The sequence below is a fragment of the Oryzias latipes genome, chromosome 11 (genome assembly GCF_002234675.1).
Source record: "Oryzias latipes chromosome 11, ASM223467v1".
In the NCBI taxonomy this organism is placed as follows: domain Eukaryota; kingdom Metazoa; phylum Chordata; class Actinopteri; order Beloniformes; family Adrianichthyidae; genus Oryzias; species Oryzias latipes.
This window is the reverse complement of record NC_019869.2, coordinates 22,367,269-22,506,295: the sequence shown is the minus strand read 5'-3', so window position 1 is coordinate 22,506,295 and position 139,027 is coordinate 22,367,269. Positions and strand designations below refer to the sequence as shown.

Here is a 139,027-nt window from a genome sequence, read left to right as displayed (position 1 = left end):
GAATTTAGTGGGTACTTACAAAGTACTTTTTTGTGTCTACTCAGTACTTACATGCTACTTACTGTGTATTTATGTGGTACTATTTGGTTCATACTCATGTGGTATATACTGGGTATTTATAATATACTGACTGGGCATTTACATGTTGTGCAAAGATGTCTTTTGTGGTACTTACCACATGTAAGAACAAGGTAAGTACAAATAAAGTACCTTGACCTTTAGGTCTGCACTCGTATGTTTCATGGTATTTACCATGAATTTACCACAGAAACTACCCCTTAAGTACAATGAAACTGAACTGTAAAAGAAAGTCAGCCCTATTTCCACTCAACTACTTGGTACTTTCAGTAGTAAATGCTGGGTAAGTTCACTTGAATATTACTTGGTACTTACCCTTAAGTACAATGAAACTGGACAGTAAAAGAAAGTCAGCTCTATTTCCACTCAGTGGTACTTTCAGTAGTAAATGCTGGGTTTGTTTTATGTATAGAATGGAATTTTTGGACTGATGTGTTACAAAATGTGAATGATTACATGTTTTTGACACATCAGACTTGAATAAATCATGATAATCTATCAATATTTTGATAAATCTAATTAAATCCAGTAAGACACGTGCGATTTGGCCCATTTTTCGGTGCGAAACGACACCCCTGTTTACTGAATGTTCAAACTTCATGTTGGGTTTGCTTCATTTTTTTCTGGATAAAATGTGGCTCCATTGCAAAGAATGACAGGTCTGGAGATCAAGCAGGATGGTGGGTTGTGTCACACCCAGACTTGTTTACTGCAGTTTTTTGCCTAACAGTGTTCTGAACTTTTTTTCTCATTTATGCTGCTGAAGTCAGCAGGGATCATAGCTGCTCAGCAGCTCGATGCACGGAACACTGAATTGGGTTTTCCCCCCGTGGACCTTTTTTGGAGCTATATTATCCATTTTCACCAGAAATCATTGAAGGTATAGGACAGCATGGTTGATTGTTGGTTGCTTTGTCGCCTCATAACTGGCCTCTCAGCAATGAGACAGAGCAGTATGGAATCATGTTTTTTTGTTTCCTATTAGTTTGCTGCATAGCTTGAAGTTATGATGTGAGGCAAAAGCACTGATAGATGTGTGTGTGAGTGTTGTTCTCTTGGTGTGTTTACATGTTAGGATTCTAGCTTGGGGTTTCACTAGTCATTTGTATGGGGAACGATCCTTCTTACAGCCTCAAAGCCGAGTTTTTCTATGTCATTTTGAAATGTTGGATGATGAAATTGGACTTTGGAAAGCTAGAATAATAATCTCCTAAAATAATTAAGTTTGTGCGGGGGCAGCATAAAGAAAACATAACTGTAATAGCATGAAACATTAAGGGAAAAATTAATGCTATGATATGAAAGCAGCTGATAACTATAGATTAGGTTAATAAGTCATTCCTTTATAAAAACTACAATTGAACGCTTTGTCATTTTTTTACAAAAATATTTTATTTTTACACATATTCCAAGTCACTGGGAATATGTTTAACTACCAGAAAAAAACATTTTTCCATCTCAGGCGTTAGTTTTCTTGCATTATTAATAATTATTTCATGTAGTTGCAGTCATTTTTGTATAGCGTTACAAACGCTACGGAAGCTCTCTACATTTGCACATTAATCAGATGTTTCTTCTAATAAAGTCATTATAAACAAGAGAAAAAGGCTGTTTTCATTTTCATTAAAAAAAATAGCTTAATTGAAAAATTGCAAGTAAAAACACGGACTATATCACAGTTCTTAATATTTTAGACAAAAGTCAACAAATGTTAAATTATTTCATTTTTTATTTTCAATAACAATATCTTTTTATTTTTAACACCGCTCTTTCTGTCACTTCATTAAAATGATAAAGAAAATGGTATTTGACATTTGATTTTCAAAAAGTTCTGTAGTAAATGTGTAGCAAAATTCAATAAGTGATTTCTCATTTTAAAATTAAAATGGATTTACAGAAATGCTTTTTCTTTTTCACAATGTAACTGCATCAATTGACTCAAAAATAAAATGAAAAATCAATCCATTTATTCAACTCATTCTGTGACATAATTAAAGCAATAAATGCAGAGAGGGGTTTGCATTTTCATTTTCCGCGAAAAAACTGTCGCATAATTCATTTCCAGACAGCATTTCTACGGGGGAGGCGGGGCGATGACGTCAGTGCTCACTCTTCTTCTTCTGGCACTACTGCGCGTATTTGGCGCTGGAAAAAGAGGGACAAAGCAAAAACAGAAGAGTGTGGACCAAGAGTTTGGGAAATTTAGTCAGAAGCTGGAAAGTTCAGCATGGAGAAATCTGTGCTCGAGCTGTTGAGGGAGGCTGGTTCATGTTCTACGTTGATTTATGTGTCCTTTGCGTGGTTTATTCATACTACTTCTCATTAAAAGAAACAAAGCCAATTTTTTTCCACTACTAAGATACTATGTTAGTATTTCTCTCATATTCACCAACGTTAAGAAGAAACATGTGTCATTGTATTCTCTGGATCTGTTAACGTTAAAGATGATGCCCCAGTGAGGTGTCGGGCTTAATAGCTGGATCTTTTGTTGCTCCGACCTTCGCCCAAATTAACCCACTAACTAAGCTTGATCCCTGAAAGATCTGAGTGACGCTTCCACAGCTGGAATCAGCGGCTTTTCTTCATGAAACCACAAAGCAGGCCGTCAGTTCTGGAAGCGTTTTCTTTTCATGACCCAGACTCTTTCTTATCTTCGTATTGAACCACTTTGGAGCTGATAGAGCTCAGGGATGATTTGGGATATTCCTGCCACATTCTCCCACATAGAGTTCATTGGGACCGGGCCTCTTTTCTTCGTCTCCCCAACTCATCTTCCTCCTGCTCGGCCCGCCTTAGCTGTAGCTCTCTCTTATCAAGCCAGGCAGACGCAGACAGTGACTTGAATTAGGCGCTAGTTGGAGGTGGCGGGTGGTGGGGGGAGTTGCTGCTTGGAGCTGATAACAATACAAAATGGATTTTCTCAAACAGAGAAAAACAGCTGTCTACATTTTTTGAATGCTTCACCTTTCCCCACTCCATTAATTGGCTCTTTGATCACAGGCGGAGGTGCACAGTGACTGATAAGGAGGAGGTTATTAGTAAAGTAGCCTGGAGGACCGTAAGGCGGCCGTCCGTGTAGAGCTGCTAGAGATGCGATAAAGGCGTGGTAATGCTGGCATGCGTGAGTGCCGGTGAGTGATAGGGCTGTGCCGTCTAGCCCCGGCGCTAACTCCTCGCTCACAGGCGGTTGGGGGACCAGTATCAGCCGGACAGAGTGGGATTTAGCCGCTAAAGCAGAATTCTGATTCAGCTTGAGGGGGGGTAAAAGCATGAGATTTGATTCTGTAAAAGCTCGCGCTTTTGAATGCTGGATTTCCCCCTCTCTCTGTGCCTTCTAGTGTAATCCTGCCTCTCTCACCCATTTGAACATAGTAAAAATGACATTTCTTTCTCCTTTTTTTCCTCAATGTGTGTTACATTTCAGGCCTAAGAGCTATCAAGAACTGATGGGCCAGTACTTTGATGCTAAAGCCATTAAATGTGAAAAAAATGGTGGTTTCATTTAACATGTTCTTGTAGCCTTTTTTTCACGATGAAGGACATATGTAAAGAAAATTGACCTTACAATTCCACCGTTAATGTGATGCTACTTCCAGGCTGGGTTCGGAAACATGCTCCACATTCAAAATTCTCACATTCACGCATCGCTACGCAAGTTTTTAAGTCAGTTTTCAGGCTTTACTACAAAACCACAAAGCCATTGCACACACAGTGGAAGTTAAACCAGGTTGAACTTTGACCGATCGGGGACTCTGATATGGTTGTGACATATGGGTAGCGTCCTTTTCAAAACAAGGAAGTGCCAACCGTTTGAAAAGTAATCATGAAGGAGAAATTAATAATTGCAGTTTGTGCCCACCTGGAATTATATGACACCAAGTCTTTCATGTAGCAACAGACCTGTGTGAACACCAGAAAAGCATGTTTAACCCTTGTGCTATCTTAGATGACCCCACCCTTACATTGACGTGTTCTCACTACCATGACAAAGCCGGATAAAGGTGGAAAGATTTCATGTAATCCATGGACACCAGTGAAGATCACAAATCATTGAAGAAAAAAGGTTCAGAGCACCGTCTAGTGGGGTCTAGATGACCCAACTCCCAATGTCAAAGTGCCTAGGATAGCACAAGGGTTACGGACGTCTGTTAGAGCATTCTTGAACACGCTGCACATGCCCAGGGTGTACGTAGCTTTAGGTGGGGTTGTGAGGGGCTGTAAGCTAGAGCATATAAACAGATGGATGATGGGAAGGGGAGGGACTTTTTTTTTTAATTGAAAAAACACTTGAGGTTTACAATATTTTGGCAGTTGGCAAGTGTTCAGATTACAATTAAACAGGCAAAGAAAAACATAAACAACATTAATAAAGTTACATAAAAGAATATACTATAATACAGTCAAACAAAATTAAAAAAAGATAAAAGTATAATAAAATAAAGGGGATACATGGGTATTACAATGATCATTAACAAAAAGTTTTACATTATACTTGATTTTACTATGTAGTTCTTAATAAAATTTACACAAATCTAGTTTGATTTGAAGGAATTGACATTTGTGTCTATAGAATTTACCCAAGATAATTATAACATTAAAAATGATGTCTGTGTTTTTGTTTTCTAAAATAAACCCCAAAATTTTGTCCTTAATAGAAAGGTCTGCTAAACATGGAAACTCGGGGGGGAAAACCAATAATGTATAGTGTCCCAAAAGGCATTAGAGTAAAAACCTTCAAAGAATAGATGCTGAGGTGTTTCAATATCCTCATTACAAAAAGAACAACAATTTTCAGGAATTCCAAACGGTTTTCTGAGCAATTCCTTGGAAGGGTAAATACCTGAAAAGGTTTTAAAGTGAATTTCCTTGGCTTTAGGAGGTGTGGTAAGCTTTAAATATTTAGTTCGCATTTGTATTTTTCTAAATAATTAAAATATTGGGTAATATAATATGAATTTGAAATATAGAAGAAAGGACGTTTGATTAAAATATTCTCCAATTTGATGGTTTGGGAGTTTGGCAGTTGATATATTGTGTCCATTAATCAGAAGCTTGGGGACAGAAGGACGTCTGTAAATGATATTATGAAACAGATCAGAAACTGAGTTTACAACATTTTTAGGGATGGCCTTAATAATTGTTTCAAAATCTTTTCTATTTGTGAGCCATATTTAGCTGTGAAATCATCAAAAGACATGAGGGTGGCATTGACATTGAATAGATGCATCGAGGACCATATTCCATTTTCAAACCATTTGGGAGCAAAGAGGGATTTGTTTCTAATAGTTATGTATTGGCAGTTCCATAGAGGAGTGTTATGTGGACTGTAATTATGTTTGTAAAGGAGTTTCTAACATAGAAGGACTTGCTGATGAAAAGATGAAAGCTGAATGGGAAGTTTCTTAATGTTGAAGGAAGGGGACAGACTTGCTCTATGACAACAGTCCTGCCCACATCTCAGAAGTAAAATATAATGAACTGTTGCCTTGCTCCAGAAACTATGACCTATAGAAAATTACCAAATTTTTGATGTGGGTTAAAGAAACGTCTTAAAAGACCAGTAGAAACGCTTTTAAAATAGATGAAATGATAATTGAAAATGGGACTTTAACTCTGGTGTATTTGCTACCATTTCTTGTTTATGAGTTCCCTCACATCCACAAATAAGAGATCATTCGTAGCACTGCACTGCAGAGGAGAGGGACCTTAAAAAATGTCCCATCTCATAATCTATTTCCCCCCCATCCCTTATATTACTTGCAGTCTTCCTCTCTCCCGCATCAAGGAATAGGACTGGAGGGCCCGAGTGGTGTTTTTGTGTGTTGTAAAGCACGGTAAGAAAAGAGAACTGTTGATATTAAATTACTGAACACAAGGTTATCTAGTTCCTGCACATGCTGCCTTGGGCCAAGGGTAATCTGCTAATGGTGTTCAGAATGAATGGCAATATGAAGAGGCTGGGCCAGCGTGTCAGGCCTCACCGAACAAAGTGGGGAGAAAATGGCAAAAAAAAGAAGAGATCTACTGACAGGAGAAGATTGGAGACCAGAAATTCTCCACTGATTGTTCAAGCAAGGCTGTCAGGAGGAAAGGCTAGGAGGTAGTACCTTCTTTTTTATCAGTGATGTTTATTTTATTTTTTGTCCAGGAGGTGACTGCATAATTCCGTCTAGAAAAGGACCTTTGGACAGACTTTTTTTTCTTTTCTGGCCTCTCAAACTTGGAGAGAAAACATTTGACAGCTCCCCACAATTCAGTCTTTCTTAAAACAATTAAGATCACTTCTGAAAAACCAAACTTGCTCTCACAACTAACACTAGGGAAATGCCATAAAACTGTTTCCTAAACAAAAGTCAAAATAAAACAATGGGGGAAACAAAGTCGTCATAGCTATCATAGTATTGTACTGATTTTCGTGATATTTAGGACATACAATGTTGGGAACTAGGTTTTTTAAGCCTTTTTAAACTCAATCGCTGTTATGTTAATTTTATGCCATTTTATTTCATGTAATTTCATGTGAATAATGTACTTTTTTTTTTTTTTTTTTTTATTTACGGCCTCTTGGTGGCTGGCCATGATCAGCATGGGACAGAGGATGAAAATGAGTTAAGGCTGTAATTCTGCGTATTTACAGTTTATTTACAGTGTTTCTCTATCAGAGTGGGACTTAGTTGTGTTTGTGGAGCTCTGTGTGTCTGTCTATCCCTGATTGTTTTCAGGTGTGGTGCTGAGAAGGTGTGGCTCCCATTGGATCCAAGCTGATGGAGGCAGCCTTTAAAAGCACTGTGTGGACCTCCAGCCTGCGAGAAGGATCTATGCTGCAGCTTGTCTCCACTGCAGCTGCAGATTGACAGGTAAGATTTCAGATTTCAGTTAGGTGGGGTTTTGTTTTTTGGCTTGGATCACCTTGAAGCGTTTTTGCTTCACCTTTTAGGTTATTATTGTTTGGTATTTGTAAATGTATTTTTGTTTGGAGCCAATCTTTTGGTGTGTGTGTGTGTGTGTGTGTGTGTGAGAGAGAGGGGGGGGGGGCATTACTTTATTGTTAGGCTCCTCTAGGTCGCCCTAGGCATAAAGAGGGGCAAAACATCTGATTATGATTTTAGCCTAAATTAAAAATGTTGTTTTGTTTTCTCTGACATAGTAATTGTGGAATAGCAGTAGTTCATTTGAAATTTGCCTCTGAGTTGTGGGTGGTAATGTTGGCATGAAGTAAGCCTACCCTCATTTCCCATCATCCCTTTGTTTATACGCTCTTGGAGTGGGACTTTAACTCACTACTTCCTCCACACTCTCCATTCGGCCACAAGTACCAAGCATTTTCCAGATCCTCTACCAAAATAGTGAGTATTGAGGTCACCAGCCCACTTACCAGTAAAGTGATTACAGTTAACCAAAACGGAGCTGTGAATTTCTACCAACTGTCCTATCTCTGAACGTGAACTTAATGGATTGATTTATCTCACTCAATGCAAGATGCACTCCACATTTCTGAGTATCACATAAAGTTTGCCAAGGGAAGATGTGAAAAGTCACTCTGAGATGTTACCATAACATTTGTTAAAAAAAAAAAAGACATAAGCAATTAGCTTTGAAAATCATGCTCAAGTAACAAATTAACACATTATTTCCCTTTTATACACAGAGGAAATTCACATTTTTCTTTATGAGCCATTGCTCTAAATGATCAATTTACCCAAAATTTTTGCAGTGTCAAATTATGGGATGTATATGAGATGAAAAAGTTGGTGTTGCAACTTCAGATCTGTTCGGCCTTTGATCCCCAGAGAAATCTTAGTACCAGCCAACATCAGAAAGCTACAGGATTTCTCTGATACTATGTTTTTCCCATTGACTTCATGAGCAATGGAGAACAGGTTATCAGTCGTTTGCATGCATCTGTGTGTTTGTTTGTCTCTGCTTACCCACCAAAGTGAGCCTCGGTGGGTCACTCCCCGTGCAGGCAGCCAGTGAAGAGGACGTGATTGATGGCTAAGGAAGGCTGAACGAGGAGTGAGGGCCAAACACGCAGCATACTGTGGCTTTACCACATGATGGATGGCACGCTGAGTTACAGTTCCCACACATGAAACTGTTTAGTGTCAGGTCTGAGTAAAAGCATTGCTGTAAGAAATCCATAAGCTAATTTGCATCCTGAGAACACTTTACCTCAACACTCAGTGTGACTGCAGTCCATCCGTCACTGTAAATCCCCTTGTTTTCCATTCCACACATCCACACCGACTTTGCCTACAGACACAGCATGAAGCCTCACATAAACCCTGCAACATATGGATAGCTAAGAATTCAGTCTAATCCTTGAGATCAATTTGATAGGTAATTAGTAACAAGTTTTTATCCTCGGCTTTGGGGTTCAAAAAATGTGAAATTGTGCTTGTTGTCGTAGTAACATTTTATGTAGGTCTGGACAACCAGGTGACGCACCCTGTAAGAAATGTATAGCTTATCCCCTGAAGATCCTTTTCATCACCTAGTCCCCCTTCCATCCCGCTATACCCACTCATCTGTCTCCCCCAACTCTTCTTACCGATCCCCCTCTGCTTCCCCGGCTTTTGCGCACCTGGATAGAGGCCTAGAAGAGAGACGAGGACACACAACCTCCATCTCTCAGAGAGGGCAAATGTGGTATGTAAGGGTGTGTCAGAGAGCAGTGTTTGAGGTTGCTAGAGGCTTTTAAAAAAAACACAGGGGAGTTTTGATTAAATTGAAATGACAGCCACTTAGTTAAATGCTGCAGATAAAGTTAAATGCAAAGTTATTTCTGATGTCAACTGACTTTCATGACATGATTTTTTTTTTTTTTTTGTAAATTATATGAGACAACATAAGACAGTGACACTTGAGGTCTGTACAACAGTGTTAGGGCCATAGTGGAGGGGGAAAATGAGTTAATAAACGAGAATAAAGTTGTAAAATTATAGGAGAAAAAATCACAATTTTGCAAGTAAAAAGCCATATTTTTTACAAAAATGAAGTTGCAAGCGTATACCACATCACATGTCGATAGAGATGTGATGTAGATTTACATTCATCACAGGAATCCATAATGCGAGCCAGTTTAGCTCGTGCTGGTTTGCGGCGCCTTCCGCCCATGAAACCAGGGTTCGTATCCAGGCTGCTCCCAGTTCCCTTCTCTGCTTCTGTGCCAGTCCCAAGCCCAGATGATTTGAGAGGGTTGCATCAGGAAGGGCATCCGGCCTAAAACACATTGCCAAGTTACCCATGCGACTCCTCCTCAAAAAAGCGGTTGTTTTGCTGTGGCGACCCCTGGGAAAAGTTGAAAGAGGAAGAAGACAGAAATCCATAATCCATTTGGTCATAATGCCATAATGCTGATGGCATAAACGGCATGCCTGCCAGAAATCCACTGGGTGGGTCAAGTTTCATGTGAATTCTTTTCAAGTCCTTATGCTTATAAAAAAAAAATATGTAAATTCACTAAAATACTTATTTCCTTATTTGTGAAACCAGTACTGCTTACAATGAACTCCACGCCTCTCATAATGAAACATTATCTTGGTTGTTTTTCCCTAAAAAGAAAAACAGCCTTTTGCCTGAAAAATCTAAAACTTTAATCTTGTACGTTTTTAATTTCTAACTTGGGAAATTATAACTTTATAATCATTAACTTAGCTATTTTTTTCATAATGTTACAAGTTTATTAAGTACTTTTATGACTTTATTCTCGAACATTTCTCCTTTTGTCTCCTGATTCTACATGTTCGTTCTCGTAATATGACAAATTTATTCTCATACTCTTCATTATTGTACATTTTTGACTTTTTTTTTATAATGTTACAACTTTAGTCTGGTAATATTACGAAATTTTCCTTATGACTATTATTGTCAATTTTTGACTTTTTTTCTTATAATGTAACAAGTGTAATCTGTAACTTTTTTTTTCTCATGTTACACATCTTTATTCTTGTTAAATTACGACTTTTTTCTGATAAGTTTACAACTTTATTCTCGTAAATCTATTATTATTCTTTTATTTATGGCGGCTCTAAATCTTTGTCGTAGGCCTGCAGGAATACTTAACTAATGGTATACTAAAGTGGCTGGATAGCTCAGCTGGTTAAGAGCCGAACTGGCATAGGGGAAATCAGGGTTTCCTTTCCAGGGTGTGCAATGAGCTTCATCCAGTGTGGATCCCTGGGAAAGACCATGTAGCCATAAGGGGGCCCAAGTCTGGTCCCCATCCCGGATCAAATCCAGGGTTGTGTCAGGAAGGGCATCTGGAGTAAAAATCTCTGCCAAACCACCTGTGGCGACACCTGAAGGTAATGTCGAATGGTTATCAACAACAAGTGAGGCAGTGTATTTCTTATATACTATTGATACATGGTAAAATGTTCCAATTCAGTCTGAAGAAGTAATCAGTACTTTCAACTACATGGTCTGTAGTATAGTTGCTACACTTATACTCAAGGATACAAGTGTACTACTTATCTTTGCGGAAGTTTTCCAAATTGTGAGTGTGTGCAGTTATCATTTCTGATACTTACTCACATTTGTGTCATGACGAATGCCATGTAATTATTTATGATTTACCTGCTAATATTAATCTCATATTTTACTGTTTTGGTAGAGGGTTTGAATTTTTTGCATTCTGTCAGAGTTCATTCGATGTCATTAAAACGTTTTGAAGTTAGACCAATAAAAGCATGAAAACGCCATTAAATAGAGGAATTTTAGACGCGGTTGTCTCTGTAGGAAATATGAAATAAATATATTCCACTGGTGTGCATTAATAAAATGCGAGAGAGTTTCAGCACATCAATTCAGTGTCTTAATTAAGAGCTATTTGTTTGTGAATAGCCGTTTGTGAAGCAAAGTGTTCCTTTTTAAATGTCACATTCCTGGGAGTTTTGCAATGCAGATTGGCTGAGATGTGTTGCTGAGACATACCAGGGATTTCCTTTTTCCCTCGTGGCACGCGCATTCGATTGGGTTTAGAGTGACGGGTAGATGGATAGATGGAGATTGTCTGGGGTTAGTTGTCAGGGGATCTGGTGAGGTTGCACTGTTATATCTGCGTGAAATGTCTGCTCAGAAATGGCAGCTCCCTCATGAATCTGAAGCCTGCAGCATACTAATAAACATAGAGCCCACAGGCGCAGACTTCAAATGAGGGACGTTACCGACCCCAGACCTCCAAAAACTACATAACTGTTTGATTAAAGATGGTTTAAGTGTCTGATGAAGCTGATATCCTTGGAATAAAGTTCTTAAGACCATGCTACTACGTACATTTTGCCCAAATTGAAAATTAGTCATGCGTGAATGTAAATAGGAAACCGTGAGAAAAGTTGTGGTCTTTACGTAAAATTTTCCCTGATGTGTCACAAAGGAACCCCGCAAGAATGCAAGAACACGTAAATCAACATAGAACGTGCGTGATTATTGCGCAGTGTATGGGCAATCTTTTAGTGATTCGTGCATCAATTACGTAATTTGAATATGACATGTGCACCGCATACGTGATATAAAAGTTATTTATCGGTTATGCATGCGTTGAAAGTCTGTTAGACACACATGGAACGGTCATGAAAAGCTACAAATTTGCATATGCATTGCTCGAAAATTACGCTCAATTGCGTCAGATTTATGTAATAATTACGAATAAACTACGTAAAATACATGGAAACTGCGTAATTCATAACTGACCAAAAATTTGGAACAGCTCAAAACTGAATTCACATTATGACCCGACGGCCGAAATGCATTTATCACAAAAGAGCAAAACATTTTACTTCACTGCTCTTCTCGGATATACGAAAGACTTGGTCTGTCCAGACACAAACAATTATTTGTTTCTTCTCCATGATCAATTTTTCTGCACTTCCATTGCAAGTGTCCCTGATTGGTCAAAGTTTGACCTGGTTTAGCTTTCAACTCATGCTCAATGGCTGCGCATTTTGTAGATGTAGCGTGAAAACATTTGTAAACTTTTGTAGCTACATACGAGCACGAGAGCTTTGAACGCAGAAGCCCAAAACATGAATTTACGTGAGTGGACATGGAGCTTTTTTTTTTTGGAGTGGTCGTAGAACGCACATTGCCGAACCGATGTGTGTGTGTGTGTGTGGCTTAACAAACAATCTTTTTTTTTTTTTTTCCTCTGCACTCTTCTTGCACAGCAGGGTAGACCAGTTAACCCTTGGCGCCTGAATTTATTTCCAACTCTGAACCAAACAAATCACTCATATTTTTGCTTTCAAGTAGTTTCAAGAAGTGGTAAAAATGAGGTCTCCTGCTTTTGGGTTCCACTTCATCTTCTTCATGAGGCTGGTGCTCCTTCATCCTGAGTGTTTTGGTAAGCTTGACGGAGAGCCTTTCTCATAACTGAAAGGGTCTGGTTTGATCCTTCTCGGCTCTGGCGTCCTGAATTCATCTTCTCTGGCTGCTCATCTTTCTCAGCTGTTCCTCTCCGTAACATCTTGAATTCATCATTCCATCTGTTGATATCTCTCGCGCCATAATTCTAATAAGTGACATCGCACATTTATCAATCCAGCATTCGCGAGTGCGGCGCGCTGGACTGGCTTTTCATCGCTTCAGTGTACAACAAATGTTTGACCAAGCTGTTCCCTGCTGTATTATTCAGCCTTCGTGTGTGAGCTGATATTACCAAGGATGTATGCCTGACATGATGCATTGGCTCTGTTTAATTATAGAGATGCTGAATAAATATTTACAGATGGCCGATTCGTCTTCTGCAGGCCGAGCCCACGAGTGTGATTTATGAACCATCAGTTACAGCAGAGGAAAAGGCTGTCAACGTGTCTGTATGGGAGGCTGGATTCCAGATTACTGCCCCGGTCTGATGCTATGTAGACAACGGACAAGTGGTCGAGGTTTTTGATCGCGCTTTTAGACTGTCGCTGCCTGAATGATACTAGTGCAAAATTGGAAGAGGCTTAGTGTGAAATTTGAAAGTGGTGCAAATTTTCAGAATTTCAGCGTTTTATTCAGATATATGAAAGACTTGGTGTCATATCATTCCAGCCGGCCACAAACCCCAATTATTATTTTCTCTTCCGTAACCAATTTCAAAATGGCTGGCACTTATGTGACTTAAAAGGGTCGCCATCGATATACCGCTACCAAAACTGAGTCCCTGAATGGTCAAAGTTGGACGTGGTTTGACTTTCAACACCTGTTCAGTAGATGGACATTTTAAACATAGAGCCCTAAAAGTGACTTAAAAACTTGCGTAGCAGCACGTGAGCATGAGAAGTTTTGAACGCAAAAGCCTAAATTGCGCAGATACGATTTTTTTGACATCGATCACTGGCCGCCTACTCACATTTGGAGGTCACGCAGTGGCTGTCCAGTGACAGACTCCAAGGTCCCCAAAATCATCTTATGATCAGCCGATTTCAGACTGTCAACGTCCAGCCACCCCCTTGCCCCCATGATGCCATCCCACTGCCACCATCCGATTGTTAAAAATTGTACGATAGTAGCATGGGCACTCTATGTGGGCTGTTGACATAGGCCGGGGCCCTGGCGATCACCAGGCATCAATATGGCGGTCCTGTCCACTGTGATGCTGCACAAAACTAATCATGGCATTGATGGTACCCAAACGACTCAGAGCTGCATATTGACAAATTCCAATGGAGTGAAGAACATGAAGAAGACAGAGAGCATTGTGCTTGCTGGACTCTAGCCTACACAAGTATTAACCAGCTATTAGCTTTAAAGTTTTGTTTTTGTTTTTTAACAATTAGTCTCTTTCCTTTAGAGAAGTGTAGCTTCCTGGTGCACAATATGCACCAGAAGTTTCCATTTGTACTTTGACTCAAAAGCCAAATTTCCAATGTTTTAGGCAGCAAAGCTGGAGACCAATAAACTGGAAAATTCACCCCAATTCAGTTGAACTTCACAGTCTATGAGTGACATTTATGTGAGCTCTGAGCTACAGAGACTTGTACATTGCTCATGTTTGAGTTCTGGTAGAGAAGAACAGTGAAAACTCATTAAGCATTTTACTTATAAACTCATTGGAGGCCTGATACACTTTCTGAACATTTCTGTTGTTTTTTTGTTTGTTTTTTTTGTCATCTTATGTGTGTGCTGGAGCACATCACTGCCAGCCTGTTGCTCCCTCCAAAACCCATCTGGTTTCTGGTCAGCTTTGCAAACTTCTGAAAGGCGCCTGGCCAGCAGCTTGCTCACCTGGCTGTGCTGGCCGCTGCCAGCCTGCACACCTGGCCTGGCCTGGCCTGGCCGGCACACAGGGAAAGGGGAACAGATTGCACAGTGCAGTGAGAAGTGGTCAGGCATCAAAATGAAAAAATTGTGTGTTTGTGGTCTCTTAAATTCCCCAAATTATTTAGATTCACTGGTAAGACTTTCTTGTACAAGCAATTGTTGGAAATGGTCGTTTTTTCCAGATAGTTGCGACCCATCCATTCAGCAGGAGACTGCACCTCCATCCTGCAGGTTGTCCTCTACCATCAAGAACACCTACCTGTCACTGCAAGGGGGGAGATGCCTTTGCACCTCCCCTTTGTTGTACGCACACAAACAAACACACATACACAGTCTGTGGACACAGAGGCGCAGAGCCCTGCAGAGAGTTTGTCACCTCGCGCGCTGACATCTGCGATCGCGAGGCATTGTGGGAGAGGGGGCCATCTGTTGCCAGCACGGCTGGATCAGAAGGGGGCAAGTGGGACCGAAGCACCCTGCTGCTCTTTTCTGTCCGTCTGAGGTGTTCAGTTCTCTTGGACTATTGTTGTTTTCTTGAATAAAAAAATAATCATAATTAAAAAAATAACAGAAATTGGATTTCAATTAAACTAAAATTCTTTGCAAGATTGTGAAAACTTTTAGGGAGACTTTTAGCCTGTGATTTAGATGTAGTGTAAAGCTTTCATGACAGTTTTTACAGGAACCAATTGATTGGTTTGTCACTCCGGTGAAAAGCGTGTTTTTGGTCTGGTTAAAACGTATATTAAAAAATGAGTACATCTTGATTATTATGAATCAAAAGCACAAAAAAGTGCCATTTGAAAAAGATCATATTTGTGACAGAAAATACGCTGGGCGGGTCTTGGGCTTTTCAACAGCTTTGGTGCGAAATATTGAAGCAGTGCAAATCACATGAATTTTGCTTAAGGCTTTTTTCGTCACAGCTCTATTCCGATATATGGAAGACTTTGTGTTATAGAAATCCATCTGGAAACAAACCATAATTATTCACTTCTCCTCCATGATCAATTTTCAAACAGTTGATACTATGATCCCATCCATGCGTCACTACCAAATCCAAGTTCCTGATTGGTCAAACTTCAACAGGTTTAACTTCCAACATCCGTTCAATTGCCATGCGTTTTGTATGTAGAGCCCGAAAACAGTCTTATATGTGGGTTGCTACACGTGAACGCGAGAATATTGACCACAAAAGCCTGAATTACGCAGGTTTACATAGACTTTTCATTGGAAGTGGCCACTTGGACGCTCATTTCCGAGGGCGGTGTGAGCGTAGCTTGAGAGACAAATTTGTAATGAACCCTTACCCCTCTGCAGAAACTAGGTCCTACAAAATTACCTTTTTTTTTAAAAAAAAAGCAATTCAAAGCCATGCTCACTACTTTTTTATTTATTTATTTATTTATTTTACGGAGAATATGATGTCAGCGATTTCATGAAGTTAAAATCGAATTGAAATGGGCATTTTGCAACAATCATTTATGAGTCCACTGTCTTCTTAAGATAAAAACATTGATGGTTTATTTAAAAAAAACTACAATTAAATACATTTTTTTGGTAGAAATTGTTCAGACACAATGCATTGTGGTCTATATTTGCCAACCTAGTGAGCATCGATGAGCACTGGTTTTTCGCAGAGACTTCTGGGAAATTTTTAGGGCACTGGATTTTATAATTGTAGATTCGGACAGCACTAGAAAATGGCGAACGCACTAAATGGTACACTATGTAGTGAGGAGTGAAGGAATTTGGACACAACCACTGGCCTCAGTTTGCTACGGAATCCAGCTGACTAAAACTTTATTTATTAACCATTTTTGTTGTTAACGTTTGAAGAAAATGAAATAAAGTTTTCCCTTTATTTTATAGTTGGATTTATACTCTACTGAGTAAAGATTTGTATAACTATGCTAACCCAGGTGTTCCTTTTGTCTCTGCAGCAAAAGAAATCATGTGAAAAAGTAAAATGTAGAAATTTGTTCTCCAGAACTTATTCAATATAAATATATAAATACATTTTACAATAGGATAACTAAAATGATAAAAATGTGAGTTGTGCAATGCTAGAAGTAAAAACGGGTAACATCAATTTTGATGCTGCAATAATCTCCACGGCTTCAGAAACGTGATATCACCAAGCAGACAGGACCGACCAAACAGAGACATTAACCCACATATTCCTGAAGGACATTTATGTGCGCGGGACATTAATTTGGTTGGCTGGGTTGTGGGTCTGCCCGTGCAGCCAGCCTGCAAACCACAGACAGATGCTCTGCAGCGCCACAGGCAATGTGTGTTCTAGAAAAACCCAGGCCAGATGCTGCTACCTGGTGTCCCACCCGCTTGCTTCTCGGCTACAGTGAGCATGCTCCAGTTGCCATCATCTGACCTCAAAACTGTTGTGCAGATTGTGTGCTGTCAGTCATCTGGATGGTGGAAAAACAGCTGGAATGGAACATGTTTTTGGATTATGACTTTAATTCATTACAAAAAGATTTCAAAAAACTGACATGTAAAAATGAGATGTTTTGATCATCAAACATGCATTTCTGAGGGTACGACTCTTTTAGCTTAGTTTTCTCTGCAGTTTTGTTCCCCAAACAAAGGAGTAGGCACTCTACCACAAACAAACACAAACCTCTCTCCCCATTACTAAACCCGGGGAAATCTTCCAAGACTTTCAAAGACATCCAAGATTAAAGATTTATTTGTTCTTTTGAAGTTGCAGCCGTGTTTTCTTTTTGACAAATTTCTGCAACAAATGGTAATGGTGTTTTTGCACAGCGGTTGATGATGACCCAAAACTGCCAGCGAGAGGAAGCCGGTCTGATGGCTGGGTTCCTCTCTTAGAACTCTCGTAATGAGGAATGGTTTGATAATGGCATCTCCTTTTGTAACCTCAAAAACAGTGACATTTTACTTGCTTGTACTGAGTCTGTTTTGTGTAATGATGTGAAGAAGAGAGGGGGGAAAAAAGAAAAAGCGTTCTTGCGGTTAGGTTGTACCTGTGGGTGGCTTTGTTTTGTGTTTTTTCATCATTTTATAGTCTGGTGCACTTCAAGTCAAGCTTATTCTTTCGTGTGTTATGATGAAGGAGGCTCTTTTGTTGCATTGATTTAGATGCAGATTACACAGGTATTGTGTTGTGAATCTGCTGCTAATCCAAGTGTCATTTCCCACTGATGTGCAAATGTTTTTTATTTTTATTTTTCCTCAACTCGAACTGCATTTATTAAAGTAAACCTCCAGTGTTTTTTATCTGATTGTTAGATTTCAGCTCTGATTCCAATAGTGATTCATTGTTTCGTCCTTCAGTATCTTTTGGATCCATCAGGAGGAACTCAGGCTGCAGAGCATCAGTGCCCCTCATCTGTTCCAAGGCCAGCAGAGACTCACACTGCCCCCTAGTGCCCGGCAACTTTTTCCAAGAGGATTGATTTTGCAGCTGGCGACCAGACGTTACTCTGGTTCTCTGCCAGTGGCTCGATACTGGGATCTGTCAGGGGCAGCGGCATAGATTCAACCGATTGGGCTGATCCACACTCTCGCTTACTACTCCCCCTGTCAGTTGGTTGTGTCTTCCTCACTTCAGTCTTGAAGCCCCTCATTGAAAAAAAAAACACTATTTTAAAAACACTATGTTAAAGATCATATTCTAAAGCAGGGCCGGGTAATTGCGTCAGCAATGCCCCCCATAAATGCCGTGACTGCCCCTCAAAATGTGATCGCCTGCAAAAATCCACATTCAGCCAAATAAATAATAAATGGCAAAAAAGAAAAAAGACAAAAACAACAAAAAGGGATAAAAAGAAAAGTTAGAATAGATGAATGGACTGACAAAGAAAAAAAATATTAAAAGCAGCCTCAACAAGGTACAAAGCAGTGTCCTGCCTGTCCCAAGCCCTGTAAATGCATTTATCTTTGTCAATAACAAAACTCAGTCAAGTTGGAAATATTTACATGATATTTTATGTTTTCTGCAGTATTTTTTTTCATATAACCCTTGTGCTATCTTAGATGACCCCACCCTTACATTGAGGTGTTCTCCCTACCATGACAAAGGTGGATAAAGGTGGAAAGATTTCATGTAATCCATGGACACCAGTGAAGATCACAAATCATTGAAGAAAAAAGGTTCAGAGCACTGTCTAGTGGGTCTAGATGACCCAACTCCCAATGTTAAAGTGCCTAGGATAGGACAAGGATAAATGTTGATGTTTGGAACCTTGAAGCCAGAGTCAGAAGCTCTGTGGACGGATATAAAAAACCAACAAGATTACAGTCAAAAGCATGAAAATGAGATGTAACCGCTTCAACCAAAGCTTGCAGTTTTCGTCCCTTCCAGCATCCAGATTCAACCCCAGACAACTCTGGGGGAATCCTGGATTAAATGCAGCTGAAAGTGCCAACATGAACACACCACAACACACAATCCAGGACTGCAAAAAGGGCTTTAACATAGGGAAAATGTAACAAGCTGAAGGTGCCTCTTTGTCAATATATCATCCTCAGTGAATTTTCCAACCTCCCTTTACCTGAAAACATGCCAAATGAGAATTTATGCCCCCACTACTTTATCATTCTTTACTTTTTTCCCCCCATGAGGTGATCACGGCATGGGAGACAGATATTTTCACCAAAGGCAATATCCCCTCACAGTAATTATATCAGAGGGAGAGAATGGCTCATTAACATACGTTAGGCATGTCAGGAATCTACAGACGCCGTTTGTGGATGCCCCCATGTCGTACCATCCGTATGGCGTCTCCTTTGAGGATGCAACTTCCTCATTTCCATACATGTCAATCACTTTTGTGTGGTTTTTAAAGAAAAAAAACTTTTTAAAGACTCTGAATGAGGCAATCATAACAAAAAAGTGCATCTGTGGGTGTATGGGGGGGGGGGGGTCGGGGATGTGTTTACTGAAATAGCATGATGAAAAAAATTAGATCAGAATGGATCTATGATGAAATACGTGTCTTTAGTTTTACTGCTATTGTGTTGGCAAAGGTTCATAAACCTTGACTCCAAAAAACGAATGGTCCAGTCCGTGAGGTGGTACAGTCCTGCTGCTGCAGCTAACCCGCCGCAGGATCCAGCATCTGCTGCAGGAAGAAAGAAACTCACCGACAGCCAAGAGAAGGACAGACATACTCGTGGGACACACAACTTTAAACAAAATCTGTGGGCCTGAACTACATTTTCTGAACTAATATTCAGTATTTCTATGTCTATAACAGTTATTTTTGTCTCAGTAGAAAAAATGTACTTTCATCTCAGAATTCAGAAATTCGAGTCAGAACAGCACATTCCACCGAGAAAGATGCGAAATATAAAAATCCGATATCTGACTCAAATTTTGAAATAATTTCTTTTCCGCAAAGAATTTTTACCTTAACTTAAAAAGTTTTGCTGAATCTCTTAGAGATTCTGACTCTAATTCCAAAACAATAGCGAAAAATTCAAAGACAGAGAACTGGTTTACTTTTTTTATTTTTATTTTTTTTAAAGAATCTTGTAGGTCATCAGTAATTTGTTTGGGTTAAGGAAAAGAATTCGGTAAACCTATGGTGCTAAATTTAAGCTATGTAAATTTATCATGTTTGACTAAAAAAACATAACTGGTAAGGCTAAAGTCCATCTCCAATCATCTTTTGATCTATTGTAAAAGTTTTCTCAGTGGTCTGTTAATTATGGTTCTGTCATTTTTAGCCAAAATCAAATCAGGAATTCTTTAGAAATTCACCTCTGACTTGTGGGAGGACTGTAGGTGTGGAAGTAAGCTTCTGCTTATTTCCCATGATTCCTTTGTTTACATCTCTCCCAATAGCTTACAGACCCTCACAACCTGACATTACCGGTGCAACAAAAATGACGAGCAATATTGGAGCTTTCCAGCCGTACAGTTTAGAGCCAAATGCCAGCTCAGACGAGGAAAACAAAGACGTATATGGACCTATTTGTCTACAAGTGGATGCATCAGAATGGGGGAGAGCAGGGAGTTTTTAGCTTAGTGATGGTAGCTTATACGAAACAAATGCAGGCATATTTTGTCTTCTCCTAAATCACAACGTTTTAAGTAATGAAAACTCAGAAATCCATTTTTAAAGTTATTTTCTTCTTTCTATTAGTCCTACATCATGAGAAAAATGTTACAAGAACATGCTAAAACACCATTTTCATTCAAGTAGGGCTTCAACAGCTTTTTTACTTCTTATCATCATCATCTCATCACTATATCACTGTAATTCCACTGCTAGTTCCAAAAGGTATAGCAGTGATGTAAGGCAGACAGTAACTTCGTAAGGTACGGGATGCTGTAACTTTTGAACAAGCGATAAATAATGTGCCACAGTTTGGAAGAGTTCAGTGCTGTTTAAAGCTCTATGGTTTGATGCATTTGACTGTGGGGTTTTTTTTAAGTGTAGGAAACCACTGACAGCATCACTTAACTAAGACAAGCTATAAAAACAAAACAAAAAAAAACATAAAAATTTGTGTCCAGAAAAACCTTATTGCTTGAATCAGATGCAGAGCTAGACCATATAGGGGGAGCAAGAGTGGGGACAGAAGATTTTGGAATGGGGGTGAATGAGAACAATTCAATTCAGTTTTATTTGTATCGCTCAATATTTACAATAATAATCATCTTGATGGGCTTCATACTGGCAATTGTTTAATAAACATGAATCAAAACGAACATAAAGTCATAAAATACAATAGCTAATGGCTAAACTAAACAGACTAAACTAAACTGGGCATCCCTGCCCTTAGACTCTCCTTCGCAGAACAGCAGAGTGGAAGGATGCCGGGATCCAAAATACAGTTTTACAACAGTTTGATTATTTTTTTTTAGCTGAGGTGCTATTTAAAAACCTTGTTTTTGTTGTTTTTCCAATGCTTAAAGAAGCTTGTATTGTTGATTTTTTTTATTTTAATATTTTTATCTTTGTCTGTCAGAAGTCAGAACTCTGTCTCCTCCTCTGGTCACCAGCAGGAGCAGTCTCCAAAGCATTGAAAGCACTTCATCTCCCAGCAACCCCAGCGTGCACTTCCTGGACGCCACACACCTGACTCTCATTCACTCAATCACTCACAGTCTACTTAAGCACTGCACTGAGCCTCGCTCAGTGCGAGCTATTGTTTGAGACATTCTGCCTTCTTTAATGAGTGTTAAATCCAGACCTGAGCTTTTGTCTCCTGACCCTGTTTCTGACTCTGTTTGCTGTCCACCTGCCCTGACTCTTGCTTGGACTCTGACCACCCTGTCTCTTCTCTGATGATCTTGTGCCTGTTAATGACTCCTACCTGCCAGACCCTGATTTCGCTTTATGGACTTTTAGCTGGGCTAATAAACCGCTGCATTTGGATTCAGACGTCTGCCTGTTCTTGCGACATTGTCAATATTGACACTAATATTTACTCATGTTGGGAGCAAATGCCCCCCCCCCCCCCCCCCCATAGCTCCAACTCTGGCTTGAACCCTTTTTGCATACTCCTGCCTCCATGGCAACCACTTTTAACATTAAAATATCAGAAATGCAGCAGAGAGAACGCTCATTTTTCTTTTTTTTCTGAAAAGTTTTAAATTTATACTGCAAAGTCTAAGTTTCAGTCAGACCTCTGTTTTATTTCAGCACTGAGGTGTGTTTCATGTTTTTTAGCAGAACAGATGAGTTTGGAGGAACTCAATCCACACTCATAAGTCTGAGGAAAACTCTTGGAGTGTTGAACTGTAACAGTACGATAAGGAAAAAACATTGGTTAAAAAAAAAACACAAACAGCCCTACTTAACCAGCCTCACCTTATGTTCTTGTGTCATTTTCTTTATGTTTTTGTTAAATGAGTGCAAATGAACAATGGCACCTTAGGATGGGATTTAAAAAGCTTTTTGTTGTTTTATAAAAGAAGTTTGAGTAGAAAAGAGGCAAAAAGAAAAAAAGCTTCACTCCACCAAATGTCATCAAAGTGACTGAAGACGTCCATTTCCATCACCATCCACTCCATCTCTCCCTCTCGTTCATTGTTGTTGCCTTTTCCCTTTAAGTGCACTTTCGCCCACACCACTTGGAAATTGATTGAAACAAAATGTCACAATTATGCCCTGTAGCTTGCCGCTTCAATTATTCATCAATTAGGGGGTAGGCTGCTTTTTTCTTTCCTCTGAGCTGATTTTTCATTCAGTTTGCTCGAGATGTATGGCTCCCCTGCTGTTAACCAGTCCAAAGTCATTAGTTTCTGGGTTTGCAATTAAACCTGATGCATTATTCATGAAGCTCCGACTCAGTAGACGCATGCCGCAGCAGTGGCTGCAGCAGCTACAGAGTCAGCCGGTAAGCTCTGGAGGCTCGGATGAGAAATTAATTTCAAGCAAGCAATGAAGTTCTCTCCATCCTTCCCTCTCTTCATCTATCTCTTGTCTAGAAGGTTGAAACAGATGCTGCTAGCTGCTGATGGAAATAGAGATGGGGCAACTGAGGAGACAAGATCTTCTGTCATTTACTCCGTCTGCACTAGAGGGGTTTCTCTGAGAGCCCCAACACTTGGTCTGCCTGATATCGTAAGGTTTTAGGGATTACCTGGAGTTTTAATGGGAAAAAAACATGCCATAATGTCCTTAAATAATACCTATTTAAAAATAAATTATCGTTTTTTTTCTTTAAAAAAAGGGCCCACTTTTCAAGTCTTTTACTGTCACGAATCCTAAAATAGGCCAAACATCCATGTTCCGATGCTGCCACCTACAGGCCACAGAGTGAAGTAACATGTGAAAAGTAAACCAAAGCTCAGAAACTGGAGCTTTGCTGCACAAATGTTTAATAACGTGTCCAACTTCAGTTCCAAAAATCTCCTGTTAACGTGAATGAATAATTACTGACTGTTGTTGAAGAAATGAATGACAACTAAATGAGTTATTTTATATATTTTGACTGATACAGCCAATTGGAAGTAAAGATAATTGGAATTACAAGAACGGAAAGCTCGTCAAATCTGCTGAGAAACAGATAAATCATAGGAAAATCAAACATTGTGATGGTTATAAAGATTCCAAACAGCAAAACTGTGTTATCAAATTGATGATCAGGCGTGAGGATAAATCAAAATAAGCCTTCAGAAATGACAAAAACACATTTACCTGCTAAATCAGACGGATTTGTCAGGTACAAATTAGTTCTCCTTTTATCTTAAAGCTTTTTTTTAACACAATTTTGTCTTTCTAAGTTTATACAAGTATTGTTATCGAAATGTTTGTCATTAGTGTTTGTGGTGTATCACTATTACAGTAAAAACGTGTGTTTTTTTGCAGATGACTCTCCGTTTTCCTTGCAGGTTTCAGTAGGCTGTTACTATTTTGTGTCATTTCAATTTAGTGGCCTCCATAACATAATACTGCCACCACCATGCTTTAATGAACTGGCGCCGACTGATCAGTGTCCATGAGGATTCAACCAATGTTAATATCTAAAGATATTCCGTTGTTCCGTTGTAAAAAGTCAAAAGATCCTTGTTTCAAGAAAGAAAAAAATATTTTTTGTCTTGCAGGAAAAAGAATATTATCAACACAGATTATAAGTAGCAAAATAATCTTATTCTTAATGACTGCAATTTTTTTCTTAAATTAAGAATTCTAGAAAAGACCATTTGTCTTACTCCACTGACTGATTTTTTTGCTTATGTAAAGAAATATGTTCAAATTTTTAATAATTTTTGGATTATTTTGGCTTACAAAATACTAGCTTGTGGACACAAAATTCTAACTTGTTTGCACAAAATTACAAATTGAGTGCATAATTTATGATTTTTTAATGTCCATGGCTCCATAAAATACTGTGTCTTGGGGATTGTTCATTATGTTTCTATTTAAATTGAAAAGAAAATGCATTTAATGAAGTCAAAATAAAAGCTGTGCTTTTGCCTTAACCTTTGTGTTGTATTAAACCACGCAGCAAGTTGAGACGAGGGGGACGACAAAAGATATTCTATTGAGATGCAAAGAAATGTCTTTGTGTTTTGTGCTTTAATTTTCATTTCCCTTTCAAGTTTGGCACTTCAGTCTTTTGAGCAACATTCCAGAAAAAACGGCAAAGTGGAAACAGAAGCAGAGTTGAATTTTTAAAACATTATTGCACACTTGTGCTAAATTAGCCTTATGATAAATTCTCAGAAAGAACCACAAAGATTTTGTTTTGAGTTTCATTCAAAAATTGAGCTTTAGTGAATTTAACTCTTGTGCTATCCTAGGCACTTTAACATTGGGAGTTGGGTCATCTAGATCCACTAGACAGTGCTCTGAACCTTTTTTCTTCAATGATTTGTGATCTTCACTGGTGTCCATGGATTACATGAAATCTTTCCACCTTTATCCACCTTTGTCATGGTAGGAAGAACACGTCAATGTAAAGGTGGGGTCTTTTAAGATAGCACAAGTGTTAAATCACTTCCTTTAAGTGTTTTTCCTTTTTTTTTTTCGTCCTTATAGGAGGTTTTGGTGACTTTCATTTTATGCTTAAAATTGTTGTAAATAAAACAAAAAATTAATTTTATCTCTTGTTAACAGTTGGAGAATCCATCAGTCTTCATCTTGCCATCACTCACACCTTTTTGTCACAATTACTGCAAGAAAGCATCACTGGATCACATCATGGAATTAATCAGGTCTGATTTTGTTTTTTTGTTTTTTTCATTTTGGGGTAATAATAAAAATAGTCTTGTATTATAGATGCATGAAAACCTTTATAAATGTAGATTTCAGAGGGGAGATGATAGTGATTATGCTAAAGTCGTGTCTTACAGTACCTGTCGCATCAGGTGGCCCTCCAGTCGTTCAGCAGCTAAAGTTTTTGAAGGACTCCAGATGGCACCGAACAGTTGGAAACTCCTTCAGGTCATTATTCCCCCCCCCCCCAAATCAGTTCAACCATTTGCAGGCAAAGCGTGAGGCAGCAAAGCAACCCATTTAATCACAAATCTGTGTGATGAGTAAAACAGTTCAAGGACTGTCGTGGCAATTTTCCAACAAACAGTCAAGCTGAGAGGGAAATATACAGAAACGGCTTCAACTGTTGTTAAAGGAGGAGCTCGGCGGGGAGGGTTGATGGAGTTGCTGCTCAGTGGAGGATGGCCAGGGTTGTTGTTCTGGAAGCAAACCTGCTACCTCTGGTTTTAAAATATGCTATGAAAAAACAGAAGAAAAAAACAAGCTTTCTGAGCTTTTATTCAAATTCATGGCGCTTTCTTTAAGTCACACAGGCCATGTAGAGACACACTCCAATGAAAACGGTGCTTTTTTTTTTTACAGGTTCCTGTAGCATTTTTCTGATGACGGAGGTCGGAGGACACGTTTAAAGAAAATTGAAGTTAAGACTGAATTTATCTTTTCAGATTGTGATGAATCAGGTAAAGATGTCATTTGAAAAATATATTTTTAACAATCTTATTATCCTAAGTACTGTGTCACTTTCAAATTAAATTGGGTTTTGTGGGATTTAGAAAATAAAAGAAACAATTTATAAGGAAAATGTTTTAAGCTCCTAATTAATTTGAAATTGACTAAAGATGAAACAATAATAGACAGTTCCACACTCCCAACATTGTGGGAACAGTTTGGAGCGGCCTCTTCCTCTTCCAACATTACTGCACCAGTGCACAAAGCAAGGTTCATAAAGAAATGGCTGACAGAGTCTGGTGTGGATGAACTTGACAGGCCTGCACAGAGTCCTGACCTGAACTCAATAGAACACCTTTGGGGTAAATTAGAGCAGAGATCGAGTCAGGCCTTCTCCACCAACATCAGTGTGTGGCCACACCAATGCACTTTTGGAAGAATGGTCCAAAATTCCTATAAACACACTCATCAACCTTGTGGACAGCCGTCCCAGAAGCGTTGAAGCTGAAATAGCTGCAAAAGGTGGACCGACATCATATTGAACTCAATGGGATGACACTCCAGTTCTTATGTAGGTCAAGGCAGGTGAGTCAATAATTTTGGTATTATATTGCATACATATATATATAGAGTGATACAGAAATATGTATCTATATATACTGTATAGATAAATGAGAGAGAGAAACAGGACAGACAGAGTTCTGCGTTCTATAAAAGCTCAATTTTGAAATAGGCACATGGACTTTGACCAAGAAATAAAACTATTTAAAAGATTAACTCAAACAAGTGTTTTTGGATCCATTTAATGTGTTTTAACAGCAAACCACTGACAAATTCCCAACTTTTTGTGGAGCTTGGAAAATACAGGGGCCTCGTTTTCTTTTATCTTAAATTTGTTCTTAAAGCAGCAACCGACATTTCTCAGGTCTTTATTGTGACTTTGTGAGCTCTATTGACACCTTAAAAGGTGGCGTTTACACCCCATAATAGGATTTAGCCTATAAAAGAGCTGCGACCCACTCTACTAGTTAGAGGGGCCGTGAGTTTGAGACCTGGAAGAACCACATTATGTTTGTGCAGAACACTAGCCTCCATGCTGTTACTGCCAAAATAATTTCCTTCTGCCTAATATTTAACATCAAAATCCTGCTGTGTTTATTAATCTTCCCAGAAAAGGAGCTCCATGTTTTCAAGATCCTCATCAGTCCTTTGAGCTGTGACACAGAAAACCTCCGCTGGCTCTCAGCTCTCCTCTGCATTGGCCGGATTCTTCAGAGGCTCCACGCTGTTGTAATGCTCTCCCAGGCCGTAGGCATGATGCATGTACCTGCAAACAATCAGGAAGACACGTGATTTCAATTAAGGTTTATAGGCATTTTGATAGGTTTGTGTGATGGATGTGAGATTATTATAAAGCAGATCGGCTTACACTAAAGTGATGGGTTCGGCGTCGTATTCCTCCCCGATTTTTAGAGTGGGGGAGTCGGCCTGAATCACTTCGATGGGCAAGCGGAGAACGTGGGTCAAAGCCCGGAGCTTCAAAGAAAAAAAAACAAAAGATCAGATGAGTGAAAAGGGCAGTTAAACGTCGACACCTCCAGATAAGGAGCACCATCACCTCCAGCTGCCCTCCCCAAGCTGCTGTGTGCTCCACCTCACTGCAGTACTTCTCAAATTCATCTGGAGGGACAGAAACAGTTCAGATCTGCATACTTACAGCGGGATGACAGGTTTACTTTGTTCTGTGAAGCACAGCAGACGGCGACTTGCCTGTCGTGATCGTGTCCCCGGTGGTGGGGTTGCTGAGGAAGGGCAGGAAGTTCTCCGGATTGTTCCTCATGTGCTCAGCAGTGCGGGACCTCAGCTCTTTAAAAGTAACGTTCAACCCTGGCTAGGAAAGACCCAAAAAATCAAAATGATCCCTTTGCTGACAAACGGGGCGTTTCCGATAAAAGCATCACGCCGACGGAAAACATGCACCTTGGACCTCTGCGTCAGCTGATCCTCCACAGCGCGGTACATGCAGTGGCCGTCGGAGGAAATCTCCTTGATTTGAAGGGTTTTCTCAGCCAGTTTCTGAGCCAGCTTCACGCCCTCCTGGTGCCTCACACCCTGGAGATTCTGCACTTCGGCCTCTGCGATCCTGCTATCCCTCTCCTTCTCCTGAGCTGCTTTCTTGTCCTGGAGGGTGTTTCAATAAAGTCGATCCATTCAAATGACAAGAAACAGACATATAGATCAGTCAGATGGCTTTCTCAAACTTGGAGAATTCAAAAAATATCTAAAAAGGGCTGCAAACAGGGACAATTTACCCCCATTATTCATATGCGGTAACAATCCTATACAAACTTCAGGTCATCACTCACCCTTCTTTTCTGTGCTTTTGTAACTCGAGGCTGTTTGACCTCCTCTTGTTCTCCAGCTTCTACTTTTAAAGTCTCCACCCCATTTGCAGCCTCCTCCACCTTCAAGATCAAGGAAGAGCAGCAGCGGTCATGAAGCTGAAGGCTGCCGCCGTACAGTTTATGAACCAAAAGCCAAAATTATGACATGTTCAATAAATGCAAAGCATTTTCTCTGCTTCAAAGGAGGAAAAAAAAATCCCATGACAAAATCTTTACCTTTATAAAAAGGAAAAACATACAAAAAAAAGATCAAACTATACACTTAATTAGCAAAAATACAGTTTAAAAAAAAAAGCATAAAAATGTGTTCAAATGTACCAAATTAAAGTAAACCAGCTCCTACATCTTTGTCCGGTGCAGATTTAAGTTGCTGGAGTTCATCCTCGTGTCTCTGACTCAGGTCCGCCTCCAGCTTTGCGATGTCTTCTGTCAGCTGTTTCCGTCTTTTCTTGTCGTTTTTGGGGACGGCATTTTTCATACTTTGGATCTTTGCTAAAGAAAAATAAAAACAAAATGAATAGATGAATAAAATCAAGCAGAGAAGAAGACAGGTTAAGAACATAACACAAATAGCAGATCACAGCTCTCAGGCAGTTAGAAATAGAGGCTCAAGAGGATTGTTTTGTTTAGAACTATGACTTCTGTTGGCTGCCAAACAGAATTGTTTTGGGACCGAATCATGATAGGTGCATTAAGAGCTCACAAAGTGCATCAAATTTCATAATAAAAGTCTGTTGTCTATTCTATCTGCCTTTACTTTGCCAAGCTCTGAGAAAGTTCCTCATTCATGGTTAGTTTATTTTATTAGTTGCTTTGCACCTTCAGATCAAAGTGAGCTACATGGAGTTTTATACCAACCACTATTTGACTATTAAAGGGCAAAGTCAGCAGCATCTTTATTTGGTTATTTTTAAACTTTGAATCCGTCTGAGTATGCATTTTCGTACTGAATCGAGTGTGTGGGTGTTGAATCGATTTTACTAACGATTGTCTCTGCTCTGAGTTCCAACAGCACCAGAAGCTCCTACCAGAAAAATAAACTCTTTTTGATCTGATCGTTTGTTTTTCTTTTTTAACTTGATATTTTGTATTTCGCATTTCATTCTCACCTTTTTATGAAATGTGTTTGAAAATTTTCATGACTTAAATACTTCTTAACTTTTTTGTCTTTGATCTCAAATGTGTGACAAGATAATTTAAAAATAAATAGGAGTATTTATAAATAAATTAATTCTCCTAATGTGTTTAGTCCATTATTGTGATGTCAACCTGAACCACTGTGACTTTACAATCAGATTATATGAATTTCATAAGGTTAAAACAATTTTATTCTGTATTTAGAACTGTGTTGTATTCTTATATTGTATTTTTATAAATGATGATTTTTCTTATTGTTATACTCTGCAAATGTTCAATAAAAATAATCAGATTATTTGAATTTTTGACTATTTTTTTAATACTTAATAGTAAAATCATTGAAATGTTAAATAAAAAAATAGAATAGGAGCCCTTTCTAACTTTCTGTGATGGAGTAAAGTATACAAAATATCTGCACGTGCTGCTATACAGGAAAATACGCTTAAATCACAATAAACCTGAACTTGAGAGGAGAAGTGAAGCTAAAGCTTTGCAAACACGTGAAAGCAGGTCATGTCAGCTACCCTGCAGGTCCTTCTTCTCCTTCCGGTGCTGCTTGATCAGGAGCTCCTCTGGCGTCTCCACCTCCGCCATCGTTCGCTGCTGGTTTTTCCTGATCCTCGAGTCTCTTTATCCTACAGGAATCCACCTGGAGATACTCCTGCACCCCGGCACATTACTGTACCAACAGCGTAAACATTAAGTAGTAAAAAAAAAAAGAAAGTTGACTGTCGATGAAAGCAATCGTAAAAGCCCTCCGGAAGCTACATTCGAGCAAATGCTGCAGATTCTTATTCGTTTGAGCTTAAAGGCGGGACGTGGAGCTACAGTGACACCTGCTGGCGCAGTCGTGGTAGGACAACCTTTCCCCCTTCAACACAAATAAAAAACATAAAAGTAGGACTATTTGGGGCTCCCAGTGCTATTTCTTTACTTTTATCGTATTCATAAAAAGTTTCACATTTAACTGTTAAATTGTTCACAAGAAAGAAAATAACAAAGAACAAAACAAAAGATCCAATAAGTATTGTCTGACTGCAGCATTGAATATTAAAACTGTTAGATTGCACAGTCAACTTGTTCCTACCACATTCTTCTTCATTAATGCTCATGTTTAAAATCCTTTAATCAGAAAGCCTGGATGCAAGAAAGGCTTTTAGAAATGCATGGAAATGTTCATTTGCATCTCCAGTAGGTCTGAAAACCCTTTTAGTTAAAAAAACCTGGAAGTTATAAGGCCAAATAAAAATTAAAACTATTAATTTGTTTGCTATAGGAAATTATTTTTGTCTTTTTACTGAAATTTTGTCTTTTTACTGCAATTTAATATTTCGTTGGGAAATATTTTACTTTTTAGCGCATCCCTTGGCTTTTTCCTGCATCCAGACATAATTAAGAAAAAAATATGGAAAAAAAATAAAAAAATATTGAACAATTCTAGATCTCATGGGAATAAAGACTTCGAATAAATTGCCTTTACACTATTATTATTATGCGTTTTAATAACTTAAAATTATTGTTTATTTTCATCAGTATTTCATTGCTGTAATAGTAGTAGTAGTAGTAGTAGTAGTAGTAGTAGTAGTAGTAGTAGTAGTAGTCTTCTTTCTCTTTCGGCTTTTCCCATCAGGGGTCGCCACAGCGAATCATCCTTTTCCACCTCACTCTATCATGAACATCTTCTATCCTAACATTAGCCAACTTCATGTCCTCTGTTAAGACATCCATATATCTCCTCTTTGGCCGTCCTCTTGCCCTCCGGCCAGGTAGCTCCATCTCCAACATCCTTCTACCAATGTATCCACTATCCCTCCTCTGAACATGTCCAAACCATCTCAGTCTGGCTTCTCTGACTTTGTCGCTAACACAGGCAACATGAGCCGTCCCTCTGATGTACTCGTTCCTTATCCTGTCTAACCTGGTCACTCCTAAGGAGAACCTCAGCATCTTCATCTCTGCTACCTCCATCTCAGCCTCTTGTCTCTGTCTCACTGCTACCGTCTCTAACCCATAGAGCAGAGCTGGTCTCACCACTGTCTTGTACACCTTTCCTTTGAGTCTTGCTGGCACTCTTCTGTCACACAACACTCCTGACACTTTCCTCCACCCGCTCCAACCTGCCTGCACTCGCCTCTTCACCTCTTTTCCACAATCCCCATCACACTGAACTGTTGACCCCAAGTACTTAAACTCCTGCACCTTCTTCACCTCAGCCCCCTGTAACCTAACGCTTCTACCTTGATCCCTCTCGTTCAGACACATGTATTCTGTCTTACTACGACTGACCTTCATGCCTCTTCTTTCCAGAGCAAACCTCCACCTCTCCACCTCCAAACCTCCAGTAGTAGTAGTAGTAGTAGTAGTAGTAAAAACAGTCTTTACACTGGCTGACATACATTAACACCAATAATAATATTAATAATAATAATAGAAGTTCAGGTCTGGCCGTAGTTATTTTGAATGTTATGTGCGAATAGGCACTTCCTCATGATAATGCAGTTGATTTTTCTAAGGCTAATGTTTTCAGCACAGAAAAAGAAGCTAATAAATGGATGATGTGTAACCAAAATGCACATTATTGCATTGCTCCCACATTTGTAAGACCGTCTAATTTTGCATTTTGTTGTTGGCCGCACGTTTTTATATTTAACATTAAGTCCCATTAACTGCCACGCTCCTAGTTGTGTGAAAAGTGTCTTCCACATTTGATCCATCCCGTGAAAGTGCGGTGAGCTGCATAGAAAGCTCAGCTCAGGAACTTTTCCTCTAGTCTAGGTCCGAAAATTAAGTGCGAATAGACACTTGCTTTTGATAAATGTAAATTTTCCACTTTTCAAAATACACCATTAAAAAGGTTATAAGGCCGAATCCGAATTCTCCCCCTACCCTTACGGCTTCCCCCAATCCATCAATTGCATGGGCATAGATGGGTTGGGCTGTCCGCAATAATTGCTTTAGGGCTAACCCTCGCCGCGGAGGGATGCCGAGCCCACCGCGGTGAGGGTGTTCCGCGTCGTGTTGTGTGCAGCGGAGGAGAAGCGCGTTTCCGAATTTATTTTTCACGTTTGCATAAAATGACATTTGTGAATCGGAGCGTCACGTGTGCATTTGTAAAACAGGTTGTGTGCATTTCTGATTATTGAGACTGAAATAACTCCATACGTTTCTTCTCGTGGGTGGCAGATGCACAGAAGTTTACATTTAAATGTAGGTAAGGAGTTTTTTGTTTTAGCATGACCTTTTAAAAGCTGTAAAGCCAATGTTATGTCGTTCCGAGCGCTGGCAGCTCCGCGCTTATGGCAGGCCATTTTAACATCAAAAGGCTAGCTGACCGGCGACTATTGATGACGTATTCGAGTGGGAGTCGCGTCCGAATAACACAATTTTTCTACAATTCTCTGTTTGAAAGGGCTAAATGTATGGCTACATGGAAGAATTCGGATTCGGCCTAGGTATAGCATTTGAATAATAAAGTTGCATCTTTCCATCATCACATTGCGTTCGTGGTTAATTCGTCTTCTGAGTTCTCCGGTAATCACCATGGAAACGCCGCTGGGCCGACGTGATGTCTGACGTGGCACGGAGGCCGGAAGAGCTTGTTAGTGTTTTGGTTCTAAGAGGAAGTTGCGAGAATAAAGAAAGGAGGAGACGTGACGCGATTCTTTAAATTGTTTTTGTTGCCCCCCCCCCTCCCAACCAACTTACCGTTCTGGTGCCTGACGGTCGGCGTGTGAAAAAAACTTCAGCGGTGCCAATAAAAGTTCCGTGCGTCGTCTGGCTCTCAGGTAGCGCGCCGTTGTTTGGACGGCTAACGTTTCTTCATCTGTTTGGGACTCCTTAGCCAGCGCTGACGCTAGCTAGTTCTGGCTAATGATGCTATGTTTGACGCCTGCGGGAACACAGCTGAAACACTCCCGTTGAGTACAGCTTTCAAATTTAGTTGATTAGGGGAATGATGAGAATAATATAAACCAACGGGGTTAGTAGCAAGTACGGCTAATCGTTTTAAGCTGCTAGCTAAATGGGTGGGTGGGTGAGTTGCTAGCTGTGCTAAGCTAACCTAGGTAAATTAAGCAACTCCTCTACATCTTAAAACTGTTGTCAGTAAACATTTAGATAAGATAATTGGAAGTATGCATTGTTTGGATGTTGTTCTTGAAGTTGTGTGCTCTTTAAAAGTGGTCAAATAATAGATTTTGATCTTGAAAACATATGTGGTTAGTGGTACATCAAGCTACATTACACAAGAATTTAAGTTAAAATGCGTCCAAGCTAGCTGCAAGCATTTACAGTATGTTTATAGTTGACAGATGACGTCTAAACCCAAATTTAGCGCACTGTATGCATGGCGTGTTTGTTGACACTAATCCTCAAATGTGGGTAAACGGAGAATATTCTTGCTGAAAGTTGGTCTACAAAACCAATTCCGTAGAGTCCTTTTTTAGATGTCTAGATTTAAGACTTTCAATGGTGTTCTGGGTGCCTGGCACATTTTGACTGTATTATGGATTTCTATGTGATGATAGTGAGTGTAAACACAGCTAATGTGGGTTTATTTAGTCTAGTTTATTAGATTTCCATTTAAAACAGGTTATTGTTTAAACTTGTAACGTAATGAAAAATAACCAGGCTTGATAATTTCAGGTTAAAAAGCTGTATATATATTTTTTTATTGTTGCTATTTTGTCCCTTGTGGAAGCCTTCTTAATTGCATTTCTGCATTCATATCTGGTTATTGACTATGAATTTATTTGATTGTAAGCTTTGTTTTCGTCTAATCTCATTAAGGAAGAGCCTATTTACCATGTTGGCACATATCCTTGAACTGACAGATTAGACTCAGGAGGCAGATCACTTGCCAGTCGGTTAGTTGTTTTAGAATTCTTGGCAAAAAGCCTGATCTTATGAAGCTCTGAAAGATTCATCGGCGGATATTAATGAAACTTTTAAGTTGCTGTAAGTAGAGCCGTCAACCAACTAGCTTAGTCCAAACCGTGTTTTGTTTGAATATATCTGAAAGGTTATTTTCCTATCGATTCTCATGTTAAAACTGTTGGCTATGAGGGAGGCTGCCCTTTTTAATATATCGCACTGTAGACTGGCCACACATTTTTTAGTTCATTTCACCGATGCTCTACCTGTCTGTTTTTAACACTAACTATTACTTTGTAGTTGGAAGTTTTGCTTTTATATTCTTATTGTTATTTAACATTTTCTGCTCTGAGAAGGTTTTGTATCACATTCTTTTACTCAGTGAAGCAGCTTTAGTGGTTTTTAAATGTTAGAATCAGTTCCAATCAAATTTAATCCTTAATTGTTTTAACATTCTTACACATATATCAATACATGTCAGCAACGTTTTTAACATATGGTGGAAATAATATTCTTAGATGGTTTGAATTTTTGCTGTGCTAACGTAAGTAAACCTTTTTCATAAATATCTAAAATATAAGTCAGGAAATACTCATTTGTAACAGTTTGAACCTTTTTCAGCCAAAAATAATTATATTTTTACCATTCCAATATTCTAAATTCACCTATATTGTGGGATGACATAGGAGAAAATAGGAATAAATCTTATTCTAAATGGGTCAAGAAGGTTAAATGACTTGCGATACAATGCTGTATCTATCCAAAGTTCAGCTTTTTGGGCATGTTTGTTTGTTTTGGTAAACAAAACAGATTTGAGGCAACTCTGTGACTTGACGGTGCTTATGACAAAGCAGTCCACATCCCTGCATCATTTCTGCTTTATCCACTGCTGGGCTTTCGAGTGAATCATGCCGCCTGAATTCATGGAACAAACTGGAGTTTTGACAAACAAGCCTGCTATGTCCAAAATCTTGTTGTTTTTATGTATCGAACATAAAACATCTTGAAAGAACAGTTCTGTGAAGATGGAGAGGCAGCGTTTTACTTTAACATTTCTATCAGAATTGCCTGTAATTGCAGGGCTGCCCGTTTCTGAGGAAATGACTGTTGGTAAATGCTTGATTGAAAATCTCCTTATCGGCCTTTCTAGATTCAGCTGTTGCTTCTCTATTGTGACACTATAGTAACACATTTTTACAACCTTTTTTCATGGTTGTTTAAACCTTGTTTGTTCAATATATTGAGTTTTTACGATTTATTTTGAATAATTTTATTGATATACTTTATTAATCAGTTGTGTATTTTCCCAGAGAGATGTTTTTGGGTGGTATGAAGCTGTTTTTAAGTTACCGTAATGGTTGTTGTTGTTGTTGTTTTTGGCTTCTCCTCTTAGTTCTTGCTTGAGTGCCCCCTCAGGCGTACATTTATCCTTATCCTTAAACCAGCAGCAACAACTGTTGTTTTTTGTTTGTTTTTCACAGACAGAAATGTTTACATTTTGTTGCAAATTGTGCAGTTTTGACCAGAATTAAAGTGAAAATAATTGTCCTTCTGCTTGTGGTCCTGTGTGTGGAGGAATATGACGCGAATGAAACACAACTAGTGTAGTTTTTTTGTACTCCACCTTAATTCTTCTCGGTGTGGGTATCATCACCAGACTTTTAGAAATGACACACATAATTGAGTTTTTATGCAGCTTAGTGTATATTATTCTCCAAACTATGCTGTGGACGACATTCTTCCATGTAATGTCACATAAACAAAGTCATTATCTCCTAGAGGAAAAAAAACTATTTAGCCCTAAATAACTTTGAGAGCAATGCATGGTATGTGGTTGTTCAGCAGCTTCTGCTTTAGTGACACTAACCCACAGACCCACTGAATAACCAGTGATCAAGTAAGGAAAGCATTCTCTAAAAATATTTTTTGGTCCAATGTTTCGTTTTTATTATAATTTAATGATTTGAATCCAGAAATCCTGGCTTTTTAACCTTTTTTTTTTCTTGCTTACTTGCTTTCACTACCTTAAGAAAGAAACTTGTCAGCAACATCTCTGGAACAAATCAGTGGTTTTGTCCTGTTTTTGACTCGAATGTAAGCCTTTTTATGGAGTGTAAACTTAAAACACAGTTATTCAGACGCTCTCATATTAAGGTCTGTCATATCAGGGAAGATTCTGTCAGTTTAAACATAAACTAGAAAGCCAACAAATCAATGAGTTGTTCCTCAAAAGATGGCGCTCCGGTCTCACTTTGGTATTCAGTGATGGCCGCACTAATATCAACTGGTTTTGTTTAGTCGTAAATATGTTTGGGAAATATTATGTTTTTGTTTTGTTTTTTTGCTTTGTTTTTTGCTCTACTTTTTTTTCTTTCTTTCAGCTGAAGTCAAGAGGGTGAAGTTTGGCGCTCAGGAGTCCAGAGGATCTGATCAGGTCATGGCCAATCGAGGAGGAGCTACAAGACCCAATGGACCCAACGCAGGCAACAAGATCTGCCAGTTCAAGCTGGTGCTGCTGGGGGAGTCTGCTGTGGGGAAGTCCAGTTTGGTGCTTCGTTTTGTCAAAGGACAGTTCCATGAATTCCAGGAAAGCACGATAGGAGGTGAGCTGCATGCTGTATGTTCAGTTTAGGACTTTGATTGTTGTGATCCGGTACTTTTAACTGCATTTGAGTCCTGTTTACAATAGGATGACAGTTTGTGCTAAGCCTGTGGTTTTTGACTAACCCACTCGCCTCATTTCCATCGCCAGCGGCCTTCCTCACCCAGACAGTCTGTTTAGATGACACGACGGTGAAATTTGAAATCTGGGACACAGCTGGTCAGGAGCGATACCACAGTTTGGCACCCATGTATTACAGAGGAGCACAAGCAGCCATTGTGGTCTACGACATCACAAACGAGGCACGTTCATGTCGCGCAGAAAGCGCTGGAACTATGGAGCTTTAGCTCCAGTGTTGGCCTTCTTTGACTTCCCGTAACTATTCAACTGTTTACGCAATTAACATAAATGAACGGATTCTGGAACTTTACAGTAGTGACGTTTTGAAATAAATAACGTAAACCAACTGATTGGGACGAGGAGAAAAGCACTCTTTACAGTAGTAAGTCTTGATTGACGTAGTTAACATAAAAAAAAGGTTTCTGATGAGGAGAAAAATGATCGTAGAGTTACGGTACTTCAAAGAGAGTGTAATGTTAGCTTCAGGTTCATGTTTATTTTCCCCTCAAGAATTGGCCCAAGTGAAAGTTTAGCTAACATGCCTTTTCGTAGGAGTCCTTCGCACGAGCAAAGAACTGGGTGAAGGAGCTACAGAGACAAGCTAGCCCCAATATAGTCATCGCTCTGGCGGGCAACAAGGCGGACTTGGCTAACAAGAGAGCTGTCGAATTTCAGGTGAGCAAGAACACGCCATATTTAGTTCTATTTAAATCCCACGGATGCTTAAATACATTGACAGCCGGAACGCTTGCTGGATGTTTAGCTTCAGTGGATTCTCCGTGTTGTTTCAACAGGACGCCCAGTCTTACGCAGACGACAACAGCTTGCTGTTTATGGAGACCTCAGCCAAGACATCGATGAATGTCAATGAGATATTTATGGCAATTGGTGGGTAATTCAAATGAATTCATGTTTTTCTATTGTAATAGGAGACATTGTGGTCGATCGCATGTTTGTATTCTCTTGCATAGAAGTGCTTGCACAGTGGGTGTGTTACTGAGACTTGTGATCACAAGTCAATTCTTCAATTGAGCAATAATAGAGCGTTGACGAATATCATGGCTTCATCAAATCCGCCAGACATGAGTCACTGCAGGGAGATAATCCACTGCATAATCCAATGTCGGCTGGTTCTACGTCACTATTTTTTAATGAAATAAAATAGTTTATTTGTAAACAACTTTTAAAAGAAGTATTTTTTTTTTCACATTTTTGTGACTTTTTATTCTTTAGCAAAGAGATTGCCGAAGAGTGAGCCTCAGGCTCCAGGAGCCACCAGCGGGCGGAACCGTGGAGTGGACCTGACAGAAGCCGCCCAGCCGGCCAAGGCTCCATGCTGCTCCAACTAACAGGAAGAACACAGTTTTCCAACACCTGCATACTAGTTACTGATGTGGCTCGTGCCACCGAAGCTACTAAAACAATGTGTCAGTCATTGTTTGAAGCCAGAAAAGATATCCTGCGCCCAATTAACCCCTCCATCCTGCCCCCCCCCTTCTCTTCGACTTTTTCTGTACCGTGACCCGATGAAGCCTCCTAACCACTTTGTCTTACTTTTATGCCACCAACTCGTCCATCAAGTAGAATTGATGGATTGAGAACAGAAGCAGGCGTCCCTGTTGCTTAAGCAGATGAGAGTTGTTGGTGGAGGAATCCCTTTTACTGGAATAGCTTAAAGCCTAACTGCTGTTTTGTTTTTATTAATACGTTAATCATTGTTTAGATTTGTGGAAATGATGAATTCCCATCTGGGTAAGTCAAAAGAGACAAATGTGTTCTAACAAAGTCTGTTGGAGAAGAATTCTGAATCTGAGAGGGGAGGTGGTGGAACTCTGTGCTCCCTCTCGACCCTTTTTACTTTAACGGATAGAAACAAAAGGCTTTTTTAAAATCTGATTCCCTTCACTGACCCTGTCCGTATCCTTCACTTCCACTAAATTCACTCTATTTATTTTTTTCTTCTCCCCTCTCCACACCTCTGGGCTCCATCATGGCTCTGTGCCTGCCTGTAGCCTGTCCATAGCGGCATTGTGCAATGTTTTGCAGTATTTACTCTTGAGGTGAGCGTCTGCCAGGACCAGCGCTGCACAGCGGAACCCCTTCCTCACTCACCCACACCTGATGTGTTATGTCTTATCATAGACCCTCATGCGCTCAGACGGGGGATTTAAGTCCAGGATCGTCTGACGGATTTGTCGCAGTTGTTGCAGGGTTTTTGTTAAAAAGAGTGATGATCGGAGCTTTGCAATATGTATGAATTCTTCGTAATTATGTTGGAATCATAATTATTTGACATCTTAAAAAAGTGCTTTAGACACACTAGTGTCATTATCCGCAATCTGGGCCTGAAACGGTGACGAATTTCAGAAGGAGATGAAACAACACACTCGTTTGTGTGTGTGTGTGTGCACGTTGGAACTCACATTTGCACAATAAAAACAAAAACAGATTCACTTTCTCCGCCGAGCTCTTTTCTGCTCTAGATCAGCTCATATTCTGTCTGTTACACCTTATTGGTCCGTTTCCTACACATTGTCACATAAACACCCGCGGCATTAAGACTTCAGTCTTTTTTTGTTGTTTTTTTTTTTGTTACAGATCGGTTTTATTCACGTCTTGCACTAATGATTCTCATAAAATTTCTCTAATTTCAGGTGTGATTATAAATATATACATAATATAAATATATAAATAATTTACTGTAAATATCATGTTGCAGTGTAGTCTACCCTTTTTCTTTTCATTTTACCAACTACTGCTTGCTAGGGAGTTGTTTAGATAATCAAGGAGAAGACAAAAAGTGTAGTTTAAAAAAAATGGCTACATTCTCAGTTTGGACCTTTTTTTTTCCCACACACAAGGATGCATAATAAACAGTGGTGGTCTTTATGTATGTAGTGATATTAACAAAAAAATAGCATTTATTTAGAATCCATTTCTCCAAATAAAAAAATGTTTATCTGAACTTTTGTGTGTTGCGTGTGTTGTGTGAGCGTGTGTGTGTGTACAGAGACAATGATGCCTTGTTCTTTTCCCTGTGTGTAGAGAGGAATTTCGATACGCACCACAATCAGATATCACATTCAGAAGGATGAAAATCCACTGGCCTGGAGCGATTTGTGACCATACTGGATTTTTTTAAATGTTATTTTATTCCAAAACCACTTAAAGATGGCATTTTTTTGTGTGAAAATACTTATTTGCATTAAAGGATAGTCTAAAATGCAAGTGTTTGACAGCACTGTTATGTAATGACCAAATCAATACTGAAATAAATGTGATCATTTGTCATTGTGGTACGACTTTTTTGTGTATATACACCTCATGTCACTTTACTTTGACATTTTTTTTATTTTTTCGGTGTTTTTTTACTTTTATTTATGCTTCATTGCTTTATTGTCTGAAAATGTGCTAAAATTATGGACAAATGACCTTGAAATTCTTTGCCTGCATTTTGTGACCTCTCTGAAATGTGTGCAAGTCAGAGGATCAGCGCTGCGCCCCCTAGTGGAGGAAATCGGCCCCACAGCGAGAAATTGAAAATAAGGATGAGCGCCATGTCTGATTCTCTGCTTGTGGAATAGAGCGGACGGCGCTGCGAGCTTTCCCCGGGCCTTCTGGGTTTTTTGTGGGGGATAATGGCCGACAGCGCTGGAATTCAACAAGGCTCGCCGGCCATCGGAGCCGCCGGCCTTGTCCCAGCCGCCCCCGGTGCCGGGGGAACGGAAGGCTCCGGCGCCGCTGGAGGATCCGCACGTATCGTCGCGAAGAAGGCGCAACTCCGCTCCTCGCCTCGGCCGAAGAAACTGGAAAAACTCGGAATTTATTCGTCATGCAAAGTATGCACTCCCGCAGTGGACGGACTGCCGGAACAGTGAAGTTTGTAGTGCGCGTTGGTCTTGGAGGATTTTCCTCTGAGGTTAGGTTGCAATAGTTCAGTATCGCATTATCATATGCAAACCCAGCAGAGGAAGCCATTGCCCCACTTTTTCTCCCCTCTTCATTTTTGTCCTCCGTACACAACCGAGAGGGGAGTCTTTAAAACTGCGGCGCGCGTGACGCTTGTTTTAGTTCACACTAGGACTCTTAAAGTAGTGCCTTCCCCCCGGAAAGCGTTTATAGTGTGACTGTGTGTCAAAGAGGGGGTCGCCTCGCGCTGTTTAGGAGTAACAAGCTAACGGAGGTAAAAATAATAAAAAAAAAAATTTCTGTTTGTGGTCACGTGCGCGCTTATGCCACTACAGGAATTTTTCCACGCTTGCCCGAGGCGTTTAACGGAGCGCGGGGGGAAGCACGGAGCAGGTTATTGGGCTTGTGCGGCGGGTGATCCGCAGAGAGGGAAGGGGTCTTTGTTTTGACAGGGTGACAGCTGCTGCGGTGGGCGGAGTTTGTTGTAGTTCCAAGCGCGTGCGCAGAACAGCGTAGCCAACTGACAGCGGTGTCAGTCCTGCTCCTCCCCCAAAATGTCGCCTCCGGAAATCTGTCTCAATTGTATGGAGGCATTTTAAGTCATGATTAGAGTAAAATTTAATTGTGAATTGACATTTCAGGCTTGGAAAACGAAAACACATTTTGAAAATTAGGATTCAATATCTAAATTTATATTTCAATATGACAATTTTAAAAATAAAATATTGAAAAAATGCATTTGTAACCCTTGTGCTATCCTAGGCACTGTAACGTTGGGAGTTGGGTCATCTAGACCCACTAGACAGTGCTCTGAACCTTTTTTCTTCAATGATTTGTGATCTTCACTGGTGTCCATGGATTACATGAAATCTTTCCACCTTTATCCACCTTTGTCATGGTAGGAAGAACACGTCAATGTAAGGGTGGGGTCATCTAATATAGCACAAGGGTTAAATCGTATAATCATATTGCAAATTGAATTTTTAATTGAGAATTGCATATCACTTTGAATTGTGGCTCAAAAAAACGTTGATACAATTGAGACTAAAAAGAGTATTCAAAACCCATGCTACTTATTAAATTAGAAAAGCAAAAAAGTTTATTTATTTTACAAATAGGGACGTATTTGTTGCTGGAGATAATTTTAGTGGAATCTTATTTGGCGCGTGCTAATACAAAAAAATGTTTGTGACTACTGCCCCCTAAAGGTTGAGATCAGGAACTGAATTTAGGAAGAACCACGCGATGAAAATATGTATTTTTTGTCTTTCTAATATGTTCTCCAGACATTTTTCATGAAAAAAAGACAAACATAAAGAAAATTAAGTTAGAAATTGCATTTCTAAGTCTTTATTCAAATCATTGTGAATCAAGAGCAGACGAAAGAATGCAGTCTGAAAAAGGTTTTAGTTGGGATGTAGAAATTACACTGTGCGGGCGAAATGCTCCGTGATCTCCCCCCCATTCTGATGCATCCATTTGTAGACGACTTGTACATCTTCGTTTTCTTTATCCGAGCTAGCGTCTGGCACAAAACTCTTCAGAAGGATAGTTCTGATATTGCTTGACATTTTTGTTGCACTGTTAACGTTAACTCTGGGTTGTGAGGGGCTGTGAGCTAGTGGGAGACAGTGTAAACGGAGAACTCTCAACAAAGGGGAGGGGAAGGGAGGTGGGGTTGCTACACGCCAATGTTTTCTGCCTAGAAAATGACCCGTTTTTTAAAATTTTGCCTAAAATCGTAACTGGGAACGCTTTTATAATTTATCAAAAATAATCGGAGTTGGTCTTCAAATAATTCCAATGGGAGGAGGAGATGAACATTGGCAATTGTATCGATTTAATCATTCTGGCAAAATTACAAAGCCGTTTTGGAAAAAGTGTTGATTAAAGACAGAAGACGGGGTCGCCAACAGTTGCGGTGGTAGGCCCTCTTTTGGAATGTCCCATCTTCTAGTCTTTACCTAAAGCATACATAGCTCATTATTGGTATCATCAAAACTAAATAAAATAGGTAACTTTGTTTATGATTGTATATTTAAAAATGAAATAAAAAAGATATAACAATTTTAATGTTTTTCCTTATAGGCTGAGGGGCCCTGTAAATGTAATGGCTGGAAAAGCCAGAACCCCCCTCCCACACCCCCCCAAACCGACCAGCAGACCAACACAGTGAACCTACAGGAGCCCTGCCGCAGCTGCTCCCACACTCTGGGTATGTTGTATTTCCAGTTGCCTGCAATAATCCTCCTTCAGATCTTGGAAGATTCCAGCCTCTGTCACCTCACAGGCGATCACGTGAGCCATCTAGAAAATATATCGGAAGAGGAAATGAACCGACTCCTAGGTGTCGTCCTGGACGTGGAATACCTGTACACGTGTGTCCACAAAGAGGAGGATGCTGACACTAAACAAGTCTACTTTTCACTGTTTAAGGTACATTTCTAGCGTCACCATTTTTTTCTTTTTTCATAAACACTGTTACCTCACTCACCAACGGCGGCTTGCCTTTCAGCTTTTAAGGAAATCCATCTTGCAGATGGGTAAACCGATGTTGGAAGCACAAGAGAGTCCTCCTTTTGAAAAACCCAGCATTGAACAGGTGAATTAAAGAAATCCTGGTGGGGTTTTTTTTAACTAAATTGTAAGATTCATTTCTTTTTTTATTTTAAATTTTAATTCAATAGGGAGTGAACAACTTTGTCCAGTACAAATTTAGCCATCTACCATCAAAAGAGCGTCAAACCATCATGGAGCTGGCGAAGATGTTTCTTAACCAAATCAACTACTGGCAGCTGGAAACACCGTCTCAAAGGCGCCAGAGGGTTCCGAACGAGGAAACGGCGGGATACAAAGTCAACTACACCAGGTACCGACCATGAACCCATCTGTCCCGCGCAGGTTTCAGTCAAACCCACTGAATGTATACGAGAACTGGACCGAGTGAGTGTGATGTCACCCATAAAAAATGAGTTCTGGCTCCAACCAAATGCAGTGAATTCTGTCATCATTCAGTCGCAATACGGACATTGCCATGTTGGACCCAGACGACGTTGGTAAAGGCCGTGTGACGCTTATTACACATGTGAAAATTGGTCATATATGAATATGTGTGGAAAAGGGGAGAAAAGTAGTGGTCTTTACGCAAAATGTTCACAGATCTATCAAGAATGAACCACGTTAAAACCGTGGAAGAAGTACAAAAAAAAAACACGCAAAGAACAATCAATCTGTTCATAACTTGAATAACTTTCCTAACAGAAACAATGTGAAAAAAATGAGAACGAGAAAGTGTTTATAAAATGTTTATAAAAAGTAGCCGAGCAAGAATGGTTATTCTGACAAATAGAATGAGTAACAGCTTTTTTTTTCTCAATAGGAGTCTATGGGATTATGTTTTCTTGGAGCCAGTGAGTACTTCCTGTTTGGAACACGGGGAGGGGGGTGTCACTCAGTCCAGTTCTTTGATACAGTCAATGGTCAAACCACAGAGATCCAAAAAGTAAGGGGTCCCCCTTTCTCAGGTGGCTGTGCTACTGCAATGTGCCCCAGTTCTGCGACAGCCTGCCGCGGTACGAAACCACCCAGATCTTCGGTCGGACGCTGTTGCGTTCTGTGTTCACCATCATGAGGAAGCAGCTGCTGGAGCAGGCCAGGCAGGAGAAGGACAAGCTGCCCCCAGAGAAGCGCACGCTCATTCTGACACACTTTCCAAAGTAAGACAGCAGCCGCATTCAGACAAACTGAACAAGTTTTCAAAGAAACTATTAAGAACTGTCTGTTAAAAATCACAGTAATTCAAATTCCAGCTAATAAACTAAAACTAAAGGAACTAGAATTTGAAAATAACTCACAACAGGGACCAGGAATATTTTAGAAATATAAAAAACACATTCTTATGAACCCATTCCACTCAAAGTCACAGAGTGATTATTACATTTTCATAAGATTGAATCAATTTCAAACTTTCATTGCAAAACTAACTTATAGCGTTATGTGCGTCACAGACGCACAAAAACCGATGATAAAATCCTGGCTTTATTGATAAATAATGCAGTTACATGTTTAAGTCACGCTTGATTTCTTCTTCTAGGTTCTTGTCGATGTTGGAGGAGGAGGTGTACAGTCACAGCTCTCCTATCTGGAGTCTGGAGTTTTTGGCAGGAACTACAGGCGGGCAGATTCCCGTTCAGACTGGTAGAAAAAACTACCTATACCCAACGATTTTTTCCTAGTTTTTGGTATTCCAAGCTCCTGTGGTTGAATCCTTTTCTATTTCCGTCTATCTTCCCCAGTGATCAGCGCACCCCCAGTGACGAGGTCACTGTACTACAGCGCCAGTCCGGTTTCGGTGGAGCCATCCACATGCGGAAGCGTCAGTCCTGCCAGGAAACCCAACCCTACTTTGGAGTCGAACCCAGGTGGGAACCCAGGATTTGTGCAAAGAAATTGGAAAGGCAGCTCAGGGTCCATTTTCGACAGGTTCATTTTATATGCTTGATTTGCACTATGTGACTAAAATACCTTCTTGCATTGTCTGGATTTAGTCGTAGTGGGAGAAAAACGCAAAGCCTCTGAACCCCTTCACCACGAAGAAAACAAAAGACCACGGGTGATGGGTGACATCCCCATGGATCTCATCAACGAAGTCATGGCGACCATCACCGACCCTGCCACCATTCCAGAGGTAGCTTTGAAGGATGTGTAATATCAATTCAACCATTTCCACTGCTTTATGCTTTTTTTTTTTCTTTCAGACAAGTCTACTGTCTGCTCATTCGGCTCGTGACGAAGCTGCGCGCCTTGAGGAGCGGCGAGGAGTGATTGAGTTCCACGTCATCGGGAACTCGCTGAACCAAAAGCCCAACAAAAGGATCTTGATGTGGCTGGTGGGGCTTCAGAATGTGTTCTCGCACCAGCTGCCCCGCATGCCCAAAGAGTACATCACACGGCTGGTGTTTGACCCGTGAGTCCACGTCTGTTCTCGACTCCGAACTGCTGCAAGACCCTTCTGAGTGAATTAAATAACAGCCATTTGAAACGTTTTGGTCCCGCAGGAAGCACAAGACGCTGTCATTAATCAAGGACGGGCGTGTGATTGGAGGAATCTGCTTCCGGATGTTTCCGTCGCAGGGTTTCACAGAGATCGTCTTTTGTGCGGTCACATCTAACGAACAAGTTAAAGTGAGAAGACACTCGGTTTCCCAGCTCTGCTTGTGCTTGGATGCACTTTTTACCTGTCGCTGTTTGGCTGCAGGGCTACGGAACCCACCTGATGAACCACCTGAAGGAATACCACATTAAGCATGAAATTCTCAACTTCCTCACGTATGCCGACGAGTACGCCATCGGGTACTTTAAGAAACAGGTATACTGTTGTTTCTAGACGTAGAGAGATGTTGTGCAACTTTTCAGGGACTTTCTGGACACCCAGTCACATTGGCTTCCTTACAGGAGAGTATCATTTCAAGCCATTGTGTTTGAAATGTGATGTTGTTCCAGTAGGTGCTAATAATAGTAGTAATGAATACAGTAATCTTTATCTTGCTTTGTTTGATGCTAAATTGCTCCTATTTTCCTTCAGGGTTTTTCAAAGGACATCAAAGTTCCCAAGTCGAAGTATGTGGGCTACATCAAGGACTACGAAGGAGCCACGCTCATGGGCTGTGAACTCAATCCCAGCATCCCGTACACCGAGTTCTCGGTGATCATCAAAAAGCAGAAGGAGGTACGTATTGAGTTGGGTCCATGTCCTCGCTGCTTCCTTCCTGTAGCCCCACTCAACCCGGTGTCCCTCTTCCTGCTCAGATCATTAAGAAGCTGATCGAAAGGAAGCAGGCTCAGATCAGAAAGGTCTACCCAGGACTGTCCTGTTTTAAGGACGGAGTCCGGCAGATTCCCATCGAGAGCATTCCTGGCATACGTATGTTACGTTCACTGCTCGCTGTACGAAACGCTTTCCTCCCCAATGGGATCTCATTTTAGACGGTCTTTTCCACAGGCGAAACTGGATGGAAGCCTGCAGGTAAAGGGTAAGGTCATAAGCATCTGCCTCGAAGGACGCCTCATTTTTACAAAAAAAAATAAAACATTATTGTTACAATTTCTGCTTTTCTATTTCTATTTCAGGAAGGAACTGAAGGATCCAGAGCAACTGTACACCACTCTGAAGTCCATCCTCCAGCATGTGAAGGTGAAGGACAAACCCGTAAAAACATGCACGCCACATCTGTTTATGTTTTTTAAACTCAAATCTGCATGTTTCAGAGCCACCAAAACGCCTGGCCCTTCATGGAACCCGTGAAGAAAACAGAGGCACCGGGTTACTACCAAGTCATTCGCTTTCCCATGGGTACGTACTGAGTACTAATGAGGAACCGACTCATGTCAGCTTGTTGAGTTTGATATGAAGCAAGTGTCACAATATAAGTGATCAAGGCCTTAAAATTAAAATAAGATTACCGGAATCAAATTTCCTGCTGCTGGTGTCAGGGCTGAGGGAGCACTGCAGGTCTTTGGTTCTGATTCATAGTCTCATCCTACATTCACATCGGCCTCTGCAACATGCACTCAAAAATGAACACTGAAAAATGAATGTAAGCCCACATTTTTGGCTTCCACATGTAAAACGCTCATGTTCACACAAGTACAAATTACACAGCCATTGAACGCGCGTTGAAAGTTAAACCAGTTCAACTTTGACCAATCAGGGACTCGGATTTGTTGGTGACTTATGGATGGCATGCTTTTTGGCCAACCGTTTTAAAATTGATCTTGAAGGAGAAATTAATAATCGCAGTTTGTTCCCAGATCGAATTCTGACACCAAGTCTTTCATATATCTTGTGCTATCCTAGGCACTTTGACATAGGGAGTTGGGTCATCTAGACCAGTGGTTCCCAACCTTTTTGACGCCACGGAGCGGTATGACGTCACACAAATTGTCACGGACCGGTCATTCGAATTTAGGCAGGTGATTTTAGTAGCAATACTACGAAGAAGGAAGAGACGGGACAACACAAAACCCGAGCTTTTATTTTGACACGCACAACATTGTACATCGCACAGGTGTCATCCTCCTCTTCTCTTCCCACACTCATAGTGCAAAAAAGAAGTACTGTCTATTAAATGTAGCTTTCTTTTTTTGGAAGTCGAAGGCTCCTCTTTTGTCTCCAGGCTGAGCGTTTTCCCCTTGGCAAAGAAACTTTCCAAAGACTTTTGTTTTTTATTCATTTTGCTAGCTCCTTGGTTTTATTTTAGCGGTAACCTATCACGTGACCGAGAAGAGCGCCTTGGCCTGCGTCAAGAGTGACATAGACAGATGTAACAGAGAATCGGGCAATTTTTAAAAATAAAACATCTTTTAGATTCTGAAATTAATAAAACGGAAGTAATGTAAGTTATTTATTCTTTCTGTGCGGCCCGGTACCAAATGACCCATGGACCGCTGCCGGTCCACGGCCCGGGTTTGGGGACCGCTGATCTAGACCCCACTAGACAGTGCGCTGAACTTTTTTCTTCAATGATTTGTGATCTTCACTGGTGTCCATGGATTACATGAAATCTTTTCCACCTTTATCCACCTTTGTCATGGTAGGGAGAACACATCAATGGTCATAGGATAGCACAAGGGTTACATGGGAATAGAACTGTGATAGAAAATTCCTGGAGCAAGATTCACCAGATTTGACAACATTTCGAACAAACACTCTTCCAACTATAGGTCCATGCGCTAGTATTGTGTGGCGACAGACCATACACTACACGTGCGTTTCAGAAAGCCCTTTTTGTGTGTTCTCGAATGCGTGTCACATGCCTGGTGTATACGGAGCATTAGCTGGGAGGGTTGTGGGATGTGGGAGGGAGCCGCCACAATTGTGTGAATGTGTGTGCGAATGGGACTGTGACTGTAAAGTGATTTGGGCCTTGAAAAAGGTAGAAAAGCGCTATATAAGCATACGCAATTTACCATTTACTAGCATTCATTGATGGTGAAGAAGAGTTAAAAAGAAAAAGATGCTGATCCATCTCCAAGTCTCCAATAGCACGAGAAAGGTTTTGCACAGTTGATGGTGTAATTTAGTTGGTAAATAGCTAACAATATTTAACAATTCACCTAAATTTTGTTTCCAAGCACAATCATCTGACTCGTTCCATTTAGTGCCGATTGCTTTTTGTCTCAAAGTAATTATCAAAATATTCACGTTAACATTCTGCTCCGATCATCTTTTGATCTGTTGTGGTGTTCCCAGTAGAGATGCTATGTCATTTTAGTTGTCCCAGTTTCTATGAAAAACTCTTTTTTTTCTCTGCCAGACCTGAAAACCATGAGCGAGCGCCTGAAGAGCAGGTACTACACCACGCGCAAGCTGTTCATGGCCGACATGCAGCGCATCTTCACCAACTGCCGGGAATACAACCCACCGGAAAGCGAGTACTACAAGTGCGCTAACCTACTGGAGAAATTCTTCTACGGCAAGATCAAGGAAGCAGGTCTCATTGAGAAGTAGATGACGGGGAAGCTGCTTCCCCTTTGAGAAGGGTGGGGGACGTCCCAAAAAGGTAGAACTACTGAGGAACATCTCGTGATCTCCAATCAGCAAATCCTTGATAAGTACCTTTATTTTGAAAGGCAAAGAAATACTCTTAAAGGTATTAAGTCTTTTTTGTGTTTGGATGAACAAATAGGACTTATTTAAAGGTCTTGTAACACAGCCTCTACGTACATTTTGCGAATTTTCCCTGTATGAAATTTTGGTCTTTCGTGATACATGCGTGATATAGTCATTCACAAGTGTTTCTTGTGTTTTTCATTCATGTGCGCAGCCGGTCGAGGGTTTCACGCGAATTTGGTGTTGAGCCGTTCAAAACTTTTGGTCGGTTTAGAATTAAGCAGTTTGTGTGATTTGCGTTCATACGCATTACATAAACCGTACACAATTGTGTGTGATTTTTGCAAGATGCACATGCATATTTGTAGCTTTCCACAAAACGTTCCACGTATGTCTAACGGACTTTTCACATGAACCACGATGTGTGACTTTTAAATTGCGTATACAGCACATATATCACGTTAAAATTATGTAACTGACGCACAAATTTTGGGCCAGCTTTGGCTTTTGCGCTGATTTATGTGTTCTTTGCGTGGTTTATTCGTACTTCTTTCGTGGTTTTAACGTGGTTCATTCTTGATACATCTGTGAACATTTCACATAAAGACCACTACTTGCACATTTACTCACGTATGACCATTTTTCATCCATGCAATATGCGCTAAATGTACGTAGTGGCTGTGACACCACCTTAACAGAGAAGTGCTGTTGTCGTCCATATTTGACACTAAAAAGGCAGCAGAAAATGACTAAAATATTGTTTTTTTTACACTGCCTATTACACTCACTTGACTCAGGTAAAGCAGTCACGTGAAGGACCTTTTTTCTGTGTGGAAACGGCGGTCAAAGTGTTTAACCGTGAAGTAAAGTTGATGTACAGCAGCACTAAGGTCAAAATCTACGAGTTCATTTTGCCAATTACAGGAAATCATAACTGAAGATGTACAGATTGTAATGAATTGTAAGCACTTATGCCATCTGTATATTTTAAATATATATATAAATACAGTATATTTTCTTTTCCAGAACTATTTTTTCCAGCAAGCCACAAAAAGGCAGTTTGACTATCAGAAAGCACTTTTTGGTTTTATTTTTTTCCAAGTATTAGTTCATATACTTTAAGCTTTGTCTGGACATAAAAATGACAGTAATCTAAAGGACTACTTTAATTATCTTAGTTTATTCTTATTTATGTGCTTTAATTTAGAGAAAAAAATTATTGCGCTTAAGACAATGTCTTAATTTATTTTCTTATTTTTGAAATACAAAGATGAAAAACTTTATACTTTAGAGATGATGGAAAAGGTGCAATACAATGTTTTTTGTTTTGTTTTGTAAAGAAGCAGTTTGTACTTTTCAAAACTTTTTTTAATGTCTAGAAAAAAAGAAAATAATTCTCTTTGTACAATTGGTTTTAATAACATTGAAGTAGCTTATTTTACAGACTAAATAAATGAATATGATGCTAACTTTGTGTTTTGTGTTCTTTGGAGACGTTTCAAGAATTTTTAAAAGATGATCATTTTTGTAGATACAGATGGAGTTTAATATCTCAGACAGAAGTAAACGTATAGCGCCACACAGATGCATTTTTAATATTAAGCATCAAAACTACAGAATTTGGAGCATTTTTGCAACAAAAATCGAAAAATACAAAGCACAAAGTACACACCTGAAAAACAATTCAATAAAAAATTAAATGTCGTTTACCGACATCCAACAAAAGATTCGTTGTATTTCTCGAAGGCTTGCTGGCTGTTGCTGGTCGTCCTCGACATCCGCACGGATTTTCTCCCAGACTTCTGTTTGAAAATAGGAGAGCGCAGGAACTGCACGTCTGTGTGTTTGTCCCCACGGCGAAGTTTCCTGAAAAATCAAGGTCAGGATGAGAACATTAGAAGAGGATTCGTGCTAATAGGGAGTCTGTGTGTGTGTGATAGCTATTGAAATAGAATCAGACAGTTGCACTTGAGGATTTTAAAATATACTGGACTGACACCTCTCTGTTCACACACTCTCCTGCTAGCTTACAGCCCCTCACACTCCCAGCCTTACTTTAGCGGTCCAACAGAAATGGTGACCAACATTTGAGCTATCCAGCCGTACAGTTTTGATCCAGATTCCACCTCAGACGAGGAAAACAAAGACGTGCATGGATCTATATGTCTGCAAGTGGATGCATCAGAATGAAGCGGAGCCCACTGATTGTAGCTCTTACGTCACATCTACACACTTTCCAACGGCATTTCTTCTCCTTTTCCTAATTCACAATCATTTGAATAAAGTAAGACTAATAATTTAACATGTTAAAAAAACAGTTTTTAATCAGAGTGGGTCTTAAAGCATTCTCAACAGAAATAAAGGCTGGAGTAGGGCAACTCTTAACTTTGAATATCCTTTTAGAAATGGATGCGTTTATGACCCTGTGACAGATTAGTCCTTCCCTTATGAAAAGAGTTCTGGAATAAGCCGTGGATAAAGAAGGGAATAAATAACAGTTGGGGCTTGTTTAGCTAAGAGGCTAGACCTGTCTGGGCAGCAGGAAAAGCAGGGAGGGATGTGGGTTCAAAACCAGGATCAGCCGACACTCTGACTTCTGAAACTGCATTATAAAAGATTCTAATCTGATGTATTGGAATTTTAGTTCCCAGTACCCCAAAGGATCACCTTCGTGCATTTTAGCATTTCCTTCATTCTGACAGAGCCGGTCGAATGAAGGAAGTGCTAAAATGCAAGGGCATGCACGCCAGAATTTACGTCGGCAGGAAGCAACTGGCGTGGTCCTCAAGGGAAAACGTACGCGTTTAACGAAGGCTCCTTGTAGTCGACCGTCAGGGTGCAGCGTCGCTTGCGCCCTGGAACCGGCGTGGAGCAACGGGCCTCCGAAGGGCGTGAGCCGCTGCAGGAGAACTTGCGGCGGGCTGCAGGGGACAGATTGGTCACATCACACAGACTCAAGCCCCGCCCCGCTGTCCTGACACCAGCCCCGCCTGTGGAAATGTGAGGAAAGACGTGACGTGTGAGAAAAACAAAAACAAAAAAAAAGAAGAAGGAAAGAGGTGAAATAAAACTGTGTTCTGAGAAGTCAGTGAAAAAGTGAAGGAAGAGGAAAAACAGTTATTTCTAGAAAGGTAAAAACTCACGATTCTCGCAGGGTTTGAGTCCTTTCAGCATTTGGGGAGCTGAGGATGGAGAGGCTTCACAAGAGCCATCTCCATAGTTGTTCAGGATGTGGTCTATTCTCGTCAATTCCACCTTAACCAGAGGACTGACGGAAAGCAAACTGTCCGCCATCGCCTCCCTTTCAGGCTCTGAAACAAACATCAGGTGGTTTTAGCTGAAACAGAATACAGACGAAGAAGCCAAACAAGGAAAACCAGAAAAAGGAAGGACGAAGGAATGAAGAAAGAACCCAAGTAAAAAAAGAGAAAAATAACTATTTTACCCAAAAAAGAAGCATTTTTTTTAACCATACCATAGTGTGTTGATTCTTGAATTATGTGTGTTTATGCTTCTTGCTAATAATCTTTGATCACTTTTTATTCCATTGCAGGTTCTGCCTGAAGCTTTGAGGTAGAAGTTTAGAAAATTGGCCCCGTTTGAAACAATCCATGACAGTTTTACTCACTTTGACAACTTTCCTGTTGTAGCTTCAGATCACTAGGACCCTTTGAGAAGTCCGACTGTGGTAAAGGAGGAGGATTGTCCTCGCAGCTTTTAGCTTCTGCAGCTCTGGGGGTGGACTCTTCATCTTTAAATACTATATTTTTTTTTTTTGAAAAGACAAGAAAGAAAGAAAATGATAACTGAAAACATTAAATAAAGAACAAATGCAAATGAAATTGGTCAAGAAAAGCAAAAACAATGTAGATGCTTGCCTGAGAATTCCTGTTTTGAAGGGATGTTTTCTTTCTGTCTGAAGACCTTTGAGAGCCGGCCTCTACGCGTGGTGATGGTCTTCTTCCTGTCAGGGGGCGTGCTTTGCGTCTGCACAGTCTTCTGTGGAACATACAGGCTGTCGTCTGACTCGGAGGATGGCGATGATGAAGAGCTGGTTGTGTTCTGCTCCGAGTCGACGGGTGAAGCTTCAGCTTGAGGCGCTTCCCCGGTTGGTGTGGCCGGCTGGCTGCCTTCCGCCTTGGCCTTAAACGGCGTCATGTGGTCTTCCTCTTTGCAGTCAAAGTCGAACGTGTCGTCAAACCCCAGAGACGCGTTGAGCTTGCCGCTCTGCGGCGGGTGTCCTGCTTTGGCTCTCACTGCTGATCGGTCACGGCTTTTGGAGCGAGCTCTGGGTTTAGGATTCTCCCAGGGTTTCTTTAACGGCGCGCGCTCCGGTTTGCGGCCTCGCTCTTGTTTCTGAGAAGCCGGTTCTGGCTTAGAGCGAGGCGGCGGCTGCTGTTGGGCCTGTTTCCTGTTAGGCTGTTGCCTCCTCTTGGCAGGCGGAGGTTCTGGGGTGGAGTGCTGCAACACCTCGGAGCGGCACAGATCACCAACCCCTTTTAGTGCTTGCTGTTGCTTTTGATCTGGGCTTCTCATGTCGCTGTGGATGGGACTCGGCGCCGCCTCAAAGCCAACTTCTAAGTCCATCTCCGTTAGAACGGCTTTGTGCACACACCCGGACCTCCGCCTGCTTCTCCTGTCTGCACGTTGACGCCGCACGCCCACCGTGGAAGGCAACACTACCTCTTTCTCCACATTCAATTGTCTGGTCTTTTTCCCTGGCGTGGAACCTACAATACAAAGAAAAAGTATTAAACTAATAACTTAAAGTGTGATAAACTACCAGCCATGGAACAATAAAGTCACAGGTTATCGTTCTACAACCAGTTATTGGTTTTTCTGAAGAGTTACCTACAGACATAATAGTTTTTGAAACTATTTCTAAATTGGATGTTTTTAGAAAAGAAAATGTTATTTTCAGCTGAAACATGGACCCAAAAATCCAAATCTCTCAAAAGCACGAGCAGTCATATAATCAGTGTTATACATGCTGTCAGCATCAGTCTCCGGACCCACACGTGGCTCTTTTACCCATCTATTGTGTCTTTCTGGTTAAAGAAAAAAAACGTCAATAAAACAGAAGCAGAATTCAGGCACGCTGAATTATAAGGCAAACTGTTTAGTTTTGAATAAATTCAAGGAATTTAGAAGCACATTATGGTTCAAAAAATATGATTAGTGTTACTTAATTAGTTCTGCTTATTATTAGTTTATTATTTTATTTAAATTATTAGATGTACACATCTTGGGCTGAGATGCACCCACAAACAGTAAAATAAACAGTTTATATGTGGTACAGAGTGTTATTTTGAAATGAAGTCATGCAGATCTCTGTCAGAAGTTAAACTTTTTCATATTTTGGAAAAAAAAGGCTATTTTCATCTTTATGTTTTATTTATATAAAAAAGCAGTGCCTTTCCACTTAGTATAGTAGTGAAATTAACCTAAATACAAATCAGTTTTTTTTCTCACTAAAGGGTTAAATAAGACTTTGGGTTGTTGTCAGTGAGAAATCGACTCGAGTGGCTCTGGTTTGGTCTTAAAAGTAGCAGACCACTGTCCTAACAAAGAGAACAGGAGATATTCTGCTCACACTATCCGGAAAAAAAAGAAAAAAAATACAGTCAAAATAAGCATGTACCTGCACAATCTGGTGAAGATTCACCCAAAGTGTGCTCATAGGATTTGTGGACGGTCCGCTTGTTTCTGGCAATTAAGAAGATGATTAATAGAGGAAACTAAAGAAAATCTGTGATATTAAATTTCAGAGACTTACCTGGGTGAAACCAGATGTGGGTGTGGCTCAGCAGGAACATCTGCAGCTTCAAACTAGATGCAAACATGAAGACATATTTTAAAAAGTTGGCATTTTAAAATGCTGTCATGAAAACAATCCTAACAAAAGCAGACTTTGTACCTCTGAAGCGGCCAGCCCTTCCTGTTCCTTTAGCTTCCTCTTGAGCAGAATCAGGTGCAGGAACAAGGCTTGCTGCTCCCGCTTCAGCTGCAGGATGACGGCACTGGCCTGTCGTACCTTCTCCTTCTCCGCTTCCAGAGCCACCGCCAGCGCCTTGTTGTTCAGCTGAACGCCTTTCAGGATGGCGGTGCGATGAGTGGAGATGGGCCCTGGACAAAAACATAACGCTGTTGTGACATCGATCATTGTGTACAAATAAAATAAAAAGTCCAGCACTTACCGCTGTTTTTGTTTCTGGAGCGTCCCATATTGGAAGACACACTCGCCAGCCGTTTATTCCTTTTTTCCTTCATTCTCTCCTTAATATCCTCCAAACTCCTTTCAAAGGATTTCTTTTGGGGCCGTTCTTTCGCCATATCTAAAGGCTTTCTTTTCTTACCAAAAATGCAGTTCGTGTTTTAATACATGCAAACCATTAAAGCATATTTAAAATACTAAAAACAAAAAAAAAGCTCCAGTTCGTAGTTTACGTGCTGCTAGCTGCTTTGAAGCTAAGTTAGCAGACTAGCAAACTGTTTCCGTTTGTCAAAGCGATTTTTAAAAACTGCCCTTGAACATATGAAACGAAGTCAATTTAACTACAATATACGAGAAAAATGTTCCTACAAAAAATTACATCTATTTCCAAAATAGGAAAACGAAAGAAAAAAAATTAAGGAACCAAAATAATCAATTTGATCGCAGGCTGTCCATACATAACTCGAAAGTTGATGTTTAAATCGAGAGTCGCGACTACTCATTGGTGGAAATTTAAGTTGACGTCACTTCCGCTAAGTGCAACCAGATGTCGGATGGATGGCGCTGTCGGAAACAAAATGAAGAAATCACTTTGGAGCTGTTCTTTAACGTGTTTAACCCTGACACTTAAATAGCTTTTAAAATAACTTTATTTATACATATTAGTCATCTAAAGCATTTTTATTTCCACACAACAACAACAAAAATTTGGCGTATCCTTATTTTTAACTAGTAAGCCATATTTAATGTAATATCATTACTTTAATTAAAAAAAACAACAACTCTCTAACACCATCACATTTAAGCAACCAAAATTGAAAATTATAATTTAAATAATTGGTTTGGTACATTAGTCTAATTTAAATATTTACAGATTTTTTTTATGATTGCGTTTATTATACCAAGAATGTTTTTATTTTATGTTAATTTCTTTTTTTAAATTAAAGTCTCGATTCAGTTCTACATATGTTTTTCATGTAATCGATGTATGTTCCAGAAAAAAAGAATGTTAACTTGCCCACATCTGCTCCACTGGGAGTGAACAGCAGACAGTCACCCAGCCCTGGAATTATGTGATTATGCCTTTCAGTATTTCCACAAATCCCTTTAGCTCCATTCCTGCCTGTCAATTAAAGTAAACAAATTACATGGGAGACTTTGGAGCTACTGGGAGAAGATTACTTAATAAATTCAAAGTTTTGATAATTCCACGGAAGATTAAAGTTCTGAAAAAAAGTTAATTGGATTAGTATTCATTATCATCGTCATCATCATTAAATACTATCAAAATGAACATTTGTAATTGGCTGCTGTCGATAAGGGCTTTGCTCTGTAAAGTGCAAAGCTGCATATGCTTGGTGGTGATAACTGTGTTAATCTCAGAGCTTCTGACAGGCTGCATTTGAGTCGTGCTCCTTGATGTATTTTTCTTACTCTCTCAAGGCTTATTCAAACTCAGATTACAAGGCAACTTAATCAATTATCAGGTGGAGGCTAATTTTTAATTGCGTGAGTTGGTCTTTTGGCTCTCCTCCCAAGTGTCCGGGCTCAAAGCCTCCTGCTTCTGAGATTTATCTTTCCCTGTTTGTAGGTACGCTTAATAATTGCCCTGCAAACATTGGATTACTTGATTGTACAAGATGACTCATGACTTCATATGGTTCAAAAGTCAAAGTGAACATGTCTTGTTTAATGGGGAACAAAAAAAGCCAATTGCACAATTCCTGGAAGCTGCTGGGGATAAAGCAGTTTTTTTTTTACTCTATCAGTGATGGTTCTGTAATGGTACCGTAACATCTAAAAGCATTTGAATTGGTTAGTTCAAAAGGGGCCCAAGTCCACAATTTATCAAAATGGAGATATTATATGTTCTATGGTCTTCAAGGGAAAAACTATCTAATTATGTGCACAAAAAGTCCCAAGTCCGTTGTAATGTATTGACTTTGCTTGTCATTTAAAATGCATTAAGTGCAAAATTCATGGACTTGGGCCTCTCTTGCATGGGTTTTGCTTTATCCCATATGGCAGCACTAATTATCCAATATGGCAGCGACCCTCTTTAATTAAAGAAGGGCCCAAGTCCAGACACTTTAGTTTGCTAGTCATCTGATATGATAAAAGTGAGGTGCTTCATATTATAGCATTTGTAAGCTATGAACTGGTGCTGAATCTGGATAAAGTATTAATCGTTTGGTGTAGCCTCCCTTTAAGCTATGCAATTAAATTCATTTCCTGGAAAAACAAACCTCTTGGACTTGGGCCCCTTTTGAACTAACCGATTCATTTAAGACACATAACGTAAACAGATTACACAAACAAATTCAGGAATTGTAATCAGATCACACAGAGGGAGCTCTGATTACTTCGATTGAAATTAGATTATTCAAACCCTTTAATAGATCAAAGAATCTACAGAATTAAATCCCAGTATGATTGTATGAACAATAATTCCTATTATTTTTACAATCAACACAAAATGTGTGACAACAAAAAATTGACACTGTAATGAATGCCTTGTCGTTGTCAAAAATTGTCAACAATGGACTCAATGGACTGTTCCTTTTTTGTTCTTGTTTTTAAACAGCCTTTTATGATTAGTTGTGTCATATTTGAAACACACATTTCTAAGACCCCTATCCAATTAGTATGATTCAAAACATTCACACATTATAAACCTAATGTACATAACTGTCTTTATTTTCTGCCCTGCAGTGCATTATCAGTCCACTAGGGGCAGTAGAAGGGCTTTCCCTGCTCATTTCAAAATGGCTGCTTCCCTGAAATCTCAAAAACACTTTTGGTGGGAAAAGGTTTAACAAATGTTCAAAACTCTATGGTGAGAATAACTCATCTAATGTTGTTCATTTCTTAAATAACTACTTTCTGTTTAAATAGATGCAAAAGTTGTTGATAATGAATTATTTATGATTCAACACGTTAAAACTGTATTTATGAAAATTGAAACATTGAGTAAATAAGTTGCTTTTTTTCCTGAACACTTATGTAAATATTTTTACATCTTGACATTGTTGAGAGCAATAACTTACCAAATCAGTCAATGTATCATAAATGATAAAATCTCTATCTCATAAAAATATATATTTTGCACAATTCTTTTGTGGATATCATCAAAGAGCTTAAAAATTATCATACAAAAAAAGTTGAATTTCCAATCAATTCTGTGATGCTTACAGGGTCAAGTATGGTTTGCTGGGATGCCAGCACAATCGTTTTCTTTAAAACTGAGGAGTTTAGGTGCAATGTCATGTTGGACACCAGATGGACATCTGTTGCACACATGAGGCTCGTGGTAAATACCACACAAACAGTAAAATTTATAGCAGTCAAGCATGGTGGTGTAAGTGTAATGATGAGTGCTTTTTTTAAAGCCACTGGATTTTGACAAAACATCACTACAGATTGAGTGCAATGACAAGACCGAAGAGTCTAACGCTAAGGGTAGGTTTCAATTGCTTCATGAATCTCAAATCATTAGCAATATTTGGTTTGATGGATTAGCCCTGTGTGTATGACATTAAAAAAAGATGTGCCATTTTTGCATCTTGCCTTGTGGAAGAAATCATTTCAAAAACAGAAAGTGCCACAATCAAACCTGTAATGATGGACTGTTGGTAAAACTGCTCCCCAAAGCAAACAGAGGCTACGCTCAGGTCCTCTCAGCAGTAAAATAGACCAATAATTTAGTGAGTGCAAGGGATGTTTTTTCTATTATAAGAAAAAAGACATGAGAGGGAAGCATGAAAATGTATAATGTCAGACAGACAGCCAGAGGGACTCCACAGGTTTTTGCTCAGCTTGCTTTAATGGAGAGATCAATCACACTGTCACTTCACTGCCACCTCCTAACATGCCAGCTGCCTGGAGAGAAACTTATTATCACTGGTACATGAAAAGGAGGAGCTCATTAAAACAAGAATAAAGTGATCGTCAACGGAAAATGGAAACGCAGACTCTCGCATGTACTATCAAAAAAATCAAGACGTTGCCGTATTTAGTGCAGCTGTGTTGACAATGTGTTGTGATGCAATCATATCAGCATTTAGGACGCATATTTGCACTGTCCTATCAGATTTGCAGCTCATGCACCCTAACCAGACAGTCTGACTGGCCAAGACAATGATCATTTGCTCCTCTACCAGATGAAAAGAATTAGCTCTAATCTGTGTACTCCCCATAGCCGGGGCCAGAAATACACCCAGTTTCATCTTAATATGGAAAGCATGCTTATGATGACATATTTACAATTTGCGGTAATGGAATCATAACAGAGACCGTGTAATCAACTCGTGAACACACGCTGTAGAGACAGAAGAAATCCAGGGAAAAAAATTGTAGCCTGTTTCTTTTTTTTTAAGGAATTTTCCTTGTCTAGGTAGTCACCTACGTTGCTCTTATAAATTTATAAATGTACTTAAAAACAATAGAGAAAATGTCAAATGCATGATCACAGACAGTATTGAGAAAAATGATCAGGGTTTCATGGAATGCAAAATTCACGCGGCGACACGCGTTCAAGTCACCACTTCCAAAGAAAAGTCCAAGTGAACACACGTAGATTAGCATTTCTTGTTCATAACTCTCGCATTCAGTTTTGAAGTCTGTTTTCGAGCTCTACATACAAAAAGTGCAGCCATTGAACACACGTTAAAAAGTTAAATCAGTTGACCTTTAAACAATCAGGGACTCTGATTTGTTATACATGTATGGTAGTGTCCTTTTTAATACATAGACGTGCCAGCCATTTGAAATTTGATCATGAAGGAGAAATTAATAATTGCGCTTTGTTTCTGACCTTTTTCGATGGCACCAAGCCTTTAGTAGCCCGGGTGTTAATTCAAAAAATGTTGCAGCCGGCCAGGTATTTATCAGAGACAGGCATCAGCTGGAGACAGACTTTTATTTCATCACAGACGGAATGGTGATGCACAATGGGTTCATTTTTTCAATTCGGTCAAGAAATGCAGACAACATCAGATGATTATTTCAGGATTCATTGAAATGATGAGAAGATATTATTTTGCTATGATTAGCACTGGCTACGAATGTTTCTTTTTGTCTTGGAAGCATCAACCTCTGTATCAAAAGTCCTCTTCGCTTTCATGAGAATACTTTTTCCAGGAGACACGCGCACCTTTCCGTCTTTGCTCAGTAATCCATGTTCAAACCAGCTCTTCTAATTCGTCGCTCGCTATCTTTGCAACTCCGCCAGGCAATCATTTGCTTGTTTCTGTCTTCTCAGTACCACCCATCTGCTTGCACCATTCTCAGATACATTTAGGTTCCACCTCAAATGTCGTGCAGATTCCTCACCAGAATGTTCTTTGCCATAGGCTACCGCACAGAATTTAACCCTTGTGCTATCTTAGATGACCCCCCCCCCCCTGCATTGACGTGTTCTCCCTACCATGACAAAGGTGGATAAAGGTGGAAAGATTTCATGTAATCCATGGACACCAGTGAAGATCACAAATCACTGAAGAAAAAAGGATCAGAGCACTGTCTAGTGGGTCTAGATGACCCAACTTCCAACGTTAAAGGACCTAGGATAGCACAAGGGTCACAGGCTAAATGGAATGAGCGTTTCTTGGCCATCGCCACACTGTCTCACAACACAAATGCCACAGACACCCGGCGTCTGCACATCTGTGCATGACCTGGGGAAGATGGGCTGATCTTAAAGGAGCCCGGCCACTATCAGGGGCCAGCGTCTAACAGTAACAATCACCTGTTAGACATGGCTGCTATTGGAGACCTGGGTCAATAAGAGACAGGCCAAAATGTATATATATATATATATATATATATATATATATATATATATATATATATATATATATATATATATATATATGTATATGTATATATATATATATATATATATATATATATATATATATATATATATATATATATATATATATATATATATATATATATATATATATATATATATATATATATATATATATATATAATATAGCTCAGGAACAAGCCCTGAGCACCAGAGCGATAGAGGCTCAGATCTACCACACCAGACAAGACCCAAGGTGTAGGCTGTGCAAAGAGGCGCCTGAAACAATCCAGCACATAACTGCAGGATGTAAGATGCTGGCAGGTAAAGCATACATGGAGCGCCACAATCAAGTAGCTGGAATAATATACAGGAACATGTGTGCAGAATATGAACTGGAAACCCCAAGGTCAAAATGGGAAACACCTCCGAAGGGGGTAGAGAATGAGAGGGCAAAGATCCTGTGGGACTTCCAGATCCAGACTGATAGGATGGTAATGACGAACCAACCAGACATTGTAGTGGTGGATAAAAAACAGAGGAAAGCTGTTGTGGTGGATGTGGCAGTGCCAAGCGATGGGAACATCAGGAAGAAGGAACACGAGAAACTGGAGAAATACCAGGGACTCAGAGAAGAACTGGAGAAAGCATGGAAAGTGAAGGTGACAGTGGTGCCTGTGGTAATTGGAGCACTCGGGGCAGTAACCCCCAAGCTGGAGGAGTGGCTACAACAGATACCTGGAAAGACCTCAGACCTCTCAGTCCAGAAAAGGGCAGTGCTAGGAACAGCTAAGATACTGCGCAGGACCCTCAAGCTCCCAAGCCTCTGGTAGAGGACCCGAGCTTGGAGGAGAAACCATCCGCGGAGGGTGGGAGGGGCGTTTTTTTATATATATAAAAAGCCTGGAGTAAGATACACAAGATTTGCACCGCTTTGACATTTCACACGAAGCCTCTTCCAACTGTTTGTAGATGCACGCACTAGCATCGGGTAGCGACCGTCCAGTGTTTAAAACGTGTCAAGTAGCATAAGACTTTGGGTTCAGCAAAAAAAAAAAAAAAAAAAACATTGCTTTTTTGATGCATGTGTCTAAGTAAAAAAACCGTGAGTTTACATTTATTCCAAATATGACATCTTACGGTTGTGCTGCTTTGCTGACAAATCTGTTGCAGGCCGACTGACAGCAGCACTATAGATGTATTTCGGTGGCCTGCAGCTGGGTCATTACACCTTCCTGACTGCCCTGCTGGCTGCTCCACTTCCCAGCTAACTTCCTCTTCATCCACTGCTCTTTGGCTCCAAGCTACTCTCAGCGCACCACCTCCCACAGGACCAGAAAATTGGCTAATCCTTGTTGTGCTGCAAAAGCAACAAAATGCAGCTTTGCCCAAAAAGTGCATTTGTCAGTTGCATATTGAATTAACTTGGACAGATCTGGAAGCGAGCTGACCGGCACAGATGGTGATCGTGACACTGCTCTTTCCAAAAGCTGGAGAAGGAGCGTACATGCAGGAAAGGTCCAAAGCTTTTGAAAGACTTTCAGCCGCTTTGCACCTGGCAACAGACAAAATTGATTCACCAAAAGAAAAAAGCCTTACATCCCTTTTTATTAAATAAAGTGCAGATGTAGATTAGCATAAATAGTTTTTAGCACAGAATTTACGGGGCCCAATTTTAATATGTTACTATTACAGTTTGTTCTGAATAATGGCATTAGGATATGTTCCTTTCTGACATTACTACAACCCCAACTCAAAAACATGTCACTCACTATCTTTATTTTAATAATAGTAATAATTGTTATGGATTGGATTTATCTGCGCTTTTCAAGTCACTCAAAGTGCTTACATTGTGTCCATTATTCATTCACTCATTTCCAATGGAAAACATACAATGTTCTGCTTGTAAAGGTTAAGCAAAGACATTTATTTAAAAAAATGACAAAAACATCACAATTTAATCAAAATACGACCATAGCAGATTCTAGATAAAACGCTGGAAGAGAATGAAATTAATCCTTTTAGGTTCCAAAAGAATTGCTCCTGCAACAGTATAATACTTCTGCAGTTACAGCACAGTACTACACACTTGTCGTGCCATTCCCTTCACAATCCCACAACCCAATAGTCTGTAAATAGATCCCAAACTTTTCCAAAACTATCACAACTAAGTGGGTCACCGGGTGCCCGAAGTTTTTTCTATTACTGATATGAAATAAAATAAAACAGAATAAGTAAAATATAAAAGATATTAGTTTCTGTTATCTTTTTTTCTTGCTGTAATAAGTTTATTCACTGAAATGTGGCTAATAACAGAAATTTTGACCAGGGGTGCCCAAATGATTGCACGCCAGAATATTTATTTCCCCTGAGAATAAAATATCTCAACCGAGACGAGTTTCTCATTTACTACACAGCCTTAGCCAGCAAATACATGTGTATATTCCTTCTTTGGCTAATTTGATAGATTTATTGCTTCAATAAAAGCATCTATAATTTTTTTTTTTTTTGTAAATTTGAAGTAATGCTTTTATTATGATGCAGACTTTAAAAATGGAAAGTTTTGCTTTTGCCCTTACGTTAAGTTTTCCTTTAATTTTTTTTTACAGAGCATGGACTCACAAAACGTCCAAATGTGGCATCATCCTGCAAAGCTGCCCTCAAAGCAGCTCAGGTTTACCTTTTAGGTTTCTGCTGGTTGAAGAACTCCCCCATTCCAAGTTTTGCCATGCTGCTGCATGTTTATGTGTGCATATAGTAGAGAAAGTAAAACTTTTTGTGGAAAAAAAATATATATATATATATTTAAAAAAAGTAAGGGAAAGAAGAAAGGGAGTGAAAGCTGGCGCGTGAAGGAGCCAGGGGAGTTGGAGGGGCCAGAGGAGGTCTGGATTCCTGGAGCCTGTAGAGAGTTGAGTCCACAGATGTTCACAATCATCAACACAAACAGTTAATAATCATAATGATAATGATCTCTCTGACAACTGGCAGAATAAGAGAGCTGTGAGTGACTTTAGTTTTGAACTGGAGTTATTTCATTTGGAATGACACAGAAGTCAGGAACAGTAAATATCAGGATAATTATTCCAATTTCACTTCAGCATGTAGCTACAAAGACTAAATTGAGATGGACAGGGTTTGGAAACACAAGTCAGGTCAACAATTTTTGCCTTGATCTTGTGGAGGCTCACTTGGTGCCCTTTCCTTTAAGGTCATGTCGCACAGCCACAATGTGCATTGTTGTGCATATTGCAGAGAGGAAAACTGGTCAAACGTGAATATACATGGAACAAGTTAGATAAATGGTGGTCTTTTTGTGGAATCTTCAAAGATGTATCACAGATGAACCACATTAAGACCACAGAAGAAGTACGAAAGATGATTAACCACGCAAAGAACAAATTAATCAACATGAAACATTAACAGTGCGCTGTTTATATGCATTAGTGATTCATACGTGAGGTACGTAGTTTTAACAGGATAAGTGGGATCTAAAAGTTATACATTGGTGATTCATGTGTGCAAAGTCTGTTTAACATACGTGGAAAGCCTCAAATTAGCGTATGCATCTGTCACAAGAACAGGCAGAAAGTTGGTTCCCCTTGCTGTATAGTACCTCAGCTAAAAGTCCACATTGCTAAATCAGGGTCAGGCAGACAGGGGTCAATAACAGGCATGAGAGCATCAGAGAAGAGACGGGGTAGTCGGGATCCTGGTGAGAGTCAGGGCAGGCGCCAGGCAAATGGAATCAGAAGATCAGGTCCAAATACAAACCTCAGTAAGGAATGCAGAGTGGCACAAACATTACTTCGCATTGAGCCCAACTCAGTGCAGTGTTTAACCCTTGTGCTACCCTAGATGACCCCACCCATACATTGACGTGTTATGTCTAACATGACAAAGGCGGATAAAGGTGGAAAGATTTCATGTAATCCATGGACACCAGTGAAGATCACAAAACATTGAAGAAAAAAGGTTCAGCACATTATCTGGTGGGTCTAGATGACCCAACTCACAACGTTAAAGTGCCTAGGATGGCACAAGGGTTAAGTATGCTGAGGTTGATTGAGTGAGGTGTGTGGCATCCAGGAAGTGTGCGCTAGGGTTGCTGGGAGATGTAGTGTGGTTAGAACTCTGGGGAGACCGAGTTTTGACTTCTGACAGCATCTCACAAAAATCACGCACAGTTGCCTAAGATTTACCTAATAATTGCGTATAAACTATGTAAAATACGCATATAATGCGTAATTCTCAACAGACCAAAAATTTGGAACAGCTCAAAACCGGATTCATGTAAAGACCTGTGGGCCAAAAACTATCTGCGCACATCGATGAAGGACGAACACAAGAAACACTTAAGAATTACATATATCACACATGTATCATGAAAGACTGAAAATACATGTTAAAAATGTTCAAAATGTACATAGTCGCTGTGTGACAATGCCTTTCTATGGCCATCTTTAGAGTCTAGCCCAAAAACTACCCAAACCTCATAAAAGGGCATCCTCCTCCACTTAGACCTCCACAGAGTCCTGGTCAGGACCAAAGCCAGTCCTTCTATAACACAAAATAGGCAAACAAACTGCCTTGTCCTTCTGTTCCATACTTAATACCATCAGGGATAAATAACTCCTCCTTTTTTTCACATATCCTTGCTCTAGTCACTGCTGGTTACCCGACTCAGGTGTGTTTAGCAGTCAAAAGCTGCAAACCCAGGAGTGGTTGGAAGCAACCATAATGAAGGTTGTTTAGGCCTAGAGTTGAAACAGACTATTTTATTTTCGTGCATTTAAAAATAAACACCATCTCAGTACTGTTGAGAAACTGAACCCTATATAAAGATATTGTTAGTCTATGTCAGAATTTAAGAATGAGCAGAAAGGTTTCGGGGCGGCAGATCCAGACATCTTCACCTGACCATTTCTTTGCCCAGGAACAGGTCGCGAAAACTAAACCGAGTATGACCTCTTTCAAATTATTATATTCAGCAAAGGAATGCATTCATCAGGCTTTTTTGCACACCTTTCACAAGGTTACGTTTGCATGTGCGCACGACCCACTCGTGGCACACATCTGTGAGTGTTACCTTTCTAAAAAACACAAGTTCCCCACTTTGACCATGCTGCTCGGGGCTACATTGTTGTAAATTTCATCAGAGAAAAAGGCAATAACGTCAGTAAGAACATTCCTGTATTGATTCACGGCGAGGAATTAAGTCTTAAGGGTGTGTAGGGGAGCCTTCAAAGTCTCCCAGCTTTGGATGTATCATTTTGATTTTATTTTGAAGGAACATACCTGAACGATGACCAAGGGCAGGAGACTTTTGCGTGCCGGTTTGTAATGAAAGGGGATAAACTGGGTATAAGTCAGTCAGAATGCAATGATTTAGATGTTTCAGGGGGAGGTGATGTCTGACTACAACTTTTGCATTTGCTGTTCGGATGGTTAGTTAAACAAATATCAGATGACAAAAGAAAAGTAACGTTCTGCCATAAGTCTTTTTATAAAGAGAATCAATTCAGCTCAACAGCAATCAAGTTTGTTCAAAAAATGCTTTTTTTGGAGGATCCAATGCATGAGGTGATCTTATAAGAAAACTTTATTATATAAAACACAAAGGAACTGTTTTTGATCACAATAAGTGTCCACAGTGAATTTTTTACTATAAAAATAATCAAGCATGCTTCAACTTTCATTCCAATGTACAGTACAAATGCTTGGACATCCTCAACACAAACCTCTTTTGTTAGAGCTGGGTTAAAAGATAAAAAATAAAAGTAATTAATCAATTTATTCCTCCCCTCCATAGTGCTTGCATCAAGTTTCTGTTACATATTTGACATGAGAATTTATAATTTTACAAAATAATTTCATTTTTGTTTACTTTAAACCATAAATTACATGAAAATCTTTAGTTTTGGGTGAATAATAACAAATGGTAAAATGAATTGAATCATGAACATGTAAAACAAATTATGAGGAGGACCTGGCTGCAGAAAAGATGGCGCCCATCATTAGCCTGAAGCGGAAATTCCACAACTTTAGCCGCTTTTCAGTACAAAATAAAGTTTTAGCGCGCAAGAAGAGCTCAAAATGTTGCAAAAATGGCAATTGTTTTCTTTCTTTTAAAATTGATATAAAAAAATGTGTTCAGATTTGTAAACCCTAATAAGTCGGAGTTTAAGCTCCAGTGTTTGCATTCCTTCAAATAGCATAACATTCAACCCTTAATGCGATCAGTGTGAATCAGTTTATTCTGTTGCTTTGCGCCGATATGCAAAACTTTATATTAGTAATGTGTTGCATATCACGGAAAAGTCGCTTTAAAGTGTTACTTATCGCTGCAAAGCCACTTTTTTCTCTTTTCCCGTTCATCGCATAAGGAGTTTTGTCAACGTTTTGGCAGAGACAACTACGGTGTTAAAGGTTTGAAGCTTAAAATAGAAAAAAAGACGTGGCTGTTAGGGTCGCCAAACTGCCGGTTAAATTTGTCTTTTTATTTTTCCCGACCGAAATGGGGGGAAGAACTTGAATTTCCAGTTCCGGCTAATAATATTCGGGTGCCATCTTGTTGTCTGTCGCTACTCGATCTGTAGCACTAAAGTGCAACTGGCACACGAGTTAAGCGTTCAAACTACTTTTTAAAATGTATTTTAAATCTGTCAAAAGAGAAAGAAGAGGGTCCTTTGCAGTATAGAAGGATTGCCTAAGTAAAACTGCATACAAGCGTGTCCAAACCCTTTTTCTGTCACTGTGCATACAAGTCTGGAAAAACACTCACACAGGTATAGCCATCATTGCAGAGCACCATTCTGCATCTCTGTTCAAACTACATCTAAACAGAGATTACTGAGCGTGTGTGACGGCTGCATCTGTGTTTGCACTGCACACTTTCATCTGAAAATACTAATTAGTTGTTTTTTGTTGTTGTGTTTCAGTTTGTTCTCTCAATCCTGGCAAACATCCTTGCCGTGTGCTGTTTTCTATCACATTTGTAGGTCTCTTTCTCGCTGAGGTTCATCACTGTTGGAGTCAGAAGGGGGAAAACAGCACTGAAGTGTGTGTTGGACAAATGGGCCCAGAGGCCGGGTGAAGTAGAGCCTGGGGAAGGGCCTGGCTGGGAAACAGAGCGGGGCTGGAGTTTGTGGCAGGCTGGAGGGGAAATGTGGGCAATGATGCCATTGCAGCAGCAACGGAGATTTGTCTCTGCAGAAGACAAGGCGCCAGGGGTTTGCTCACGTCGTGGTGTTTTCCAAGAGCCAGCCTTATCTGAAGATCAAAGACAAACAGAAGTAGACTTTTTCTGGAGACCTGCACAAGTTTTGGAATTTATTACAAAGTAATTAGGTTTCATCCATTATGTGCCTTTGCCCTGTAGATCATCATCAAGTAAAGCAACAAAAACATTATTCTTGAGCCCTTATCACCAACAGTTTGTCTCCCTGCCAGTAGGGAGTTTCCTGGAAGGGGCTCCTGAGAATCCACTTGTGTACACAAATGCAATGATGAGGGCAGAGAACTTACTGCCTGAAGACTCTGGTGACGTTGGGTGGAAGAGTAAGGGCTGAACTTGGGCTTGGCTGGTTTGCCCGCTGCTCGGTCTTTGTGTCGCCTGCTGCTAATGTGCTGAAACACACAGAAAAACAAACGTAATCCAGGAAAACACGGGTAGCAGCTCAAACGAGTAAGACGGCGTGGTTTGCAATGTGGGTGCCAAAACTGTAAATGTCAGCTCTTTTAAAGGCAAGTGATTTCCTTTTTACACTACTGCAATGGGCGTGTCACTTTGTTTTGTGCAGTGGGCCAGGGATGCACAGCTTTTGTTTACCACTATCAACAATGCTTTCTAATAGACTTTTGCATCAATACTAATGTCAATGAAAACAAATGAGCATAACAAATGCACTTAAAGTTCCAGTCTGTTCATCTTTTGATCTATTGTAGTAGCGTTCCCAGTGTTCTTTTTTATTATAATTATGCCGTTGTGGTCAGAATTGTTGGCGCAGGGTAAACCCACCCCCATTTCCCATCATCCCCTTGTTTACACGCTCTCCTTCTAGCTTACAGCCCCTCCTCTAACCCCAACGTAACATTACTGGTTCAACAAAAATGGCGAACAATATTGGAGCTATCCAGCCGCACAGTTTTGCCAGCTCAGATGGGGAAAGCAAAGACGTACGTTGATATATTTGTCTACAAGTGGATGCATAAGAATGGAGTGGAGCAGGGAGCTTGTGGCCTGTCGACTGAAGCACCTGAATCCCAGCTACAAGCTGAGGTGGCCACGGTGCAGAGGTAGAGAGGCCGACCTCTGATTAGAAGATAGCTGTGCAAAAGCCAAGATAAGGTTTCTTCCAACATTTCTTTGTTTACTTTGTAGTTTTGCAATTTTCGCCTTTTTTTATTTTTTAATTGGCGACACCTGGGTGAAAGGTAGAGAAGCACTCGCTCACCTATACTCTGGATGGAGGAGGAGAGGAGAGGAGAGCTTGGGCTTTTTATTTTATGCTAACTGCTATTTTTTTCCTTATATTTGCACCTCAGAGTTCCTATTTCCCCCGATGATTAATAATGTTTCTCGATTCTTACAAAGTCAACTTAATTTCTCCCTCTGATTTATTTCAGTATATGAACATAAACAATGGAATGGACTGTGGCACATTTTATAAGAGCGAAGCGTGTCAGACATTAAACTGAACCCATCAGCTCCTCAGGAGGCTTCAATAGCGTAATAATAAGTCACTTCCAGGCGCAGGTTCCCGCTCTGCACGCCTATGTCTCAAAGTGTCCTTGGGCAAGACACCCAACCCCACATTACTCCTGATGGTTATAGGTTGGCGCCAGTGTTCGGCGACAGAGCCATCAGTGTGTGAATGTGTGTTTGCATGGGACTGTGACTGTAAAATGCTTTGGGCCTTTTAAGGAGGTAGTGAAGCGCTGAATAAGTATATGCTATTTAGCTTTTGATTGTTTTTCCATATGCATTTTTTTCATCTGCTCCTGATTCACAATGATTTTCATAAAGCAATACAACTTTAATTGTATTTCTTTTTACATATGTACTCCAACATGAGAAAAATACCACAAGAACATGTTAAAAACATAATTTTCCTTTGATTAGGTCTTTAAATAAGTCATCATCAAAACCTAGTGTTACTCATGTACATCATCAATGGCAAATATCCCATGTTTGGTCACAGCAGAACAGGTTTAAAAGGAACAGACGTGTAGCCGCTACAAGCAAGCTTAATCGGGAATGGAAAAAGGTTGAAAGCTTGCAGATGTTTGGGCACAAACATTCAGGAGCGGCAGCTTTGTGATTTGACTGACCGGGCATCAACAGATGGCTGCGGCCGGCGATCTGCGGTGATCTGCTGAATATGCATGAGCACCTGGATACAGTTAACTTTAAACAGTCAGGTATGAGGACCAACGCTATGCATTCATATCACGAACATGAGAGGCTGACAGCAAATCCAAAAGCTCACTGAGACATAAAAAAGGGGGCTGTAGAGCTTTTGGCTCATCATCTGAGGGATCTGTGATGTTAGCTCACCTGCTGCGATGGGTGCAAGTTCAGTTTGGAAATAAAATACGCACAGCTCGTTTATAAAAGATGATGATGGCTGTGTTCAGGGTTTTAATGGCAGAACTGTTGACCTGTTGCTTTTATGTTCAAAGTTTAAAAATAGGTACAGGAAAAGACCCCAAAAGAAGAACATTTAGTCACTGTTATGAGTTTTTAACAAAAACAGTGGGGGGGGGGAAAGATTATTTAAAAAAAAAGAAAATCTGATCCTTTTTTTGGATTGGTCTCTGTCTGTGCTGACCTGTTTGAGCTGAGTCTCTGAGTTGACATGCACATCACAGATCTCACAATGGAAGGTTTTGTTCTGCAGGCCGGTTGATGACTCTGGCGGAGCAGACATCTTGGCTTTAACGCCGCTCCTCGGGAATGACTTGATGGCTCCGTCGCCATTTCTGGCTTCCATCATTGTCTTGTGCTTGGTACCTGAACACAACCAAAAGGGCTCTTTAAAAGCGAATCAATCGCAGCTCGCTTTGATCAAACGCCGACTGTTTCTCACCACTTTTGTGGGCCTGGAGCTGGGAGGCTGAGTTGACAGCCACTTTGCAGAGCGAGCAGTAGAGAAGCCGCAACGCTTTCTCTTCTTCTGTCTCTCCGTCTGGAGCGTCTGCCTCTGCGTCTTTGTGCCCGTGATTTTCTGAGGTGCTCGGGCTGAGGGGCAGCGATTGGTCAGAGGTCCCTTCAAAGGGACAGCTGCTCAAGGGTGTTGACTGTGAAGAAGGATTTGGACCTAAGGGATCCAACAAGATGTCAAAATAAAGGAGGAAGAGATTATACTATAGAAAAAAAATGACAATAAAATGCTAGAACAAAAATAGGAAGTATTTAAGTTAGTTTATAAGAACGCACAGTTTATCTTATGTGTAAGTTCTTGGGCCGAAATTAAGCAGCTGTAAATCGAACCCATTTGAGTCAATATACACTCCTTTTTGTATCTTCACATTTGCGAAGCATCTCCGAAGCAGCACTGTGTGGTTGTGATAAAGGTGGCTTTTATTTTGAAGCAGCTAAAATTCCATCAGTGTACATCAGCAGAATCAAGTCGACAGGAAGTTTTCCCAGAAAAGGGAAAAGAAAGAGGGTATTTTTTGGGTGGGTCAAATTTGCCAACGTTTCAAAATAAAAAGAGGACGAACGGCGCCCGGACGTCTTTAGCCAGAACCGGATGTCCAGAATCTGAGGTTCATGTCCCGTTCCTCCCCCACCCAGTATGGTTGTAAAATACTTTTTGTTTTTGGGTTGTAAATGCCTGATTTAACTGACGACTCTGACAGTTGTGTTTTTTTCTGTTTTAAGCTTTAAATCTTTAACAGAGATTTCTCAGTCAAACCTACCGTGCCCTTTGATTTAGTGTAACTCCTTACGCTATCAACGGGAATCAGCTGATCTACAGAGAAAAGCGGTATGCAACACTTTAAAGTTGCTTTTCACCGATATGCATTGCATTACTAACATAAAGTGTTGCATACCGGCACAAAGTCGCTTTTTTCCACAACATAACAAGCTGATTCACGTTGATCGCATTAAACGCTGAAAAGTTACAGCAATGGAAGGAATGCAAACACTGGAGCTAAATAGTCAGTGAAAAGGGGTTCACAGTTTTGCAATTTTGAACTCTTTTTGAATTCTGAAAAGAATAAAATTATTACCTTTTTTTTGCCCCATTTTAAGCACATCTTGCGCACAGTTTATTCACATTAAAAAGTTTTGATAAAAGGTGCTACAATTCTGAAATCTTGTAGAACCTCTGCTTCTGGCTAATGATGTCCGCCCTCTTGTCTGCAGCCAGGTCCCCCTCAGTATGGCACTTAGCATTCTGAGTAGATTTGGGATCTTGTAAGCTCTGCTCAATGGAGTCATAACTCCAGAAGGAGCAAAAACTGTTTAGTGAGCGCATGCAGGTCTGTGCCTCAGGCCATCCAGCAGGCATCCTCAGCAAAACAGTTCAGCCACCTTCCAAGCATTACAGTTCGTGTTTGACCCTAGATAATGACAATGAAACTTTTGACTTTAGCCTTTTTTCTGCTATGAGCTTTGCATGGCAAAATACTCCTCTAAACTACACACTGCTATTCTGTTAGAGCTAAAACTAAAAAGAAAAAATCTCAATTCTAGGACAGGAATCAATCCTGAATCCATCCATTTACTGCCTTGTCGTGGTTTGTAATTAAAATTGATTGTTTATAGGAAAACCAAGGGGTTATTCAGCAGACGTTAGTACAAAAACCTATGAAGATAGGCCACAATAAACTCTATAATTCACAACAACACATTTTTTCTTGACAAGCTATGAGTAATTTATCATTTTAACTAGTTAGAAGCGGTCAGTTTGTCACAAATAATTAGCAATGGGACTGTAGGACAAACAGAACAAAATCTGCAAAGAACCAAAAATGTCATCTAAAGACGGCAAACGTTACTGCCTCCCCGTCTTGGCTTTACTAACAAACTGCAGATATATTTATGAACAGGGTTGCTGACGTAGGGAGTCCATCACTCACAAATCCATCCAAAAGCTCCTCAGATTTAAGGGAAACATTTTTCCACTGCTCTATAAAATACCTCAGCTCCTCCAGCTGAGAGAAAACCCAACCTTACCAGATTTTCCTGAGGAAAAAACAAAACATAGCAAAGCTGTGGCTGATTATAAGCTTTATCAACTTATTTAACACACTAGTAATCAGTAATTTCCCCGGAGATCTTCCCACTGGAACTTTGACTGGCAGTTTTGTGTAAAGACGATTTGGGGGCCTGTTATCTTTCGTGAGGCGGACGAACTCCTGGAGGAATACATGCAGATTTCAGGATTCACTCTTTGCTAATAAGAGTGATTAGTTCTGCAAAGCTGAGTGGGTGTCTGTTTGTTTCCGCCGATTCCCCGTTTGTGCTTTGAAGTGATCTTCAGAGAGCTCTCATCTTCCTCCGAAAGAAACTCCAAGCTCAACACGGTCAGCCCGTCTTTCCCTGAAGTAAACAAACTCTGGTAAAATGCAAGTCTTCGTTCTTATTTTTTAAACTTTTGAATACCCACACATCATTAACGGATGAACTCATGCACACATGCTGCAAAGAAGCCTGTGCTTTGACCCGTTTTCACTCTAATGCAGACATGCCTACAGTCACAGATGCTGCAGGTGCTTAAACACAGTCACCCAAAGATCATTTTCAAAGCATTTTTGATCCTGGGGGAGACTCTGAATGAAGTCAGAAAATGTAGACACAGTGAAGGAGCAGAAGATAATGCATAACCTTTAATCTCCTCTCTGTGAAACCCAAAGCGGCAGGAGGAGGGCCAGCACATCAAAGAGTTAAAGTCGTGACTAGGAGGAGAGGGTTTGAGCCGAATGTTCATATGTCTAACACACACACACAAGAAACACAGAGGGGAAGGTCTGCATGCCCGCAGAGACACACACCTTCTGATGTGGCGTCAGAGCTGGGGTGTTGCGATGCGGTTTCCTTGGTGACTGGTTCAGAGGTCCTGATCTTAGAATCTGGGGCATCCAGAGCTTTCATCCTCTTTGCATGCCTGGTGCCGCTATAATGGGCAGACGCTTGAGCCTGGGTGCCCAGTGGAAAACAAACAGAAAAATGAATAAATAAATAAAATAGTCCAGAGCAGCTGCAGATAAATATGAATATGTTTTCCCGCTACACATGAAGCACATAAGCAGGATGTTGTTTTTCTCCAGCAGCCACTGGGCTTTAAATGGGTCACATTTGGAGTTTTTTATGTAAATGCATGATAACATCAGTTTAATGTGTAAACTTGTTAAATGTTTTTTTACTGACTGGAGAAAAGGTAGAGCTTTGCAACAAACCAATCAAGACAAGAATAAAGGGACATCTTTGCATTTCATGCAGACAACATTGGCAAAAACGCCTCTGAAAGACACAGAAATTCATTCTCAGCAAGTCAAATACTGGGTCAGAAAATGTGTGGAGAAGAGAACCCACAGTGTGAGTTTTCCACAAAACACAACCCACCACAGAGTTGAATCTCAGTCGGCAGGCACTGCAGGAACTGACCTTCCTCCTCAGAGGTGAACTTAGCCCCAGGCCTGAGCTACTCAAGGATTTGTTGATGCGATCCATCTGCAGTGGAGGAAAAATGCAAAGCTTTGACCACTGAATGCTCTGGATTGTTTGACAGAAGCCGTGCAAAAATGTCTTGAACATCTACACCACGAGAGCATCGTGATGCGTGCAGTTTCACAACTTTACAATATCTCAGGGTTTGGACCACCGTGAAGCTGCGCTTGACCACAGCTTCTGGTAACCATCATTACCAAACAACTAACTTTTTACAGCCATGTTTAAATCCTGCTGGGAAAACCCCTGCAAGGGAGAATGATTGCGGAAGATCGCAGAGGTTTTTTCCAATAAAACAGGATAAAAATGCAATGCTGTTTGACAGAAAATGTGATTCTTTGGTTGGGAATTAGAATCCTCATTATTTAGCAAGTCGATTCTAATCTTCGCAATATTTTTTCTCTTTGAAAAACTTTTATTTTATCTATTTTTTGCTTTTGTTTTTAAATTAAACATGTTTTTTAATTAAAGCTCTGGGTGTTACAAATGTAAAAAAAACAAAAAAAAACAACAACAACTAAATGAAAAAGTTTAGTAAATCATAATAGCAGTTAGATTGTAGAAATTCACTTTTTCCCACTTATTTTCAATCAAACTCTTTGACAATTATTATGTTTACTGGATTCAGTGTGACATATGTGTGTGTAATGAATGGATAAGTTCCCACATGTCGATTTATGATTAGGAAAAATTATAATAGTCAAGAAGATAGAATCATTCTTTTTTATTTTCTCATATGAACTTTTGAATTTGATATTTGAGTGCTTTTCTATTTTTGATGACTAGCTTTTCCCCTTGTCTTTTAAAAGTTTACCTTGATGATTGGCAGCTAGCTTCACTTCCAAACTAATCCTCAGAAGTGGATGATTAGAATGAATTATTCTATTCTATTCTAATTTTTTTCTCATTAATTAAAGTATGTGGTCTCACGTCGTACATTTGATTGGCAGATTTCGTGTAACTGCTTTCAAATGAAAGGGGTGTGGCCTTCTAACAAGCTCACTCCCGATTGGCGAGAGTGGTTGCCATACAAATGTTGGCTCAGACCAACTCGGACCACATACTGATTACTGATGATTTCTGGTTCCAACGTGGCGTGAAAAAATGGCAACTAAATTTACTTCATCTTGTTTCAGCCAGAAGTTAGCATATTTCCATGGCTCGGTCCAGCTCTCAAACAGTGTTCCCTCGGTTATCACAAGAGTTTTGTTCGAAAAATAGCCCACGATGGGTGAAAATCTGCAAACATTTCCACACTGTATTCTCTCTTGTTTAAACTCTCAAAGTTCAAACTTCTGTAGAAAATAAATCCAGTATTATAGAAAATAAAACAAAGCTCTGATCGAGATCAAAGATTCATGTAACTCTGGCAAACTGCACGTTTGTATGGGAGTAACAACATGGAGGAGATTGGTTGACACACTCAACAGCCAATCAGGACACAGAATAGAGTACGGTAAATTCTTTTTTTTAAAGCACGATACACCCCAAAACATCTGTGAAACATAACCGTTTTGAACGTAGAAGGGAACTCAAAGTGCATTACGATGACAGTAAAAGTCTGGACAGTATTAAAAAAAATGTAAAGGTGCTAAAGAAATGAAGACAGAAAGTAAGTATCTTACAGAAGGTCGGTTATGTCAAACAAATATGGGACATTTCTGCATCTTGAATGAGCTGTAGGCCAAAAAGGTGCAGCGGCACAACAATGCAGGCTTCCTAAGACTCAGCAAACTGTGAGAAATGTTTATTCATGGGTGAGCAGGTCCTTTTACAGGGGTTGAAGACTTTGCCTGTTTCTTGAGTGAATTCCTCCCCAAACAACCAATCCTGAATGTATATGTGGGATCCTGCCAGACGGCTGCACTAGAATGTGTTTCCTCCCAGTAGATATTTGTGCAAATGAAACCCCAACAAACACTCTCAGCAGCGTTTCTGGCATGAATAACAAACAGGACGTACAGCAGAACATACAAATTTATAAGCTTTTCGGCTTGCTAGATGTGAAGAGATGGATGCCTTTTGTTTCCTTCCATCCTTCCTCCTCCACCCTACTGAGCCTCTTTTGACCTTCTCCACTCCAGCCCTCCATCTGCTCGTTTCTGAACTTTCAGCCTCTCCCTTAGTCTCTGAATGATCAAAGTCACCTTCCTGATTCCCCACAGACTCACTTTTCTCCCACTTTACAATCCACAAGCACCTGTGCCAAAAAGCAGCCCCCCGTTATTCCACTCATTTCCTTCCCTTTGAGACACACAGAAACTGTGTCAGCTGCAGGAAAAAGAAGTAAAATCCCCGCTTTATATAATATAGACATCACGTCCACCACAAAGCATCAGTTCTTTTGGAAACTTCAACACAGACGGGGTGGAGACACGTCAGATATGATCCGCTTCAGTGGCGTTATGGCTGAAACACGCGACTAGTGAAGCTAAGCAGACCTTTGGCTGGAAAACAACCAAAGACATCAGAATGTACCTGCATGAATTCAGGAGCCAAGTCATTTTTCTGATTCATGGACTGCTGCTGCTTTATTACAAAAAAAATTTCACCTCCTTGTATCCATTAGTATACTTTTAAAAAAAGAACACCAATCACGATAAACATCACCGCACACGTTGGTGGGCACGTAACCATGACAACACACGTGGGCATGAAAAACAAACTCTGTCCAAGGGCCAACGCACAATCTATCTGCAGTGAAAAGGAGACAGCAGGTTTTAAAACAGCAGAGACACACACAACAAACTGTCAGAGTTCATCTGTGGGCCCACTTCCTTCACACCCACAAGTTCAAGTCTGTCAGCCTCTGACAGTTTAAAGCCGGCATGACGGAGAGACCCACCAAGAACAGCATGCAAACTTCTTACTTTATTCTTCAAGTAACTATTGATTTCTTTCTTTAGCTAAATGTTTTAGTTTAACTTTGTGATACTGAGAGGATTTTTTTAAATGTTTGTGAGATCTCATTTGTAAGTAAATTACTGTCCTGGTATTGTTGATGTCACAGTTATGATTAAAAAAAGAGGTTTTAAAAAGAAGGAGCACATGCAAACAGTTTGATAAAAAAGAGTTAATATTGTTGGTCTCCAAAAAATGCATGCACAAAGCAAAAGCAAACACTTCAAAGGCGTTTTATAGTTCTGCCAATATTCCTGTGGCTCCAGAATGAGAGAATTGTTGGAGATGTAATAAAATAAAATAAAAAAAGGAAAGCTTGGAAATGATTTTACACAGTAGAGAGAGATGTGATTTTTATGTATTTGTTTTATTTTAAGCAGTATTTCAGTGCACGTTAAGGTCATCCAGGGAGAGAAGAGAGGGGGAAAAGCCTTAAGGTGAAACACGCCAACATTTTTGAAAAAGTTTTGTTTTGATTCTGATGTTTGAAGATGAATAATGGAGTGAAAAAAAAGCAAGTTGGAATGTCTTCAAAAAAGGGGAAAAAACAAAATGCAAGATTGAAATAAAGTCATAGAGTCATTAAAGAAAACTATTTGGTTCTGCTTTTTATTAGATATTTCTGCTACGGAGCTGTTTATTTGCAAAAAAACAACTGTTTGCTTGGGTTTCTGAATTTGCCATTACAACATTTGAATGTTTGGATCTCCCTCTTGGTCAATGTTCTGACTGTGATAAGTCAACTTTAGTGGGTGATACTTCAAAACACAGCAGGTTTCGTTGTCACATCCCCTCCACAATACGTTGATTGGAAAATGTAAAATAACAACCTTAAGCTTTTATTAAGTTGACCATCAAGTTTGTTCTTAGCTGGGAAGGACTGGTGAAGTCCCCCCCCCCCCCCCCCCAGGAACATTTTTCCTATGCAGCAGTGGATGCAGTTTGTTTTTTATAGACAATGATGCATCTGTGAAGATTTATGATGATCTGTGCTGTTGTGCTATAGCTGAGTTTTCCACAATTCTTAAAATGTTTTAAATTTGCTGGAAGAAAAGTCGTCAGCATGATCTGAATTAACAACAAATAGCATGTAGGGAAAACATGATGTAGGGAACGAATATGCATAACGAATGTTATCTTTTTAAACTTCTGAACAATTAGTAGCCCTTGTAGTTCTGTCTGTTCACAATTTACCCCACGCCCATCAGTGTTTCTGTGTTCATAGGACATTTAGGACACCTTTGAGTAGTAATCTTACAAAAAATTACTTTTTTGTGTGGTAACAAGGTTAGTTTTATTAGTCAGGATATTTAATCACAACGCACCTGACCTTAGTAAAGATAGTTTTTGGATAGTAAGATTAGTTACTTAAAGAGCCACTCTGATGAAAATTGTGTTTTTGGTGTTTTTAACATCTTCTTGTGGCCTTTTTCTGATGATGGACGACATATAAAAAGAAAATTAAGCTTACATTACATTACATTGCTGAGTAATTCTTTATTCAAATCATTGTGAATCAGGAGCAGATGAAAAAATTCAGTTTGATAAAGAGCACATTTCTGACATCGAAAATACGGCGGGCCACAAGCTCTCTGTTCCAAGCTCTCAGCAACAGGGAGGGGAAAGGGGGGTGGGGTTGCTCCATGCCAGTGATCCTGCCCTCAACTAACAATGAACTACTAATGCTCTACAGAGACTATGTCCCAGAATACAACACAGGTCTAAAAACGGCATAATCATAATCAAAAGACCACTGGGATCAAAAACTGATCGGAGTGGGTCTCTGAAGCATCACAAAAATTGCGGGTGTGCATTAGATTGGAAAGCCTTAAAACAGATTAACAAGCCTTTTTAGGCAAAGAGGACAACAGAAAAAGGGAAAGAGGACCGTAAAATCAAAGTTTAGATAAATTGATGAGATTTAACTTCTCGTTTAGAGAAAAACGTTGTAAATGAAATATGTGTTATGTGTAAAGACTTGGAACACTTTTGCCAAAGTGTGTCCGTGGAATTTACGCTGTAAAAAATACTCCATACATTATAGATGAAAGATTGTGCTGAAGATAAGGTGGGGTTGCTCAGGAAGCAACTCATCAGCACTCAGCCCTGCCTGCCTCACACGTGTCTTCTCTGTGCCTGGAGTTGGCCAGCACTTGGCTCCGTCTATCATCACCTCTCACAAAGGGCGGGAACGTCTAAGAAAAGCTCCATCTGCATGAAGAGCACCAAGGAATCAGCTCTACCCCCCAGGATGTGTGGAAATGTCACTGCTTCCTGCATCACAGGTGATATATTTGGAAAGGTGTAGGCAGAGGGCTCATACACCCAGCTGGGTATTGAACGTCTAATCTGGGCATGGATGCAGTCCAGCAAAATTGACTGCTATAAAAAAAGTGTGATAAAATAAATAATATGAGTTTTGATAAATAGGAAAATAGAGAAATCTCAGTTGCTATGGCAGCTATGATGTGTGGCAGAGCTCACATCATGGAAACCAGGCAGCAGGTGGAAGGGGAGGAGGGCTTTCAGCTCTGGGGAGGGCTGGGTCCTGCCCGGCACGGGACGAGCCGGTGCTGGCAGGGAACCGTGACACATGTGACCTGAGAGACAAGACAAGCAGACAGGCAGATGAACGAATGGAACTGACAGGAAGGAGGTGTTTTGAAAGGAGTTATTAATGAGCCACAGTGACAAGATTCAGAGGTTACTTTAACTCCAGGCCTCAAAGGTTGGCGTGTTTGCATGTTTTCTAGATATCCAAGCCCTTCTCACGACTGATTGCTTTATTCAGGTTTATCCAGCCAAATAGAACATGCCAGAGCAGGGTATGCAGGAATGCGTCCTTCAAGGCTTGAAGTTGCCCATCCCTGATGTACGTTAAGAAAAGCACGTTCAAGTGGTCATTTCCAATGAAGGTCTATGTAAACTTGCGTTTATTAACACTATGGGCTTTTTCGTTTAAAACTCGTGGACTTGGATTCGGTGGTGACGAATGGGTCAAAACATGGAAGGATTGACCGTTTGAAAACAGCTGGAATCGTCTTCCAAATATCAGAATCGAGCTGTGAAAGAAAAAGCCTGGAGCAAGATTTGTGAGATTTGCACCGCTTCGACACTTCACAATAAGCCTCTTCCAACTGTGAGTACATGAGCTCGTATTGGGGAGCAACAACCTGTGAGAACAGCACATCTTAACAGAGCGTTCAAGTATGTCAGCGTAGCGTGTTCTTGAACGCACGTCACATTTCTGGTGTGTACGTAGCATTATACCTATTGTGTATCCTTAGAAATGTTCTATCTTTTGTGTAATGAAGTGGGAGCTATTAATAAGCCACCATACATCTGTTGTATGTTGATGCTATTTAATTGTGGCTGTAACTGTAGTATAAAATTAAACAAATCAAAATAACAATCTACTATTACTAACTTACAAATTTACATATTTAACCCTATATTTGTATTATATTTGATACACGCATTTCTAAGACCTCCATCTCATTAGCATATTTAAAACGTTCCTTAAAAATCCATTGAATGGAACTTTGTTCATGTTTTCTGCCCTGTAGTTCATCATCATTCCACTAGGGGCAGTAGAAGGGCTTTTTCTGCTCATTTCAAAATGGCTGCCTCCGTGAAATCTCAAAAACACCTTTGGCGGCAAAAGGTTTAGCTAATTTTTTTAAACTATAACATGTGATTAACTCATCTATTTTTATACATTTTAAAATGACTGCCTGCTGTATTGAAAGAAGGTTTTTTTTATAATTAATTCTTTGTAATACAATTACATCATGTTAAAAATCTATAAATAAAAATTGTAAACATTGTAAACCTAAAATATTCTAATTTCATCTGGAGTAGTTATTATACTTCCTACACTACGCGCATGTGGTGTATAGTATTCTTGCTATATTTGTGCTCAAGTGTATTTAATAAAATAAACTGTAGTAGTACCTCTTGAAGAGTACTCTAACTCGTGAAATGTTTTGATATCCTGACCATCTCTGCTATTAATCAATATTTCTAATTAATACACAGCAGACAGTCAAATCCTAAAAGTTACTCTCTGTTAAATGTGTAAAATACAACTCTCAGACCTGTGTCACATTATGATTGACCTGTTTACATGAAAACAGCCCATTTCTTCAGGTGAGTCATCTCAAAGGAACATTCTCCAAAACCAATGTTTCATGACTCTTAGAATGGGTTTATGTAGAGTGTGCAGCCTTGTCACAGTTTAAATTTCATCAGATAATTTCATCACGCCCATCCGCTTCGCAATTAGGGGCTGATTGCCTTTAGAAAATCTTTTTTTCCCCCCTGAATTCAAAGTCCTGGGAGAAATCTGTGTTTCTGCCAACATTTCCTAGTTTTTGTTTTGTTTTTTTTGGCAGTAAATCTGCATCTAATCTTTTATGTTAGAGTAAATAAAAACCGTTGTGCTCCTTAATCCAAATTTCCAGCATGCAGTTGACTCGTATCACAAAGTTTCAAAGTGCTATAACAGCAACAGGTGACTCCAGTGAATTTAACAGGGAAAAACAGAAACAAACGATGACACCAAATGCAACATGCTGCGTTTACGTACCAAAATACATGACTGCACCGGCGTAGAGGAAAAAAAAATCCCATTACTCTGCGTTTTTCATCGCACACACAAGGCTGCCCTTTCTCTCTCGTGGTCCTCCTCCTCTCTGCAGCGGAGCCTGCTCCTTCCAATCTGGACCTCCTTCTCCTCTATGAGCACCCTCCTCCTCCTCCTCCTCTTGCTTTACCGCACAGCTCTTCCTCGCTCCATCTTCTTTAAAATCTGGTCCGAATTCAGCTTAAAAAGACGGAAATGATCCTTAATGAGTGTGCACTACCACCAAGAAAGAGCATGTGGGTTTCACAGCAGAACATGTGCTAAAAGAAGCTGTAAAAGTCAAATTAGCTGCATAAAACAAAGTGGGAGGACATGTGAGTTTGCTGGCTTCCCTCCTGGGCGGCTTTATTTGGAAATCAGTGAAACCGTCCGCTCACTAAACGCTTTCCCATCCTCCTTTTTTTCTTTCTTTCCTCTGGGATCCACTGTATTAATAGAAGCATCCTGATGCAGAGAGGAAACTCCACAGCGACACGTGTGTGCTGCCATCTCTGCAGTCTCAATCAACGCACAATGCCGTGTTTTGAGGTGGCAGTGACCTCACTTCAACTTTCAGGTCTGCTGTAGCCCAAACAGAATTCCTTTCTGTGGGAAAAAGTGACCAATGGTGTGTTTTCCCACAGTCTAAAACTCTCGGGAGGCTGTCGAATGAAACAGCTGCTGTTTCCACACAGCCGACTTGCTGATTTAGAGCGACTGCAAATGTTTTGGGCAGTTATCTGCTGCACAATCATTTGTTATTGAACCTCAAAAGCTGAAACACGTGGAAATGTTTGCTCATGCGTTTGGTTTGCTCTTTTGTCACTTCATGTGTTTCCAGACGTTTTTTTGTTGAAGCAAAGCAGAGCGCGGCGTCATGGCTGCGTGGTATTTTCCTTCCTCTGGAAGCTGAAGGGTTTCCTCCTCAGCTTCATGGGTGGGTATGGGGACACACAGCTGGGAGATTCTGTAGAGCCATTTCTATCTCTGTGCTGCAGGTGAAACAAGGTGTTCCAGAGAGAAATACACACTTCATTAGGCACATCCAGTTCTCATTAGCGCAAAGTTCTTATCAGCCAATCACGTGGCAGCAACCCAATGTATTCACGCATGTAGACACAGAGAAGACAATCTGCTGCAGTTCAATCCGAGCCTCAGAATGGGGAAGAAAGGTGATTGAACATGGGATGGCTGTTGGTACCTGACGGGCTGGTCTGAGGATTTCTGAAACTGCTGATCTACTGGGATTTTCACCCACAACCCTCTCTAGGGTTTACAGAGAATGGTCCGAAAAAGAGAAAGTATGCGGTGAGTGGCAGTTCTGTGGATAGAAACGCCTTGCTGAAGCCAGAGGTCAGAGGAGAATGGCCAGACTGGTTCCAGCTGATAGAAAGACAACAGTATCTCAAATAAGCACTGGTTCCAACCAAAGAGCATCTCTGAATGCACAACACGTCCAACCTGAGGCAGATGGACTAATGCAGCAGAAGACCACACCGGGTGCCACTCCTGTCAGCTAAGAACAGGAAACTGAGGCTACGATTCACAAAAACTCACCAAAACTCACCAAAACTAGACAACAGAACATGGAAATCACGTTGTCTGGTCTGATGAATCTTCATTTCTGCCACAACATTCTGATGGTCGGGTCAGAATTTGGCATCAACAACATGAAAGCATGGATTCATCCTGCCTTGTTTTAACGGTTCAGGCTGCTGGTGGTGTAATGGTTTAGGGGATATTTTCTTGGCGCACTTTGGGCTAGTACCAACTGAGTATGGTTACAACACCACAGCCTACCTGAGTGTCTACCTGAAATGTCTTAAAAATCTTATTTGTCAATGCTTTTCTCCCTATTTTTATTCCTTTTATGTTGTATACCGATTGACAGTAAGGATGGAACGATTCACATTCCCCACAATTTAGCTTATTGGCTTGGTTTTAAACCTATAATTGCGGCATCCCCAGTTGGCAGCCAATAAAGAAACTCAACTTTAGTCATTTCATGTTTTAGAAATAAAAAGTTGTTCCTAAAAGCCTTAAAAAGTGGTCATCTTTTTAAATTTGTGATCTCGTTCTTTCAGTCCATAAATTATTTCTGTCCCAAAACGTTCCTGTCATTTTAAAATGTTGCTGCAGGTTGCAGCTGGAAGTCACATTTTTTCCAAAAACAGTTAAATGCATCACTTAACACCTGCAGCGTTTAGGTTACTTGGAAGCTACTGCTGCCGCTGTCATGGCAACACAGGTATGTAATTTCATGCTAAGCAAGGTGATCCCAAAATCCTTTGACCTGTGTGATTATAAACCAACTGAGAGCCCCGTGACCCGGCGGCGGTTCTGTGCATGAACAGCCGAGTGCCGTTCTGCACTGTAAAGTTAGACGGTTTCATCAGAGTTAATAGACTTCACTTTGTTAGGAGGAATCTGGCTATTACTTCAACAAAGTGAATATTAAGTCAAGCTGGAATACGCCTCAGCTTCAAAAACACTTTTTAGTCTAAACTCCACTTGTCATGTTTTGTTTTGTTTTTTTGCTCTTTTCCTTGTATGCTTTTTTTTTCTAATATAAAGTAACAACGCAGATACCCATCAGCTCACCTCTCCTTTGATTGGTCACTATAGCAACATCACCATGGCAATCAGAGAGCTTTGACTTGGATTCTATTCATGACTCTGCGCTGACATGGAAATTTCAAATCTGTTCTTTGCTGTCATGCACTGACAGATGGCTGCTGCTCTGCAGTGGCTCTGACTCTTGTGTCGGGGCGCACAATCTCAGCCTCACCTGTGCGCAACAGGACCCACTCGAGCAACCGGTATGTCCTCAAGGGCTCTGGGGATAAAAACTTTAACTTGTTCTTTTTTTCCCCAAATGAGTCACTTAAGGATTCTCAAAACAGGGTTTCAGTAACAAAAAAAAGACTTTTTTTCCACCATTCATCTTCACAATCTTACAAATACAGGACTTTTAAATCTTTCTCTGTCTTTTTCTGACATTCTGCATTAAAAGTTAATGGTTCTTGCATAAAAATATGTTAAAACAATCTATTTTGAACAATGACATGATCTATTATTTATGATATAAAGCACAGTTGATCATCAAATTATGTCTTATTGTTGAATAATTTGCTTTACCTTTAGTTTAAAACCTTTTTTTTCTTTTCATACGTCCTTTTTTGAATCACTTATTTGATTCGTTCACACCCTCTCCCCTCAGTCAGCCCTATTGCATCACAGTGTGTTTGTATCAGACACACCCATGTCTGGAGGTGGAGCGTCTTTACATGTGTTGCTCCAACCATTGAAAGTAATCTTTAGTTCAGTTCTGCTGAACGCCACTCCCTGAAATGGAAGCAACAAATCCTTAAAGTACACAAGTCTGAGCTGAGATGTTTCAAAGCTGTTCATATGAAATGATCTCAAGGAATAAAACAATAGTAGTTTAGCTGGAGATAGAATTATAACCCCTCTGGCACCTAAATGTATAAACGGCTATAATAAAAAAATAACATGTATTTTTGGATTCAAGAACTTTTCAGAGTATAAGTCAGTTTTTTATTGTTTATTGGGGGGTTCCACCTGTACTCAGGTGTGACTTCTATGTGATGCTTAAAATATAAACATTGGTTTATATATTCATAATTTCCCACTAACAACTGCTAGATGTGGGTGTTTGCAGCAGTATTTGCTGCTGACAGCAACGCAGAAGAAGAGATGCCGTCCAAAACAAACACGGAGGAGGATCTGATCACTATCTGTGTCCCCCGTGAATGAAAAACGAGATATACAGGCAATACTTCCATGTGATGATGAGGCTTAACGCTTGACGGTAGCTCCTCCCACAGACGGCGGGAGCATCTAGTTTATGAACACATTTTTGGACAAACACTGAGCATCAAAGTTGAGGCACGTCAAAAGAGGCAGCGGACACAAATGTGACATTTGAAAATCGTTCGGTGTGAACGCAGCATAAAGCAGGCTTGGCAGATTTCTTCAGAAACTTTGCATTTACCTTCTAAAAGTGGGACCTATACTCAGGAGCGACATATATATGTTTTTTTTTTGTTTTGGCTCTTGTGACTAAGAATCTGGTGCGACTTTATGCTGATTTCCACTTGTCTTTCTGCGGTGTGGCTCTGTTGGGTTGACACTAATAAAAAGGACGTTCATAAATCGCAGGTTTCACACAGGAATTCTATTTCAGTCCGTTGGTGCATGGAATATGCCGCAAAAAGCCGGAGAAACAAGAAAAAGTCCAGATTTCAAAATTGAAAGTTTCTATTGTGTCTTCAAAAAAAAAAAAAGATTCTGAGATTTTATTTTATATTTAAGGTGATGTGCCCTAGCGATAACGTGCCTTAACATCGCAGATGACACCATTTTCACTAATATAAACTTCATTTATGACCCAAATCATGCATTTACACGGACTCAGTGAGGAAGAAGAGGGCAGGGGCCTGACTGCCAAAGTTTTGGATGAACTACTCAACACAGGGGTGGCAGGACAAACCACTCCCCCAGGAGCCAAGGGGGAGCGGGAGACGGACCGGAGACACAACGGACTCGCCACGCAACGCAAGGGAGAGTCACTGCAGGCAGACCAACGGAAATCCAGCGTTCTACTCCGGAAAACACAGTAGATGGGAAATTAAGGTGGAGCCGAAGAGGTTTTCTGTGAAATGGACAAAGGGAAACAAAAAAACAAAATTGTAAGTGACATTTCTTGTATAACACATTTTGAGGTGTTGAAACTCACATCTCTGAACTTTAGAAATCAAAAGGAACCCAAAAAAGAGGATTCCTTTCCCTTTGGGGTTAAAGGTCACATGGAATTAAAAAAAACAATTAAAAAATGGGGAAAAAAAGATGGATGTGTGCAGATGCTGCAGATTCCTACAGGTTACAGCAAAGTGATCGTAAAACAGCCGATTCTTGTTTGGGTCAGAGGTGGCAGCACTTTTACATCCGACTTCCGCCGGTACGCGGACGCATCTTTACAAGCTGCACATGTCTGGTAGCTCCACGGTAACGGGCATCACACGAATGTGCCAAATCTTTCCAACCGCGCCGACCGTCTTTCCTTTAATTTAAAACACCAGCAGGAATTTGCAAGAATCTGTGAAGTGGTTGGAAATCTTGACTTGAAAGCACTCTTGTTGGGCCGTTTTTTGAATTTTAGAATATTAGCAGGAGGAAATACAAGCGATGCCCTCCAAGCTTTGCAGATTTCATGACCAGGCTTTCAACCTGTGGTTGCAGATGTCCCCACCAACCGCCCCCACCCCCAACCATAAAAATATTTTCATTCATGGAATATAATTAAACCTTTACTGCCTGCCGCAGAGCCCTGTCCATCACGTTTTCATAGGAGAGACTCAATAAAAGCAATTGCGGTCATTTCACTACAGGAAAATCATTTTTGACAGAGAAATCTGGTTCGGGGGGCCAGAGCCGTGCACACCCTCGTGCACACATGCTCCGCCGCAGTAAAGGGTCCTCTGTGCACATCTGTTAGCCAGAGATACAGCACTGTCAGTCAAGAATGTCATTAACAAGCACTGCTGTAGATTTATAGGCTCCCAGTTGTGCCATATGAGCTTGTTTTTTTTTAAATCGCATCCACAGTATGGAGACCGTCTTCACCACTTTGAGGGCAACTCATTGTCTGGGTATAGAGATGGCAGGACGACAATGGCGGTTGCAGCCATGAAAGCGGCGTGGGTTGGACGGCGGTCTTAGATGTGCAGTCAATTAGAAAAAGAAGGTTTAAAACGTTTCATGGTGGAAGAACGAGACCAGCTTCTACATCAGTGCTGCCATCTGCAGGCTGAGAGGAGGAAGTGCACCTCAGGTCAAAATGGGGTTTGTTAGAGAAACGACTGGCAGAGGCGGAGCTAGAACATTTGACATGGGGGTCAAATGAGAACAGCAGAGTGGACAACCATTACAAAGGAAATTATAATAATAATTAGAGAAGGTTTCCTTTGAAAATATAGCTTCTTTTGCTTAAGGAAGCTTGTACTGAAAATGTCTTAATCTTTGTCATTAATGAAATTTTTATTGACTCAAAAATTAGGCGAAGGAAAAGTTTTTTTCTGGGGGGAAGCAGCCCCCCCTTTCCTTGCGTAGCCCCGCGCCTGATAACTGCATTATGAGGACTGTACAATGAATGCTCAAAACCCAACTAAACCAAACTTAATAAATGTAATAATACTAAATGTAAACTGAAATTATAGTTTCGATTTATTGCTTTAACTATTTTAACAGCCACAGTTTAAATCAACAAGCTAAAGGGAATGGACGGTGCAAAAACTTGACAAATTCACAGTATATTTGGTCAAAATGTGTCTAAATGGATTTAATTATATGTAAAGTAATGAAACGTAGGCCATCGCAATAAAATGTTCATACAATTTGCTTTTAATGTTAATAAAATGGTCAGCCCTCACACCTTTTCACCTGAAATCTGGTTCTCTGGCAACATTTGGACACCGCTCATCTAAAGTGTTGAAAAGCTTTTTAGTCTTTATAACTAATAAACACACACAGATGTGCATTTTCAAATGAAAACAAAACAATAGTAAATGCTTTATGATTCATTTTCCTCATTGCGTGTTGCTCAGGTGTTCGTCGTTAAGTTTCTCTTAAGGGGAAAAAACTTCAAAATAAACAGATTTTTTTTACTTTAATGTGAATTATTGAAATTGTTAAGGATTTCATTAGTTAATTTTTAGAACTGATATTGAAATCACATTTTTTGACAACCTTTGCTGATAACCAAAATGATTCAATGCAGATGAAATAATTTAAATAATTTATTTAAAGGCAGTCCCTACATGCATTGCTTTAAAAAAGACCAATGAAACATCACAAAGTGTTTTTGTAAAACATGAATACAGAAAAAAAAAGATGCTTAGCTGCTTTTTCTTTTTTTTCTTTTTTCTTTTTTTTTTTCAAAAAGGGCCTGTTAGTAACCTTTCCTAAAATAAAAAAAATCCGAATATGAAAATGGTTTTTGATTGATAAACTGTACAGGTGGGATGTTTGATGAGGTCTAAACCTTCTGGAGGAGTCAAACAGAATCTGGGGGTGTTAAGAGCCCTTGCAGCAGCCTTTCCGCTCCTCCTGCTGTTCGCTGTTGAGTCCGATGGGGCCGGACAGGGTCACGGCGCTGATGGAGCCGCGGGTCACCTCCCTGCTGGCCACCTTTTTATGAATCGCTGTTGGGACACGGGGGAGAAAAGCGTTACGGGTTTGATCCCCTCAGCAGGGGAAATGCGTCTGCCCATCTGTACCTGTCAGAACTTCATGGAAGGCGGATTCCACATTGGTGGAATCCAGCGCTGACGTCTCCATGAACATGAGGCCTTTCTCATCTAAAGATCAATCCAGATTAGACGTTAAGACAGAAACCAACTGATAAAAGTGGAAAGATTTAAGTTTATTTGCCTGCAAAGTGTTGGGCTTCCTCCGTTGGGACGGTCCGCTGGCTCTGCAGGTCTGACTTGTTCCCCACCAGCATCACCACAATGTGGGGGTCTGCGTGGTCGTACAGCTCCTTCAGCCAGCGCTCGGCGCTCTCATAGGTCAGGTGTTTGCTTATGTCGTAGACCAGAAGAGCCCCAACTGCTCCTCTGTAGTACCTGAACCCCCAAGAGACACAAACCAAACATTTCCGTCAGTCAACCAACCAAATAGATATGTTTTCTTCCTACAAATTAGTCACAAACATTGTGTGTGTGTGTGTGTGTGTGTGTATACCCACGCTGAGGTAATAGCCCTGTAGCGCTCCAGTCCTGCCGTGTCCCAGATCTGAGCCTTGATGATGAAGTTCTCCAGCTGAACTGTCCTGGTGCTGAACTCCACGCCGATGGTGGTCCGGCTGTCGTGTCGGAATTCGTTTTTGGTGAAGCGGGACAGGAGGTTGCTCTTCCCCACACCAGACTCCCCGATTAAAACCACTGATGAGAAGCACATTTCACCCCAAGTTGGGCAAATATTTAACACTTGAAGTGTGAAAAGCAAAGATAAAATGTCACCTATGTGGAAAACTATGACCAGACGGCATTTCTTATCTAATCTGACTCCTGCACACGATTTCAAACTGGTACCACGTCACACAAACGTGGCAGATCTACCCGGGAGATGACTTTGGAATGAGAGGAATGGGAAATCAGTGCCGGTCTATTCTGTTGAGGTAAATGGGGAAGCAAGGCCTGACAGGATCGTCAGAAACACGAGAGCTTTTGTTTTCTCTAGGAGGCCAAAGGGCAAATGGTTTACAGCCAAATGGGCAGGGAGGGGAGAAAAAAAAAGGCACTTCCTCCTTTCTGTCTTCCTTTTCTAAGTTGGAAACCTCAGCAGGGGATTACAAGCGACAGACTTTTATTTCCTTCAGATTCACAGCTCAAATAAACATGACTTACCTTTAAAGACAAAATTGTATGAATCCTCAGACCCCATGCTGTTCTCTTTCTCCTTAAAAATCCTGAAGCCACGTTCAAGATGTAAAAAGAAAAAGAAAAAAAGGAATAAAAAGCAGGACTTCTTCCTTTGTTGGTCTCTGTAGGAGCAGCTTCTGGTTGAGGACAACCGGGGAGGCAGCAGGAGTCCTGCTGGTGGATCAGCTGACACCCACAGGAAGGCTGGGGCGAGGAGAGCAGGTGGAACAGGTAGAGCAGCTCGGCCGCAGACTCCACCCTTCGCCTGCGCCCCTCTTGGCCTGGGATGCCAGTCATTTGCATGACAATGGAGCTGAGTGGATCCGTGGCAGAACACGTCGCCTTACAAGCCTCGTCTCATGTTTATGCAGCTGCAAGTTTGGATTTACCGGATTTTCAGGAAAACATTCTCCAAACCCAGATTGGTTTCAGGGTGGTTAGGGATCAGCAAACACGTTTTTTTAAGGTGGGGTTTAGTAGAAGGAATATTTGGTACCACAATTAAAATCATTAACTTTATATTTAATTTAAGAAGAAGAAAAAAACTCAACTATATTGATTATTTTCTTGAAGATTATGAGTCTTTCCAGAATCTAGGGCAGGTCATGTGAGGTCAGGAGTGGATTTTCGATAAAAATGCTTTGATTTGGCTGCATATTCAAGAAAAAAATTCCTTTTTTTTCAAAGATCTCCAGCTCTGAAGCATCAGAACATCTTCTTTTCTGTAACTTTAATGAAGGTGAGGACAGCTGGAAGCCTCAAAGTCCTCCTGCTTTCTCTTTAGCTCCTCCTCCTTCCCCCTGAACACACCAGCTAATCAATAACAAGTAGGCCAAGGATATTTGTGGGAGGAGGTGGTGAGGGGTCATATTATTAACCCTCCTCCACTCCACCCCTAGATGAAAGTGAGACACCTCAGGTTACATGGTCGACCAAACCGCCAAAAGCGGGATGGGTGGGTCCTTTACTGTATTTTTTTTTTTTTTTTGCTGCTCCGCCGTCCAAGGAAGGGATGCCTCGCAGCTGCTATGACATCATGAGGTTTGAGGCTGCTTTGAGACTCCAAAACTTTGCAAAGAAAACCCTATAAAGATCCTCAAAACAACCCACTTTGTTCCACAAATATGTTGCAAAAGTCATATCTGTTGCCAAATATGCACTCTTCTAGCAAATTCCCTTAATGCACATCTGCATAACAAAAATCCCAATTTAGTTTGCTTCTTAGTGAAGTTAAAAGAGAAAAAAACCCACACATTTAAGTCCCACCTGACAAAAAGCAGAACAAGACATTTCTTCTTCTGCCTTCGCCAGAAGACTTTTTTTTTGATGATGGATGAAATGTAGAACAAGATTTGTCTTCTGCCTTCATCAAATGAAATTTCTTCTTCCATAGTCAGAATACATTTCTTTTTTTGCCTTTGTAAGAAGAAGTGTCTTCTTTTGCCTTAAGAAAAAAAGTCTTCTGCCTTCATCAGAAGAAGACATTTCTTCTTTTGACTTTGAAATCAGAAATATCTTCTTCTGCCTTCATCAAAAGAAGATATTTCTGCATCCCTCTTCTTCAAAGAGGCTGTAATCAACGGACACGCGGTTATTTGTTTTTGACCACCATTTATTACTTTTTAGTACAGTACTGTTAAAAGTTAGTTCCAACCTTTCCAACTGGGAGATGAATTTATTTATTTAGTTGAATTTCAGCTGAGGTCAACAGACAAAAGCAAAGCCAAGAAGCAGTTGCCAAGGTTACCACAACTACAACGCTGACTCTGGAAAAAAAAAAAAAAGAAACAACCTAGACTTATGATTTCTTGGGGGAGGGGGGGTTCAGAGCCTTTTAATCATTTATTTTTTACTCAAATGATCATCCATCATTTTTATTTAGTTTTATTTCAAATCACTTTGATGTTTCATTTCATACTAAATCATAATCATGATAAAAACGAAGAACTTCTGCCTCAGAAGGTGATGCTCTAGAGCAGCTCAAGGAATTCCTCGAGGAATTTACTGTCGTCCAAGTGCTGACCGCGCCACAAAATGCACAGCAGCAGAGGGGGCGGGGCCTCGGAGGAAGAGGAGACAGCACTCATGGGTGGGCACTTTAAACTGGAATGACAAATTACCCCTTCAAGGGAAGCGTGGAGGGTGTCATGTGATTAGGCGCTTGCAATAAATAGTGAGAGTCGCTGGGCTAAAACAGGAAAAAGAAGGGAAGAAAAAAAAAAGAACAGTTCATGTTCATGTTTACGGACTTTTACCAGGAAACGTTCAAACGTTGCGCCTGCAGCTCTCCCGATTTAGCTGCTTCTCTCTCCACACCCGAGCGCGCTTCACAGAGAGCAGGTAGAGTCGGACAAGCAGAACTCTGCAGGGTCGGATGAGGCCGAACACGATGAACTGAAAGGACTTTGGGGAATGATCTGAGAACAGATGAGGGTCTTTGTAGTGCCTGTCCAAGTTTATTCTAGAAAGTTTTGGACAATACACTTTGAGATTTCTCCTGGTTCTCTGTAGACGCTGGGTGTGTTTATGACTCGAGTACGTATTTACGAGCGTGTCTGTGTGTCAGGATGTACTGTATGCTGTTTTTGTTGATTTTTTTTTTTACGAGGGCTGTGAGCCCAGCAGTCTCTCAATAGCGGCGTTGATGTCTCCTCCGGTGGCGATGAGGGCCTGCAGGTTGGCTTCGCGGTTGATGAAGCCCATGGCGCTGAGCTGCTCCAGCTGGGCCTGGAACCGGACTTCTGGGGTCTGAGTCTGTGGGGTTAAGGAGAACAGATATGTAATCCTTAACGTACAAACATAATTTTTCCTACTTAAGGGTTTAATAAACTTTCCCTGGGTACAGTTAAGGTGAATGGCTGCGGCTACAGTTCTTCCCAGCATGCATCTCACCCTCCTCCTCCTTTCTGTACTATTGTGACAACTTGGCTGGATTATTTCCAAAAGGTAAAACTTTCATTTATTCAAAACACTTTAGCGAGCTGTTGGAAAGTTTGCAGTACAAAATTACATTCATTTTTATGTTTATCAGCGATTGGATCAGGACTTTGGTGATAAAAAAACAATTAAAAGAAAATAAAAAAGGATTTCTGATTCCTGTTAAAAATCAATTTATTTGTCAAATTTCAATTGAAACAATCTTTTGGTCATGAAACCCTGTTTTCACATAACTAGTAGTTTAATTGAATGCAAATGGAATTTCTGCTCATAACTTTATGAATTTTTTAAATCAAAACAAATGGAAAAGAAGTGTTTCTTAACTAAAAACTTCAAGAAACAGCTTGAAAAGTAAAATCTATGAATTGAATTTTTGTTTTATCTTTTAAATGATTTATTTCATTTTTGTGTGTTTTTTTTTTTAACACATTTTTATTAGTAACACACAAACAAAACAAAAATTAAGAAAAAAAAAAAGTTATCACCTTTTAGGGTCTGAATGACTAAAACAAACCACTTATCACAACCATTTACTTCAAAGACTTTTAGGAACACCTGAAGGTTGTATTGGTAGATACTTTCAGGAGGTCTAAAGCGTACCGTAGCACTTCCTCCCCCGGCTCCCCCGGCAAACATCTGGAGCATCTGTTGCATCAGCTGCTGCTGCTGCTGACTGGGGTTCGTTCCTGCACTGCTGGGTGAAGGGGCGGGGTTCTCAGTGGGCACGCTCCCTCCTGTGGGAACGCCAGGAATCCCGCCTGTCATCAAGCTGAAGAGACAAGAGGAAGAAGAAAAAAACACACACACACGTGGGGTTAATATTTGGAATCAGGAGCTAACCGTGCGATGGGCTGGTGAGGCGTACCTGGGCATGAGGCCGGGAGCTTCTGTCTGCAGCGTCTGTAGACCCTGTTGGATCTGCATGAGAGCCTGCATTGCCCGTGGGTTGGTCATAACAGAGAGCGCCTCTGGGTTCTGCATCTGCATCCCAGCAGAACACACAGTCGGGAAAACAAGAAAACACTTTTCAGAAACACAAAAAAACCCAAGAATCTAACACTCTAAGAAAAACCACATATTTAACCAATATATATATATATATATATATATATATATATATATATATATATATATATATATATATATATATATATATATATATATATATATATATATATATACATACACTAAAAAGTACAACTCACTATCAAAACAAAATGCTCAGTGGAGGAAAACTAGAGCTTCTTTATGTACTTTCTGTTTTTTTCTACAAAAAAGTGTTTGTGTTTTATATAAGATTGTTTTCAGTGGATTTTTTGGTGTTGACATATATTTGCTGATGAAAATTAGCCTAAATTATTGCATTTTTAAAACTTTGACAAAAATCCGACCTTTGTAGATGCATTTTAGAGGTTTTAAGAACCTCTTGTGATGCTAAGTCATTATCTTCAAAGACAAAAATTGTAAACAGTAAACTGTTGGGCCTTTAAAAGCTAAAAAAAAAAAAGAGATAACAGCCACTCTCTCGTTGCCTAATTAGATAAATTCCAGAACCTTAAAGACCTGACTGGCGTTTTATCTGAGCTGCTTGGTGAAATTGAGACTGGTCTCAAACTCGGACCCAGAATCCGATTGGAAGGCTGGACAGAAAGGTTTTGGGATACCTGCTGCAGAAAGACGGGCAGCTGAGATCGGAACTGCTCCTGCAGTTGGGGGTTTCCAGCAAACAGAGGATTATTCATCAAAACCTGGGAGGAAGAAAGGAAAGAAATGCCCGTTTATTATTTTGCACAGATGCTAATTCTTGGGGGGATTAAACAGTTAAATATTAGAATTAACATTTGTACTCTTTTAAATGTTCCTATTCCTCGTATGAAACGAGGATTCCAAACATAATCGCAAACCAAAGAGATAAAAACATGTTTTTGCATCAAATTAGGTTTAGATTTTGTCCCTTTTCTGTTATAATGTCTAACAAATCTTTTGGCGTGCATGTGAATGCGTCTCTGCTCCTTACCTGGGATGCCAACTCTGGGTTTTGGGCCAGTGACTGCATCATGCTGCGCATGTACGGAGCAGACAGCATGTTCTGCATCAGCTGGGGGTTTTCTGAGATCTGCTGTAATAGGCTCTGCATGCCAGGGCTGTTGAACATGCCTGCAACACACAAACAATCAGCACACAATGAGAAAAGTCAATTCAAACAATTGAAGTCTTTTCCTGCTTTGCCTCACCGTTTCCCAGACTGCTAGCATTGATGCCCAAAGGATTAGACACACTTGGGTTGGTTCCTCCCGTGGTGCTGGTGCTGCCCGTGGTGCCCCCTCCACTCTCAGGGGAGCTCGAAGCATTCGGGGGTCCCCATGGATTGGGGAGGGGCTCTCGGTTCTCTGTCCTCGACGGCTGAGCACCAGAGTCTGAGTTTCCGCCTAGAGCTGAAAACGGGTTGCTACCAAACTAAAAACAGATCATTTTTAGTATTAAAACAAAACAAAAACCAGGGTAAATGTTCTTGTGCACATTTCTCTGTGATACCTGTTCTCTTGCAGCACTAAACATCGGTTCTTGGATGTCTGTATACATCCTCCGCAAGGCATTGTAACCTCCTGGGATGCTTTCCAAGTTACTCAAAGCGCGGTCCTGGTTTCGCATCATTTCCTGCATCATGGCGGGGTTTCTGGCCAGCTCCATTGTCTAAAAGGGGACAATAAAAATGGAAAAATGCAGACACGCAGACGTGCCGTGGATGATTCATTCCCTTCAGTTTGCTTTACCTGTCGCATTAGCTCTGGGTTGTTGAGCATGTGGGAAATCTCAGGGTTGCGCTCCATCAGCTGCTGCATCTGAGGATTGGCCATGATCATCTGTCTCATCAGATCGGGGTTGGACATCATGTTCTGCACCAGCGGATTCTCCATGATCTGAGAAAGCATTTCTGGGTTGGACATGAGCTGCCGCTGCATCTGCTGCTGCAGCTCCATGAAGTTGGCCGAGCCCATGCCCAGTCCGGCTAGGCTGGCCAGGTCCCCGAAGCCACCTGGAGAAGGGCACAGTTTGACACATTAAGCTTCTTGCCCGGGTCGATCTTACATCAAGGTTAAGACAGTTACTCACTCAGTACGTTGGGAGGCTGTGCGGTTGGTGCTGCAGAGCTGTTGGAGCCTGCTGTAGACGTGGGGTTGGCGCTGGGACCAGAGGAGGAGCTACTTCCCGCCTGAGCGGAGGCTGAGCTGGAGGCGGAGGTGCTACCGCCATCAGCTGACCTGCAGAAATCATATGGATAAGGAAAGAAATGAGCACTTCCAGGTCTTTGTGTGTGTGAAAGCTGGGTAAAAACAACAAGAGGAAGGCAAAATGCAAACAAAATGACATTGTAACATGTTGAGACGTTATTTTACAAAGGAGATTTAATTAGAATTAAAGCTGTAGGGCGTTGTGTGGCCAGCAGGTGACTCTTGAGTAGCTGTTAGCCATATTATTTATTTGTCAATGGGGTGTGAAAAACGTCCATATAATTTTTTGGAACTTTTCAATTTCCCTGGCAACAGAGGTTTTTAGTTAACCACGCCCACATTCCTAATATGGTCATATCAAGTGTCGTTCAGCTTGAGCCAACAATTCATGCAGGAAATTTTCACCATGTTCTGGTATAAAATGTCAGAGCAACAAGGGGAACACCACTTCTGTGAGCTCGCAATCTTAGCTTCTAATCTTAGCTTCTAATTCTAACTTTTTTCTCTCAAGTAGCTTCCCAATGATGCTTAAGGACTTAGGAGGCGATGAGTCCGATCCCTAGGAGGAGCTTAAAGTTGCAGCTAGTACTGAAGGGGTATTTATTTATTCATTTGTCTTTATTAGGGTCAAAGGTCAACTAAACTTCAGTCATGGTTATAGACTTAACCTGGCGTGATGTGTGACAAATTTCAAGACAAGCAAGAGTTTTTGTTTTCCATATTGTGCAAAAATGTGAAAAATCTGCAACTTTTGCACTCTGCCACAAAATGGACCAAACCGCAGGTCCTGTGCTCATCCAATCATATTTCAAAACTTCCTTTGGAACCCCCGACACGTCTTTTGGTTTTGTTTCTTGATTTTGAACCATTTCTTTCAGGCCTCATGAGAGATTTTAGACCCACTCACTTTTTTCACGGTTTCGGCCACTGTGATGTCATCTTTTTTTGAAAGGGGTCATTCACTCTGTCTCGCGTGTCATATCCTGGCTGTAGAAAAGTGAATGTGTCTATATAAAACTGAGAGTAATAATGTGTGTATGTATTTTCCAATCAATGACATGACTAATCATCCAAAGTTTTCTATATCGGTGTATATATGTGTATTTCTGCAGTTTGCTTAGTTTGGTTTTATTTTTGTCTTGATGGCTGGAAATGTTCACCGGATACTGGGCGTGTGCACATTTCGGTGAGTTTTTGAGCATATAGCAGGGCGAAACCTTCGCTCAAACATACAGCAAGAAAAAGGAATTGTAAAAACAGTCTGACCCTTGTGGTTCAGGGCTGAAAAAGCACCAATCAGAGAGCTGTTATAAAATCCCCACCCCTGAACTAATATGCTCAGAACAACGCTGAAGGCTTACTTGTGTGCCGTCTTTATGACTAGGTGGACCGTCAGGCCGTCTTTGATGCCGTGCTGACTCAGGCTGTCCCCATCCTTCAATATCTTGCCGGCAAAAATGAGAACCAACTGATCCTGTTTGGCTTTAAACCGCTTTGAGATCTCTTCTTTAAACTGTGGGCGAAACAGGAGAAATAAGCAAAACAAGAAACCAAAAACATGTGACAGAGTTCTGATTAAGGACACTGTAAAAACCCCAAACAGGATGTAGCCCGAGACAAACAACAGCACACAACAATAACCAAACCGGAGGTAGAAACAACAAAAAGTGGGAAAATAAATGCAAAAAGATGCAAAAACTGAAAAGAAAATACATTTGCAAAAAGATTAGAGTGATTTAGGGACATCTAGTGGTGACACTAAAGATTGCAAATCTGTTTTCATTTGTTTTAGTGAAATATTAATATATAAATGTCAATTCAATGTTGCAGTGCGTCTTCTTACAGTTTTAGGATTTTTTTTAAACCAATTTATCTTTGCAGAAACAGTAATCAAACATGACACTCTTACAAAAAAAAAAAGAGGTTTTGGGCCAAAAAATAAACATGTTGGTTTACCACACCGCACAAAAAGTACAGTAATCTCGCTTACATTGCATTAAACAGATGAATGCCACATGATTTAGGGTAGTTTGGCCTAAGTAGGTTCTTCTTTTGGTTTATTAACCTGACCTAAGTGTTTTAATGTAGACAAATATTCTTTTTTTGTTTGATTTTTTGTATTAAATTAGCTTTGGACCTAAAATAAAATCTGTCTGATAAACCAAAAGTGTTTGATTTTCCTTTAAAAGCAATGTACTAATAGCGTACCTTTGCAGAGCTAACCTGAACTGTGGCTTACTGCTAGTAAAGGTGGTCTTTGACCTGGTGCATGCAAACATTAAGCTGATTAAAAACAGCCTTTTTCTTTTCAAACAACTAGAGCTCAACTCAGCTTGACTGAAGAATGATGGTTTTCTGAATTCCCTTCAGTTCATTGGCTAAAGCAGATTTTCTTTATGATTTAATATTTGATTTTTTTGTAACTATTCCAGAAGTTAACTTCTGATTGGCTATTTCCAATTGCAAAGCAGCACATAACAAATAAAAGAACTAATCTAGTATTTATTAAGATTCACACATAGCTTGTGCTCATTTGTGTTTTATAGCATGATGGTTTAAAGGGAATTTGAGACATTCGGCAGTGTCAGTCCATCATTTTACTCTATAATGTCATTTTTCTAAGTAAAATATGAAATCTATTTGATTTCAGTTCCCAAGTTCAATTTCAATTTTATTATTGACTTATTTTAAATTTATTTCCCAAACACATTTAGTATGGTTGTGAAAAGCAGCGTTGATTTATTTTATGATTTAAACACATTTATTCTTCTGACAAAAAGTAACTGGAAAAGTTTTTTTGTGAAGAAAAATACAATAAATTATACTTAAGAAATCCATAAAATGATTAATTGAGACAGTATTTTATAAATTAAGATCATTTGATCAAAGTATCTTTTACACCTGTCACTCATCCCTTTTTTTAATGGTAGATTATATCGGTCAAGTCTGTTATATTAATCTGGATATATATGCATTGTTTTGAAACCCTGATGATCAAATAATCTGTTAAGCCAAAGCAAGGTTCTCAACACAGAACTGTCAGCCCTGGTACTAAGAGGTCCATTTAACCCAAAAACATTACAAATATAAAATAAACTAGAACAAAGGGAATTTATTGGTTTAGGCAAATCATTGGCAAATGCATTTAAATGTGAATATAATAATGCTAGGACTGTTGAAATCCAATCCAATGCCTCAAAATCCTATATAAATGAACTACAAACGTGTAAAGACTAATATTTATAGCAAAACATGACTGATTCTGCTTGCGTGTACCTCTCAGTGTGAGACGTTGCCAAGCCAACAGCAGCCCTGAGAATACAAAAGTCCCAAGAAAGCCGAATGACTCAACAACGTGAGAATGTTCTAGACTGGACGCAAGTTCTTTTTTCCCCTGCCTCTGGGATATTTCGCTAAAAATGTTTAGCGAAGGCAACACGACATCTCATACTTTTCAGTTACCCCTTTATGATTCTTTTAACTCGCTGTTGTGTCTTGTAGAAGGCTGTGTTCGTCAGCTGACGCTTGTTTAGAGTTGGCTAACCCTAGCTAAGTGCAATGAGTGTTAGCTCACAAGCTAACAAATGCCAAGCTAGCCGGTTAGCAACTTCAAATATAATGGCACTCAAATCTCTGCATTTGATACTAAGAATGATCATGTCAAATTTATAGAGGTAAAATAAACACTCGCACTTTCCTTTCAAACAGCCCACGAAATTTCAGGTACTCTAAGTAAGCCGGCAAAGAGTGGCGACAGATGCTAACGAGTTAGCCTCCTAGCTGAAGTTGTGGGCAGGGGCATGACGTTGGAGCACGGCTCGTCAGCTCTGTAGAGATCCGCGTACCTGAGTAACAGAAGCATCTTCTGCGATGGCGATTTCCTCTTTGTCTTTAGGAGTTTTCACTGTGACCTTGATAATAGTTCCCTCCGAGGCTTCAGGTTTATTGTTGTTGTTGTTATTACCAGGATCTGCGGCGCCTTGGTCAGCCATCTTTACTCCGCCGATGGAATAGCTCGGGTTCGGCGTCAGCTTCCGGGTCAAAAGAAGTCAAAGCTTTTTTTTCCCATGATACCCCATCCTGTTTGAAATTCACAGACATTTTACTCAAAAAGTAGTTTGTTTGAACATAATTAAATCTTGGGAGGCTTATCTTACACTAGGTTGTGTTGTTTTAATTCAAGAAAAAGTAGGAAACCCGGATAGTGATGTATAAAAATAATCTGAGCAACAGCTTTATAGAGTTATTACAACATGGAATTTCCCAATCGTGCCATAAATGATTCATTAAATACAGATAAAATTTACAAATTGGTAAATACTGAGCAGAAAATCCATAAACTTACTAAAATTACTTAAATTAGAATAAAATAAGAATAAATTAATAAGTACTAATAGTCTAATGATGAAAATGATTAAAGTATTTCGCATTTTTGCTTAACTGGATCATAAAATGTAAATCTATTCAAAACAGGGGAAAAAGAAAGGAACAAAGAGTTATGTGTGTCCCTCTAATTAGCTTGAAGGGAGTCAAAACAATGTATCCTTTTGAATAAATGTGTTGTGACTTTTGTTTATATTAGTATTTTAAGATTTTAAGTTATTTCAGTGATAATTGTGTGATTTTCCTTCATTTTAACAGAGTTATTTTAATTATTTTGTTCAGATCTATAACTAAGCATATTTTAAACAGGGAAAAAGACACATTTTCTATGTGCATCTGCTTGTTGCTAACTCCAAAAATACTTGCTAAGGATCAATTTGACTAAGTGGTAATTTTTTGATCTGCTTTGCAAGCTGTAACAAGAAGGGAAAAACACAAGGCTTTGCGTACATCTGGTGTACTTTACTTTGACACTTAAGACAAAAATCATATTCATCTGGGACAGAAATTGAGAAGAAAAACATGTTTTTATGTTTCTGTACTTTTTATGTCACATTATTAGCATCATGGCAATATGTAACAAAAATAGTTATCACATATTTGAAATATATATCATTACTTTATTTAACAGTACTTCTAATGCTATTCCTTTTATGTATATGCATTACTGCATTAAAAAATGTTGTCCTTTTTACTGCTTATTTGTGTGTTTCTAATACAAGTATTTGAAATATTATCTGGAATAAGGAAAAGTCAAGAATTTAATATTTGAGCTTAAATTACTGCAGATTTTGAAAGAAGTTTTTTTTTAATTTGTTCAGTCCTTGTTTTATAAAGTGTTTATCCAATTTTATCACAAAATGTCGTATATTTTGCACACAAAAAAACAATGACAGCGAAGACAATTTAATGTTTGTTTTTTCTATTAAAATATGTTATAATATGTGTGCATATGTATAGCATATGTTAAAATATGCTAAAATGTGTTAGACTGGGTTTAGAGTAGATTGATGGGGTGCTTTGGTTCAAGGTTGACCACATTTAATGAACTTTTCTGAGGTATAAATGTTTAAAGATTGTGATTTAAATCAATATGAATTTACTATTGAGCAGCCCTGCAGAGCACATGAAAAAAAGTACAGTACTGCTTCCATAGCGTTTCATACAGGCCTCCATATGTCATGCCCCCCGTGGGACGGCAGTGAAAGAGAATGTGTGTTTCAGCAGGTTGCATTGACATGGACAGTCCTGCATGCCTCTGCATATTCCCACTTCTGGAGTTCACCATTAACAGGGTAAACAAAACAAAAAACCCGACTCAAAAGATACATGTCCCAGAGCTCTTCTTTCTAAGGCCCCAATGACCTTGCATGGTTACACATACGTGCACAGAAGTGCAGGGGTCACACGCACGCCGTGGGGCGTCATTCAACAGGGCAGCAACAAAGAGTTTTGCTGTCATTGACAAAAAAAAGACACAGGGATGACTTTTTTGGTTGTGGTATTATTTGGGAGCGACCCCTCCCCTTTTCAGGGAGCAACGGCCCTCTCTGTTTTCCATCCATCCTTTTCTATCTTTGCCCCCCGCAGGGTGAGCACAAGAGAGGGTGCGTTTCCAGAAACACGGTAAGGGAACAAATGTTGGCGCAGGTTGGGAGAGAATTACCTCCTGGGGTGACGGAAATCAGGCAGATGCTGGCAGAAGCAGGAGTTATTTCACAGCAGATCAACAAACTCTAAAGTTTATTTTTTTAAAGCTTATAGAGATATAAGCTTCAGAAAGAACAGATAGTCTTCTTTTTTTAGGTGTGTTAGGCTTTTTAAACATGTCTCCAGTGAAGAAAAGGTAACAAAATCTGCCTTTTTTTATTTTCTTTTCTTTTTTTTCTTGCAAATTTTGTTACTAGCTATCATAATAAACATTTTAAAGGCCCCAAAAATCTATAGGCTTGTTTTCTCTTGTTTTAGCTTTAATTCATGCAGATTTTTCCTCTAAAATAGACCAAAAACAGGCTTTAATTTGGATTTTGATTACAGTTTCTTGTACTATTTTTTTAACAAACCTGTAACCATTAAGTCAGGGGTCTGCAACATCCGGCTTTGGAGCCACATGTGGCACTTTGACCCCTCCATTGTGGCTCTCTGGTAAAAGCCAAAAAAAATAATTTTTTACTTAAAAGTAAAAAGGAGTAAAAAAAGAAAGAAAAGAAAGGTATTAAACTAATTTCCAAACAGCCGAAGGACAATACATATCAGAAACATTTCGATTTTTTTTTGTGCCACCGTATGTCATTTGGAGGTCTATAATCACAACTGGAATTAAGACACACTGGATTACAAGCAGATTTTCTGTTTTTAAACAAATTTAAGGATTTGAGCTGGTTGATAAATCCGGTAAGGGTCACTGAATTAGATCTGATTAATCGTAGTTCATTAGATTTACCCATTTCTGGCTGAGTTGCACTACAAGCGGTAGAAATAAACAGTGTACCTACATTTACCGCATTGAGATGATCCCATGTCACACAGGGTGACTTTTGTTTTGAAAAGAAGTCATGCAAACTTTCAAGAAGTCATAAACTCTTTTGCATTTTCTAAAAAAAAGGGTATTTTCTCCCCATGTTAGTGCTTTATTTTGCTAAAAAGGCAGAAGTTCATATATATTTATCATAATGGTTACAATATCTTAAATACAAATTAGTGTTCTACTTTTTTTAAAAGGTGAAGTCAGAATTTGTGGCTGCTGTTGGGTTTTTGTCAGAAAGATGTCGACCTAAATGGTTCTTTACGTGTTGAAGGTTGCAGATCCCTGACTTTTAAAACAGAGATTGCAAAGATAAAATCTGACTTTTATTGTTACAGTTGTTCTGCAGCTTCCCCGTTTTCTCAGCTCAAGATGTACAGCTTCATGGGAGGAGGTCTTTTCTGTGCCATCGTGGGTAATATACTGCTGGTAGTCTCCACTGCAACAGACTACTGGATGCAATACCGTCTCTCTGGAAACTATGCCCACCAAGGCCTTTGGAGATACTGCATGTCCAACAAATGCTACATGCAGACCGACAGCATAGGTTTGATTTAAAAAATCCTTTTCTGTGACTGTTGTGCCCCTCTGGGTTTGCCGCAATAACAAGCTTTACAGGTTTGATTCGGAGGAACATTTCAGGGCATCCTTTGCGTCTGTTTTCCTCCAGCGTACTGGAACGCCACCAGAGCCTTCATGATCCTGTCCGGGATGTCGTGCTTTGCGGGCATCATTGCGGGCATCATGTCCTTCTCACACTTCTCCTCCTTTGAGAGATTCAATCGCTCCTTTGCTGCAGGGATCATGTTCTTCATCTCCAGTAAGTATAGTCTTTTAAGCAAAAACTCTTGTTCATAAGTAAACAACAAAAGGGAATAACATTTTCATGCCAGAAAAGCTGCGGAAGCACTCATGTCTTAAATAAGATGGTGTAGTGCAAATTCCACCATTGAGAATTAACCTCTTGGACTCCACCCTCAGCCTTTTTTGTCCTGCTGGCTATGGCCATCTACACTGGAGTGACAATCAACTTCCTGGGTCGGCGATTTGGTGACTGGCGCTTCTCTTGGTCCTACATACTTGGCTGGGTGGCCATGCTCATGACTTTCTTTGCAGGTAAAAAGCAACTAGCCAAACTCTGAATGTCAAAATAGAAAAAATCAGAGTGACTACAGAATCAGAAACCTTCTTTTTAGATGGGCAAAAATTACACAAAAAAACGGTTGTGTTCATTTGTTTTGCAGGCATTTTCTACATTTGTGCATACAGAATGTGCGAGTGCAGAAGAGGAACCAACCCACGCTAAAGTCAGACAGAGAAAAATAAAAATAAAAACAGGACACTTTTACTTTATAAATCAGACAAGCAGGAGGCATCAGACATTCCCGACTGATCTACTCAAGACATGACGTTTGATGGTGATGCTGGAAGCCTCTGACTATTTGCTTGACACGTTTGAGTCATTTAAGGGTTTTCTTTTTCTTTATCATTTTTTAAATCATTAATCATGATGGTACAAAGAGAAAAACATTCATCAATAAACAAAATTATGCTTCTAAGTATTTTTGACTTTTTTTAAAAATCCTTTTTTAATTAAAAAAATTCTCTGCAGTTGACCCTCAGTTCTAAATTTTACCACTAGATGGCAACACTAAACAGCTTTTTCTCAACCATTCATTTCTTTCCTCCAAACTTCACTGTCATGCTGGTTTAAATATGTTAGACAGCAAAGCAGAATCGTTTTGTGACATTTTTTTTACCACACAATGCTTTAACATTCCTGGTAGAAAAAACAAAATTTCTTGCTCAGAAAACCCTTTAGGGCAGAAGAAAACAGTGCAATGAAGGCATTAAAAAAACAACACTTCAAAGCGTTAGAAGTTTGTTCCAGGTGCCCTGTAAAGCCACTTGGTGCTGTTTCATTTTGACAGGGAGGAGGCCTCAGACGAAGAGTAAAGTGCATCTGTGCCGCTGGGTTTTTCATAGTAAAGGTCACTGCATCTATCAGCAGGAAATGTTTCTAATATTTCTTTTGGCTGGTCATACTTAAACTGAAAGTAGACAAAGACTGTTTGTGTGTCAGTAACCAGCATAGGAGAAGCCCAAAAGGGACAATGTTGGGAGAATCGGGTGGGGGGGAAACCAGGGCGGGGGCTCCTGGCACTGATTGTTCTGCTGTTGTCGGTAGATGACGTTTCCTCGAGTTCCTGCTGCTTGTCCGGAGCTCTCCGTCAGCTGTGATGCTCTGTGACACAGAAACAATGGCAAAAATGTAATCAGTCCTCAAATGTCCATACTTGGCTCAGGCGGCCGCCGTAAGAAGATAAGATCAGGAGTTTTGCGTGCTTTTCTTCAGATTCTTTCATAATCCACCCTAAAGGTTCAGTGTGGTCTGATCTTTTGTGTAATAAACAATGTTGGTATTAGCCATCTTTGGAGAAAAAACACAGCAAAGTCTTACAGTTTTGTTGAGTTTTTACAAACTATATGATTTATTAATGTGACTGAAATAAAATATTGAGCATCTTATGATTGATAAAAGTGAGGTCGGTGCTTTACATTGCAAGTGCAGCAGCTGATTAATCACCTGTTTAAATGCTAAAGAACTGAAAATCAACGCTGTCAGACAACACACAGATACAGAAAAAGAATTTGAAAAATTCTGATATACATATACAGTATTTAAATAAAATTCTTAAGTTTACATGTGGATGGGAGGGGGGCAGAAGACATTGAAAGGGTGGCAAATGATAACAGCAGAGTGGATGGCCATTACAAATGAAAGGAACAAAAATATGTATTTCAAATCGTTTGAGGGGCTACATTTTTACCTAAAATGATCGTTTTTGTCATGTTTTCAGGCTTAAAGACTAATATTGACTCAAAAATTGGGGGGTACGTGGGGAGGCAAAGCTTTAGCTCCACCCCTGGCTCAAACACTCCCTCTTTGCCCAAAATATGAATGTTTTTCAGAGTCAAAGAGATGCTGTGTTGTCACCCCTTAAGAAACACCAAACATCTCCAAAAAAAGTTTACCCCAACATGTGAAGCTATGCCCACACCCAGCATGTGTGGCGCATTCCAGAACATGCTGAACGTGGGTTTTTTGACACACTTTTGCATAGGCTTTTTATAGGAAGTGGCTGCTTGAACATGCATCAACGTCTTTTAAAATCAGTCAATAGTTAGGAGACATTCTCATTTCAAAGATTAAATTGTTGCCAGTTGTACCAGATATTAAAGTTTTTTTTTGTTTGTTTTTTACTGTTGTGGAGTTCAGGAAGTGGATTAGGGCTCTAAACAGCAGCCAGAGGCAGCCCCTGGTGGTATAATGTTCAAGAACCCGTGAAACTGAGCGACAGCGATGAGAGACATTTATTTAAAAAAAATAATTCATTTTTTAATGTCACTGACAATGTTAAAAGAGGACCAAGACTAAGTGATTTACTAAGAATAAAATTGTTAATTAAAAAGGTATTTTTCATCGGAATCAAAGTAGATTTAAGCTCAGCTCAACATGTGTTTGCATTTAAACTTAATTTAATGGGAGATTTAGTTTCATTCTCTTAGCTTGGAAATTTGCCCACAGTCACATTTTTTCCTTTTTAAAACATCACTGACATAAACAATGTTTAGAAAATCCATTTAAGAGTTTAAAAACACTTTATGATTCATTTAGTTGAAAAATGAGTTCTTTCTTTTGTATTATATTGGTCCAATTGAATGAAAAGCACTTTTTGCCATTCTTTCTTATTACCAATAAATTATTTAAACCCTCTGTTTTAGAATACGTAAGATGAAACATCTGATTAAAAGATCTAATTTCATTTACATTAGTGATTTTTCTTTTAGCATGAAAGAGCATTTACAGTCTGCCGTGCACTGTAGTCTCTGGCTCCTTTACAGACTAATGTCCAGAGGAATTAGTCTCTCTGGGATGGAGGGGAACGCTGACAAGGCAAAACCTAATAAAAACGGAGTTCATCCTGCCCCCGCTCCCTCCTGGCATTGGCAGGCATCCCCCCTCCCAGATTATGTGTAAATACGTCGAGCTAATATTTGGCACCACCATGACACAAAATTTGGTTTTGAAGAGATTTTTACTAGAAGTCAACACTAATGTGGTATTGCATTTTGTGAACATGACAGAGATAAAAACGTACAAGAAAAACAACCAGGAAAAACACAAAGTTTTACAATTTACACAGCTCGTCATAAATAAAAACTTTACACAAGTAAATGCAGCGGTTCATTTCCCCACTAAACACATGACGACAGAGTGTCTGCTGGAGGCAAGGTTGTGTAGCTGAGAAACTTTTATTTTTCAAAATAAAGTTTGAAATCATTCTTATTAGTGACACTAAATACCGTATACAGTATTTTGAGAAGAATAAACGAAGCTCAAACTTCATGCTTTTCTTGGATTAAAGAGATTACAGTTTTATTTTTGACAGGTTTGATATATTTTCAAGGTGCAAACGTCAAACTGAACTGAGGTGACCCCTGGTTGCGCTCATCTCATGAAAGCGTTAAGATCAAAGACTTTTCAGGTGAAAGCTAAAAGGTCCGGCTTTGGTCAATTTCCTCTTCTCCCCTTTGAGGGATTTCCCAGCATTCTATGTTCACCAACCTGCTAAGATTGCAGTGCAACGTTTTCACTGTCAGAGTAAGTAGAATTAGACATTTTTGCTGATTTTTTTGTCTTCTTTTACTCCGATGCTACGTTCACACCGGGCATTTGATGCACTTGTAGCACACGATGATCACATGGGACTATCACTGCGCAAAACCAGAGCTTGATACTTTTGACGCGCCTTCAGTGTGCGTGTGTTTTATACGTAGAGACCAAAAGCAGACTTAAAAATGTGCATAGCGACCAGTGTATGCTACAGTTTCAAACGCGGATTTACGCGTTTACATCGACTTTTTGTCTGAAGTGGTCGCTAGAATGCCCTTTTTCCAAGTCCGGTGTGATGGTACATACACACATGTGATGCAAGTTCAAGAACATGCTAAACGGGGATTCCTGAACGTGTTTGTGGCATACAGTGTCGCTATGTTATACTAGCGCATGTACAGTACAGAGCAAAAGTTTGGACACACCTTCCCATTCATTTGAATGAATGGGAAGGTGGAAGGTGGTCTGTACTGTACCAACAGAGGGAAGAGGCGTGGTGCAAAATGTCAAAGTGGTTCAAATCTCGTGAGGCTTGCTCCAGGCTTTTTCTGTCACTGCTCTATTCCGACATACGAAAGACTTGGTGTCATAGAATTCCGGCCGGACACAAACTGCAAGTATTCATTTCTTCTTTGTGATCAATTTTCAAACAGTTCGTACTTCCAAGTTTTGAAAAGGACGCCACCCATTTGTCAATACCAAATCCCTGATTGGTCGAAGGTCAATTGGTTTAAATGTCAATGCACGTTCAACATATGCATTAAGTATGTAGAGTCCAAAAATGGACTTCATGAGTCATAAGGAAACCTGAAATGCACCTTTACATAGACTTTTCCCTGAAAGTGGTTGCTTGAATGCGGTTTTCCAAGCCCAGTGGGAACGTAGCATACAAATTGATTGTCTCGCCATGAGGACTCGCTCAATGAGCACAGCCAATGACTGCAAATCTTTTGACCACGTTATAGTGGTGAAGAATCAGTGCATTGCACGAGACGAATAAAGCAGCCACTACTAGTAATCCCCCTTTTTCTGCAGCACTCTGCTCATCTTCTCAGATTTGCCTCCAATCCTTCCTATCTCTTCTACGGTTTCTGCTTAGTCATGCCTTAAGGGGGAGAACTTAAAGATCACAAGATGTCAGAGAAAAGAATTCTTTTGAAGTCCCAGTGAAAGCAGGTGAAGATGTAATCACAGGAAACCTGCGATAACACAGCGAAAAAAACAAGACATCTGAAAGCGCTGCAACACTGTAGCAGACAAATCCACCAAACGTCTGAAACGATGGCTCCAAACAACGCACAACCTTATATACAGTAAGAAGTGTTAGCTACAAAAAAAAACAAGTGGCTCCATTAAATGCACAAAGACCAACATTGTGGCACAGACAGAGTTTAGCAGCACTACACAGCTTCTGATTTTAGGTTACAAAAAAAAGGTAAACGGGGGGATATTTGTGTTTTGAAGGTTTTTTTTAAATAGCCAACAAGTTGTAAAGTGTATTTTTGAGCATAATTGCACAAAAATGTTGCCCCAAGCTGAAAACTGTAACAGCTGAAGACATTAAGACGGTTTCTGCAGCGATGAGCTTCTTTTATATTCAAAGCCCCTGAACGCATCTGAGATTTAAAAAAAAAAACACTGGAATGCGGAGAGGCTTTCTGAGTCTGATGCTTGATCTTTGGATAACAGACCAAACGGGGGAGGAGTTTGGTGACTTGGATTCTCGGTGTAATGTTGTGTCCCGCAGCAAAACCCTCTTGTGTTTCCAGTGTCTGCTCTACGTTTTTTTTTTACAGGAATGTGTGAGAAAGAAAACTCTGTTCAAGTGTCCTCTGAAGGCCGAGGGACACGTGAGGCTCTGCCTTTGTGAGGCTGACGGGTGAACGTCAGTACGCTCATCTATGATGGATTATCAGGTTACGCCGGGTGGAGGGTGTGTCTTCTCTGAAAGGGACTGATGTCTGATAATCTTTTTCATAGATTTTCTTGTGACTCTGGTTTAGGGTTTCTGGATTATAGATTTAGAAACTAAATAATAAAAGGATCAGATTAGGCTTCAGTGATCTCATTTCTAAGTTTGTTCCAATGGATATTTGTCTGAGGATTCTGGGATGTTTGGTCTTTGGAGTAGTCTTTACCTGAGCTGCCTGATCAGAGGGCAAAACCACTTTAGCTTCATGTTTTTGCTGCGGGACAAATGAGGAAGGAAAACAGGAGCTGCAAACGTCCCCAAAGAGAAGAAAGGCATGAAAAGGAGAAGAATCGGGTGGATTTTGCGTTCCAAGGGATGCAGTGGGACTCTTGCCTCTCATCTTCGGAGGTAAAAACATCCAACAAAAGTTCAGGCTAAAGCAAAGATCGCGGCGGGCTCTCAACAACTTCTTCAGATGTGTCTGCGGCGGTGGTGGTGGTGGTGGTTGTGCATGTCCTCCAATGAGATCCTGCCCCACACGCCAATCACGAATGCCTCAATCTCGCACTCATTTGCCCCACGAGCAATGCGGAAGAAACCATTTTCTCCCCAGTTCTTCCCCCAGGAGTTGGCAGCGATCTGAAAATGAAAATGAATCAAGTAGAAAGAAAATAAATGTTTCTTATAAAAACCCACTCTGTTGGAAAATCATGTATTTGGTGTTTTAAAAAGGTTGTTTTGGGAGGTTGCTTTTTTTGATGATGATGATGGCAGACACATATAAAGAAAATTTAAGCTTAAAATTGCATTTCTGAGTTTTAATTTATTCAAAATTGTTGTGAATCAGAAGCAGATAAAACAAAGCAGCTTGAAAAAGATCATTTTTGTGACGTAGAAAAAACGCTGGGCGGGCCACAAGTTCCCTGCTCCGAGCTCTCAGGAAGGCGAGAGGAAGAGGGGATGGGGTTTCTCACACCAATGCCCACAACTCAGAGGTCAGTTTCTAATAAACTTCTGCCGCTCTACAGAAACTATACCCTAGATTTTGGTTAAAACAGCATAATCTTTGAAAGACCAAAAGATGATTGCAGAGAGACTTTAAAAAGAAATGAATATTGTTAAATAATGTTAAAACAAAAAAACGAAATGGTTTCTTAATTTCAAAAATGCTAAATGGAAGATGAAGAGGTACAATTAACTAATAAAAGTTTTTTTTAAATCATTAATTTTACATTAAATAACTATAATGGCATCTCTTTTTTTATCTGTATTTAAAATCCCCAAAATATTTACCTTAATATTAATAATTAATATTTATAATTAATATTTATAATTTAACAGTTTCATTCTGAATTTCTTAAACATTTTTATTTTTAATATAGCAACAACTCCACTAGACAAGCGTTTGGGAAAAACGTTAAAAAAAACATACCCAATACTTTCTTGGTGTCCCATCATAATCTTTGTCTTCACCCCACCTGTAAACAAAACAGAGAAGACTATGTTAAGAAAAAAAAAGAAACAGCATCTATATTTACATAAAAGAGGGCCTGCTTCCATGAAGAGATTTGAAAAGTTGAAACCGGATTTCTTATTTTTTGTTTACAGCACTCTGGAATGATTTATTTATGGCTGGAAACATGTTTTGGCACTCCTACATCATTCCAATAGCAAAGGAATTCCCTCTCCCTCTGCCAGTTCTCCCCTCCAAACAAGAAACAGGAAGGAGAGGATAGGTTACCAGGAAGTGAACACGACGGCGGATGAGACTTTCGTAAACACACAAACGCTAAATTTGAACATTATTGTTGGTTTTCATGCCTGGTTTTGGGAAACTTGGCGACGACTCAAAAATCTCCATCTTTCACTGGTCCTGTCCCCCCATCCCACACACACACACTCAAACCCAAGTCCAACAGACACACACCAGCACTAAAATGTTCTCCTGAAGCCAATTCCCATCCTGTTTCTCCATTTCGTGACTTTTATTTCCCAGGAGGCTCTCTGTGCCCACTGGCTTGTTGTCTTTTTGTCATGGAAAAGAATGTTGGGAAAATACGCTGGGTGATCTGTCTGCCAGCTGAGCTGCCTGCCAACACAACCAGCCCTCCACCAGGGAGTGGAGTGGGTTCAGCGTCTCACCGTATGATGTCAAATGTCACACAGACAAAAAGCAGACACTTGGAAAACGGCTACAAACAAAGAGGAGCCTGAAAATAGACTAGAAAAAAAAAAAACAGGATTTGTGTTCTGAGTGACGGTACTCGTCCACCTCCACACGATTCTACCTGACGGCATCGACCTGACTCTGACCACTGCTGATAGCATATAAGGCACCTCAGGACAATGTTCAAGCGTGTCACCGTGCCCCCCTCCCCGGCCTGCCTCACCCAAACACCCCTCACACCCCTCATCCCATTCCTGACCTCTTCTCCGGAAAATTGATCCCGCTTTCTGTCCGGTGTAGAGGGGATCAGCACCCCAGACAAAGCGCTTTCCACTACAGTGGACCTCAATGCTCTTTCCACAAACTTTCCCAGGCAGTGGGCTTAAAGGAGAGCAGAGTTTTGGGATTTGGTCTATGTAAACACACCGATGTCCAGGATGAGCAGGTTGAAGCTCTTCTCTTGTCCGCCAAATAGGGATGCAACGATTTACTTTCCCTATCATTCGGTTCAAACCTAGTTGGTTTTTTTGGGGGGGGAGGTTACAGTTTAGTTTTGAATCGTTATAGGATTTGTGTATCACAAAAACAACAACAAAAAATGAAAAACTTGTTAAAATGCTTGGTTAATAAGCATGTACAAATGAATAAAAACCCTTTCAGTTGGCTCATACTAAGCGTGATCAAATGTAATAAAACATTAACTAATGAATCCTTCTTAAATATAGCACAACACGTGTTTGACACTTTTAACGTAAACATACTAGATTGCAGCACAATGATTCAGTTTAACAGTTTGGGTATTTTTTCTCAGTATTTTGGCCTCCCTACTCTAAAGCCATGTTAGGGCAACTTCCAAACATGGTTAGGCGGGGCACAGAGAAACTTTAGGTTTACATCTTCGTTTTTGAAAAATAGAGCAATTTTGAAACAAATTATTTAGGATAGCAAATTCGCAAATGTTGGCATGTCTATGAAAACTCAGTCGTCAAGGTGATGTTGTTGCCATACTATGTTCTTGAAGCAACTGGACTCTAAAATGTGGATTTAGAAGATCTTCAAAAAAGACAAAACATCAGCTTAATTTCCATATGTCCTTAATTTCAATCGTATCATTAAATTCAGGGCTCAAATTATTTTAACACAGAAGAGTATTTTTCATGTAATTGGAAATAAATTCAGGTATGAAGGGGTTAAAGTCTAGTTGGTCCTGAAGAACAGAATCCTGCATTACCAGTTTGAAGGTAGAATGCAAAGAAGAATTTGGTGGAAAAGACCACCCAGAGCAAAGAAGCTGCTGCAGAAGCTGAGGTCTTTTTTTTTGTTAAATTTAGTTCTTCCACCCCTGAAACAGTTGTCCGGGTCAAGAAGAGGTGACTGAATGATGGCCAAATGGCCACTCATCCCCGTCTCAGCCCAGCCCTCAACTTTCATTTGAAAAGGGAGACTTGTGAGGAGCAACAAATCACTGTCGAGACATTCCTGTGTCTTTACCAGCGGCATGGACCAGAAAGAGGAACCACCTCAAGTACTTCTGATAAAGAAACGTTACACGTCAGAGCTTTTTATGGTCGCTTGGTGTCCTCCAGACAACACTTGGATCAACATCAAAAAATGACCTATGCGACTGATGTTGCTGCAAACTGTAACAATAGGATAATTGGATTTGAAGAGGAGTAAAAGAGGGGAAGGAGAACCGCCAGAGAGGCAGATGGTCTGATAAAGGGCAGAAGGCAGAGGAGACACAACATGGCAAGAGAAGATTTTTTTTTAAAAAGCAGTAAAGGCTGGGAAGGAAATGGGAGAAAGGATGGGGGTGGGCACTTCCAGGTGTGTGAGCCGTCTACACGCCTACATATTTGCGGTTACTGAAAGGAGGAGGGGGCCACTGTCTGAGACAGATAAAGGAGTGGAGCAAAGGTGTGTTTCCCAAAGCAACAGTCTGGGAAAGCTCACTCAGAACACGTGTGGACTTAAATCGTGCCATGGCTGCTCAAAAAAGCTGCTGCTTTGCTTTTCTTGTGCATATTTTCTAATCCTAAAACATTATCGAGCAGGTCAGCACAGTGACAATGGACACATTTTGTTTTGTTGAGGAGTTTTTGATCCCAGGAGGTCAGAACAAGACCCCTTGACATGAGCTGTTGCTGTTAATTGGGAACTTACCCAGTAATCCTGACTGAGTGCGTGCCATGTTTGCGGTATTGTGGCGGTTTGGTCGAGCTGACGTCGGTGTGTTTGTAAATCCCATTCTTGTAGACAAAGAAGTCCTCGTGGACCTCCATAATGGCTGCAAGGACAAACAAGCGAATAGATTTACTTTTACAAATATGTGATGTCAAAAATTGATGACCCTGCGACAGACTGGCGACCAGTCCAGGGCATCCCTTGCCTACGCCCAAGTGGCCGGGATAGGCTCCGGCAACCCCGTGACCCCGAAAGGGAATAAACGGTAAAGATGAATGAATGAAAAAAAAAAAAATTGATCATCACCATTGTGATTTGAATTTCCCTCTTAGTTTTTATTAACACGTACAGCCAAACCCAATCTTAAGACCAGTCAGTAATGTTTTTTTCCTATACCTAACCAAAGGTCTTGAAATTATTCTTGTTCTGTCTTTAGTTTATCAACAAAGTCCATCAATCTTTCAAATCTGTTTAATCCCTTTAGTGGCCATGGGGTTGCTGGAGCCTATCCCACCAACTATTGGGTGAAGGCAGGGGTACATCACAGAAAAGTCACCAGTCTTACCAGTAATGTTGACCACTGATTTGAATTGTGTTTGTTTTGTTCCAGGCAATCTGCCGTATAAACTACTGCCTCTCTTAAAATAAGGAAGTAGTCCAAAAGACCTGAAGACGATATCTTTTTCTAGAGCTGAGAATTCAGTGCATCAAAAGCCCATGATAAGAGTTGGACAAAAGAGGGGACACAGGCTTTTGGTTTGATTTTCAAAACTAAATAAATCAAAATCAAATCAGAAGTCCACGTCCCCTCTTTTGTCCAACTTTTATTACAAAGTTAGACAAAGAAAATGAGATCCATTCAAAATAATTGCCAGAGTTGTAGACTGGACATTAAATCAAACCACAAGGCTTTTTGAAAACAGGTTGGTGAGTTGTGAGGGAGAACTTTGGGACTGTATTTATCATGACTAAGACTGTTGTTTTCCATTTAAAAGAGTTAGCTAACCATACACTGTAAAGACTGTATTTTGTCTAGTCCATCAATTTCAATTGGGTAAGAACCCCATTAAGCCAGTTTTTAGGCTTCTTGGTCATCCCTATTTTGACTGGAAAGGAGGTCATTGAACTCCTTCCTTTCATGAAATTGGGCAAACACATCAGTTGTTAAAACAAGCCTACTAAGACCCTTCACAGAGCTCACTGTTGGGTGTTTACATGGCAGTCAGATGAACATGCAATTCTGATCTAAACTATTCTTAACTGGTCATGAAGCTAAAGTAAAGATAAAAAAGAAGTGGTTGAAACCAAAGTATGAGAATTTCTGTTGAGAAGTTTTAAATTGCAGTTAATAGGGACAGTATTTGTTTTGAAACAAACCACCTAGTGGTTACTTGGTGAACTGCATAGCTCCACAAACTTTTCAAACTTGCATGCCAAGAAGTTAATGCAGATGTAACTTGATTGTGTAAGAAATTACTCTGGCAAATACATATACAGCGCTTTTCTAACATTTTAGAGGTCCCAAAGCACTTTACAGTCACAGCCCCATTCACACACTGATGGCAGCTCCCCTATTTAACACTGGTGCCAACCTGTAACCACCAGAAGCAATGTGGGGTTTTGTGTCTTGCCCAAGGACACTTTGACAAAGGCAAGGTGGGAACATAACATGCAATCTTCCAATCAGAGGTCAACCACTCGACCATGGTGGCCCCATGGCTGCCTCAGGGGTTCCCCAGTGAACTGACCAAGTTCTGGTTGCTTTTGTTTTCAAACCTGCCTCAAAAGCAAAGTGTTTTTCTCCTTGTTTTAAAAAAGATTTGCTAACATATACATAAGATAGACCTTTTTAAAAAGAAACTGACTCTAGTTGGATGCTAGACGGTTGGGGTGGTCAGTCAAAAAACTTTCGACCGCTATGACATAAACTTTTATATTTTGTGATAAGGAGACGGGGGATGAGAGGCAAGACACAACCATTTGGTAAAAACATGACATCGTGAGTAAATCTTCAGATTTGCGGGTCTTCAAAGGACTGTTGAGAGTTTTATTCTTCTTAATAAAAGTCTTTTAAGGAGGATCTGATGCCATTAAAGTTTTATTGTGAAGCAAATTTAAGGTGAAGACACACACAAACACACATTTAGACATCCCTTTACCTTGAACAGGGCCATTCTCCATGATCTCTTTCATAATTTCCTTTTCCTGAAACAGAAAGCAGAGGTAATAACTCAGGCAAAAGAAAGGGAGACCAGTGTACAGATCATTACACATGACTGAAAACAGAGGATTGAATATCATCTCCCAGATGTTAAACGCCAGATAACACAATTGAGTTGAGCAAGGCCTGCTGCTCCTAATGCCTGCTTTGTTGACCCTACAGGCCAATGGAGAAGTCATAAATCCAATGATCCAATGATATTGCAATGCTTCAGCTGTCACTTAGTCCGAACGGACGCTGGACAAGGAAATTACAAGTAGGCTTTAGTTTCAAGCTGACGTCTGGAGGCATTATGGGTGACTTTTGAACCCCAATGTTGTATTTAACAAAAAGATTAGGGGTGTCATCGTGAGGCAGATGAGAGGGGCACCACTTTGGAGTCACCATTTTCAAGTCAAGCTTATAAAGCTGATGATAAACGTGATCATCACCAAACGTGTTCATCACTGACAAGTGAAGAAACCCTCTTCTTCAAGCTACATTTGACACCGCACTCAGCAATGTGCGTTCAAGCAGCCTCTTTCAATAACACGTCTGTGTAAATGTGTGTAAGCGTGCGTAAATGCGCCTCTCTGGCGTCTGCGTTCAAAGCTCTCATAGCTACGCAAGCTTTTACAACAGTTTTCGGCCTCTACATACAAATCGCGTGGCCATGGATTTGGTTTATCTGGTGAACATGGTGCTGATGACATTTGCATTTGTCTTTTATGAAGATAAACTAAGGCCACTCTCCTGACATGATGGTAATTCATACCTCCCATTGCAAGGGCGCTAGCAAATTTGCACCGCTTTGAAATTTCGTACCAAGCCTCTTCCAACTGGACATGTGCCAGCAAACAGTAGAAAAGGAAAAAGAGGAAGAAGCCCGTCCCTGCTTGACCACTGTGAACACCACGGGGGTTCTTGTCAAATATTTTTACGTAGTTTTAGACGTAGTCTTCATTGATGGATTCTATTTAGTTTACCAAAAATCAATGAGATGGACTTATGGCAATGTTGGACCAAATGCACAAATCTGATTTCAGGTCGAGATTTGAGCTCTGACAAAGGACAGACATTGAAAAAGAAAAGAGTCTTATTGTCTAATATGCACTTTTTTCTTTTAGTATCACATCATATTAGAAATAAAGGTTAATTATTTATTGTCATCCCTCATTTGGTTTTCACTTTTAGTATTTTGAGTTTTATTTAAAAAAATCCATTCAAAAGTCAACTTAACATCAACGAAACAGGCAGCTGAAGAGGATGAAAGGCTTCTCTTGCCCTGCTGTAAACTAATGCTGGTTCTTCATCCTTTTTTAAAAGAAAGTTAGTAAACCTGTGCAGAAAAAACAACAGATGAGTGTATGTGTGTTGCAAAAGCGTCATTGTTACTGGAAGACTTAAGGGTGCACGGTTTAGTACTGTTTTAATGCTCGACTGCCGTGCAGAACTGTGGAAACAAGAATTCCTGTCAGGAAATGTTTGTGAAGTCCTCCGTGCTTCGTGTCTGTGCATGCATGCGGGGGGTTTTCTGGTGGTTTTCTTTTTTTTTTGAGGGGGGGTGCTTACATTGGAGGACAGCTTGTACGGCGGTGTGGACTGGTAGATGTCATTGTGGTAGTTGTATGTGTTGGGGCAGCGCTGAGTTGCCTGCCGCTTTCCCCGGCCAACTGCGCGGCTCTGCATCATGCAGCGACCCACCTCTGCGGGCGCCTGCTGTGGAGGCTGATACGGGTAACAGTTCTCTGTTACAACCCTGTTGGATTGAGGAAAACACACGAAACCCTCAGGTTTGTATCTCTACACCGTGGTGTTTACTCAGAGTGTTGCTAACCCGCGCCGGCGGAGATACCACCAGGCTCCGTCTATACGTCCTCCAGCACAGCCTCCTTGGTTCCGTGTATCGCAGGAGATGAGATTTTGGGGGGACAGCTGAGGGGTCATGTGCCCCATTGACTGGATAGAGATTCGGTCTGATGCTACGGCTGTCAATAAAACAAAACGTTTGCAGGGAAAATGAGATCAACAGTGCAGTCTTTTTTTTGCTTCTTTGTTTTTTCCTCATGCTGCTCTTCTTTATTGCAGTAAAGTTATCTGATATTTGGGGCATTTAGCTGCATCAGCATGTGAAGCCTCACCTGCAGTTGAGAAGGCCCACGAAGCAGCACAGTTGCCCTGATCCAGAGGTTCATGAATCTTGTTGGGCCACTTCTCTGATGAGTTGAAGTAGCGCGGCAGATGATCATTCTGAGGATCCATCTTCATCTACAAAAGACAACCAAATTAAAACTTTTTTATTTTCATCTCTCTGGACTGTAGAGTCAACTTTTGTCTAAATCAAGTCTTACATCATTGAATCCGAACTTGTGCGATCCGTTTCGGACTCGGTTGCATTTAAATCATTTTTCAGCAAGCTTTTTAAAGTTGTGTTCAAACTCCCTTAAATTATCTTTATAAGTGGTCTGCTCTTTTATTTGCATGTATGTGACATGGGATCACATGACATGTGGTCAGAAAATTATAGCATTTTTTCATTCATTTTCTTGACTGTTTTTCCCTTTCGAGGTCACGGGGCTGCCGGAACCTATCCCGGCCACTTGTGGGCGAAGGCAGGGGACAACCTGGACAGGTCGCCAGTCTGTCGCAGGGTAGAATGTCCACAAACACACACTCTCACTTCACTCTCACACCTAGGGACAATTTAGAGTTGCCAATTAACCTATGAAGCATGTTTTTGGACGGTGGGAGGAAGCCGGAGCTCCCGGAGAGAACCCACGCATACACGGGGAGAACATGCAAACTCCACACAGAAAGGTCCCCCGTTGATGTTGGTTTTTTTTTTCATGTCCCCCAGCTGGGACTTGAACCGGAGGCCTTCTTGCTGTGAGGCAAGAGCGCTAGCCACTGCGCCACCGTGCATTTTTTTCCTTTTGTGCAATACAGTCATTTGAAAGATTGTTTCTTTTTTTAAGAAACATCTTTAGTAGATGAACCAAAAAATAATAAAATAAAAGGTGTTTACACTTAGATTTTTAGTTGTAAATTAGCTAAATGGAGATAAATCATTTTAGTTGTTTGCAATTTTTAACAGAGCAAATTAAAGAAGGCCCCAAATCAATGGGAAGGTGTGTCCAAACTTTTGGGCAGTACTGTATGTATTAAAGTGTGAGAAAAAAATCAGCGTTATCATAAACATGAGCTACTCAAAGGCTTCATTGGTCAAGAAATATTAGTGTACAAATCACAACTTTTTGATAGTCTGCAGTTACCCTCCTTATTTGGTCTGTTGAGATCCCTTACAAAAACGTCTCCCTAAATCTTACCATGTACATTGGAACAGTGGTATAGTCATGCAAGTTTTTATGACCGTTTTTGGGTTCTATGTACTAAAGATGTGGCCATTTAACGTGCATTCAAAGCTAAACTCGGTCAAATTTTGACCAATCAGGGACTCGGATTTGGTTGTGACGAATAAAGGACACCTTCTTTAACACACAGTAGTTGGAATTAATAATTTCCAGTTTGGGCGGATGGAATTCTATGAAACCAACTCTTTATCGGAATAAAGCTGTGAAAGAAAAAACGATTTGCAAGATTTGCTCCGCTTTGACATTTCCCACCAATCCGCTTCCAACTACAGATGGCGGACATCCGCTAGTAGAAAAAAGAAGAAGAAGCCCCTCCCTGCTTGTCCAGTGACACCATATGCTAAAAGCATTTAGTGTGTTCTTGAACTTTGTCACATGCCAAGTGTGTCCGCAGACTTGATCAGAAGCAGACTTAATTAGAAGTAATACTTGGTTAGATTCATAGTTTTACCAGTGAACAAATTACAATATGTCATAAGTTATCCCATTTCCCGTTCCTTAGCCATGGATTTTTCACAGATATAAACAAGCACACATGTGACATTTCAAATTAAATAAAAGACTGTACCACTCTGCAAAACATTAGACACTTTAGGAATAAATTCTTGACACCTGCTTGGGATAAAGATTACCCTCATCCACGTGTACTTTCCAACATGAAATTCAGACTATGTCCGTCTCTGAAAACCAGTAGATTACATTTCCCAGTCAGACGTCAGTAGAAAATAATTCTTCCTTAACAATTTGGAGTGTTTATTCAAAGGTCAGATGGGAACCTTTGATCCAAATCCTCTTTGTTCCATCAGTGTAAACTCTAATGCATGTTTTTAGCCAGTTTACAGGCCTTTGCTTGCAGACATATGAGCTTCATCTATTAATGTGCTCCTGAGACTCACACACGCCTTGGCTTTGATTGGAGACGCTTCGCATTGGTTAAGGAAGAGCATTACAAACGTGGACAAAAACCTGATCAAATCCGAGGAATGTGCCGGCAGTCTGCGATTTGTGCTTGTGGAGGGTCAAAGTCCAGCAACACCTGTTGTGAGGACAGAGTTGTGGCGCTACAGGCGCAACAGCCTCGTGTGTGTTTGAGTGCATGAGAGTCGGTGATAAACTCTCATAGAATCAAACAAGACGGAGACTGCTGGAGGGCGGAAGGGTGCATTTCCTAATGGGCTGCAGCCATATTAGCAACACAGGTACGAACATGCTGATTGCGGAAAAAGGAGTTTCTGGGTGGGGAGGGATTGATGCCGGGTACAGTGGGGGAGGTGTAGGCTGCAGCACAAGCTCTTTATTCTCCAGCCAGCCACCATCCCGGCCCTCATCTCGCTCATCTGATGTTTTGGTTCCATCTTATGTAATCTGTCTGGGTAGAATGTAAACAGAGGCTGAGCAAATCAGAGCAGGCCGAGCTTCTGTACAGACTCTCCCGATCCTCCATAATTAAGTGGAAAATGTTTTGCCGCTTTTCAAAACAGCATTTCCCTCATCTCTGTTTCATGGGAAGCATGAAGGAGCGGAAAGTCACAGCTCAGTTCTAAAAGCTTCACTTTTTTCCCACACTCACACCTGTCACTAAAACTTCCTGCTTCCATCACTTAATCCTCTCCATTCCAACTTTTCCCGCCTCAAATTTAACCTACGATGTGCATAATAATGACGGTAAAAATAGTTTTGCTTCTTCGGCCTCTGTTATCTCTGTTATTTAGCTTAATGGTGATGAGCAATGCGTAAAAATGACTGACTATCCAAGACCACAACTAGGCAGCCACGCCTAGAGAAATACGCTGCTCAATTGTCTTTTTTTTTTTTTTTTTAATGGGACCATAATTTACTGAATTAAGTTTATGCTGCAGTTAAGAAATCTCAAAACTAGTTATTGAACCATTTACTCGAGTCACAAAACAACTGTTAGAGCTTTCAAAAAATACAAAGAGTAGAACTACCAGACCATACAATAGTTGATGTCTCATTCACCAGCTTGATGCATGAAAAGAGTCGGTTGTTTTGCCCTCTTACACAAAAACACTTATGTCGGTGTTTATTTCCTGTCATTTGCAGAAGATAAAGAACCAAAACTAAGAAAATCTGACCAGGCAGATGTTAATTCACATTCAGAGTTTGTCTACCTTAGATAGAGCTCTGTATTTGTAAAGATGAATATTTCAGCAATGTTATTCGATAGCTGGAGGCCCCGGAGAAGATGCAGGACACACAGGAGAGACTACGTCTCCCGGCTGGCCTGGGAACGCCTCTGCCGCCCACCACCACCACCCCCCCGAAGGAGCTGGAGGAAGTGGCCGGGGCGAGGGAAGCGCTTAGACTGCTGCCCCCGCGACCCGGTCTCGGATAAGGGGAGGAAGATGGATGGATGGACAGCTCTCAAGTTTGTTAAGCCACAGAAATGCTTATAAACTGTGAAATTGGATTCATGCATCCACCCATCCATCTATCCATCCATCCTTTCATTTTTCATTTTTTATTGAGAATCCATCTATGGATCAATCCATCCATCTAACTACGCATCAGTTAATCTATTGACCCATGTACCAATCTACCAACCTACCCATCTACAACCAAACAGCCAATGGATCAATACACCCACCTATTCATCCATCTATCTGTGCATAAATTTATCTATAGACCCAACTTCGAATCTACCAATCAACCAGCCAATCCACCCATTCATTCATCCATCTATCCATGGATTAATTGATCTATCAACCCACAAATTACGTACCAATCAACCAAGCAGTCCAACCACTCATTCATTCATTCATCTTTCCATTAATTAATTACTTTATCAACCCCTGTACCACCCCACCCATCAACAAAACAAGCAAACAATCAATCCAACCATCCATTCCGCCATCAACCTATTTACTGTTCAATTATTATATCTACCTACTTACCAAACAATCCACCCAGTCATTCATTCATCTTCCGTTTTATCCCTTTCAGGGTCACAGCGCTGCCAGAGCCTATCCTGGCCACTTGTGGGCAAAGACAGGGGACATCCTGGACAGGTTGCCAGTCTTTCGCAGGGCCACAATCACGCACCCATTTACTTTCACACTCACACCTATGGACAATTTAGAGTTGCCAATTGACCTATGAAGCATGTTTTTGGATGGTGGGAGGAAGCCGTCCAAAAGAGAACCCACGCATGCATGGGGAGAACATGCAAACTCCACACGGAAAGGTCCCCCGTTGATGTTCTGTTTCAGGTTCCCCGGCCAGGACTTGAACGGGGGGCATTCTTGCTGTGAGGCAAGAGTGCTAACCACTGTTCCACAGTGCAGCCACCCAGCCATTCATCCATTCATTTAACTATGTATCAATTAATCTATCAACCCACTTACCAACCTGCCAATCAATCAATTCACCCTCATGTTCATCCATCCTTTCATCTATGTACAGACTGATCAATCTATTGACCCTCCTACAAAGCTATCAACACACTGATCAATCAACCAAACAATCAATCAATCAATCCATGCACCCATTCTTCCACTTAATCAATCATTTGATCAATCAATAAGTCTATCTGTTTGTCTATCAGATCATACCTGAATCTCGTTCATGTTCATGACAGTCCTTGAGGGTCTCTGTGTTCCCAGGCGGTAACGGATGCCTTCATCCAAAGACATGCCAAAAAACTGACTGTAGTTTGCTGCCTTCCACCTAAAAAGGTATGAAACACACATGAATGCTCTGGAGCATGAACGCAAAGATCCAACTGGCACTGTCTGCATGAATGCTTGTGTGCTATGTTTGTCTCTTACCCATAGTTTCCTCTATTGACTGCATGGATGATGTCGGCCTCGATCAGACAAGCATTCTTCTCACACTCCCAGTGTCCCGAGGAACCACATGTGCTACAAGAGGAGAACAGATAGAGGAGGCTGTTGACCTGCTGTACAGTTGTAGCTAAATCATAGGCGGAAGCATAGCGGGGGGAAAAAGACTGCACCAGATTTGTCACAATTCTCAAAACAGAAATAAATTTTCTAAAGGAATTCCAGCACTTTATAGGAGTGGAAAAAAACAAAACTGAGAAAAAGAGCATTTAGCAGCAGATCACTGATCCATGTTTGGTCAAAAGATAGCAAGATGTTTTATATGACTAAAGGGATGTTTATTTTGGTCGTGCTTAGGAATAATTTACATTCTGATGACTCATTCTAGAATAAAAGGAGGCTGCACATGTGTACCAGTAGCGAGGAAAAGCAACCATGACAACACTTTATACACTTTTGCATGATTTCCTAAATAAATATGGTATTTGGTTATATTTTATTTACATTGGAGCATCACCCATAAAAACTATAACAACCCAAATCTTGATGATTTTATTTTCAGATACATATCTATGCTTTAAAAACACCTTCTTGACACAAAAATACTCCTCCTACCATGTTTAGTATCACTTTGGGTTTGCTCGGTCCTCTGTAGACTTTGCTTATTATTAGAATTAGAGGTAACCTGTAATGATTTATTGCCTCTTCCTTCCTCTAGATGCAACACAGGAATGACATGGGGGACTGTGAGGTCAAAAACCCCCACATATTTACTTGTAGGTTTGGGACACACTGGGACATACTTTTTTTGACAAATTTATGGAGATGGAGTGTAACTGAAAATAAAAGATGTGTTGCAATGACAAGTAGGAGACCAGATTTAACAAACTGGGTCAGGCCTCCTAGACATCTCCAAGTAAACATCTCCCTGGTCTACTTGCACTGGCTCCCCATATGTTTCAGGATTGATTTTAAGATACTTTTAGCAGTTTTTAAGTGTCTTAACGGTCTTGTGCATTCTTATTTATCAAATCTTTTAATCAAAGATGAACCCTGGCGGACCCTTTTAACCATTCCAGCAGTGAAAACCAAAACTTATGGAGAGGCATCTTTTTTGCACTATGGCCCTCGTTTATTGAATAGTCTGCCAGAGGACCTAAGGGGCTGCAGAGAGCAAACTTGTTTTTAAGAAAAGACTTTTATTTATTTATCTATCTATCTATCTATCTATCTATCTATCTATCTATCTATCTATCTATCTATCTATCTATCTATCTATCTATCTATCTATCTATCTATCTATCTATCTATCTATTTATTTATCCATTTTATTTTGTTTAATGAATTTACACTAGATTTTTAATGCATTATTTTAATTCACCTTATTCCAATGTTTTATTGTTTATTGCTTTTCTCAGTATCTTTCCTTTTTTCATTCTCATTTTTATTTTTATTTCCGGTGCTTCCTCAGCTGGATCCTCTCCCTCTGTGTCGGCTGCTGTTCAGCCGCTGCAGCTCTAGATGGGGAAGTGCATCGCCGCCTTGCTGAGGTACGGCCGGTCCCCGGCTGTGATGCAGCATCTGGCTGGCTATGCAGCTATATTTACAGAGGAGGGGGTCCAAATAAAAGTTTTTCTCAGTCGCTTAAGTACAATTCTCAGATCAGAATTGAAGTTTGCAAATACGTGTGCGCATTTCTCAAAACAATTTGTACAAACAGCAAAACACTATGGATTTCTTGCAAAAGCCTGTAACTTGCTCAAAATCTTTAGTTCATCTCTCAAAACTAAGTCTTTATGTCATTGAACATGTCAGTGCCATCAGAATGTCAAGTCCTTGTGTCATTGTCTACGAACAAGACAGTCAAATGACTTAGTCATGTTGTCAATATAACTGTGTACTTTAGAGGGAGGTTCTGATGTAAACTATGGCTAAAGTTTTGATGACAATTATTGTAAAATGTAAGTTACAGCTTTTTTGTTTGATTACAAGAGACCGGACAAGATTCACATTTACAGTTTTATTGTTCATATTGTAATTTGTTGACAGACCATGCCATACCAACATAGAAAAAAACCCACTGCAAACAGTAACACAAAGGGAAAAAAAGATAGGACAATATTCTGTCCAACAGTACAGGCAGTGCAGTAGGAATTGGTGTGGTCTTCCTACACCTCTTGTCGTTCCTGTATGTTAGGCCACAAATTCTCATCCACATCACAGCAAATATCCTCTCTTGCAATGCAGTGAAATATGTTTGTCACATTATGACAACTTGGTCAACCATTTTGCAGTTAATGACTTATACGATGAACTAATGACTAGGTGTTTTGAGGAGTAAGGCTATTGCACAGTGAACTATATAATACATTTTGATCAACATGACATAAACAATTGATAATGTAGCAAAGAGCAGAGAATTGTACATAATCATTTGCATGGATGTACCAAAGCAATTGCAACTTGTTCAAAGAAGTGAGAAACTGCTTATATGATGTGCACAAGTGACATCATGATGTGAAGATTGAACAAATAGTTTTGGGAATTTCATTCTGATCTGAGAATTGTACTAAAGCGACTGAGAAAAACTGTATTAGCGTCTCCAACATCTTGCTTTCGTGCTCCACCTATTTCTTATGGTCTTTCCCCATCGTTTAGGGGGTGGGAGGTGTGAAAGGAGTGGGAAGTTGTGTGTAGGTATGTGGAGGGGAGCCCTATTTTTTTTTCTTTCAATTTTTGTGCTTGTTTATTTTAATTTTCATGCTTCTTTTTATATTATTTAGTTTGTTTTCCTGTAAAGCACTTTGTGTTATCCTTTTATAAGAAAAGTGCTTTATAAAGATTGATTGATTGATTGATTGATTGATTGATTGATTGATTGATTGATTGATTGATTGATTGATTGATTGATTGACTGATTGACTGATTGATTGATTGATTGATTGATTGGTTGGTTGGTTGGTTGGTTGGTTGGTTGATTGATTGATTGATTGATTGATTGATTGATTGATTGATTGATTGATTGGTTGATTGGTTGATTGGTTGATTGATTGATTGATTGATTGATTGATTGATTGATTAGGAACAGAGCTGGATAACATACGATGTGCTGCCTCGGCATCCTAAACCACTCAAGCATAACTTTGTTTGTCTTTGCAGCATCTAGGACAAGTTTGACGGTCCAAGCTGGCATTAGCTGGTATCTACTTTGATGTAGGAACAGACAGGCCGGGCCTGTTGTCGATAACATTTACAGACTTGGCACCTCATTGCAAGCAGGAAGTGCCACATTTCAGGAATTGCACACGGACGCTTCACGTCAGCCAGAAAGATCTGTGGAAGTATTGTGTTTAGCTGACATGACCAAGACTTCCCTTTTCTGTCAAAAATAACCTAGGAACTGATTAGAACAGGCAGTGGCTGCCAAAAAAGTGTTTTGGAGTGAGATGGGGGTAGAGGGGTGCTTGTTGGAGCTGTGTTCTCCCCCCAGCAGTGCTAGAAAAATGGCTGAAGAGCAAATTAAGGAACATAGAGTGTAATAGGAAAAGGGAGATGTTTGTGTTTCTCTGTGCCAAACTCATGGTGCAAGAATTTACGTGCCCATGTGTATTGCTTCAGCAACCACGTGCGAGGGTGTGTGTGAATAAGAGTCTTTTGTTTGATGGTGAAAGGAGGAGACTTATCATGTAAGTGCTGTTTTTCTCATAACATGGAGCACCACGGGCTACATTTTTTTAACGAATTATTGACATTTTTAAATGATGGAAAATTCACTTATTTGAGTATAAAGTACTTAAACCCTTTCAAAATATCAATTTATATCTGAGATCCCAACTATACTAAACCCCTTAGTTGTAAAAAAAAAACGTGCAAAAAGAAAAAAAAAAGTTCAAAGGAAAGAAACTCTACACCAACTTCACAGAAATGCTGCAGTTCTTCAGAAAAACACTGGGTTGATAAAATTGATTTATCAATCTGAATTGATCCAAGCATAATCAATCAATAATCGATTAACAAAAATAGGGATCGATCTTTCATGCCTGTCCTTTTCCGGTGACCTTAAGCTACTCTTGTGAGATTTTGTGTAGAGATCAAGCTTTGAAACAATCACGGTGTACAACTGTAAAACTGCTAGACAGTTTACAAAATGCAATCAGAAGGTTCATGGATTATGCATGCATTACTAATATACTCGGATAAATCTACAGAATCATTTTAACAGTAACAGCAGTAAAGTCAACGTCTGCCAGCTTGATGCTAACGTATAATGGAATTTCCCATAGGACAGCTAATGTCTCGTTCGACCTAAACACGCATTGCTGACTAAATGAACAGCTTTATACACTTGCAGGCATGATTTTTCCAAATTATTTTTCTAAGTAACCATTTGTGGTCTAAAACAGTGGTCCCCAAACTTGTCAAGTCATTGGATCGGTATGACATCACACAACGTTTTTACTTACCGGTCTTTAAAAAAGGGGAGGATGATTATTGTTGCAACGCTTTGGTAAGATAGGAACAGAGACGTGACAAGACGAACCCTGAGCTTTTGTTTTGACACGCATGACATTGTACATCGCACAGGTGTCATCATCCTCTCCCTTTCCCACACTCATGGTACAAAAAAGAAGTACTGTCTATTAAATGTAGCTTTTTTTTTTTTTGGGAAGTCGAAGGCTCCTCTTCTGTCTCCTGGCTGGGCGTTTTCCCCTTGGCAAAGAAACTTTCCAAAGACGTTTGTCCTTTACTAATTTTGCTAGCTCCAGGGTTTTTATTTTATTGTACTGTTTAAAATGGCATAAAAAGTGTAAATTAAGCAATTCTTTAAGCAAATAATTCACATATTAAAGTTTGCATGGCTTCCTACCCAAAAATTATCAAAATAAACAGTTTCAAACATGTATTGAGTTACTGTACATTTTGGTTGTATCTAAACAAATACATTATAGTTGTGATGTTTCTCCGTTAGATGGCCCTGAGAACATGACTTTAAACAAGTGAGGAATTTAACCCCTCTTCCTGTACTACTGACTAATTTTAGCCATGTTGGGGTCATTTAGACTTTATACAAAATATTTCATTTCGATCATCTTGACTGCATTTCCAGCCAGGTCCTTGAGTGAAGAGCTTTTTTTATTTGCTAAATCTGTCCTTGAGATACAATGGGTAAAGTAAATCAACTGTAAGGAGATTAAGGCAAAGATTCCCACAACTGATAGAAAAACAAAACAAGCAAAAGATAAAAGTTATAAGAGATTTATGAGCATGGGAGGAGATTTTTTTAAAGCGCAAATGAGAAACCTGACAGTTGGGCCTTTATAAAGGAAATACCAGTGACAATTCCTTCACTTCTTCTTCCTCTTTCGGCTTCTCCCATCAGGGGTCGCCACAGCGAACAAGTCGCATGGTAAACTTGGCAATGTTGTACGCCGGATGCCCTTCCTGACGCAACCTTCTCCAACCAGTATGGAACCGGCACGGAGGTGGAGAAGGGAACAGGGAGCAGCCCGGAGTCGAACCCTGGTTGCACGGACAGAAGGCGCCGGAAACCAGCACGAGCTAAACCGGCTCCTTGTGACAATTCCTTCACTAGTACTCACTATTGCACTATATAGTGTGTTCACCATTTTCTCCAAAAAGTAACTGCTTATGTCAATGTGCACAGCTTTCATTTGGGTTAAAATAGTTAAAGTTTACTCTACCTACAGATGTGTACATGCAGGACTTAACAAAAGCCAATTAAAAATGTCATAAAATTGTGAATTGGCTATTGAGCTAGGTCTAAATAGAACAGAAAGTCTGACCTATCGAGAAAAAATCAAATGAAAGACAAAACCACTAATTTTGTGTGAAACGTTTGTAAATCCAAAGCCCACATGGAACAATGTAAAGCTTTACACTTGGAATTAATTAAGTGGAAATTCATGATTTTTGTGGTTAAGGCAGAACTTAAGAAAAATGCACACATACATACCATAAATTGCAATTCTCCTTGTATGTTTGTCCTGTGTAGAATTTGTTCCCATTTCTTTGGCAGACACCTAAGAAGAAGAGAAAAGAGGTGGGGGGTTTAACAGACCAGCTTTTGATAGGCCTAAACACAAGTGATCCTCTAATCCAAGCATACGAGACACAAGTTACAGACTTTTGCATAGACTGTATTTAAACATAATAGTACTATCAAACCCCTCACTAATGCATGTGCGTTAGCTGGCCGGATACAATTGTGTGTACACATATGTGTACACAGATTATGCGATGTCTTAGGGGCTCTGAGCCCCAGTAATCCGGTGTAGGAATGTGGTGTTAGTTTCTTTCCTCCCTTCCCAAGCTTCCTGGGCTCTCGTCATTCTTAAAACCAGCTTACACTTAATAGCAGGAATAGAAAAGATGGAAACACTACATTGTTACATAAATGATTAAACTTCAGAAATGTTTTTTTTTTGAGCTGTAAATGAACTATCAATCTAATATTCAACCAAAACCATGATGTGAATTATGTGACAGCGTTTGAATTCCTGCTAAACTGAATTTTGAACCCTGCCTTGGTGACGACTTAACTAGGTGACAGGTTAACGAGGAGGTTTATCGATCATGTGATTTACAGTGGACTGCGGTGTCAGGGTCACTTCCATGTGGAATTTCAGGAATTAACTGATTGATAATTTACTCTCAATTGGCGAGAGGCCAAGAGCAAAATGTGTGATTTATTATCGAGCTGCTTGTTTTAAATCTGTCATCCATGAATGTTAACATCCAACATGTTACACATCTGTCGAGAATGTTTTTTAATAATATGTTTCTCGACCAAGATAGTCCTTCATCCCCTCATGTGACGTGACTTTGGTCCAGACTGGGCATGTGTGTCACACTTCACAGCTTTGCCCTTAAACCTGCATGGTCCCCTCTCCTCTGCACCGTCTGTCCCATTCCCCACATAGCACAAATTCCTCTGTAGTAACCTGTGCAGGTCCGTCATTCCACCCCCATCCTTCCCTGATTAATAAGAAACTTGCTGTTTCCTGCTTACAGGTTCTACAGCTCATCAGCACCGAGAAGCTTTGCAACAACTATTTTATTTTTGTTGCACTCCAGCTAACATATTTTAAAATTACCACTAATTTGTGAATGTTTTATATATTGAAACCATATGGAGATTTTTAAGGGGATCTGACAGGGTAAAAGTTCCTTTGACTACTCAAAAAGGAATCACACGTGTTGCTCCAACACCAGATCTCATTTCTCATCACCAAATTTCTTTCATTGGTCTATATCAACAGTCATTTGATCAATTGGGGAACTTGGTAGAGGCAAATTAAATGTGATATAGTAAAAAATAAACTGGTTAAATATTTTTACTACTTCAAACCCTTAAAGTTTCTCGCCTGACTGAACTGCTAAGGTTTTGCCTCCATCTTAAATAAGGTGAATAACCCTTTCAAGGCTGAAGGAAGGAGACATTTTAGCTTTCATGGGGATTTTTTAACTCTTAAAGCTCTACTAAAAAAGTGAATAAAACATTTTAAAATCTTAAATGGGACAAGAAATTAATTGTTTGTTTAAAAAAATTACATTTACTCCAATGTACAAATTTGCAGCACACAGGTTAATCTCATATCAATGTATAACATGCAGAGAATAATTTACTTTTTGACAAAAAGTCATTGCTTCAAAGGAAAGTCTAGCTTCACTTATTCCATAGCAAATACTTTACTTGGAGACCACAAAAACTGGAGAATGCCTTCTCTCCAACAGCCAGCCAGTGTTTCTGGGTAATCTTTTTCATTTGCATGCTCAGTTAATGTACCATCTATCAATAAATACTATCGTGGATACTTATTTTACCTGAAAGACAGAAAAAAAATCCAAAATAAAAAAAAACACACATGGTGTTGTTTGTTCTCAATACAAACAGGATCATATAAAATCAACATACCAATAAAAGGGGGTTGAATGCCCAGACAGTGGCCCCAAAAGTCCGGACAGCAGTCAGAGACCGTGCGGTTGCAGAACAAGTCACAGTAACAGATGGTGTCCAGGTAGGGCACAGTGCACTGATCATCTCTACCAGGACAGCAGCCTCCTCTCCTTTGGCAGTACGAACCAAACGGGTCCCTGATGCCCCCAACATGTAGAGGCCCGGCAAGCTCCCTCTTGGTTCTTCTGGATAGGATTCGCTCTGAAGTGCTTTCTCCTACCAGCAGGAGCAGCGCAGTGATGGTCAAGAGGAGCTTCATGGTAAATCTGTGAGTGGAAGTTGGCTCGATTAAAAAAAATAACAAGGCACTTCCTGTACTACAATACATGTGCATGTGCACACACACTAAAAAGGAGGCTCAAGCAGAGCTGGGAGCTAATGGTCCGAACATGTCATTCTTGAAAAATGTCCACTATTTCTATCAATGTTCCTTTCAAGCAGCCAAGACAAACAGCAGCTAAATAGTAGAAATAGAAGTATATGGGAAATGACCCCTCAGTGCCAGACTGTCACTGAGATAAAAACTAAAAACTTTTAGGTCCCGTCTCATTATAGACATTATTTATAATACATTAAGAGTTTTCCATTGTAATTTGATATTTTTTGCTATTTATATGTGTATACAGACACATACTTAGATAAATGAGAGTTAAATGCAGGGAAGCCAGGTAGAGATCGTGTTGTTAGAAGGATGCTAAGTCTGGAGCTACCAGGAAAGAGGAAGACCAGCAAGGAGGTTCATGGATGTGGTGAAGGAGGTTGGTGTTACATAAGAAAGGTGCAAAAGATACAGTTAGATGGAGGTGAGTGATTGACTGTGGCAACCTTCAATGGGTGCAGCCAAAAGACAAAGGAGATGCGTACACACGTTTGTGTGCATGTGGGTAGTTGTGCCCTCGAGAGGGTTAAGGTTTCTGAATGATTGAGTTCCCAACTGAGGGTAGAGGCCGACCAGCTGCTTACATAAATAGGATCATTATTTATCCAATCAGAACTCTGCTCACAAAAGGACATCGTGTGAGGCTCCCGAAAGACGTCTGATCTTTGCGTGACTACACCTTCAGCTGAAATGAACACACATAAAAGGCCGTGGCGATGTGGGATGGGCAGGTCCCGTCCTTTACACAAGTGTTTTGTTGTGGCAGACTAAGCCACAATAAAAAAAACCTCAGCAGGCTGCTAAGTTAACTCCTGATGCCTTCAGGTCAATCTGTCAGGGCTGATCCAATATCTTTACAGCAGAGCAAGGAACTAAACTGAACCACATTTGTTCAATTTGCTGAAACATATGTGCTCAATTTTGATGTAGAGGCACAGTAGTTCAATGTGACTCCATATATAACAAAAAAATTCTCACTTAACTCATTTTGTCAAAGATGACTGACAGATAAAAGGAAGGTTTGAACTTGCTTAGATAATTATTTAAATAATTGTATTTTGCCACAGCAGGGTTGGGGACAGCTGGAGCCGACAAGTTGATCACTTTCTGGAGCAACATGCATAGAGGTCCTCACGTTTACAGGTATTTTACATATCTTCATTGGATTTTAGAATAGAATAGAATAGAATAGAATAGAATAGAATAGAATAGAATAGAATAGAATAGAATAGAATAGAATAGAATAGAATAGAATAGAATAGAATATATTGATCCCACAAAGGAGCAATTCCCTAAAGTATCTACTTTTGGTGAGTAAACAAGGTAATAATAGCAGATTGCTTCCTCAATGTTATCCTAACGCTTCGGGGCAACAGAAAATGAAATCAGCAACAATTTCAGAGACAGCTTCACATTAGATTGAAAGAAAAAGAAAAAAGAATTCCAAGCTGAGACCACCTTTAACTCCTGCTCACATGTCCCCTGTCTGCCGGCTCCTCACTGCTGAACTTTAACACAGCACCTCCCACTTGATAATGTATTTTGTATAACCTTGATTCCCTCCATGTCAAACAATCCTTTACTGTTTTCTTCTTTTAAGACCAATTCAGTTCTTGAGCAGCATTAATACCTAAATTGTCTGGCCGAGGCTCACACCACAACAGGAGAGACTCAGGAAACTTTTAAAAAAAAATGCGACCTCACACCCCAAAGGTAAATATTTCGTAACAGTTTAAACTTGGCTTTTATGTATTCAAAGTCATGTTGGAGACAAAGACTTCAGAAGTGTACAGGGGTTGGCCTGCGGTGTTCTCGCCAGAGATGATAGAAGTTGTCTCTAGTATTTCTGACAGATGTTCACACTCTGAGCCACATTCATGTTCTCGCTGCACCTGCTATGAAAGAGCTGTTGAAAAGTCAGCAAACGTGCTGTTTTTACCTCAAACAGGAGAAATCCTGATGTAGTAATCCAACCAAAAGCTGTTTTCTGTTGCTGAGGATGGGAGTCGCAGGTGTGGAGTTGGTCTATAAAGTCCCTTCTCTCTGTTCCTTTATGCAGGATCTGCTATGCCAGTGTCTGCCGTCTCTATATACAGACAGCAGGCTAACCACTCCCCCACAACCCAAGCCCTGTCCCCCTCGCTCGGCTGCCTCTCTGTGGATCCCACAAGGAGGCTATCTCTTCAAGCGTTTCCTCCTCTTATCAATTTGGAACCTCCAAGTCATTCCATACTCAGCCTGCTGCTTCTCCCACACTTTTACGTCTGTGGGTACCTTCACCAACAGCCTTGATTTCCCCTCCACTATCAGTGTTTTCTTCCTTCTGTTTTTTTTTTAAAGCAGGGACTCCTAGAAACACTAGTAGTACTCCTAACCTCCTGCTCCTCCTCCTGGACACAGGTTGCATAACTTTACCTCACTTACCCAGGGAACTACAGGACAGACCTTTCTAGAAGCGTTCAAACCAATACCTTGTAGGGAGGTTGGAGGGAGGATCAGCGTTCTGAAATATATGATGGTTCTGTTGAAGTCATCAGCTTCTGTTTTGTAACAACTCCTTTTTTTCTGGCTGCTGTTATTGGTCCCAATCTAGTTCAGTTGGAATGGTTCAGTAATCAGTTGCTCCCAACTGTTTAAACATTGAAAAGCAATCAACTCTTTGAGCTTTTCTTTTATTTTTATTTTTGAAGAGCTGAAAAGATGCAGAAAATTCAAACAGACATTTATTGATTTCAGATATCTTCTGCCATTCTGGACTCGAAGGCTTCTATTAGAGCACCAACACGGGGGGCAGGAAGGCCCAGCTGTGCTCTTTAGGCCCCTGCTGTTTTGCCTGATCAATAAGATCAGCTGTTCTACGACCAAATGGGTGGGGATGGGCAGGGAATTTAGACCTATTTATGCCTCCCTGCTGTCCTCCCTGCCTTTCGCCTTGAAAGGTCTACCATACCTTTATTATAATGGAGTGATATGAGAGTTTAAAAGAAATGTATGGATTCTATTTTTTTTTTAACTATTGTGAGCTCTGTGGTGTTGTGGCGGCTATAAATGTTGCTTCACTGTAAAGATATTCTTTTTTTCTCTGTGCATTAGCAGAAAAATGCCTGATTGTTTGTCCAGTAATTCAAAATAGTTGTGATTTTTTTTTATCTCAACTGGTGATTTGTCAAAGGTGTTTCATTTTTATCCACCCTTTGACATGTCAGCAGATTCGAATATGATCTGATCAGCAGGAAAATGCTGAACCAGCTTAATCAATAGGCCATAAAAATTAAATATAACCAGTTTACTCTAGATTTCTTTGGGCCTTTTGAGCTGAAAGTTGGACAAAATTGAAAACTGAGTAGAGTCTAATTCCATGTATGCACACAGAAATTTTAAAACAAGCTAAATCTGAAATCCAGGCAATTGTAAATGTGTGAACAGAAAACTTGACTCAAGTCCAAAATCTGTTGGGTTGCTTGATTTTAAGAAACTCTGGCATCAGTAGCTCTAGAAACCCAGAGAAGCACAAAATCAACGTTCATAGCGGGCATGTGGCGTGCAATCTTTTTCTACTAGCGCATGTCCACCACCTACAGTTGGAAGAGGCTCGGTGTGAAATGTCAAAGCGGTGCAAATATTGCTCCAGGTTTTCATTCACAGCTCTATTCCGATACACGAAAGACTTGGCGTCCTATAATTGCGGCTGGGAAACCATAATTGTTTCATTTTTCCTCCATGATCAATTTTCAAATGGTTTGCACTTCCATGACTTAAAAGGGACGCCATGGATAAATAGCTACCAAATCCGAGTCCCAGATTTGTCAAAGTTTAATCTGTCTTAATTGTTTTTTTTATATGTGGAGTCCAAAAATACCCATTTACATATGTTTATGAAGACTTTTAATTAAAAAGTGGTTGCTTAAACGTGCGTTGCAGAGGGCGGTGTGAACGTTGCTTAACACAAGACAACACTTTAATCAAAATACATAGTCAAACATAATGATCTATATTCAAACATGAAAATATGTCAGTTTTAAAGTCTCACTTCGTGGATTTTCCTGCAAGAAAGGATTTATTGTTTTACTGTCTGGGTCAATCACCTACAAGAACCAAAGCCCAGTCTTTAAGCCACACGACAGGCACCATAGAATTGCAGACTGTTTCTCTGCAGTGTGAGGAAAGATGAGATGGTTCTGGGTAACCAGGTTTGCTTTTCCAGCAAAGCTATAATTATGGATTTAAAACCACCTTGCACAACTTCGCTCCTCTTGAAACAAGGCGCCTGGAGCTGTGTTTACAGCGTTTAATTGTCACCGCCCTCCCCGTTCATTTTCATACCTTTAATGTACATGAATCAGCTGTGCAGACATGTGAAGAATTTTTTCAGCCATTGTCACAAGGTGAGTGATTTACAAAGAAGTATGGCTGTGATGCGTCATTTACAGTAAGCGTGCAAGAACTTGATTGTTTGGATCTGTAGGTGTATGGACATGGAGGAGGACTCAGACCACTGAATCAGAAGAAGTCACCAGACCAGGAAGTGTGTGATTCACCCAAGAATCAATTCTGATGACTGTACGCCATACAAATCTGTAGGCGGTGTGTTGCAAGACCAGAACATTGCATTGCAGGGTTGACCTTTACTGCTGTGGGTCAAGGCTGAAGCAGAAATCAAATAATTAAGAGCAGCACTTTCTTTTGAAAATCAGAGGCGGAAGGAAGCAAATCAGATCAGCAATCTCTCTTAAAAAGCAGATTTCCTGAAAATGTGGAGGCTGACAACGTATTTCCCAACAATGGAACCAGCTGTGGAAAAAAAATGAGTCAGAAGTAGCAGAAAAAGGAGAATAGAGAACACATAGAAGGCTGAAGTTAAAGACACCAAGATAGATTTAAAATATTCTCAATCACATTTGCCTTCTCAACAGCATTTATCTCTGCATCAGAACCACCTTCACTATTTTTTGAACAAGTTGCCATCTTCTACACAGATAAGACTCTAACAAACAGTATTTTCATATTTTAGCTGTTTTTATATTTTAACTTTTCTATTTATTAAGTCTACAGTGTAACCCTTGTGCTATCCTAGGCCCTTTACCATTGGGAGTTGGGTCATCTAGACCCACTAGACAGTGCGCTGAACCTTTTTTTTTCAATGATTTGTGATCTTCACTGGTGTCCATGGATTACATGAAATCTTTCCACCTTTATCCACCTTTGTCATGGTAGGGAGAACACGTCAATGTAAGGGTGGGGTCATCTAAGATAGCACAATGGTTAAGTTGTTTCAAACTGTCTCACCCTTGTCTGGGGTGTTTGTGTTCGGGCTCCCAAACTTTTGGCCCTGCTTGTCATCCGGCATCTTTTGTTCTGGCTCCTCCGAGCTGCATGGTGTGCCCACGTCCGGGCGCACTGGGTTGTGGGTCTGTGAGGCGGGAGGTGCCGGGGATGAGTTGTGCTTGTGCTGCATAGATGCTGACACCCCAGCCATCAGGAGGTCAGGGCGGACGGTGCCTTCTGGGTTCTCTCTTCTTTTTCTTTTTCTTTTTGTTTAGTCTCTTCTCTTTTACTTGTGTTTGTTCTTATGAGAGGCTCATTTAATTATTTTATTGATTGAATCATATTAGTGTTTTTGCGGGAGCCGGTTTAGCTCGTGCTGGTCTGCAGCGCCTTCCGTCCGTGAAACCAGGGTTCGACTCTGGGCTGCTCCCTGTTCCCTTCTCTACTTCTGTGCCGGTCCCAAGCCCGGCTGCTTTGAGAGGGTTGCGTCAGGAAGGGCATCCGGCAAAAAAATTGCCAAGTTTACCATGCGACTCATTCTCTATGGCGACCCCTGATGGGAAAAGCCGAAAGAGTAACAACAACATAGTGTTTTTGCATTCTTGCTTATTTTTATGAACAATACCTTGAGCTGTTTTCTTTACGTGAAATGTGCTTTAGAAATAAAATTAATTTGAATTTAAATATATTCAAATATTTTGTTTATGTGTCATTTATTAGTGATTTGTGCGTCAATTACATATGTTAATGTGATACGTGCACACTATATGCGATATAAAAGTTATACATCAGTGGTACATGCGTGAAAAGTACGTTGGACATACGTGGACAGACATGGAACGGTCGTAGAAAGCCACAAATTTGTGTCTTGCAAAAAATTAGGCATAATTGCACAAGATTTACGTAATAATTGCGTGTAGACTACATAAAGCACACATAAACTGCGTTAGTCTCAACAGACCT

General features: G+C 40.2%; 9 protein-coding genes across 19 annotated transcripts; 3 read left to right on the top strand and 6 right to left on the bottom strand.

Annotated features, from left to right (window-relative positions):
* Nucleotides 1-26,502: 26,502 nt before the first annotated feature.
* On the bottom strand, nt 26,503-30,036 carry otud6b (OTU domain containing 6B). Its single transcript, XM_004074200.2, has 8 exons — nt 29,782-30,036; nt 28,464-28,612; nt 28,082-28,180; nt 27,696-27,896; nt 27,486-27,606; nt 27,334-27,395; nt 27,145-27,251; nt 26,503-27,042 (listed from the first exon to the last, which is right to left on the bottom strand). The coding sequence occupies exons 1-8, from the start codon at nt 29,849-29,851 to the stop codon at nt 26,958-26,960; spliced, it is 894 nt and encodes a 297-aa protein (XP_004074248.1). The 5' UTR covers nt 29,852-30,036; the 3' UTR covers nt 26,503-26,957.
* LOC101159835 (ras-related protein Rab-5A) lies at nt 30,009-40,142 on the top strand. 4 transcript variants are annotated; one of them, XM_011481244.2, is made up of 6 exons: nt 30,009-30,110; nt 36,511-36,732; nt 36,882-37,033; nt 37,404-37,526; nt 37,646-37,739; nt 38,085-40,142. In XM_011481244.2, exons 2-6 carry the CDS (start codon nt 36,567-36,569, stop codon nt 38,198-38,200), a joined length of 651 nt encoding a protein of 216 aa, XP_011479546.1. In that variant the 5' UTR covers nt 30,009-30,110; nt 36,511-36,566; the 3' UTR covers nt 38,201-40,142. The 4 variants fall into 4 exon arrangements, with proteins under 4 accessions (XP_011479546.1, XP_020562984.1, XP_020562983.1 ...); XM_020707325.2 differs by lacking the exon at nt 30,009-30,110 and adding an exon at nt 32,376-32,464; XM_020707324.1 differs by lacking the exon at nt 30,009-30,110 and adding an exon at nt 32,426-32,468.
* A 220-nt stretch (nt 40,143-40,362) lies between these two features.
* On the top strand, nt 40,363-50,840 carry LOC101159205 (histone acetyltransferase KAT2B). Of its 2 annotated transcripts, none has more exons than XM_011481242.3 (18): nt 40,363-40,690; nt 42,849-42,975; nt 43,051-43,196; nt 43,276-43,362; nt 43,448-43,629; nt 44,285-44,476; nt 44,854-44,957; nt 45,056-45,181; nt 45,308-45,447; nt 45,518-45,726; nt 45,818-45,944; nt 46,018-46,128; nt 46,345-46,488; nt 46,569-46,683; nt 46,762-46,792; nt 46,890-46,953; nt 47,028-47,112; nt 49,076-50,840. In XM_011481242.3, the coding sequence occupies exons 1-18, from the start codon at nt 40,490-40,492 to the stop codon at nt 49,267-49,269; spliced, it is 2,385 nt and encodes a 794-aa protein (XP_011479544.2). In that variant the 5' UTR covers nt 40,363-40,489; the 3' UTR covers nt 49,270-50,840. The 2 variants fall into 2 exon arrangements, with proteins under 2 accessions (XP_011479544.2, XP_023815920.1); XM_023960152.1 differs by lacking the exon at nt 40,363-40,690 and adding an exon at nt 42,124-42,774.
* Nucleotides 50,841-50,890: 50 nt separating this feature from the next.
* On the bottom strand, nt 50,891-56,089 carry sgo1 (shugoshin 1). Of its 3 annotated transcripts, none has more exons than XM_011480966.3 (9): nt 55,569-56,089; nt 55,289-55,497; nt 55,148-55,200; nt 55,013-55,077; nt 53,250-54,101; nt 53,000-53,131; nt 52,515-52,682; nt 52,172-52,361; nt 50,891-51,237 (listed from the first exon to the last, which is right to left on the bottom strand). In XM_011480966.3, the coding sequence occupies exons 1-9, from the start codon at nt 55,702-55,704 to the stop codon at nt 51,078-51,080; spliced, it is 1,965 nt and encodes a 654-aa protein (XP_011479268.1). In that variant the 5' UTR covers nt 55,705-56,089; the 3' UTR covers nt 50,891-51,077.
* Nucleotides 56,090-66,981: 10,892 nt separating this feature from the next.
* LOC101159450 (zinc finger protein 385D) lies at nt 66,982-82,977 on the bottom strand. Of its 4 annotated transcripts, none has more exons than XM_004074367.4 (8): nt 82,571-82,977; nt 80,467-80,582; nt 74,977-75,084; nt 74,406-74,550; nt 71,489-71,719; nt 71,231-71,412; nt 68,925-69,026; nt 66,982-68,669 (listed from the first exon to the last, which is right to left on the bottom strand). In XM_004074367.4, the coding sequence occupies exons 1-8, from the start codon at nt 82,578-82,580 to the stop codon at nt 68,433-68,435; spliced, it is 1,131 nt and encodes a 376-aa protein (XP_004074415.1). In that variant the 5' UTR covers nt 82,581-82,977; the 3' UTR covers nt 66,982-68,432. The 4 variants fall into 4 exon arrangements, with proteins under 4 accessions (XP_004074415.1, XP_011479541.1, XP_011479542.1 ...); XM_011481239.3 differs by having other exon boundaries at nt 75,019-75,084; nt 82,571-82,976; XM_011481240.3 differs by lacking the exon at nt 80,467-80,582 and having other exon boundaries at nt 82,571-82,975.
* A 5,967-nt stretch (nt 82,978-88,944) lies between these two features.
* Nucleotides 88,945-91,264, bottom strand: LOC101158957 (ras-related protein Rab-25-like). The gene is made up of 5 exons (XM_004074198.4): nt 91,036-91,264; nt 90,375-90,570; nt 90,059-90,252; nt 89,905-89,985; nt 88,945-89,829 (listed from the first exon to the last, which is right to left on the bottom strand). The coding sequence occupies exons 1-5, from the start codon at nt 91,070-91,072 to the stop codon at nt 89,702-89,704; spliced, it is 636 nt and encodes a 211-aa protein (XP_004074246.1). The 5' UTR covers nt 91,073-91,264; the 3' UTR covers nt 88,945-89,701.
* Nucleotides 91,265-92,644: 1,380 nt separating this feature from the next.
* Nucleotides 92,645-101,212, bottom strand: ubqln4 (ubiquilin 4). Of its 2 annotated transcripts, XR_002874170.1 has the most exons (12): nt 101,066-101,212; nt 98,582-98,733; nt 97,102-97,250; nt 96,762-97,024; nt 96,523-96,681; nt 96,222-96,444; nt 96,005-96,144; nt 95,652-95,735; nt 94,853-94,968; nt 94,588-94,756; nt 92,949-93,804; nt 92,645-92,857 (listed from the first exon to the last, which is right to left on the bottom strand). XR_002874170.1 is itself a non-coding variant. In XM_023960151.1 (11 exons), exons 1-11 carry the CDS (start codon nt 101,210-101,212, stop codon nt 93,652-93,654), a joined length of 1,755 nt encoding a protein of 584 aa, XP_023815919.1. In that variant the 3' UTR covers nt 92,645-93,651. The 2 variants fall into 2 exon arrangements, 1 of the variants encoding a protein (XP_023815919.1); XM_023960151.1 differs by having other exon boundaries at nt 92,645-93,804.
* A 1,914-nt stretch (nt 101,213-103,126) lies between these two features.
* Nucleotides 103,127-105,467, top strand: LOC101158710 (lens fiber membrane intrinsic protein). Its single transcript, XM_004074197.3, has 5 exons — nt 103,127-103,229; nt 104,466-104,674; nt 104,798-104,947; nt 105,109-105,243; nt 105,372-105,467. Exons 2-5 carry the CDS (start codon nt 104,500-104,502, stop codon nt 105,431-105,433), a joined length of 522 nt encoding a protein of 173 aa, XP_004074245.1. The 5' UTR covers nt 103,127-103,229; nt 104,466-104,499; the 3' UTR covers nt 105,434-105,467.
* Nucleotides 105,468-108,208: 2,741 nt separating this feature from the next.
* tinagl1 (tubulointerstitial nephritis antigen like 1) lies at nt 108,209-134,883 on the bottom strand. The gene is made up of 12 exons (XM_023960150.1): nt 134,739-134,883; nt 132,379-132,686; nt 130,417-130,483; nt 124,428-124,520; nt 124,212-124,326; nt 119,410-119,536; nt 119,106-119,256; nt 118,841-119,027; nt 117,228-117,273; nt 115,048-115,171; nt 112,150-112,195; nt 108,209-111,356 (listed from the first exon to the last, which is right to left on the bottom strand). The coding sequence occupies exons 2-12, from the start codon at nt 132,677-132,679 to the stop codon at nt 111,189-111,191; spliced, it is 1,425 nt and encodes a 474-aa protein (XP_023815918.1). The 5' UTR covers nt 132,680-132,686; nt 134,739-134,883; the 3' UTR covers nt 108,209-111,188.
* Between the last annotated feature and the right edge of the window lie 4,144 nt (nt 134,884-139,027).

What these genes read in the sequence shown, in the direction of transcription:
- tinagl1 (XM_023960150.1), bottom strand. Translation starts at nt 132,679, where the DNA reads ATGAAGCTCCTCTTGACCATCACTGCGCTGCTCCTGCTGGTAGGAGAA. An exon ending in TGGTATCTCCGCCGGCGCGG is followed by an intron (nt 119,028 to 119,105) that starts GTTAGCAACACT and finishes TCAATCCAACAG; the next exon opens with GGTTGTAACAGAGAACTGTT. An exon ending in CACTCAGTCAGGATTACTGG is followed by an intron (nt 112,196 to 115,047) that starts GTAAGTTCCCAA and finishes TTTTGTTTACAG; the next exon opens with GTGGGGTGAAGACAAAGATT.
- LOC101159205 (XM_011481242.3), top strand. Translation starts at nt 40,490, where the DNA reads ATGGCCGACAGCGCTGGAATTCAACAAGGCTCGCCGGCCATCGGAGCC. An exon ending in TACTTTGGAGTCGAACCCAG is followed by an intron (nt 45,182 to 45,307) that starts GTGGGAACCCAG and finishes GTCTGGATTTAG; the next exon opens with TCGTAGTGGGAGAAAAACGC. An exon ending in AGTCATTCGCTTTCCCATGG is followed by an intron (nt 47,113 to 49,075) that starts GTACGTACTGAG and finishes TTTCTCTGCCAG; the next exon opens with ACCTGAAAACCATGAGCGAG.
- sgo1 (XM_011480966.3), bottom strand. Translation starts at nt 55,704, where the DNA reads ATGGCGAAAGAACGGCCCCAAAAGAAATCCTTTGAAAGGAGTTTGGAG. An exon ending in AAGGGCTGGCCGCTTCAGAG is followed by an intron (nt 55,201 to 55,288) that starts GTACAAAGTCTG and finishes GTTTGCATCTAG; the next exon opens with TTTGAAGCTGCAGATGTTCC. An exon ending in AAGGAGCCTTCGTTAAACGC is followed by an intron (nt 51,238 to 52,171) that starts GTACGTTTTCCC and finishes TTGATTTTTCAG; the next exon opens with GAAACTTCGCCGTGGGGACA.
- LOC101158710 (XM_004074197.3), top strand. Translation starts at nt 104,500, where the DNA reads ATGTACAGCTTCATGGGAGGAGGTCTTTTCTGTGCCATCGTGGGTAAT. An exon ending in CATGCAGACCGACAGCATAG is followed by an intron (nt 104,675 to 104,797) that starts GTTTGATTTAAA and finishes GTTTTCCTCCAG; the next exon opens with CGTACTGGAACGCCACCAGA. An exon ending in GCTCATGACTTTCTTTGCAG is followed by an intron (nt 105,244 to 105,371) that starts GTAAAAAGCAAC and finishes TTTGTTTTGCAG; the next exon opens with GCATTTTCTACATTTGTGCA.
- LOC101159835 (XM_020707324.1), top strand. Translation starts at nt 32,441, where the DNA reads ATGCACAGAAGTTTACATTTAAATGTAG. An exon ending in CCAGGAAAGCACGATAGGAG is followed by an intron (nt 36,733 to 36,881) that starts GTGAGCTGCATG and finishes TTCCATCGCCAG; the next exon opens with CGGCCTTCCTCACCCAGACA. An exon ending in TGAGATATTTATGGCAATTG is followed by an intron (nt 37,740 to 38,084) that starts GTGGGTAATTCA and finishes TTTATTCTTTAG; the next exon opens with CAAAGAGATTGCCGAAGAGT.
- LOC101158957 (XM_004074198.4), bottom strand. Translation starts at nt 91,072, where the DNA reads ATGGGGTCTGAGGATTCATACAATTTTGTCTTTAAAG. An exon ending in ATACAATTTTGTCTTTAAAG is followed by an intron (nt 90,571 to 91,035) that starts GTAAGTCATGTT and finishes GCTTCTCATCAG; the next exon opens with TGGTTTTAATCGGGGAGTCT. An exon ending in GGAAGCCCAACACTTTGCAG is followed by an intron (nt 89,986 to 90,058) that starts GCAAATAAACTT and finishes ATTGATCTTTAG; the next exon opens with ATGAGAAAGGCCTCATGTTC.
- LOC101159450 (XM_004074367.4), bottom strand. An exon ending in CTCTGACGCCACATCAGAAG is followed by an intron (nt 71,720 to 74,405) that starts GTGTGTGTCTCT and finishes TGGATCCCTTAG; the next exon opens with GTCCAAATCCTTCTTCACAG. An exon ending in CAGAGACTCAGCTCAAACAG is followed by an intron (nt 69,027 to 71,230) that starts GTCAGCACAGAC and finishes TGTGTGTTTCAG; the next exon opens with CACATTAGCAGCAGGCGACA.
- ubqln4 (XM_023960151.1), bottom strand. Translation starts at nt 101,212, where the DNA reads ATGGCTGACCAAGGCGCCGCAGATCCTGGTAATAACAACAACAACAAT. An exon ending in TTAGTGCTGCAAGAGAACAG is followed by an intron (nt 96,445 to 96,522) that starts GTATCACAGAGA and finishes ATCTGTTTTTAG; the next exon opens with TTTGGTAGCAACCCGTTTTC. An exon ending in TGCTAGCAGTCTGGGAAACG is followed by an intron (nt 96,145 to 96,221) that starts GTGAGGCAAAGC and finishes TGTGTGTTGCAG; the next exon opens with GCATGTTCAACAGCCCTGGC.
- otud6b (XM_004074200.2), bottom strand. Translation starts at nt 29,851, where the DNA reads ATGGCGGAGGTGGAGACGCCAGAGGAGCTCCTGATCAAGCAGCACCGG. An exon ending in CTTGGGGAGGGCAGCTGGAG is followed by an intron (nt 27,252 to 27,333) that starts GTGATGGTGCTC and finishes TTTTCTTTGAAG; the next exon opens with CTCCGGGCTTTGACCCACGT. An exon ending in GCCGAACCCATCACTTTAGT is followed by an intron (nt 27,043 to 27,144) that starts GTAAGCCGATCT and finishes GATTGTTTGCAG; the next exon opens with GTACATGCATCATGCCTACG.